This window comes from Acinonyx jubatus, chromosome A3, assembly GCF_027475565.1.
Source record: "Acinonyx jubatus isolate Ajub_Pintada_27869175 chromosome A3, VMU_Ajub_asm_v1.0, whole genome shotgun sequence".
NCBI lineage: Eukaryota > Metazoa > Chordata > Mammalia > Carnivora > Felidae > Acinonyx > Acinonyx jubatus.
This window is the reverse complement of record NC_069388.1, coordinates 38,444,203-38,588,381: the sequence shown is the minus strand read 5'-3', so window position 1 is coordinate 38,588,381 and position 144,179 is coordinate 38,444,203. Positions and strand designations below refer to the sequence as shown.

General features: G+C 37.5%; 3 protein-coding genes across 22 annotated transcripts in view; 2 read left to right on the top strand and 1 right to left on the bottom strand.

The window, feature by feature from the left end:
• Positions 1-26,837, top strand: part of SEL1L2 (SEL1L2 adaptor subunit of ERAD E3 ubiquitin ligase) — a 121,734-nt gene extending 94,897 nt beyond the window's left edge. For 7 of the 10 annotated variants that reach the window (XM_053201340.1, XM_053201341.1, XM_053201339.1 and 4 more), the window contains 10 exons: positions 1,938-2,006; positions 2,909-2,986; positions 7,198-7,260; positions 7,835-7,922; positions 11,875-12,023; positions 13,154-13,319; positions 13,427-13,501; positions 18,169-18,341; positions 26,372-26,500; positions 26,635-26,837. In XM_053201340.1, the coding sequence (XP_053057315.1) occupies positions 1,938-2,006; positions 2,909-2,986; positions 7,198-7,260; positions 7,835-7,922; positions 11,875-12,023; positions 13,154-13,319; positions 13,427-13,501; positions 18,169-18,341; positions 26,372-26,500; positions 26,635-26,757 (1,113 nt within the window). In that variant the 3' untranslated portion in view covers positions 26,758-26,837. Of the gene's footprint in view, positions 1-1,937; positions 2,007-2,908; positions 2,987-7,197; positions 7,261-7,834; positions 7,923-11,874; positions 12,024-13,153; positions 13,320-13,426; positions 13,502-18,168; positions 18,342-20,025; positions 23,407-26,371; positions 26,501-26,634 lie in introns of those variants that run through there. The other 3 variants (XM_027069546.2, XM_027069547.2, XM_053201338.1) reach the window with 3 other exon arrangements.
• Positions 26,838-51,560: 24,723 nt separating this feature from the next.
• On the bottom strand, positions 51,561-113,160 carry NDUFAF5 (NADH:ubiquinone oxidoreductase complex assembly factor 5). 10 transcript variants are annotated; one of them, XM_053200267.1, is made up of 12 exons: positions 112,945-113,159; positions 110,007-110,045; positions 75,535-75,575; positions 73,418-73,481; positions 70,761-70,808; positions 69,340-69,443; positions 67,420-67,459; positions 64,005-64,202; positions 59,106-59,166; positions 52,282-52,365; positions 51,847-51,929; positions 51,561-51,672 (listed from the first exon to the last, which is right to left on the bottom strand). In XM_053200267.1, exons 6-12 carry the CDS (start codon positions 69,426-69,428, stop codon positions 51,580-51,582), a joined length of 648 nt encoding a protein of 215 aa, XP_053056242.1. In that variant the 5' UTR covers positions 69,429-69,443; positions 70,761-70,808; positions 73,418-73,481; positions 75,535-75,575; positions 110,007-110,045; positions 112,945-113,159; the 3' UTR covers positions 51,561-51,579. The 10 variants fall into 10 exon arrangements, 8 of the variants coding, with proteins under 8 accessions (XP_053056242.1, XP_053056244.1, XP_014935122.1 ...); XM_053200269.1 differs by lacking the exon at positions 69,340-69,443 and having other exon boundaries at positions 112,945-113,160; XM_015079636.3 differs by lacking the exons at positions 110,007-110,045; positions 112,945-113,159 and adding an exon at positions 76,562-76,864.
• On the top strand, positions 76,825-142,432 carry ESF1 (ESF1 nucleolar pre-rRNA processing protein homolog). 2 transcript variants are annotated; one of them, XM_015079635.3, is made up of 14 exons: positions 76,825-76,962; positions 78,287-78,963; positions 84,058-84,476; positions 85,290-85,403; positions 88,097-88,197; positions 89,210-89,362; positions 91,509-91,623; positions 93,287-93,434; positions 99,746-99,907; positions 126,237-126,358; positions 130,133-130,220; positions 138,433-138,515; positions 140,716-140,862; positions 141,578-142,432. In XM_015079635.3, the coding sequence occupies exons 2-14, from the start codon at positions 78,330-78,332 to the stop codon at positions 141,869-141,871; spliced, it is 2,580 nt and encodes an 859-aa protein (XP_014935121.2). In that variant the 5' UTR covers positions 76,825-76,962; positions 78,287-78,329; the 3' UTR covers positions 141,872-142,432. The 2 variants fall into 2 exon arrangements, with proteins under 2 accessions (XP_014935121.2, XP_014935120.2); XM_015079634.3 differs by lacking the exon at positions 76,825-76,962 and adding an exon at positions 76,972-77,206.
• The last annotated feature ends 1,747 nt before the right edge of the window (positions 142,433-144,179 follow it).

The following is a 144,179-nucleotide window of genomic DNA, read 5'->3' as shown; positions in this document are numbered from 1 at the left end:
GAGCAAATGTACATATAAAGGAACTACTCACATTTCTTCCTTAAATGTCCTCTCCTCTTTGGGAAGGAGCAGATTCTTGTATGTCAACCTAGTCAAGGTTTGTTTTTTTTGTTTTTGTTTTTGTTTTTGTTTTTTTTTTTAATGTTTATTTTTGAGAGAGACAGAGACAGAGTGTGAGCAGGGGAGGGGCAGAGAGAGAGAGAGAGGGAGACACAGTATCTGAAGTAGGCTCCAGGCTCTGAGCTATCAGCACAGAGCCTGACGCAGGGCTTGAACTCACAAACTGTGAGATCATGACCTGAGCCAAAGTCAGATGCTTAACCAGCTGAGCCATCCAGATGCCCGCCCCTAGGCTTTTTTTTTTAAAGTCTATTTATTTTGCGAAAAAGAGAGAGAAAGAGAGGGAAGCAGAGAGCAAGAGAGAATCCCAAGCAGGCTCCACACTGGCAGCACAGAGCCTGACATGGGATTTGATCTCACAAACTGTGAGATCATGACCTCAGCTGAGATCAAGAGTCAGACGCTTAACCAACGGAGCCACCCAGGCACTCTTAGTTGAGGCTTTTTAAAGACAGAATAGTTACGTCCTAAAAAGACACTTTGGGAAGTGTCTTCATTTCTCATTTGTGGGCCTAATTTCTTTTAATGTTCCATGTGGTTTCTGAGGAGAACTTCTGGGAGGTTAAGATGAAGCCTAAGGAATGGGGCAACAAGGGACAGGTCAGCCCTTAGATGTTCTAGACTGAGCGTTTCAATTAATGTTACAACCTAGAGAGAAGCAGAGGCTAGGCTGGCCTCCTTCATTTTGCTTTAGAAAGAATTAGCCTGAAGTTCACTTCTATAAAAAGACTTGCACTGTTGGTGGGAATGCAAACTGGTGCAGCCACTCTGGAAAACAGTGTGGAGGTTCCTCAAAAAATTAAAAATAGAACTACCCTATGACCCAGCCATAGCACTGCTAGGAATTTACCCAAAGGATACAGTAGTGCTGATGCACAGGGGCACTTGTACCCCAATATTTATAGCAGCACTTTCAACAATAGCTAAATTATGGAAAGAGCCTAAATGTCCATCAACTGACGAATGGATGAAGAAGATGTGGTTTATATATACAATAGAATACTACTTGGCAATGAGAAAGAATGAAATATGGCCATTTGTAGCAACGTGCATAGAACTGGAGAGTATTATGCTAAGTGAAATAAGTCAGGCAGAGAAAGACAGTTACCATGTTTTCACTCATATGTGGATCCTGAGAAACTTAACAGAGACCATGGGGGAAGAGAGGAGGGAAAACGGTTACAAACAGAGAGGGAGGGAGGCAAACCATAAGAGACTCTTAAATACAGAGAACAAACTGAGGGTTAATGGCGGGGGCTGGGGGAGAGGGGAAAATGGGTGATGGGCATGACGAGGGCACTGGTTGGGATGAGCACTGGGTGTTGTATGGAAACCAATTTGACAATAAATTATATATTTAAAAAAAAAGACTTAGTCTCAGCAGGAGCTAGAGGTGTCTTTTACTCACTCGGCCTTATAAACATTAGGAGGCTGCATGTCTAATTCTACCAAATTGTACAAAATGTCTTATAAAATAAGTACATACTGTTAACATTGAAGCATACTTTTTCAAAATAATGAACTATGTAGTTCTATAGGTGGGATTCATCTGTCCTCCACAAAGCCACATGCCCATGATGCCTTTCCACATGCAAGGAACAGTCCTCACATTTTAAAATTATATTTGTGAACTCTATATGGCACCCACTCTTCAGGTTTATGGTTGAAATAACATTTGAAATAGTGCCTTAAACAGTGTGGGCATTTCATAGATATTTTTTGAATGTATGTTAAATGAAATAAAGTTTGGTTTGAAAAACATTTTGTAGGATATGTTTGTGACTGTCAATAATACTGTTTGTTCCTTTTCTCTCCAGAAGGCATTATACTACTTCTTAAAGGCAGCAAAGGCTGGGAGTGCAAATGCCATGGCATTTATAGGAAAGGTACATGCTTCATCTTGATCAGTACTTTTCATTTCTTAAAAACCTAAGAAACTAATGGTACCAGCTAATTGAACCCAGTATAGCATGACAGATGTCTTTCATGGAAGCAGCTGGCCAGGGCATTCCACTACAGACTGAGGATAGTATTCTTGAGGTGACAGTTTGAGAAAAAGCCCCATACAACAGCAGCCTTTGTCTGAGGCACCAAAAACAGCCTTGAAAGTGCACCTGGCTCAGGGTTCCTGGGCAGAGACCCCTACCACCACCATGACCCCCTACTCTGGCATGTAACAAGAGATCTGGGCGAACTGAACATCTAACTGGTATAGCCACCCCCCACCCCTCCCACCCCCCGCCTCCCGTGAGATGCCTCCTTCCTACACCCTGGAAATGAGAACCAGCTCTAAGCCGACCAAAGTCCATCCTGGGGCCAACTATCAAGGGAGGGCCCTCGGCTGCTGAGCAACTTTTGTGGACAGTTCCTCTAAAGAAGAACATTTTTTTCTCTCCTTCAAAGACCATTCATCCCCCCCAAGTGCTGCCCTTGGCTCCCTGCGGCCAATTTGCATTAGTAACCGTGGGGACAAATGCTCCTTTTCCAGAAGTGCTACATACTAATTTAGATGGAAGGAAACAGTGAAAAAGACACAAAATAGGGTCCGTTTCTCTGCCCTTAGGCCAGGTCACTCCAGAATGTGTGTTGTAGGTTGCTTCCTCAGTTTTTTCTTTGATTAAAATTGAGGTGAAATCAACGTAAAATCAACAATTTTGAGCTGTATATTCAGTGGCATTCACTGCATTTCACAATGTTGGCCAACTATCACTTCTATGTAGTTCTAAAACATTTTAATCACCCACAAATTCCTCAGTTTTTTTTTACATCCTCTTGTTTGTTTCTGTAGATGTATTTAGAGGGGAACGCTGCAGCCCCACAAAATAACGCAACTGCCTTCAAATACTTTTCCATGGCAGCCAGTAAGGTATGTACTCAGCCCATTTCTGTAAGCACTTTAAAACACTTGGCTTTTATTACATGCAGACTCATGCAGAAGAGTTGATTTCAAAGCCCCATGCCCAAGTAATGAGCCTGGGAGTTTCATGTCTTGGAGAAGAATATCATTGACAATAAAATGTGGAGTTGGGATAGGGGGAGATGGGAGACACATCTTGTTTTCTCAGTAAACGAAAAATGGCAATGACGTGCTTCTCCAGCATGAGGGCAAACAAAAGCTCAGCTTTCTGTCCCCCAGTAGGTGAGGCCACCTAGCTCAGGAAACAGGAAATAAAAGAGGACAGAGGAAGGGAAAACTGAAACAATATCTTCAGTAAGTTCAGGACAAGGACCAATAAGAAATGCCTAGTTTTTTCCAGTTTAGTCTTACTCAAAGGCCAGAAATCTCCCTGGCCCAGGCAGATCATCAGATAGGTGACCAGGACAAGATGGTTGAGACACAACTCTGGAGGCAGAATCCATGGTTTAAATGCCAGCCCTGCAGCATACTGCCTGTGTGACCATGGGCAAGTTACTTAACTTCTCTGTGCCTCAATTTTCCCAAATGTAAAATGGGAATATAAGAAGATTTGCCTCATATTGTTGTTGCCAGGATCTAATGAGTTTATGTTTATATGCCTTTTATTGCAAAGTACTTAAAGCAGTGCCTGGCTTACAGTAGATGCAGTGGGTCAGCTTATCTTCTGCAGTCTGGGGCCAGTTAGAGTGAACTTCAAAGCATATCCAAAGCAGAATTAATTGGATCTATGAAGGAATATAGAAATGGAATAATATGGCTCCTGCCACTAAAATTTTTGTCTTGATTCCGGGGCTCAGTGACGCTAGCATCTGTCTGATAAAACTTAGTAGACTACTCTGACTTCCTTTAGTGCATTAAGAACATCCTCATTGTAACACCCATGTGCCTAATGCTGGGAAATGGCCTTGATAAACTTTCTAACCCTGCACAGCAGGAAGGATTTCATTGTCTCACAATGCCTTACTGCAACACTGGGAGTAAAGATGTGCTCAAACTGGGGAATACTTTCAACTGTACTCAGTTTTTAAAAGCCCACATGCTACTTTAGGAGCCTATTTATAAGTGACTAGCACCTTGGAGCTGCTGCTATTGTGTTGTAAATTACTGAGAAGGCTGATACTCCTCTCCTCTCCTCTCCCTTGTAATTTATATGAAATTTTTGCTCAGCAAGAAAGTGATCTGGATGGAGTACCATTAGATTAGGATGACAAGGGAAAACTGGCTGAAAAAGAGGTGGGGTTAAGTAACAGAGGAAGATCTCTTGTAATCTGGCAAATAACACTGATTTGTCAGCCCAAAGGAATAACGCCAGGAAGTTGGGTGTGTAAATTAACCCGGCTTCCAAGCTATTCAGGGCAGGAATCTGAGCTACTTGTGTTCTAAGTCTGAGCTGTCTTTCTTTACAGATAAATCTAAAATTATATTTAGGTAATTATTCTGAATGGCATCAGGTGGACATGACCATATATTCCTTTATCATCACCTGGTTGATGGTTTATTAGATTTCTCACTTGGGGTCACTACCAAAGTAAAAGGTTTTCTGTCTTTCTATCTTCCACTTTCTGCATACCCATACTCTTACTATATATAATATTAAGATAAGATATAACATTAAGATTATATATATATATATGTTTTTTAATTTGCTTTTAAGTCATCAGATCAGGATACAAAGCTACAGTCTTTATGACTTCTTTTATCTTATTTTCTCAGAAACATGAGCAGTTATCCTGTTGGGTCCATATTGGACCATATTCTTCTGGTTTTCTCTTTCACAGATCAGGCCCATCCCTATCACTTCTGTCATTCTGACTCCCTCCCTAAAATCCCCCATTTTGAATCCAACCCATTTCCCAGAGGAGAGCTCAATCCTCTCTCCTCTCTCCTTCCACAAAACCACCTCTACCCACCTTGGCTTATATAATTTTTCTCTTTTCTGCACTTGCCCTGCATTCACTCTCTGTACTGCTGGAATTTTACTGCTTCTACCTTATGCCTTCTCTCCTATTATCTGACGGCCATGTCTCCTCAACTAGAGGAGGATAGTGGTCTTAGTATATAGAAGTTCATTACATATTTGACAATAAATGACCATCTGCTTTCTAAGTTCATGTCACTTAACCTAAGCAAGAGCAATGAGCCCTAAAGTGGAAGTTGTTCATGGGGGGATTGCCTACACATATGTTTCATTTGGCCCAAAAAGTGTTTCAAAAATTAGGAAGTTTTACATGGTGACGGTTGGTAACTACACCTGTGAGCACAGCGCAATGTATAAAGTTGTCGAATCACTATCCTGTACACCTGAAACTAATGTAGCATCGTGTGTCAACTATATTGAAGTAAAAAAACAAACCAGGAAATTACATATTCAAATTTGGACATCCAGCTTTTCTTGGAAAATGGGAAGAGCTGACCATATGAGGCTGCCACTCCATGTGACAACAGTTGCCTGGGGCAGTTTCTTGAGTGGTGCTACTGCCTTTAAACAGGGCAGGAACTCTCTGATTTGCCTCAGTCTCTGTCAGTCTATCACCAGATTGATGTACTACTTACATTACCTGAATGGCTCCTGGAGGGATCTAAGTGGGCCACTTCTGACCTGAAAATTATAAACAAGTACTCTGGTCCATAAATAGTTGGTGAGCCAAAGGTTAGAAACCTTACCCTCTTCTCTCCCTTCCTCCTTCTCTATTCTCATTTCCCTTCTCTTCTATTTTTCTCAACACCTGAATGAAGACAGACTCACTTTAGAAGACAGACTCACCAGACTTTACCACATCCATCACACAAGGCCTTACCACCCCCAGACCAGACTTTCCCAAGAGTTCTAGGACAACAAGTAGATACATAGTAAGGGGACAGGCAAGAAGAAGAGAGCAGTTGTATACCACTGGTTTTAAATACAGCTGGACCATCCTTAAGAATTCTTGGAATAGCTGGCCCTTTGATATGCATAGGCTCAAACTTTGGAGTTTCGAAATAATTTTTGAACTATGCCTTCTCTAGTTACGTGCTATTCCTGTAACAGTGAGAGGGACTCTGGCTGCATCCACAATAACTACATTTAGGTGGTAAGAAGAATCTGGAGAGTTTTCTATCAAAACTTGAGTCCTGAGGAAATACTATAAACCTGTAAAACAAACCTATATGTCTACTAAATGACTGTCGAGTGGCCAAATGTGCCTCTTTACTCAGTCACTAGCAGGTGAAATACATGATGGGAGACAAAAAGAAAAGTGGGCTTCCTGGTTGGGGAAGTCACTTTCAAGGTTCACACTTCATCCAGGATTGATATGCAAAGTACTGATGTATTTGAACATGTGCTAAATTCTAAACATGCTAAATAAATACTCCATTCCATAGGCTCTTTAGAATACTAATCAGAAAAAGAAATGGTAGTTAATTTAGCATCAAATGGAAAAGAAAACGCTGATGATGTTATAAGCAATCAGATTTAAATAAAGAAACATATATTAACAACACCTTACCATCCAGAATTGCTAGATCGAAATTCAAAGAATCTCTAAAATGTTACTTGGCCATTTATGTCAACCTCCTTTGACCAAAGCAGGTAACAAGTGTCTGGATAGACTTCTCTCTTCTGGAAAATTCCTACACATCCTTCAAGACCAAACTCAAATGTCAACCACCTCTGACAACTCAATCCCCTCAGTCTCTACCCTCATCTAGGCAGTTGAGTCCCCCTTCTAGGTGTCCACAAGACTCCTGATCTGTTTCTAGTACAGGACTTACCACTTTTGACGTGACTATTTTAAGAGGCGCTACTTAGTGGATCAGAGCCCACTAGCCTGTGAACTCTCTAAGACAGGGATCATTGTTTTGTCACCTCTCAACTTTCACCTCCTATGTCTGTCCAATGCCTATTATGGAGTCACTCACAAAGCTAGCGCTAAATAAATGCTGAATGAAAGAATGGAGAAAAGATTTGGCTTTTTTTTCCCTCTTTTCTCGTCAGAGGGGGTTATGAAGGCATGAAAGGAGAAACTAGAGAGAGACAGAATAATTTACCAACTGTCTCATTAACCTGCCTTGATTAAACCTCTACTGGGTGCATTTTAAATATTTAGAATGATTTTTCCATAATTTACCTTATCATGAATTCTTCTGGGACTTTACTTGGATTTTTAAAACTGTTCCAGGGCAATGCAATTGGTCTTCATGGGCTCGGTCTTCTTTACTTTTATGGGAAAGGAGTTCCTGTGGTAAGTTAAATAATTTCATTATCTTTTCAACATATTTCTAGCAATTTATGGGGTAAAATTCATGATTGTTGATTAATTTAAAAGAATTAGTGTCTAATACCTAGTTTGCCAAACTATCGTATTTGATGATAGAAATAAAATAATCCAGTGGAATATTTGCCAAAGAGACATAGAACAAATTTGTGACAAGAATAATGACCATATTTATATCTTAGAATTATAGATTCTAAGTAACCTTAGAAATTATATAATTCCTGAAGACTTTTTCTGACAGAGAAATTTATCTTTTTTGTTATCCTCTGCACTTTTGGGTGACCTTTCCCCAATATCTAAAAAAAAAAAAAAAAAATACTGTCAGTGTAGGAAAAGACATAATTTACAGTGAAAATGAGATAATTATTTCCTAATAGAGTATAATATAATTATTAAATAAAGTCTATAATGCTTCTGATACTATTTTAATTAGCCTAAATCACATAAGGCACTATCTATACTCTTTAAAAAAAAAGAAGGCAATTGTTACCATGGAGTTATACAATACACCTTTGAGTAATAAAGTGTAATTATCTTGCAGAATTATGCTGAAGCACTTAAATACTTTCAGAAAGCTGCAGAGAAAGGATGGCCCAACGCACAGTTTCAGTTAGGCTTCATGTACTACTGTAAGTGCTACAAATATAGCTACTATGCCAAGACTGACAAGTGCATTATTTTTTTTTAATTTTATTTAAATCCAAGTTAGTTAACATATAGTGTAATAATGGTTTCAGGAGTAGAATTTAGTGATACATCACTTACATATAACACCTGGTGCTCACCACAAGTGCCCTCCTTAATGCCCATCACCCAGTAAGCCCATCCCCCTCCCCACACCTCTCCTCCAGGAAACCCTCAGTTTGTTCTCTGTATTTAAGAGTTTCTTATGGTTTGCCTCTTTCTCTCTTTTTATCTTATTTTTCCTTCCCTTCCCCTCTGTTCATCTATTGTGTTTCTTAAACTCCACATTCGTGAAATCGTATGATATTTATCTTTCTCTAACTGACTTATTTCAGTTAGCATAATACATTCTAGTTCCATCCACGCTGTTACAAATGGCAAGATTTCATTCTTTTCGATTGCTGAGTAATATTCCATTGTGGGTGTGTGTATATACCACATCTTTTTTATACATTCACCAATCAATGGACTTTTGAGCTCTTTCCATAATTTGGCTATTGTTGATAGCACTGCTCTAAACATTGGGGTGCATGTGCCCCTTCGAATCAGCTATTTGTATCCTTTGGATAAATACCTAGTAGTGCGATTGCTAGGTCCTAGGGAAGCTCTATTTTTAATTTTTTGAGGAACGTCCATACTATTTTCCCAGAATAGCTGCACTGTTCACATTCCCACCAGCAGTGCAAAAGTGTTCCCCTTTCTCCACATCCTCGCCAACATCTGTCATTTCCTGAGTTGTTAATTTTAGCCATTCTGATAAGTATGAGGTAGTATCTCATTGTGGTTTTGATTTGTATTTCCCTGATAATAAGCAGTGTTGAACATCTTTTCATGTGTCTGTTAGCCATCTGGATGTCTTCTTTGGAAAAGTGTCTATTCATGTCTTCTGCCCATTTCTTCACTGGATTGTGTTTTGGGTGCTGAGTTTGGTAAGTCCTTTATAGATTTTGGATACTAACCCTTATCCAATATGTCATTGCAAATATTTTCTCCCATTATGTCGGTTGCCTTTTAGTTTTGCTGATTGTTTCCTTCACCGTGCAGAAGGTTTTTATCTTGATGAGGTCCCAATAGTTCATTTTTGCTCTTGTTTCCCTTGCCTCTGGAGATATGTCTAATAAGAAGTTGCTGTAGCCAAGATCAAAGAGGTTGTTTTCTGTTCTCTCCTCTAGGATTTTGGTGGTTTCCTGTCTTCCATTTAGGTCTTTCATCCATTTTTGAGTTTATTTTTGTGTACGGTGTAAGAAAGTGGTCCAGATTCATTCTTCTGCATGTTGCTATCCAGTTTTCCCAACACCATTTGCTGAAGAAACTGTCTTTTTTCCATTGGATATTCTTTCCTGCTTTGTCGAAGATTAGTTGGCCATATATTTGTGGGTCCATTTCTGGGTTCTCTGTTCTGTTCCACTGATCTATGTAATTGTTTTTGTGCCAGTACCATACTATCTTGATGATTATAGCTTGCTAATACAGCTTGAAGTCCAGAATTGTGAGGCCTTTAGCTTTAGTTTTCTTTAGCTTTGGTTTTCTTTTTCAACATTACTTTGGCTCTTCGGGGTATTTCCTGGATCCAGATGACAAATGCATTGTTAAGTCTACTCCTTTTTTAACAAAAATAAAATTGCTGGAGTGATTGATTTAGATAGAATTTGAGGCAGCAATCTGAGGAGGAATTTGAAGACTGAAGGAAAAGATACCAGTTGAGGAAGGAGGCAAAAGGCATAGTCAGAAAGCTCACTTTTGAAAAGGTTGAGTTTGAGGTGCCTTGTGATGTCCAGTGGATACCCCAAAACAGGTATGAAACTCACAAGAAAGGTCAAACTTGAAGAGAAAGATTTGAGAGGCATCAACATATAGGAGTTAATTAAAAGTAGCTGAGACTGCAAAAGGAAACGAAAACATGAAAGGAACAGTGGGCCATGGTCAGAAATCTGGTGGTCCTCACTGTTGTATTGAAAAGATTGGCAAAGAAAGAGTGAAGACTCTGTGGGGACTGTGAAGACACAAAAAGACTGAAAAAGCATGATCAGAGGAATGGGGGGAAAAAGTGATTTTAAGGAAGCCATGGGATAGAACTGTCAAGAAAGAATAAATGAATGAGCCCCTCTGTGAAATGTAATGAGAAACCTGCTTCTTCAAAACAAAACAAAACAAACAAAAAATAAAAAAGGTCTGAGAATCTATGGGCCTTGTCAATATAGAGAATGTTTATGTGGTCATTGGACTGGTTGGTATAGAAACCAGACACAATGTGTTGAGGTATGAATGGAAGGTGAGAAAGTAGATAAGTAAAAATATTCTTGGAAGTTGTGTGCCTTTAAATGGAGGAAGAAGGATGGAATGGTAGCATGAGAGAGACCAAGAACCAAGAGGGAATTCTTTTTAAGATGATGGGAGACCTGGGTATAATTTCTGACAAAAAAAAGAGCCAGCCAATTATTGGAGATAATTAATGTGTCATGGAAGTTATGAGATAATTGATGAAGAGGTTCTGGAAAAAATAGGGTGGCATTAGGATCCGACTGCACCCAGGTAGGTGGAGGCCTCATTAGCCTTAATAAAGAGGAGGAACTTCTCACCCTCAAAGACTGGAGAGATGGAGGAAAGGATATTGCAGATGTAAATCTGGAAGGAAGGAGAGAGAAGCAAGTGAGAAAAGACAATGCAAGAATTTCCTCAATGAGCTAGGAGGTACCAAGTTGTCTTCTGAGAGGGAAGGTAGAGTGATTGGGGTAGGAGGTCTTAGGAAGCCATGAAACTTTGTAATACTCTGTGGGGACTGAGAGAGGGAGTGCCCAAGACAAGTACCATGAGATCTGAACATACCTGAGTATCCCCATAAGTCCTTCCTTTCAGAGGTAGAGCTAGGGTAGCAGCAGACTGCAACATCCGCTGACATTTTCTTTAGTAGCCCAAGGAGATCGCCTGTTTTGTACTTGTCTTGGGTAGTTGCCTAAGATGGCCTTGTTCTTCTGGCTCATTATAAGTTGCAGGCCCAGGATCCATCAGATAACTCAAGCTTCTAAAATAAGAGAAATAGTAATGGCTAATGTTTATTAAGTCTTTATGTGCATTTACTCATTTAGTCCTATCAGCACATCTAGGGGGTATCCTACAGTTTATAGATGAGCAAACTGAGCCATATTAAGGTCCAAGAGCTTGCCCAAGATCACGCAGTTAGTGGAACTGGTAATTCAAGCCCAAGTGATCTGCCTCCAGAGCCTTTGCTCTTAGTGGCACCGCTTCTAAAGGTTATGAAATGTTAATAGCTGGAAGACAATTTAGGGACCATCTAGCGAAAGCCTCTCCTTTTGAAAATAAAGGGCCTAGAAGTACCCAACTCACAAAGGAATAATGAAAGAGCCAGGATATGAATCCCAGCTGCTGAGAGTATGCTGATTTTTCTATCCTAGTCCCAAATGCCTCTCCTTGCTCCAAGCATGAGTTGAATCTGAGTTGAGCCTCCTGGAGCTGGGATTTGCCTGCTCCAAAATCCATAGTTATGACAGGGAGGCACTACACTGGTCTTCTGGTGTGGAAGGACAAGGATGGTGAGCCACATCCTGGTTGTTGTCCCTGGTACTCAGAGACCACACTTAGTTTACTTTTATTAATCTTAGGTATGTTGTATTGAAGAGATATCTTCATGAGACTAAAGAGTCCTTCTTCAGATTTCTGAATGGGTCAAGAACATAAATTTCCTTATTCTTACTTATAATCAAACTCAGCTTTTCCCCCCTACAAATAGTGGATCTGTAACAGCTTGACTTTTGGTTGGCTATGGATTGGTTGGTTCTTATTTAAAACAGAAGGCATCACTATGACCATTATATTCATAGATTATAATATAAAAAATAACACAAATGAGGGGTGGCTCAAAATAATTTTAATTTTCAGCTGGCTCTGGAGTATGGAAGGATTATAAACTTGCCTTCAAATATTTTTACTTGGCATCTCAGAGTGGGCAGCCCCTCGCCATTTATTATCTGGCCGAGATGTACGCAACAGGAACAGGAGTGTTAAGATCGTGCAGAACTGCTGTGGAGGTAAATAATGGGATGTTTTTAAAGTATTTTTCATTTATCACACAGAGGAGGTGAAACTGTCCTTAAGTTGTTGGTGTCTATGATTTTATAGATATTACCTCTCCCAGTTGACAGCGTGAACACTGACTTTTGCCAGGGAGGAAAAGCAGTGATGAAACTCAGGCTGGGAAAGGGAAGAAGAGAAATGATCCCTCCTCTCTTGCATTTGGCTTTTCATCAGGTTCAGAGCTCACCTCAGAATTCAGTTAAGGAGCTCTGTCTCAGCCTTCACTCAAATGGCCGGGGCAACTGGACACTTCAGTGGGATTGAGAGTTGTGGGTAATGAAAGTCTTGATTTAGCCCAGAAAATGCAGCCCACTGCTTCCCGGAAAGCAGGGCCCTTAGGTTTTTGAGGATTTGGATGACAGCTGAGAAGGTGAATTCTTTCAGCCTGAGCCAGTGATGTACTTTTCAAAAGAAAGCTTTTAGGACTTTAATGTCCTTCATTGATTTATTAAACACTTCCACTGCACCAATATAAATACCTCCATGTTGCAATCTGGCCCCTCTGAAACTCATTTCAAAAGCTGCCAGCTAATAATCTATCTTTAGATTTGCTCCTTTGCCAACGTCCTAATGAATTATGTATGGCTAGCCTCTTTTGGTTACATAAGGGCTATTCAGCTAAGTTGACGTTTGTCCCCACAGAGCTCTGCACACCTCCCTCGTGGTTATGTCACCTACACCCTCAGGCACTGTCTTCCCTTCATTCTCTCCTTTCCACATCAGCTGTGGCCTTATCACTCACCCTTGCAGTGTAGCAGTGCCCAGAAAAGTCCTTTTTTTAAAAAAAGAAGTCGATGTATTCTTGTCCTGCCAAATAGCCTCTAAGTCAGGAAAGTTTATTACGCAAATTTAAAATAAGCCTCCGGAAGTTTCAGCTCAAGACCAAAAAATACACACTTGTAATCTCTGTGCCTATGAAAGGTATTATGTCTTCACCCTAAATAATTTTCAAAAAAGCCATGCTTTAAACCAGAAATCCTTGCCTGACCAGCCAGCAGGAGCTGAAGATTGACTTCATTCATCATTTACCTGGGATGAAGTATATTGGCTAACTAGTCTGCTTGATTTCTTTTTCCATATACAGCTTTATAAAGGTGTCTGTGAACTAGGCCACTGGGCTGAGAAATTCCTGACAGCATACTTTGCCTATAAGGATGGTGATATAGATTCTTCTCTTGTTCAGTATGCACTGCTTGCAGAAATGGGGTATGAAGTAGCTCAAAGCAATTCAGCATTCATTTTGGAATCTAGTAAGATAAGTTAAAATTCTCTGCAATTCCCCAATCATACATATGCATAAATGACTTTACTACACGGGTATTTTAAGCCTTCCTAATGAAATTTCTCCTTTTTTTAGAAAAGGTTAAAATTCTTGAAAAAGAGAAGATGTATCCAATGGCACTTCTCCTATGGAATCGAGCTGCCATTCAAGGTATAGAACCTAGATAAAAATAAGCACGTACCTGGTCTCTGTCCACTATTAGTCATCGATTCGCTTCAGCCGAGTTCTCGGGTGTATAAGCAAGATATCAAGAAGGTGGTATTTCAAACTGTACCAATGTTAGGGTCAGTCTTTAGTTGACAGGTCATTTCCAGGAATTTCTTTGTTATTCTCAAGGTCCCTGGTTTAGTAAACCAATGTTAGGGTCAGTCTTTGGTTGACAGGTCATTTCCAGGAATTTCTTTGTTATTCTCAAGGTCCTGGTTTAGTAAACAATAGAAATTTTTCTATGGCTCTGTCTCCATGGCACCAGAACAATTGTTTGAAATATGACAATTTTACTCAGGAAACCAGTTTTGTTGTTCTGGCTTCAGTCACACATTTGCTGAGTTTTTTTCTGAGTAGTGACCTATGTCTCAATGAATTTATAGGTAAAATTACTTATGGATTTAAGACTCATTTGATGTCTCTTTTGAAGTGCCACATTGATGATTACTACCAACTTCACACCTTTATTATAACTATTAACATGTTAGCATCAGAAAACAAAACAGAACAAAACCCAGAGTCAAATATCATGATCCTCTCCCTATTCCCGGGGTTCCCATGCTCCGCTTACAGGATTCACATGTGATAAGGAAAGTGTAATAGCACTGGTGGGAAAGCATTGGCAGGTGGCATTATTAAAAGCAAACAGATGCTGCAAAGCTCTATCTGCATTTGGATATGTGAGGAAGTCTCATGCAATAAAAGAGCAATTTTACTTCGAATTAAGTTGCTTAAAATCGTCTCATGCTGAGGTCAAATCACCTCTTTTCTATAAGAAGTGAATGGTATGAAAACATTCTCAACTGATATTAATATGAGGCAGAGGGGAAAAGTTATGGGGGGTGCCTTCTCAGATCTAGCTGAGCAGGTGACCCAGCAGCAAGCCATCCATGCAACTTTAGTGAGAAATTCCCTAAAGAAGAAAAGTGTATGTTTTCTAAAATGCAATAAAGACCTTGTTTGGTGTAGGGAAACAACACCAGCAATCTCTCAGCTGTGGCAAATCAGCTCAATTGCAACAAATACAGGCCTGTTCCAAGCCAGGAAATGTGTGGAAATTGCACCAAGGAAAAGAGACGTTGAAAATGAGGGGACATTAATATTAAACAGAATTCTCCAATATAAAAAAAAAGTCAGGCTGCTAAAATTAACTATGTGTCACAAGAGAGGTCAGGCATGAGTGTCTCTGGAGATGAGGCTGCTGTACCTCACTTGAGGTTAGGAAATCTAATAATGAACATTTCTGATCAGCACTGGTGGTGCAGTGTGTGCAGAGAACGCTGAACCATCAGGACCCAGTCACCACGCTGTGACTGTGAAATTCAAGGAGGAATCCTCCCTACTGTCAAGTGACCCCCTGAGAGCCTGTCAGGGTCACTATATTCCCCCAGTCAGCCCCCCAATTAGGGTGGAGCTGAATCCTCTGGAGAACCTGCCTGTTCACTGCCTTCCTTCTCAGAGATTTTAGAGGTCCTGCCTACCCCTTCTAAAGCTTGAAAACACATAGAAGTCCTGTCCGTTTGTGGTTATAGCCCAGAAAGAGTCTCAGGGTCAAAGGAGGGCAGCTTTGGGCAAAATTAGAAATGAAGTGGGTTTCTCATTAGGGCTTCAGGGGACTTTTGCCTCTCTGGGTCCCTCCAATCCCTTCTCTTGGGTAGCATTTCTATAAGGACTTGCCCCCAGATACCTGTACATTTTTTAAAGTTTATTTATTTATTTTGAAGGGGGCGTGGACAGAGGGTGGGGGAGAGAATCCAAAGCAGGCTCCGCACTGACAGTGGAGCTTAAACTCATGAGATCATGACCTGAGCCTCTTGAAATCAAGAGTCAGATGCTTAACCAACTGAGCCACCAAGGCACCCCTCATCTACCTGTATATTTTGAAGCACCTGGGAAGCAAAGCCTATTAACTAATGTCTTCGGCAGCTTAAGAATTTTATAATGATACCTCTACTCAGAGCTAAAGATGGGTCATGGTATTACATTAGAATCCAATAGAGGATTCTAGAAGATTAAGAGAACTTCAGTATCCAAAGGAATCAATTGCAAAGGATTTTAGGCATTGCAGTAGGCCAAATATGGAGAAAATTTGGGATGGAGGAGTCCTATAGCCCTTAAGTATACACCTGAGAACATACTACACAGGGTGCTTTCTCCTTTTCCATGAAAGTCTAGACTGTGCTAGAGGGGTTAGCCACACCTGAGATGGATGTCCTAGTTAGCATTCCCTCATCTTTTCAATCAACATTTTCCTAGTGAATGGAAACATGGATCCCCAAAGGTCATCACTAAGTTGTCTTCAAAGATTGAAGTCTCATATCTTAAAAGTCACGTGAATTTTTTTCTACTCCTGATTATATCCAAATTTGTTGCAAAGTAAGATTCTAAATTATATAACATTTGGAGAAAGCATTTTCTAAAAAGTTTCCTACCATGTTTGTCCATTCATTCCATAAATATTTGTCAAGTATCATTCTTGGTCTGGGACTATAATCAGTGATCAAGACCTTCAAAGTTCTTGTCCTCATAAGAGAGAGAGAGAAAATAAATTCATGAAGGAGAGAGAGACTAAACAAATAAAATAACAGTGATATATGCTGTGAAGAAAATAAACCATGGAGGTGAGATAGATAACTCCCAGAGTGGGGGGCTGAGTCAATGCTTTAGACACAGTAGTCAGAGAAGGCCTCTAGGAGGGAAATGACATTTGCAGTGAGGTCTGAATAATGAGAAACCAGACACATGAAGAGTCAGAGTTAGTCCAAACATGCCAGGCAGACAGGCATGAAGAATCTTAATGCGGAGGTCCTGAAGCAAGAATGAGCTTGATGTTTTGAAGGAGTATTAGGAAAATTAAGAAAGCTAGAGCATGTTGAGAAAGTAACATGAGGCTAGTCAGGGAGGCAGAAAAGGCAGATGAAGCACAACTTGTAGGTCAGCTAGGAAGTCTGGATATTATTCCAAGTGCAAAGTGAAGCACTTTGGGGGTTAACACAAGGGAATAATATGATTTGACTTTATATTAAAAAAAATCATCCTGGGTGTTGTATGGAGAATATATTGGAAAGTGGAAATAAAAGAACAGTTTGGAAGATATTGTAGTACTCCAGGCTTCAACTAGGTGGTGGAGGAGACAGCAAGAAACAGGTGTGTTTGAGAGTAGAACCAACAGGACCTGCTAATGGATTCTATAATGGAAGGGAGGGGAAAACAATTAGGAATAACTAATTTAAATTTGTGCCTGAACAGTGATGCTAGCACTGTGGTTGGGCAGAAACTGATTATTTGGGTTGGTTTGGTTTGGTTTGAGGGAGGGAGGTAGCAGCGTGTTAGGAATCTCCACTGAATATTTTGGGATCCCAGCAGAGAAGTCAAAGAGGTGATTAGAAGAGTCGGGCGCTTGGGGGAAAGACAGGACTGTAGATAAAATTCAGGAAGAGTAAACATCAAGATAGGCATGGCACTAATTGAGATCACCCAGAAAAAGAGTTGAGATAGAGGAGGGTGGGAGAGAAAGAAGAGAAAAGAAGGAAGAGAAGAAAGGAGAAGAGGATTTAACTAATAAATCCTTGATATTCCAACATTTAGAAGCTGGGTGGAGGAGGAGTCAGGCAAGTGTGTAAAGAGGAGAGGCTGGGGGCGCCTGGATGGCTCAGTCGGTTGAGCACCTGACTTCGGCTCAGGTCATGATCTCACAGTTCGTGAGTTCGAGCCTCGCATCGGGCTCTGTGCTGACAGCTCGGAGCCTGGAGCCTGCTTCGGATTCTGTGTCTCCGTCTCTCTCTGCCCCTCCCCAGCTTGTGCTCTGTCTGTCTCTCAAAAATGAATAAATGTTAAAAAAAATTTTTTTTTTTTTTAAAAAGAGGAGAGGCTGATGAGGCAGGAGAGAAACCCAAAGAATGAGATGTCACTGGTGTCAAGAGAGGAAAGTTCTTGGGCAGATAGGTCCAATGAGATGAGGACAGGGAAGTGGCCAATGGGTTTGGCTGCATGGAGGTTACCAACCACTTTAAAAGTGGCAGTTCCATGGAGAGGGGCAGAAGCCAGATTGGAGTGGGTTAAGAGTATGTGGGAGGTGCAGCTTTGGAGACATTGAGTATAGAACACACTTTGGAAAGGCTGAGTGTGAAGGGAACAGAGAAATGGGGAGTAGTTAAAAGGACACACCATGGGATAAAGAATGGATTTGTTTTCATTCATAGAAGATACCAAAGTGTGTTTAAATGACTGACAGGACTAATCTAGGAAAGAGGGAGACATGGGTGATGCAAGAGAACACAGCTTCAGGGGTGAAGTTTGAGAACTGGAGGGGTGGGATCTAGTTTTTCAAGAGTTGACCTACCTTCACAAAATGAACTTAAAAGGTAAAATTCATAATTTTTATTCTTTAGGAATGAACATTTGTACTATACCATGGGAGTTATCCTGCAAGGAAGACGGCTAACAATGAGCATTATAATTTATATCCATAAGTTATATCTAATCTTGATTCTAGGATATTGAGTCTTTTGTTTTTCTTTTTCTATGTATATTATCATCAAGTTGAGTTACTAGGAACTGTATGTGAATCATTGGAGTTCTTTTTCTTCTCTTTCTAATATTTCTATCAGGCAATGCATTCGCTAGAGTAAAAATTGGAGATTACCATTACTATGGCTACGGGACTAAGAAGGACTATCAAACAGCAGCCACACATTACAGCATTGCAGCCGACAAATACCACAGCGCTCAAGCCATGTTTAATCTGGCCTATATGTATGAACATGGCTTAGGTATCGCAAAGGTAATTGTGTTGGTAATAATCCAAACCTAGTAATGGCAGCTGAATGGGAAGGGAACATTTGTAAATGTTTTTAAATTCATTGATGTCATCAGTGTAGAGGAAGCAAGGAAAAGACAACATTTGCTGAGTCCCTCCCCCCATACCAACACATAGTACTTACTTACCCTAATGTGAACTCTATGAGGAGGAAATTATGTTCTCCATTTATGCCCAAAGACATAACCAGCAAGTTGAAATAAATCTAGTCTCGGATAATTAGATTCATAACTTCACACTTTTCTCAGCTATACTAGTGGGTCCTGCCTCCACTCCCTTACACCCCAGGCCTTTTTCCATTAAAATTTCCATTGACTCTCAAGCTTTCAGTAAACAAGGAAAGAGTGGGACTGAGGTCAGAGCTGGATACCAAGGTGACATTAATCCAGAAATGTCTTATAAATCACCCACTATGTACATGACACAGTGCTGAGCACTCTGGAGAATCCTAAAAAAATGGATCTCCATCCTTCAAAGGCTATACTTAACTTGAGGATATAAGGCATATTTATTAAGAAAGAGAACTAACACTACAAGGAGATATTGGGTAAATCCCTTGGTAAGTGTAATTAAAGAAGATGGCATTGGGTTCTGACTCAGTGAGGAAGGTGTATTAAATATCAATAATGAAAGTAATAGCCAGGCATTGGTGTGGTATATATACTATGCCATTTAAATCACACAACCACTCAATAAATGAGAGAAGTCCTATCAGTGTCATCATTGTATGCATCAGGAAACCAAAGTGCAGAGAGGCTAAGTCACCGACCAAATTTGCAGAATTTGGGGGAGTCAGAATTTGAACCCAGGCCTGTCTGACCCTATGTTTTTGAAAGAGTGGGCCCTGCACTGAGTCATTCTTACTATTCGAGTATATATTTTGTATCAGTATCTATACTTCTGGCTGCATTTTGAGAGCCAAATAATGAAGGGGTTATCTGCTTTTCTATGCTTTCTTCTTTCTTCCAATTGTGCTAGTAGTTGAGAATTATTGGTGGGGAATTTCCTATCTGACTGCTACTTGTGCACTGTGCAACAACCAACAGCTTCATATTCAAGCACCAACAATCCAGATCCCTGCCTTCCTGAGCTCTCCCTGTGACCTGCTTTTTGACTGATCACTTTCCATCAGCCCCAGAACCCTAAGCAGTAGAAAGACTGTCAAATCCAAATCCAGTCTGTTTTCCCCATCCTTAGCAGGTACAGGCTTCCTGTGTTTATAAAATGAGATCAAATAGCTAAATCAGAAGATTCTTCGGATGTCATTTAGCCACACCCCACTCCCTTTTAACCATCATCCACATCTGTAAAACAGAACAATGATACCTCCCCTCCCCAGGCTTTGAAATAAAAAATAAGCCTTTGTGAAGGGGCTTTGTAGTCAGCATATGGAATAACTGTTAGTTAGATCAGAAGAGAATTTGCGTGACTGCTAAGTAAAGTTTCAGTAAGATTAAAGCTTTTATTCATCATTCCTCATGCAAAATGTAACAGTAAAGGTGAAAGGAGCACTGTGTGTATCACGGATAAAAATGACCCCACTCTATGGGTTAAATTCAAATTAGCTCACCTGTCCTGTGTGATTTAAGGACTTGGTCCCCATGACAGCCTTATCCTCACCACAACGAGACCATTTTGCCTTAACAAGCCTGGGGGCAAGGATGACACAGGGTCAACTGTGCACCAGAGAGGACACTGCCTACCAGAGCCCAGATGGCCCACTGTATCAGAAGGTCTGGTTTTCTTCCTTGGAGTCACCGCTAGCCTCTCTCCCAGTCACTTTCTTCACTATGTCAAGCAGCAGCTGTCAAGACATACATTTCACACATTTAGAAGAAACTTTGTAATTTGTCTCTGGACACATTTCTGTTCCTTCCTATCCAGGTCCTGTTAAATCACAGGTAGTTAGTTCATTTTGATCCTTTCTCACAGTCACAGGTGTATTTTTTCCTACAGAAAGTCTCTACACATAAAAAATTGTAAACAAAAAATAAGAAACAGAGCTGAACTTAGATCCGGACAGAGGAATTTTAGGTTTAGTTGGTGAGGAGCCATTTCTCTTTTGTCTTTATTAATTTCTTCTGTTTTGCAATTTGAAAAATAATAACCAAGTACCCAGGGGCAAACTTTATTAATCTTGCCATCTCATAGTCAAATTAACAAGGAGATACCTTTTCTAATCCTTAAAATGAATATTCTGATAATTAAAAAGCTGAAGCTTGTTCGAGCGATGGTTAATGAAAGCAAAGCAATTAGAACAGACTTTCACAGCATTTAAGTCATCAAGTAATTAAGCATTTCTTCAGCAGGGCACTTCACAATCCTCTTTATTAGTTAGTCCTCATGCAAACCAGCAGCAAAGATAAGTATAATATCATTACCAGGATTTCTCTGAGAACCGAAAAAGGGTTTGTAAACCAAAACTCTCTGGGAGAAGGAAGTGAGGTATAAATCAACCTGTGGTAAATCAGTATAAAAATATGGGTCATTGTTGTCCTCATCTGTCTTTAGGAAAGGGCATCAGGACTGGGTGATGTAGGTGACTTAATTCTAATAGCTTCACTGAGAAGCATCTCATTACCCAATTTATGACTTCGAATTAAGCTCAGTGAGCTCCTTGACTTAAACTGTGGGCCAAGACTGGCTGCACCATTGTTGTGGGAATATAAAATAATGCCTGAGGAAGAACTGGGAGAGGACCTGAACTAATTCAGAAATACAAGCACTCAGCTCACAAGTTGTTATGCAACTATGTCTCAATTTATGCTTGATTCAGAAGTATTTCAGAAATTTAACCATGAACAAAATGATTTGCCCATCCCCTCCTGCCCATTCCTTCTGTCTGTATCCTGGTTCAGGCCAGTACTTCTGTTCATTCAGGCTTGTTGTAAAGGCTTCTCAGTCGTCTTCCATTCTACCGTTCTTCCTTTAAATCTGCTCAGAGAAAGCTGTGTCTGCCAAAGATATATAATCTCCAATTCACGGGGAGGACTTGTTGCTGACATGTGTCTTCTAGTCAGAGACTACATTTCCCAGCTCCCTTTCATCCTTGTGACTAGTTCTTACCAATGGGACAGAAATAAAAATGAAGGGTGTCATTTCTGGGCTAAGGCGGCTAAGAAGTAGATGGAGCTTCTCCTTAGTCTCTTTCCCCTTCCATTTGTTAAATGCAGAACTTATAGAGGCTCTAAGGGATGGCAGAATCACATAGTAGAAGGAGGGTGGGTCTCTCAGTTACCAACCAGGAATACCCCTGTTGAAATTTGGGGGTTGGGTGATGGGCATTGGGGAGGGCACCTATTGGAATGAGCACTGGGTGTTGTATGGAAAGCAATTTGACAATAAATTTCATATTTAAATAAAAGAAATTTGGGGGTTTATTTGTTACAGGTGTTAGCATTACCTTAGTTAACACATAATCCATCTAACAGAGCAGTACCATGTTATTTTTTATAAAATACAACTCTGATACTGTTTCTCCTCCACCTCACTCCTCCAAAAACCATGCACACACAGAGAAAAAAAATACAAGCAAACAAACAAAAATAAAATGATCTTATTGACTTTGTATTGCTTAATGAAGTCCAGACTTCTTAGTCTGGCATTCAAACCTACCTTGACATAACCTACCTACTCCCCTATGTATGTTCTAGGGTACTTTTCCTTCCCTCCCAACTAGAGACCTTGAACTTAACCCTCCTGACTTTCGATCATGTCACCCCATTTGGTAGAATGATCTTCTCCCACAGTTTTGACCATTAAAGACCCCTGAGTTTTTCAAAGAATAGTTCCATTATCATCTCCTCCATGAACCCTTCAATGAGCCCCCAGATTTGAAAGATATCTGCATCTGCTTCTAAACTACCATGGCACTGTGACTTGTTTTTCTTCACTTATTTATTCGCTCAAATATTTTCATGTGCTTATTTTGTGTCGGGAAGCAATGTGCTTCATCCTAGGGATATAAGAACAAGACAACCTTCAAAGAGCTCATAGCCTACTATAGAAGAGATATGTCCATAGCTATAGTGAAAGCCTAAAAAGGCACTAGTGGATGCTCACACAAATAAAGTAGTGTGAAAATGTTAAAGAGGGAACAGTGAATTCAGGTGGAAGGATCAGTACTGCCAGGTCTTGTTCTAAAATGATTTTATAACATGGACTATAAGAAACACATGACAAATTTCTTTAATGGAAGAAAGCAGGTATGTTTTAAGATAAGGACTAAGAAATCTATCCTAAATTAAGACAAAAGGAGGGGAGGAAGTAGCCTTTGCAGATGAGTTTCCAGTATATATAGTTAGACCTACCAGATAACACATTTTTGGGATCCTACAAAGAAAACAAAACCACATCTACTGAATAAATTATACATAAACCTATCAAAAATAAGAGTAATTATGACACGAGGTATTTTCACTTCTCATTTGTCTGGTCTGACCACTTATAGAGTGTTAGAGCTGAAGCTTTAAACACCAGAATAGAATTATTTTCTGGAAAGGACAAGTTCAAGTTAGATATTTAAAATGGCCTTCTCAGAAATATGACAGGACAAAACACACATCTCTTTAAAATGGCCATAACTCCTCTTGGAATAAATGGCTTATTACCTAATAAAATAATCAGAAATGTGCAAAATAGTTATGTGTGGATAACTTTATTTATTACAGGAAAAAAATCCTACAAGCAAACAAACAAACTGCTTCAAAATAGAAGACATGCTCTATAAACTATCACATGGTAGTACACCACTGTAGTATGTATTTTATGGCCCAGTGACTAGGTGAGCAGGCTAGAAGTAGACCATCTGGATGTGAATGTCAGTTCTGCCACTTATAAGTGACATGAATTTAGGTAACTGACTTAAACTCTCTGTGCCTCAGTTTCTTCATCTTTATAGTAGAGTTAATATCATCTGCCCTATGTAATTGTCATGAGGTTAAAATAAATGATGGTGGTAACTGGCACACAATATGAGTATTTAATAAGCATTAGCCATTATTATGAAATACTATGCAACTATTAAAAATAAAAATATTATAGACTAAAGCAATATCTTAGGACATAGTATGTTGTTTGAAATATATTGTTAGATTAAGAAAGCAGAAGACAAAATATTGTGCAAGTTGAAAAATTCCTAAAAGTATGTATATTTGAATATATATATGTGTGTGTGTGTGTATATATATATATATATATATATATATATATATATATGAATGCTGGAAGGATGTGTATAAAATATTACCAGTACTTATCTATGTACAGTGAAACTGTAGGTGGGTTTTTAATACTTTTTTCAGCTCTATGTTTTCAAAGTTTTCTCCCATTAGTATATGGTATATTTATAGTTAGAAAACAAGAATAAACTATTCAAAAAATCTACCTCTGTCCTGGTTTAAGAAGTTTTTGATATCACCCAAAGATTCAGGGCTAGCAAACTCCTGCATTGTGTATATGAACAATTTTTATAAACCAGATACTTTATTCCTGGAGAATTCTGTATTTTTGAATTATAAGAAGCTATTTTGAACATATGAACATTGGGCAATATTTTGGCAAACCTGATATTTTACTTGGAAACACATTATTTAACAAGAGACTGCAGATCGGTTTACATAATCTCCTCAATCATTGAATTTAAAGCAAAATAAGCTCAAATGTATCACAGGAAAGTTAAATGTAAGTGGATTGGGTGTGCAATGGACTTATTTAATGAACGCTGGCCATCATCAAAACACTTTTGAAAGGGAATTTTTTGTATGAATGACTTGGATTTCTTCCTAATAAGGATCAAAGAACAAGGAGCCTTTTCTAGAATCAGCTAATAAAATCTCTTTTATATGGGTTGCCCTAATTAACCAGTGGGTTCAGGAATTTCTTTCTCTGGGAATTTTTAAGAAAGACTTTCATGTCCCACCCCACCCCCACTGAGAATTGTGAGGCCCCTGGGTAAGAAGGGCGCTTATCCCACCTTAATGGTACTTCTTGCTATTTTTTATTTCAAACTAAGCAACTGAATTGTGATGTTTGTGCCTGAAGAAATAAATTAATAACTATTGCCTGCTTCAAATAAGAATGAATGCTTGAGATATTGACAAATGCTTTTGTTCCCTGAATGCCCTATTAAAGTCAATATGCCTTTCATGTGTGGGGGTGACACAGCCTTTATAATCTGCAGGGTGCTTTCAAAAGAACACCCACTGAATTTGTTGGAATTAGAGACACAAATTAGAGTTTTTACAACATCCATTTGCTCTGTCGCCAGGAAGATTTGTTCAGAAGAGTGAGTCTCTTGCATTTTAAGTTTTTAGCAAGAACATTCCTCTTTCTCCAACCAATCAATTTACAAGACCACAAAGCTTTGGGAAACATTTAAGAAATAACAAGCAGAACACAGCTGAGAGAATACCACCCAAAACATGGGTTTAGCAGGGGCCGCAGGGATTCACAACTACCGCGCTCTGTGTAATGGAGGTTTGGAAGACAGGGAGGACAAAGAGATGCAAGATAAACACAGTTTGTGAAAATCTCTCTTCTTATCCTTTTGAAACGAATCCAGAGGCACCCAGTAAAGTACAATAATGGGACTGGCCCAAGGCACTTCAACCTTTAGAACAACACTACTTAGCTTTTTCAGTACTCTGTTTGGGAAATCAAGCAAAAGTAAAGCAAACAAATAAAAACAAGCCACAAGTAGGTGAAAATTAAAGAAAAGAAATTTACCTGCCATGGCATAATTTAATGGCGGGGAAAGATCCCTAAAAATATAGTATGTAATTTGAGGAATCAAAATTCCAGCCTGAGAAGTAAAAAGTTCATTCAGAGCTATGTACTTGGCATTCCATTAGGCACTGGCAATTGAGGGGTAATCCAGGTCCTTGAGGACAAGGACAGATGACCAAGCAAATTCTGTAACTTCAGGTATGAAAAGTACTATAAAGAAAACTAGGAATTTTAAATGCTTGTTAGTATCTGTATTGTTATTTGTTTGGGGGAGCTGGACTGTTGGCATCTCGTGTTCTACTTCTTTAACTGGAATCGTATCTAAGGTCTGGCCCTGCAGTATCCAAGAAAGCTTTTTGTGTTATGTTTCACATAGCCATAATAAACTACCACAAATTTAGAGGCTTAAAACAACTCACATTAATTAATTATTTAATTTAACTTTTATTTATGAGAGAGAGAGAGTGCACAAGTAGGGGAGAGGGGCAGGAAGAGAGAGAGAATCTTAAGCAGGCTCCACGCTGAGCACAGAGCCCAATGCAGGGCTTCATCTCACGAACCATGAGATCATGACCTGAGCCGAAAGCAAGTCGGTCACTTAACCGACTGAGCCACACAGGCACCCCACAACCACATTTATTATCTCATGATTTCTGGTTCAAAAGTCTGGGTGAGCTTGACCCATCCTGTGTAGTTTCACAGGCTAAAGTCAGTCTGTGTTCCTTACTGGGAGCTTTGGGGAAGAATCACTTCCAGGCTCACTCAGGTTGTTGGGCATATTCAGTTTCTTGTGCTGTAGGACTGAGGGTCCCATTTCCTCGCTGACTGCCCACATTCCTTCTCATTCTTTCCACGTGGCCCTCCAGCAAGTAAGTTGAGCCCTTCCCAAGTCTAGAAGCTACAACTTGTACTTCTGCCATATCTGACTTTCTCTCCTGACCTCAGCCCTGAGAAAACTGTGTTTATGTGATAATATGTAGTACACCCAGATGTGATAATATGTAGTATGTGATAGTATGTAGTACACCCAGATAATCTAGGATAATCTATTTTAAGATCTCTAGGTTTAATGACATTTTCAAAGTCCCCTTTGCCATGTAACATAACATATTCATAGGTTCCAAGGATTAGGACATGACTGCCTTGCCAGGGATGGGGGAGGTGGTGGGATACCAAAGATAAATAACAATATTTCAAGTGATGGCTTCCATTTAATTACCCCTAAGGAATCTGGACTTAATGAGTCAGGGCTATTCTTCTATTTCTAGGACATTCACTTGGCCAGGAGATTGTATGATATGGCTGCTCAAACAAGTCCAGATGCTCACATACCTGTTTTCTTTGCCCTCATGAAACTGGAAACTGTGCATTTGCTCCAAGATATCCTGTTTTTTAAAGTAAGTTTGTTTCAGATAGGCCCCAAATCTCTGAAAACTCCAATGAGCAGTTTTTGAATGGTGGGATGGAAGGAGATGATGGTTGTGTATGGAGGGGGAGGCTTGGATTGGTTTTGACAGAATGTCTCTTCCAGCAGTTTACGATGTGTTGGAAATGGATGAAATTGGACAACACCCTTGGACCATACTGGGATTTATTTGTGATTGGCCTAATTGTTGCTGTGCTGATCTTCTTGCTTAGAAATCGCTATGGGTAGAATCTGGACCAAGCAAAACCTGCTCATGGGAACAGTTCACTTCAAACTATCCTTGCTAAATAAAGAATTTCCTCATGAAACTCAAGAGTCTGCTGCAGATTTCTCACACAGGCCTGTGGTGGAAAATGGACAAAGCTTGAGACCTGTCTTCAGAAACCATTTCAGACTTCCTTAGTGTGGGTGACCACTTGTGGGGGAGTGAGCTGCTGAAGACTGGTCACCTGAGGTTTCCTTGCAAACTTGTTGTTTTGGCAATCTAGTCCCTAGTTAGGGATAATGGCCGCCCATTTTCACATTGTTATAACAGCCTCTTCCCTCTCAAGAGGACAAATGTGTTTCTTGGCTCCTACAGACATACAGAGATACAGAGGAGGAGGAGTTTGGGGAGGGCAGGAACACAGATCCCTCAGAAAATGAGAAAGATATAAATTTACAAATAGACCCTTCATCTCGGGGGAATGATCCCGTGAACCACATCATGAGCATGTGGCATGCCATGTAGGGGGACTGGATCACACTTCTCCCCAAGGGGCCTTCTATCCAAGCTCCCTTAGCAGCTTGCAGTGAACAATGCCACCTGGGTCTGTCCAGTGTTGTACCCCTCTCTGCCATCCCTCACTAGAACCCTGCTCTCCCTTGGTCCCTGAAGACACCAGCCTCTGAGGACAGAACTAAAAAGTCCAGTTCCCTGTTTCCCATGGCAGGAAGAGCAGGGACCTGGGGCTGGGAGCAGCATGGGCAAGAAGGGAGCAGGAGGCCCAGGACTTATGTCAAGGGCCAGGCTTGAATCTCAGCTCCACAACTCGTTAGCCTCTCTGAGCCTCAGTCCTCTGATCTGCAAAATGGGACGATCTTAGCTGGTATGAAGATTAAAGGGATAACCTGTGTAAAGGGCCTGGTGTTCTAGAATGAACTCCACAAATGGTAACTTCTAATACTCTGTAAAACCTCATGGAAAATTGGTTGGAAGATGGGGACAGTGGAGTTGATAATAATCTGTGTGGGCTCAGTGCCCTGCAGTTAGTTCTTCAGCCAAAATCCTGGGTGTTTTGGTGGGAAAAGATCATGCTTGCCTACTTGGAAATCCACCCCCAGGACAGGAAAAGAGTTAGTTAATAATGTCAATCATAATCAGAAAGAAGAATGAAAAGGTGAGAGAACACTGAATGTGGGACCAAACAACATGGATTTAAGATCCAGCTCTGTCCCTTGGTAGCTCTATGTATGACTCTGGGCATAATTTCTCCAAATCTCAGTTTTTCCTCCATTAAATGGGATTACGTCCTGCCTCACTGGAGAATTGTGAGGTTTACATAAGCCTGACTTCAAAAATGCTTTATAAACACTACACATACAAATACTAGCTACATCAGTTATTTGGCCATGAACTAATCCTGGCCTGAGATCCAAGTGTTTAGAATTTCCTGGACAGAATCCCTGACTAACTAGAGAGTTCAACTTCTGAAGGAACTTTTGTTTACAAACACGCAAAGAAGGAGCAGGCATCTAAACCTCCAGTTAGAGCCTAATGGACAAGACAGCAGTGAATTATATCCCACAGGTGTCTGCAATGCAAAGATGTCAGAGATGGGTATAAGGGCAAAGAGGGGAGTGTGGAAAACAAAATAGGGAAGTCCTGGCTCAAAGTCTAGAAATGAGTTTCTTAAAGGAAACGCTTATGAAAATAACTGCAGGCAGGGAAGAAAGGGAGATTCTTTGTGGCTTGCTGTGTACAGTATTACACTGTTAGAATTATAGAAGCAAGGACGGTATGAGCTCATAAATTTCCCATTTCAGCTAACCGTTCCAACTAAATGTGACAAAGGCTTTGAAAGTATGAGCAGCTTAGGGTGTTTGAATCATTCAAGTTCCATTTCTAAGCCTCCTCTCTGGAGCCTCTGCAGAGGCGCCCAGGTGCACGGATGGGCACCTGCTGTACCTGCTGTACTTGGGTGAGGACTGGCCAAGGGAGAAAGAGCCCCCGGGCTGTCAGCCACTTCTACTTCCTGGTTACAACAATCCCACCCCCACCACGGGCATACAGAGCCCCTATTCCTTCTGCTTCTGACAGCTTTAGACAAAAACTGATGATAGACTACAAGGAAACTTTTTTTTAAACTCAGTTTTCTTTGTAACTCCCTTTTCCCTCTACATTTCCTTCCCTGATTCTTTATTAAAGCAGAGTAAGTATTCAAGTCAGCAACTTTTTGTAGAGAGAGTAAGGGGCAGGAGAGAGACAGAGAGAGAGAGAGAGAGAGAGAGAGAGAGAGCGAACGAGTGGGAGAGGGGCAGAGAGAGGTAGGGACAAGGGATCTGAAGCAAGTAGGCTCCTTGCTGACAGGAGAGCCCCATGTGGGGCTGGAACGCATGAACCGTGAGATCATGACCTGAGCCAAAATCAGATGCTTAACCAACTGAGTCACCCAGGTGCCCCAAGCCAATAAATTTTTTAAAGGTCAAGTAAATAATACATATATATATGTAAAATATATATATGTAATACATATATATATATGTATTTATACATATATATATATATATGTATATATAGAGAGAGCAAGGGTCCACAGTCATTTTATGAGGAGTATGCTTTTAGAATTCTACACTTTTCCCCACATCCTAAGTGGTGGGTTTTATCAACTGTGGCCATGAGTGGCTGGGAAAAAGAAGAGAAGAAAGTCCTGAGGGAAGCAGAGGCAGGTGGTACTGGCTTGCCACATTCCCTTCTCTGGGCATCCCAGGAAGCACAGAGAACAGGCTGTGGTGAGGCTGAAAAGAGGAAAAAGGAACTCTTACGGAACACCCGCATGTGCCACACTCTTGTGTTTTTCTCTTTCCTTTCCACTTTTCCTTTCTCTTTCTCTTTCCTTCATGATGAGGCTGGAGGTAGATTTAAGTAACTCTGTCTTGCACAGGAGGAAAACGAGGCTAGGAGAAGCTACGTAACTTGTTAAGATCATGTTACAACGTGGTCACATAATAATAAATAATGAAGCTAGAATTTGAGTCCAGATCTGACTCCAAAATACATTATTTCCCCTGTATTACTGTTGCAGTTATTTCTTGCTGCTTAACAAACTACTCAAAGCTTAGTGACTTTGTGACTTATCTCAGGCATTTAAGCAGGGCATGGCTGTGTGATTGTTCTGTTCCACATGGCCTTGACGGAGCCACTTGTCAGTGTTCAGTCAAAGAACAGGCTGTTCTAGAGAGTCCGAGACAGTTTCACACACCGGGCACCTTGGTAAGGTGGCTGGAAGACCAGCCTTAACTATGAGGAGTGATCACAGTGCCTATATGTCATGATCTCTTCAACATGATGGACAGAGTCATGGGACTTTTTACATAGCAGCTCAGGACTCCCAGAAAGTATTCTCAGAGTCCCAGGCAGAAGCTGCAGGTTTCAACCCTCAGAAAGTCCTAGGATATCACTTCTGCCACATTCTATCGGTCAAACATTAGACTTCATCTCTCATTGGGAGCAGCAACAAAGAATTTGTAGCCATATTTAACCTACTACAAATATACTGTTGAAAAACTACCAATGGGGACAAAAACCTATCAAGGATTATATAAATTCACTGAGACACTGAGCTACTTATCTTGGAGGATAGGATTGTTGGTGAAGTGGAATTCTTCTTCCATTTTGTAGATATCCCTGTGTCTGATTACTGCTTCAGAACGATGTATCAACCATTAGCAGAAAATGTTTAAAGGCAAAACCTTATATTTTAATACTAGGTGATGAATAATTTCTGTCTCAAAAAAGAAATGCAGGTGTAACCGAAGTGAATGGATTGGCAAATGCCAGGAGTATGTTGAAAACAATGAATGCAGTAGGTACACTGTGGCTTGCCTGCTTCATTCAGCCTGGACTCCCTTGGTGAGGAGGGAATGTGGGAAATGGTCAGTTTCTGCTGGGCCCTCCCTTATGCCCAGTCTACCTGCTTCTGGCTCCTCCATGGTAAAGGGAGCACAGGTGGCAAGATGTGTGGCTTAAGGACTAGGAAAAATTATACTAAACCTGCCCAGAAGCCATCCTGCAAAGGCGCCTGCTGAGCATAGCAGTTCACCATGTCAGCTCCCATAGAGCACTTTTGTGGTTTTCTTGGGGACTCCCCTGCTGGGAATTTTCTTTGTTTGGGGTCACCTGAAAGCAAAACCTGAGACAAGGATTGGCGTCTAGATAGTTCATTTGGATGGTGATCCCAGGACTCAGAGTGAGGGAGTGAAAAGGATGAAAAGCCATAAAAAAGTGAATTATTGAAGTCACCGCTGTGGGAAGTAGGGATTCTGTCCTACCAAGATCTGAAAAGTGTACAAAATACCTCCTGGAACTGTCTGTCTAAAGGACAAGAGGCTGGGCACTTGCTCACCAGCACCTCCTCTATCATTTGAGGGTTGCTCCAGAGGCTGAAATAACTACCCCTCACCCCTTCAGCTATTTCTCAGAGGCTTTGGGGAAATCTCTGAGATAGAACAAACACCTGTGCCTTCCCTTAGTGCTGGACACAAGTTATCAGGAGTCTGAGGTTGCAGAGAAAGGCCCTCCATAGCTGCAGTTGAAATCAGAGCTGAGCAGTAAAAGCCTCACAAGTGGGGCCTCCTGAACCCCAGACCTCTGCTCATCCATCAGCCCATCCAAAAGACTCTCTGGTGGGACTCTCTACCTGTGGTAGGCTGAATAATGGTCCCCCAATGTTACCCACGTCCTAATCTCTGGAACCTGTAAACATTACCTTCTATGTCAAAAACAGCACAAAACTTCGCAGAAGTGGTCACATTATAGATTGTTGAGATGGGGGAGACTATCTTTGATTATCCAGGTGGACCTCAAAATGCAATCACAAGTATCCTTATAAGAGAGAGGCAGAGGGAGATTTGACACAGAAGAGGAGGAGGCAATGTGACCACAGAGGCAGATATTGGAGTTATATGGCCACAAGCCAAGAAATGCAACAGCCACCAGAAGCTGGAAGAGGCAAGGCATGGATTCTCCCCTAGAGCATATGGAGAGATGTGATCTGGCCAACACCCTACTCTAACTTCAGACTTCAGACCTCCAGAACTGTGAGGGAATAAATACCTGTCATTTTAAGCCACCAATCTTGTGGTGATTTTTAAAAAAAATACTTTTTAACATTTATTTATTTTTGAGAGAGCACAGGAGGGAGAGGAGGGGAAGAGAGAGAGACAGTGACAGGCTCCAGGATCCAGGAAGCAGGATCCAGGCTCCAAGCTGTCAGCACAGGGCCCGACGCAGGGCTTGAACTCACAAACCATGAGATCATGACCTGAGCGGAAGTCAGATGCTTAACCGACTGAGCCACCCAGGTGCCCCTCTTGCGGTGATTTTTTTTTTTTTTTTTTTTTTTTTTTTACAGTGGTCCTAGGAGATGAATGCAGTACCCTCTCTCCAGGTGGCTCTAAGCTGGCTCCTTTCCTTGTGTGCTTCATTTGGTCCCTGAGGAGTACACATTCTTGCTCCTGCTCGCAGTGGAAATGCAGACAGCTCTGAGGACAGCCCATTATCAGAGGATACTTAAAAGCAGTCTCATGGTATTTCATACTAGCTTATGAATAGTTTCTGTCTCAAAAAGAAATGCAGGTGCCAGCGAAGTAAATAGATTGACCAATGTAAGGAGTATGTTGAAAGAACTGAATGCACTAAGTAGGCTGTGACCTACTTAGCAAGTAAGGAGTAAGGAGGAAAGGAATTCTCCTCTTGCTCTGTTGGTCTCATTCTCTCTCTCCCCTCAGACAGGTAGCCATGGCCTCTCCTCAGTAGGCATGTGTTACCCTTCAATCCACCATATCCCCTACACTCCAGGGGCCACAGATCAAGTTCTCCAAGTAGCTTCCCTAGAGCCCCTCTCTTTTTGTTAAAGAGGAGATTGGGAAATACAACAGCAATCATAAAACTCCTTGCAAGAAAAACTCCTTGCCTCCACTGTCCTCCTTCAGGCCTCAAATACCCCAGCCCTCACTCTCCACCACAGTGCAAATCCATCTAGGACAGGCAGCCCCTCGGTTTAGAAAATTAACTCCTTTCAACAACTCTCAGCCTGTGGGCCTCAGCACAAATACAGGCACCTATCTTATCACCTAGAAATCCCTATGTGACAATTTCATTACTGGGAAGTATGCTCAGAGCTGGGACAAGTGAACAGCTTGCTCCAGCCAGGAACTAATGCCATGACCCCCATTAAGTCATGTCTAACTGTGCCAGGAACTAATGCTGTGACTGCCATCAAGTCACATCCCCACTCAGGCTTTGCTAGTTTCTTTCTCAGGAAATTAAAAGGTTAGAGGAGTCTACAATTCCAAAGCCACAGCACTGTCAGTGATGTGCACATGTGCAACTTCAGAGCTAAGATGGACCCCCTACCTATGACAGATTAGACAGAAAAGACTCCTTCAGTTTGTAATAGGTTCATAAAAATAGTCTTTGCCAACTCTATACCTCAGCCAGAAAAAAACAAAAACAAAAAACCTGAGGCATCAGAAAGGAATTTAACTTTTTAAAATAAAAGTTATCATTACAAAAGAAAGAAAGAAAGGAAGGAAGGAAGGAAGGAAGGAAGGAAGGAAGGAAGGAAGGAAGGAAGGAAAAGAAGGAAGGAAGGAAGGAAGGAAGGAAGGAAGGAAGGAAGGAAGGAAGGAAAGAAAGAAAGAAAGAAAGAAAGAAAGAAAGAAAGAAAGAAAGAAAGAAAGAAAGAAAGAGAGAAAGAAAGAAAAGAAGGGAAAAGAAAGTGTAGGATGAGTGGAGACATCAATCTTGGATTTCACATGAAATTTTGCTCCATATGGGGCTATAGGTTTTCCCACCATTTCTGTCTTCCCTTCATTCCTTACTCTGCCAGAATGAATTCTTTCCCCATGGAGTATTTTGCCTGAATATGATTAATATTAAAAAAAACTATTCACCTCATGAAAAACTGTATCCTTTTCATAAGAAAAGGTACCAACCCATAGCAACAATAAATGTGTCATAATAACAATAGCTTGTTATTAACAAGAAAAAAGTAAAAACTAGAAATAGTGATTCCACTAGAACTAACTTGAGGAAAAATCCATGTGCTAAATACGCCATTTCCAGAAGCACAATATACCTGAAGTGTTTATAGTTCCCCAAATTCCTGTGCTCCAAAAGCATCTCTTCAGGGCCTTCTTCAGGGAAAACCCAAACTAAATAATCTGTTGAAGAAGGAATTGTCACATCTTCCAGATAAGAATATTCTGGCTCGGAGAACAGATCAGCAGCTTGCCCAGGGTCACACTGCTGGTTAGGGGTAAACTCACAGCCAACCCCAAAGCCAGTGTTCTTTCTTCCATTTTATTCCTCCCATCATCCTACTTTATTATCTTATTGTCAAATATAGCTTTTAATATGACATCTATTATTTTTCACTTTTCCTATTAAAAATATTAAAGTAGACTTAAGTTAAAATTTGCATAAGCTTCTTTTAAAAAATCCTTTAATCATGTTTTAAAAGCATCACAGTGCAAACCTTGCCAACATACACAAATCCAAAAGGCTAATCTTGCCATGTGACTCATGGACAACTCAAAATGGAATGTGAAATACTGATTGTTATCAATCAATTCTATTGACCAATACTATTGATTATTCTCTGAACTACACTGACTTTCCACACTATCTGATTTTCTCTCCCATTCCCACCCCCCCCCCCCCACTATGTAAGGTTTCTCCCTTTTCCAGATGGACAGTATCTGTCGCAGATACCATCAGTGCCCCATCCGGGTCCCCTCAGCCCAGTTCTGAGATCACCCACATCTTTCATGTACAGTCCCTGCCATCTATGGTTTCCTATCTCCAGCACCTGCATTCCTCTGTCTGAGTAGGCTCCCTGACTGCAGGAGGATTCTTGACCACACACAAGACAGGCCAGAAGTGCCAGGGAGCTATACCTCCCAGGAGCATCCCTCAACCGAAGAACAGGAATCCCCCAGTTTCTTTGCCCCTAGTAAGCTGATTTAGAGTCTCTCACAAGGTGTCCAGCAGGCTTGAACCCCAGCTGTCCACTGTAGTAACCTACTCATTTTTTATTGGCTTTCTCCCTTCCATTTTTCTACTCCCTCACCTTCCCACTCCCTTTCCAAATAAACTACTTGCCCTCAAATATTTGTCTCTGAGTGTGTTTTTTTGGGGAACTTAAACAAAGAAAGAATCTAAGGAAAGATCATGTTAAAAATACCAGAAGACAGAAATAATAACCAAGTTGGGAATAAAATCAGCATCTATTTATATACCCACTAGATTATACACTCTGTGGGAGCAGGGACTGTTTATGATTTGTTCACCATTGTATCTTCAGCACCTAGCACCAGACCTGTACATAATTGGTCTCAAATACTTTTTAAATGAGTGAACGAATGAATTCATTAATGAACAAATGGGTGAGAATTCTTAGCTCTCTCCTAAGGTTCTTCAGACTTTAAGATAAGTTATCTAATTAGTGCCAAAGAAAGGACTGAGATTATAAAAGAGGAATCTAAACTAATGTAATAATTGAACAATCATTTGTAAGATTTTAACGAATGGAAACATACATCTTGCACTTCAATAAGATGTCAAAATATAGAGAGGTTAATTTTCCCTAAATAATCCTTAAATTATATAAATACTATCAGAATGCTTTTAACCTATATAAGTTACTTCTAAAGTTTATAAGGAAAAATAAACATAGATGCATAGTAAGGACAGTTACAGAAAAGGGGAGAGAATGAGGGAGAAATAGCTACATTAGCCAATAAAATATAAAGGTATGACAATTAAGCCATTTGAATAAGATAGAACAGAATAGAGCATCCACAAATGACTCAAATACATAAAGTGACAATTCAAATCAGTGAAATCAATTCAAATGATAGGTTATTAAGAATTGCATGCAATGTAAAGTAGCCTGTAGAGTGCGAGGGACTCAAATCCCTACCTCACAATTTACATGAAAATGAATTCTAAACATGCAGCTGTTTAAATGTAATAAATGTGCAAAAGTATTAGAAGAAAACATGTGTGTTTGCTTGCTGTCACCATCTAGGATGCAAAGCTATTTTTTGACATGGTTGGATAAGTACTCACAGACAGCTCCTCTATGCTATGCTGAGACTCTTGATTTTGGCTCAGGTCATGATCTCACGGTTCGTGGGATTGAGCTCCTCGTCAGGCTCTGCACTGACAGTGTGTAACCTGCTTGGGATTTTCTCTCTCTCTCTTTTTCTCTCTCCCCTTCTGCCCCTCCTCCACTCACTCACTGTCTTTCTCTCTCTCTCAAAATAAAATGTTTTAAAAAATGTGGTATATCCATACAATGGAATATTATGCAATAATAAAAGAAATGAAGTACAGATACTTACAACAACATGGATGGATGAACATTAAAAGCTGTATGGTGAGTGAAAGAAGCCAGTCACAAATGGTCACATGTTGTGTGATTCCATTTACATGAAATATCCAGAACAGGCAAATACACAGAGACAGAAAGTAGATTAGTTATTACAGGGCCTGGGGGAAGATTAGAGAGTGACTAGTAATGGGTGCAGTGCTTCTTTTGGAGGTGACAAAAATGTTCTAACATTAGATACTGATAATGGTTGCACAAGTCTGTGAAAATACTAAAAACCATTGAATCATTCACTTTAAAAGTTTGTGGCAAATAAAGCTGTTATAAAAAAGTAAATAAAGGGACACAGATATAATAAAATCTTTTTTTAATATATCTTTTTTTAAGTTTATTTATTTTGAAAGAGAGAGAGCACAAGAGGGGCAGACAGAGGGGGAGAGAGAATTCCAAGCAAGCTCCACTCTGTCAGTGTAGAGCCTGATGAGGGGCTTAAACTCATGCACCGTGAGATCATGACCTGAGCCGAGGTCAAGAGTTGGACACTCAACTGACTGAGCCACTCAGGCATATGATGAAATATTAACAGTTATTAAGGTGGGATTTGGAGAATATAAATGTTATTTTATTCTTCAAATTTTAACTTATAAATATTTCTAAGTTAAAAGAAATTGGGACAATTGTCTGGGACAATTGACTGTTTAGGGAAAAAATCAGGTTATTCCCTCCCTCCCTCCAGCATAGACAGTTGGTGCTCATCAATAAATGTTCCACATGCTCTCCTCCTACATTTCCCAGCTGTCATTGTGGCTATGCTGGGCCCATGTGACTAGTTCTAGCCAATGAATTGTGAGTGGATGTAATATTTGTCACTTCTAGGCTGAGGCAATCAAAAGTGAGTGTGCTTCTTCCATCCCTCCTTTCCCTGCCAAGAATACCTTAGAAACCACCGGATAAGAACGTCATAGCACAAGATGGAGGGAACACGAATCTGAGTCACCAGATAGAAACCCTCTCTCCCCATCCTATAGACTTCTCCTGTAGGAGAAATTAATTTTTGTTGTGGAAGCTACTGGTACTTCAGAGTTTATCTGTAACTGCTTCCTAGTCTAGACTAAGTCTAACTAAAATAAATAACAGATAGATTAAACCAGTTTGTACAGAACCATTAAGAAATAGCCAAGAAAAAATAAAAACAAACTCAAAAAAATGTTTAACATCCCAGCATGAAGAAATACTTTTTTTTTTTTATGAAGAACTAATTTTTAAGCACCAAAGCAATGAAAGTTATCACAAAGGAAAATTTGTAAAGATAGAAATAAAACAAAATTTGGGCACATTAAGAAAGCCACCACATACAAAATGACAGAAGTGTGGGAAAATGTCTGGGATAAATGTGCCAGAGAGTTAAGGTCCTTAATATTTAAAATAAACTATGAAATAGAAGAAGAAAAGGACATGAAAATACAAATAATTTAAAACATAATCAACACTGACATGTGCTATATTTGCAGGCAGCACTATGCATTATATTATTCTTCCTCACAGTAATTCTATAAAGGGGGTATTCATATCATTTCCATTTTAAAAAGACATAACAGGTTTGGTGAAACATTTTGCAAGACTCAAAACTCACATAGCTAGTAGGTGTATCTGAACTTGAATCTTAATGAATGCCAGAACTAGCCGCTACCCTTTCACAGGAAAACACATGTACTCATACTTAATAATCAAATTAACATCATGGAAAACAATGATATATTATGATGCAATTATCAAATTGGCAAAGATCTATTAAGTAATTATAACTGAAATAGTGAGCGTGTGGTAAGACATTCATTCACTCACTCCTCATTCATCTACAATTTTTAAACATTCGATAATTGTTGAACATCCACTAGGAGCCAGGTACTTTCTAGGTGCTTAGAATATAATGAGGAGCAAAGTGGACCAAAATCTTTGCCTTGCTGGAGCTGCCCTCTATTCAGCTAAAAGAAGATATATATTCGTACAACTTTTCTAGGGTACAGCTTAACAGTAATTATCAAGAACTCTTGGGGCCCCTGCGTGCCTCAGTCGGTTAAGTGGCTGACTTCGACTCAGGTCATGATCTCGCAGTTCGTGAGTTCGAGCCCCACGTCGGGCTCTGTGCCAACAGCTCAGAGCCTGGAGCCTGCTTCGGAATCTGTGTCTCCCTCTTTCTCTGTACCACCCCCCCACTCTCAAAAATAAATAAACACTTAACAAAATTTAAAAAGGGGCACCTGGGTGGCTCAGTCAGTTAAGCGTCCGACTTTGGCTCAGGTCATGATCTCACGGTTCATGGGTTCGAGCCCCGAGTCGGGCTCTGTGCTGGCAGCTAACAGCCTGGAGCCTGCTTCGGATTCTGTGTCTCCCTCTCTCTCTTTCCCTCCCCTGCTCATGTTCTGTCTCTCTCTCTCAAAAATAAATAAACATTAAGAAAAGAAAAAGAACTCTAAATATGTTCATGCATGTTAATCTAGTAATTCCACTTAGTAATTTGTGCTATTCATCATGTATATATAGTTCTCTATAATAGAAAAAAGGTTGGAAAAGATATAATACTACAAATCAGAAATCTTTTACTAATGTGTGATACACTCACATGATTAAATGTTACATTGTCTTTAAAAAGGTTTTTTTAAAGTGTATTTATTTCGAGAGAGACAGAGACAAAGCGTAAGTGTGCCTACGGGGGAGGGGGGCAGAGAGAGAGGGAAAGAGACAATCTCAAGCAGGTGCCACGCTAAACACGAAGCCCAATATGAGGCTCATTCTCACGACTGTGAGATCATGACCAGATTACAACCTAAGCCGATATCAAGAGTTAGATGCTCAACCAACTGAGCCACCCAGGTGTCCCCCCAAATTATGATTTTTAAAGAAAAACAGGAAAATGCCCATTATATGTGAAAAGGGCAGAATGGCAAATGATATACTATATGATTTGATTTTTATTATCTAGGTAGCTAGCAGTTAGTAAAATACTGGACAGATATGAACTAAAATTTTAATGGTGATTAATAGGATTTCAAAGAATTATCATTTCCCCAAATTTCCACAATAAACATGTATAACATTTATAATGATGGTATGGGGTAATTAGGAAAAATGTTTTCTAAAAAGTCTTGGTCATCTTTGAAGGGCCAGGTCAAATGGGAAGGAAGAACCCTGCCAGTGCAGTATTTATTTCTTACTGGGTACATTCTTCCTGGACAATTGCATCCAGCATTCTCCATCCTCTCTGCAGCCTCCAAGCCAATCAGTCAGTCATGGATTCCTATTGACTACCACCTCTTAGATTTCTCATCCTTCTATTTCAGTCTATACTCATCCTCATCACTGTCCATCAATCTGTCCGGGATGCCTCCCACATCTCATCTGGACTCTCAGATCTCAGGATCTAAATATTCTATCTCCCCTATGGCATTCCTCACACTGTATCCAGAGTGATCTTTAACAAAAAGAAATTATGTATCACTCCCTCAATTAAAACTCTTCAATGACTCTACATTGCCTTCAGGATGAAGGTCAAACTCCCTATTATTAGTTTGGGTTCCCCTCAAGCAAACCTGGAGACAAGAACTTGGTATGTATAATCACTTTGTCTGGGCCATAGAAAGCATTCTGAGTTATTTATTACTACCTCATTAATTCTAAAATCATATTTTTCCAAAATTTAACACCTCCAAAACTAGGATACAACTCACAATGAACAGTATTTAGAATTGAAAAAAAAAAAAAAAAACCCCTCCTGTATTGTTTTTGTTCTGCTCTACTTGACTGAGGCCCCTAAATAACCGCGGCCCTTTCATTACACCCCAGTACCTGGCATAATGTCTGGGACCTAGAAGTCACAAATGAATTGGTGGAATAAATAAGATAACAAAGTCTTCCCTGGTACCATTCCTACTGCCCACCCCATAAGACTGCACATCATCTCTCTCCTCTGAATTCCCAAGGCACCTTGGTCGGACCTCTTTTCTGAGTCTATCTCAAACTATAGTGGAGTGTCTGTGTTACCCTATACCACCAAAATGAAGGCAAGGCCCCCGTCTTACTTATCTGGGAATCGCTACACACTGTTATGTACAGTGCTTTCACATAAGCGTCTCAATCAAAGTACTTTTGTTTGGAAAAAAAAAAAAGTACAATATCAGCTTCACTGTGGTCTCCAGTCAGCCCAGCTGGTGAACTCGGTGAGGGCAGAGATTAGGTTTCTTCTCATCTCAATAAGCACTAAATGATGAACTTGTCCACACCAACCTTTCTTCCTCTCCAACCCAGTCTGACACACCCTCCCTCTCCAACACAAGTTCATCACGAAGCACACACACTCATATGTTTTTATAACCAATATAGCAGCAGAAGCCCTTCAAGTTTCCCAGCTATAACAGAAGGGAGGTTAAAATAGGGTCTGTGATTCACATAGGAGTTTTCTCTCTGCAGGAAAGCTGTTGCTCTAGAGCAGGTTATAAAGGTTTAAAACACACACACCACCACCACCACCACCACCAAATTAAACCAGAATCTTGGGGAGAGGGAGCCAGGCACCAGTACTTTTCAATTCTTAATGTGCACTCCCCTGTAATCTGCAACACAGAATCCTGCTTTATACAAATTCAGCGTAAGGGGTGACTCCCAAGTTTTGCAAAGAACTCAATAATGGAAAACCCTGAAATGGAGCACTGTGTGAGACCTTGAGAATGTTCATTTGCCATACTTCACAACTCTACCTCTAGCACAGGGGAGGTGTGGCAGCTGGGCCTCAGTGCTGCTGGGGTTGCATGAATGACATCAAGCCTGCCACAGGTCCGTAGACAAGACTCTGGGACACCTACCTTCTAGACCAGACTCTCCAGGACCAGCTAGTGACCTCAGGCAAATCTGTCCCTCTGTGGAAGTCAGTTTCCTCAACTGCAAAACAAGACTTCTCTGATGTTTTATAGCTCAAAAATTCTATAATTCTAATCTAGCCTCTCAGACAAGAAAAGTCTATAATAGAAAAATGTTTAAAAATCCTTTCATGTGTGGCAAGAATAGAATTATTTCTTAGACTGTGAGGTTTAATTTAATTCTTAGTTTTTGGTTTAAATTTTTTGACACCCAGTTAACTTCATCCAGCATTGGTGCCTGTTTTGATAAACATTTTTTTTTTTTTTGTATTGTGTGCTTGTGTGTGTGAAATGAGTTATCCTAACTTGTATTTCATTAATCAGAAAATAATGTCTAGGTAAAGTGCCTCTAAAAAAGAAACATTCAATCTTCATCTAGTAGGGCATTAGAACAAATCTCATTTAACTCAGATCTATTTGAATTTTGCCACAGAGGCTAAACAGCTATCTGAGGTTCTGCAATTTATTCTTTTTTAAAAAGGGATAGTGACTTTAAGCAGTATCTGTTTATTAATCAATCTTCTTGTGTGAGCAAGAGGGAATTTTATGTAGGATAAATGGTAAGCTAGCATCACTAAAGAAGTCAATAATTTATTCTTGAAAGCATCTCTAAAACTCATTCTGCCTAGAATAATAATAGCTAACATATGCTTATTATGGGCCAAGCACTGTTCTAACTGAATATATTATTAACTCATTTGATATTCAGAGCTATCTTCCCGGGAGGATAGTGTATCATCTTCCTTCTTTTACAGAAGAGGAAACTGGGTCAGGTAACTTGTCCAAGGCCACACATTCCGGACAACCAGGTCAGAGTCCATGCTCTTAACCAATGCACTGGACTGCCTTGATTAAGTTCATAAACAATTTTTCAGGTGAGTAGAATCTGACAATTGTATGTAGGCTTTACCACAACTATTCAATTTAAGAAGCCTATACAATGCCTAGCATTATCTAGCCTAATGTTCCCTCAAACAGGTTCAAGTTTTTGTAAGGTATTCCTTGATAAAAAGGGTTATTGGGTTATTAAGTCTGGAACTGACATCACTTCATTAGGTCATGCTGGTATCTAATGACAGCTGGACATCTTGCCTGGACTTGAGACCTCCCATTCCAGTGTGATGCCCAGTCAGCACTGCTGCAGGCCCTGCTTTTACCTCCCAACATGGTTCTAGTCTTATTCTCTAGGATCAAGCCCTTCTGTTTACCAGTCCCAGCAATTGTGTCCCTGTCCTGTTATCCATATCTAAGTGCTTTGTCTGATACCCAAATTCCATCAGAATAAGAATCTATCCTTGAAGTTCAATCAAGTGGCTGATGCTTGGGATTTGCTGCTGAATGGGCCCAATGCAACTGCTCATCTTTCCAGTCTCCTACTGTTTGCTGTGCTCACAGAATCCACACCCCCTCCCCCATTATTTGCCTGGTGGTGACTCCATCTGGGAGTTCCCTGAGATTGATGAAACCCTGGTTACAGCAGTGCCAGTGCTTCAAAGAGCTGAATATTTAGCTGAAGAGGCAGAACTCATGGACAGGAAATAACATACAAAGTGCTAAAGGAGAGAGAACAAACAAAAGTTCAAGATAATCTGGGATAAGGAGGCAAGGTGAACTTGAGCTGGATTTAAAGGATGGCTGAGCTTAGAGCAGAAGGGGCCCAGAAGAGGTTGGAAGCAGGCAGCTGTGCAGGGACAGATTCAAGCACAGGGCTAGGATGTGTTGAAGACAGTGACAGAATTGCCTGCCTGGTTCTACACTAGTTGGGGTGGGAGAGGAGACATGGAGAGAAAGAGTGGTAGTTCTTGCAAGGCTTTGACGCCCCCAGAGAAGGCAGAATAACACTGTTAATTGCACTAGGTTTGCCACATACAAGACTAAAGTCACATATTGGCTCTGCCACTTATGTGACCTTGAAGAAGTCACAACCTCCCTAAGACTGTTTCCTCATCTGAAAAATAGGGACAATAGTACTAGTATCTACCTCATAAGGAGCTGAGTATGAAATAATTGAGAATGCACATCAAAGCCTTAGCACACTGCCTGGTAAGAATGCAATACAACTGAACTTTTTAAAAAAGGGCTTTATCAACCTATGACACTGTGGTACAGGTTAAACAAAGTTGCCTGTGTTGAGAAGTTTGGCTGGCTTCTCAAGAAATGATGCAGACATTCTGACTTAGGGATTGCAAAGTACTTTCCTATCTATTTCTTCACTTGGTCCTCCAGAGTGCTGCCACTTGAAGCCTGAGCTTTTTTTTTTTTCTTTTTTTCTAATTTATTTATTTATTTTTATTTTAGAGAGAGTGAGTGTGCACAAGCAGGGAAGAGGGGTAAAAAGGAGAGAGGGAATCTCAAGCAGACTCCATGGCTCAGCACGGAGCCCAACGCAGGGCTCAATCCCACAACCCTGGGATCCTGACCTGAGCTGAAATCAAGAGTGGGACGTCCAACTGACTGAGCCACTCAGGCGGTCCCTGGGCATTTCCTCTTCTTCTTTTTTTTTTTTTTTTTTTTTTAAATGTTTATTTACTGTTGAGAGACAGAGACAGAGACAGGGAGTGAGTGGGGGAGACACAGAATCCGAATCAGGGTTCAGGCTCCGAGCTGTCAGCATAGAGCCTGACATGGGGCTCCAACTCACAAACCGCAAAATCAGGACCTGAGTCGAAGTAAGACACTTAGCTGACTGAGCCACCAAAGCACCCAGGGCATTTCCTCTTCTAATGCAACTTGTCACCAGGATAAGTAACTAGGAACTTTCTACAAGATTCAGGAACACTTCCTAAATGGTAAATGGTTGGTGACTGTAAAAAAAATGGCATGTTCCATGGAAAATATAGAGGACAGTCCATGCTAAATACATAAGAGTCTGGAGCCCTCCTTTTTGGCCCAGAGAGTTACAGCAATGATGCATTCTGGACCACTTGTAAGACTAGGAGCCCCAAGGCAAATCACACTATGCCCACCTTCCCAAACCTCACTCTCAAATGAAATCCAAGATAACTTTGAAGGGAAAAGAGGCCCCCAAACATCAACATGGTGTCTAACAAATAGCAAAAGGAAAAAAAGAAAGAGGCAAACCAAGAAACAGACTCTGAACTATAGAGAACAAACTGATGGTTACCAGAAGGGAGATGGGTGGGGGATGGAGGAAATAGGTGATGGGGATTAGGAAGTGCACTTGTGATGAGCACTGGGTGTTGTGTGGAATTGTTGAATCACTGTACTGTACACCTGAAACAAATACTTCACTGTATGTTAACTAACTAGAATAAAAACTTTAAAAAACAGATAAATCAATATTATAAAGGATTAAAGACAAGAAACTGTGAAGATGAGAGGGCAATCCTGTCCACTTATCTTGGGACACAGCTCTTACACTGGGCTGAATGCTCCTGAGATCATCTGCCCAATGGCTTACTGCCATCTTCCCACCATGACATGAAGGGGTGTCCCTTGGTCCCCTTGGTGACAGAAGCTGCCTATGGCCATTGTTTCCAACAACGGGAAGAAGAGGGAAATGTTTTGTTTGAAAAAGCCCTGCAGGAACTTGGAAGGCAGGTCTGTGGCCTCCTTTGGGACTCACTCAGTACCAAACCTGTAATTTCACAGATGAAAATCCCAAGGTCAGAGAGACAGAGTTTGCCCAAGTATTAGGAACCAGCTGGGCCAGGACTAGACCCAGACCACTGGACTCTCAGTCCCTGCCCTTCCCATCTTTTTTGGCAAGGGCTGGCGAGTCCTCCTTTGGAGTTCTCCTCCCCGTCTCCCATTCCCAATGGAAGCATGGACTCCTAACATGCAGAGACGTGGAGCTGCCGCCAGTTGTTCTGGCAGCAGGGCTGCCTCTGACGGAGCTAGCAATGGCATGCTGAGCACATGCAGGAGATTCTTCTACAAGGAGTCTGGACAGTGTCTGGACTGCACGTGCCACTTTGAAAGTGCAATTTACCTTCGCCTGGTTTTAGCAATGGCTAGCAAGACAAGTTCAATTCTGGCTTTAAAAAGGGCTTTTTTAACTACTTCCACAGCATTGTGATCATCTGACAGCCTGGTAATGAGTGTACAATGTTAACACTCCACGCTGGTAACAAGTTGTCAGCAACTCAACAGTTAAGGCAGAACGGAAGGCAGTGAGGAAGCCACATGGACTTGGTTAGCTCACTGAATCCTCAAGGTCAAAATCTCAAATTCTCTGGTTTCATTTTGGATTAGCCCCAGTTGGGCTTCTAGAAAATTGATCCTAGTATTCCTAGGAAATGAAATTTGAGGCCTGCTAAATGTACCCTAGTTCTATTTCGAGATACCATGGGCTCAAACCTCATGGTAAAAATATCCCAGATCCAGGTTTCCCTGAGAATGAAGGTAATATTGGTAGCTTATGCTGACTTTACATAATGTGAAATAAGCAGGCTTTGTTCTATACTTAAAGTAACACCTTGGCATACCCTGGGCACCCAACTTTTCTCAGACAGTATTATTAGTTATCTATTGCTGTATTAAAAACTTACTCCAGGAGTGCCTGGGTGGCTCAGTCAGTTAAGTGTCTGACTCTTGATATCGGCTCAGGTCATGATCTCACAGTTTCGTGGGTTCAAGCCCCAGGTCAGGCTCTGTGCACTAACCTTGAAGAGACTGCTTGGGATTCTGTCTCCCTCTCTTTCTGCCCCTCTCCTGCTCACGCTTTCTCTCTCTCAAAATTAATAAAAACATTTTTTTGGGAAAAAAATTACTCCAAAGACACTAGCTTAAACAACAAACATTTATTATCTCAGTTTCTGTGAGTTGGGAATTTGGGAGTGACTTAGCTGGGTGGTTCTGGCTCTCTCCTGAGGCTACATCAAGGGGTCAGTCAGAACTACGGGCATCTGAGTTAGATGGGTTGGGGGATCTGCTTCCAATATGGCTCCTTCACAGGGCTGCTGGCAGTTTCTCATCTCTATGTCCCCTCTACAGTGCTGCCTGAATGCCCTCACACTATGGCAGCTGGCTTTCCAAGAGTGGGTGATCCCAGAAAGAGTAAGGTGGAAGCAATGCTTTTCATTACCTTCTATTAGAAGTGACACACCATCTCTTCCATATTCCACTGGAAGGGAAGCACTAAATTCAGCCCATGCTCAAAGGAAGGGGAATGACGCTCCTCCACGTAGATAGGAACATGTCACAGAGTTTGTGGATAGATTTTAAAACCACCACAAGTACCAAAGAATTATTAACCTGTTAACAACTTACCAGTGCCCACGGTACTTTCCATTATTTGCAAGTTAATATTTTTAAAACCAGCAAGATAAGTTATCTGTCAAGTATTCAGGCAGAGAATTAAAGTATACGAATTTCTGGAATGGCAGGTCCACTTATGGGAAGTTTCCCAAAGATAAACTTCACATTATTAATGACAATAATAGTAAGAAAACACCACCCCAACCCCACCACTACAAAAAGCTCAAAACATTTCTTCTTAGGCAACAGAGGCTAAAATAATAACTTAACAAAGGACTAAAATAATAATCACTATGCCAAATATCCTTCTTTTTCCCAAATATCTATTCATATTAATTTCTTTCCTATGCAGAATCCAGCCCACGGTAAAACACTTTTATCCCGTCCTTACTTAAGGGGTATATACGGAGTATAAAAATTGTACATGTCTTCAGCATAGGCCATAGCATCATTGTTTCCACCTAGTAAATAAAATGGTACTGAAAGGGTTTGAAAGACAAAACTTGCTTCATAGATACTTCATGAGTTGCACAACATGTGTAACTTTTTACGGTCATATCACATACTTGATGTCCAGGAGTAGCTTCCATCTCAATAAATCCTGCAGAAGTTTTCTATAAAGCAACAATCTTTATTCTTAAAATATAAATATTCATATATATTGCCACTTCTGGAATTCCTCATTCCAACAATGTGGAATACTGCTAAGAACCAGGAATAATCCAAAAAGTCTCCTGACAGCCAACAGATGTCCCAGTGCCCATACATGGAAGTCCTGTTAGGCCGCCAACTAAAAGCGGAGCATTGGAAGCCTAGCACAAGAACCTCAGTGAAGATGTGTTAATGGAACCAATAAAGCTCATGCGTTTGACTGCAAGGAAAGGCCTTCTCCCAGAACCTTGCTCCTCTTTCCTACCTTACACACTAGTCTTAGAAACCTTCTAATCTGAATTCTAATCTTACAGATCAGAAAGTAGACTGACTGAAGAAAGTTCACTTTTGGTGACCTAATGAAATTCACAAGTGGCAGTAAATAAAAAAAGTATTGGATAAGAGACAAACCATATCATTCTTGGGGCCAGTGTAGGAGCAAGTGATGCAGTACAACTTGAGTTTATGATAATGACTGTGGAGTTATAAAGAAATGGTTATGTTCTACAGATATTTTTCCAAAGAAGACATACAGATGGCAAACAGATACATAACAAAATGCTCAATGTATCTCATCACCAAGGAAATGCAAATCAAAAGCAAAATGAAATATCACCTGCACCAGTCAGAATGGCTAATATCAAAAAGGTAAGAAATAACAATTGTTGGCAAGGATATGAAGAAAAGGGGACCCTCATACACTGTGGGTAGGGATGCAAACTGGTGCAGCCACTGTGGAAAACAGTATGGAGTCTCCTCAGAAAAATTAAAATTAAAAATACCATATGATCCAGTAATTCCACTACTGGGCATTTACCCAAAGAAAACAAAAACACTAATTCAAAAAAATATATGCACCCCTGTTTATTTCAGTGTTATTTATAGTAGCCAAGATACATAAGCAACCCAAGTGTCCACCAATAGATGAATGGATACAGATGTGGTGTATATATACATAGATATAATGGAATATTACTCAGTCATAAAAAAAGAATGAGTTCTTGCCATTTGCAACAACATGGATGGACCTAGAGGGTATTATGCTAAGTGAAATAAACCAGGTAAAGACAAATAATCTTATGATTTCGCGTAAGTGGAATCTAAAAAAACAAAGGAACAAACAAACAAAAGCAGAAACTGACCCATAAAAAAGAGAACTAATGGTTGCCAGAGGAGGGGCGGGGGTAGATAAAATGGGGGTAGGTAAAAAGGGAATAGGAGATACAGGCTTCCTGTTATGGATGAATAAGTCATGGGGATGAAAGGTACAGCATAAGGAATATAATCAATGGTGTTGTGATAGCCTTGTATGGTGGCAGATGGCTGCTGCACTTGTGGTGAGCACAGCATAACTTGTTGAATCACTATGCTATACACCTGAAACTAATGTAACATTGTGTCAGCCACACAATTTTAAAAAGTTGTTTTTAAAAAAATAAATTAAAATAAAGTTTAAATTAAAAAAATAATAAAGTATCGTTGCTTAAAAGGATGAGTTCTTAATTTGGAAAACACAGCTATTCAGAAAAATGACTTGCCTGAGGGTTTCAAACAATTAAAGTTTGACAGATACTTCAAGCAGATATTATTTTTTTCAATATATGAAATTTATTGTCAAATTGGTTTCCATACAACACCCAGTGCTCATCCCAAAAGGTGCCCTCCGCAATACCCATCACCCACCCTCCCCTCCCTCCCACCCCCATCAACCCTCAGTTTGTTCTCAGTTTTTAAGAGTCTCTTATGCTTTGGCTCTCTTCCACTCTAACCTCTTTTTATTTTTTTTCCTTCCCCTCCCCCATGGGTTTCTGTTAAGTTTATCAGGATCCACATAAGAGTGAAAACATAGGGTATCTGTCTTTCTCTGTATGGCTTATTTCACTTAGCACAACACTCTCCAGTTCCATCCACGTTGCTACAAAGGGCCATATTTCATTCTTTCTCATTGCCACGTAGTACTCCATCGTGTATATAAACCACAATTTCTTTATCCATTCATCGGTTGATGGACATTTAGGCTCTTTCCATAATTCGGCTATTGTTGAGAGTGCTGCTATAAACATTGGGGTACAAGTGCCCCTATGCATCAGTACTCCTGTATCCCTTGGGTAAATTCCTAGCAGTACTATTGCTGGGTCATAAGGTAGGTCTATTTTTAATTTTTTGAGGAACCTCCACTCAAGCAGATACTAAAATTAACTTTACTCCTGTCACTCATGCTAAACAGTAAGTGTCCTCAATTAGATGTTAATTTTTCTTTTATTTTTTTAAAAAGCAGTCTCATCTTTGAGATAGCCCAGCATAGACTCCTCCCCAGCCCCACCTCACAATCCATGTATCTGCAATTGGCATGAAAGAAACAGGTAATGTGCTTGGTAAGAAACTTCAAATTTTACAGAAAAATTAAAAAATGCAAAGTACAAGTCTCCTTCCTAACTTCTGCTCACTTCCTGCACCCGACAGACATCCAAACATGACAGATACAGACACACCTAGTTTCTCAGCAATAACCACAATTTTGTATGCATTCTTCAAAAACAAATATTAAGGCATATAAACACATGTTCTTTAGGAAACACAGTCACCACAATCACCATGGAATTTATCTGTTTCGGTCATCAGTCTGTACTTTTAACACATAGGGGTTTTTATTTTTGTTCTTTTCTCCCTTCAAATTCTGAAAATTAAGCTTAAAAAAACTTCCCCCAATTCTACTTCCCACATATTCTTTTCCTTTGTGTTAAAAATAAAACAGAAAGCTGAAAAGAGTATCCCAATTTCTAATATTGATAGATTTCCTACCTGAAGGTAGCAAGAATAGGAATTTCTTTTTCTCTTACAAAACTTCGGTTTGTAACTGTAACTTAAGTTTTTCAAAGGATACATTTTCCATATAATTCAATTCAAAATGTAACTGAATATGTACGTGCAAAGTACCAAGCTGTGGACAAGGCAGACACAGCCCATACCCAGAAGAGCTTGGTGCCAGTGTGGGAGAGGGAGAGAAGACCCAGGAGGCAAACACCGTAATAACTTACCTAACGCTGAAGAGGAGGCGGCTGGGGTGGTGCCTGGTTAAACAAAAAGGACAACAAATGGCTCTCAATTGATGGTGATGCAGACTCAGCACTTTTTTCTCTTTCTTTCTTTTTTTTAGTATGGTGAGTTTTGTGCCTCATTCATGTGAACTGACACAGACCTGTTTCTGCTGGGTTTATTTCAACATAAATGATAAATAAACAACCAAGTGCCACCACCTGGCATTTCACAGTGAGGATGAAGTTTTAACACACCTGCTCAGCTGTTCCACAGCACTATATCCTATCTCAAGTTGGAGGAATGGAAGTCGGTACTATTTTATTTTTATTATTTTGTTTTTATTTTATTTATTTTATATTATTTATTCTTATTTTATTTTTAAAAAATTTATTGGAAGTAGGCTCCATGCCCAGCAGACACTTAACTGACTCAGCTATCCAGGCGCCCCGGCACACTCTTGTTTGCTTCCCAGCCTCCTCCCTGATTCCTCATCACCACCTTCTTCACCCTATTTTAAGCCATCTGACCTTGACTGCTTCCAAATGATTTTGATCACTTCTAGATGACAATGGGACAGTGGACCTGGATTAGAATAATAGTGCCAAAGGCCTTAAATGACAAAGGAAAGGCAAACAACAAACAGCACTTTTCATCACTGTGCAGCTCCTTTCACGTGGGATCTTACCTCTGTAATTGTTTAAAACATTCTCTTCCTACCTAAGGTAGGATGGGGGTGTAAAACCCTGGGGCTCCTACCAAGACCATAAAGGTGAAAAAGAAATGATTAAAATTCAGATGCTAAAAAAAAAAAAAAAAAAAAATGAGGAAAGATTCAATAAAGAGCCACACTTTTCTTAAGTACAATACTACATAATAGCTCTGGAGAGAGATATAATTCCATGCTGTCTGCACAACAAAGATGACAGCGTGACAAATAATTTTGGCTTAAGTCTCTTAGAACAGTCATTTATAAGAACTGTTTTCATTCCAAATAAGCCAGGACTCTAGCAAATCTACCAACCTGTCCTTCCTCTCATCTCCATGGCTATGGCCCTCTCATGGAAAAAAACAAAAGGTCAGAAGGAGAAAAAGGTACAAAATGTCAGCATGAGCAATATTTTTCCATCAAGTCAGGCATTTCTATATGTGAACAGATTTGTGGACTTTTCAGAGAAATACCTTCTTGCTTTTGGGCTGAATCTGCAAATAAGGCACTCAAATCACTAGGTAACAGTATCCGTATGAAAACAGAAACCACGTAAAACTGAAATGGTTACTACATGTACATGTAGCATGAGGTTATTCTAATTACTAGAAGTCTGACAGTACATCACTTATAGATTGCTTTCCCCCCAACCCCCCAGAGAGAGCATGAGCGGGGAGAGGGGCAGAGGGAAAGAGAAACAGAATCTTAAGTAGGCTCCAACACCCAGTGTGGAACCTACGTGGGGCTCAATGTCATGCCTGTGAGATCATGACCTGAGCCAAAATCAAGAGGCAGACAATTCACTGACTGAGCCACCCAGGCACCCCACTTATAGACTTCCTGCTGCAAAACGTAGTAATTTTAGACGTGAAAATTATCCATCTCTGATGAAAATTCTGGACTACATTAACACTGGATAAAATATTTATTGTGATTTTTTCTCCTGTGACATAAGATTATTTATTTTTCCCAGCTCTCCAAATGACACAGTTGCTGAACCTCTTTCAGCTGGTTGGGCCTGAAAATAATGAAAGATTAAAGACATTAGAAATAGATAATTACAGAGCTCTAAATTAAATCCCTTACTGCCATCATGTATTTTTTTAAATCCCCCACCCTCTGTAAATAAAAAATTGAAACTAAATAGAAACATGAACCCGCTAAGAAAAGTGATTTATCTTAATAACATTACCTGTGAATCATGGTATTTCCATCCTATCATGTAATAGATTTGATACGTGGCAGGTACTGAACCATCCTCATTTCCGTACATTTCTATAAAGACAAATAATATTAAAATCTGAAAAAATGGAAGTAGGAAAAGAAAATCTGCTCAATGAAAGGTCGTGTCCTTCAAAGAGAAATGGATACTGGGATACTGGGAAGATGCTGAAAATGCTTCATGTGAAAAATCCTCAACACTGAGAAGCTGACAGTTATGAACACAGTAAGGACTGTTTGGAAAAAGGATATGGAAATACAGGATCTGTGTTCTGAAAGGAAGGACGAGAAATCTGACGAGGACTTTACAGGAAAGGAAAAAGCCCTGGCAACTCGAAGGGGCAAACGTGGCATGGCATGGGTTCCCCAGTGAGGCACGGGGGGAAAGGACGCTCAACTCCCTTACCTCCATACACCGCTGCAGCCGCCAGCATCGTGTCTCGGTGCAGCAGGGCTTTTCTATTCCAAGCACAGTTACTCTCACCCATACCTAAAAATACACTACAGACAGTTTTAGATAATACCGCCGAAAGCATGAGCCACTCACAACACACATTTAACCTCTTCTCACCCAACACCATACCCATCCCCATTCTCTAAAACAGACTATAGCTAGGCTTCTTAGTGACTCTAAGGCCAAAGAAAGTACTTGAAGCTTATGGATAGTAAAACCAGTGAAGAAGTCAACTCTCAGGAGGAAGGCCCCATAAGCATGCTTTACTTGCCAGCAGTGGTCTAAAAGCGGGCCAGCTGGGCAAGAGTAAGGCAACTGGCCCTCTAGGTGAGTCACCAGGAATTGGCAAGTACGTATTCAAAGATGCCACATTTTATGCCCCTTTTAGCTGCTCTTCAGAGGAGGACAGGGCACTGACTGCTACAGTGGCTCACTCCTTCTAAGCCACAGATGTCTGCCTGACCATGAAACTTGGGAGAGGGCTTTGAGACTCATTAGATAGTACTAGAACTACGAGGTGTAGGAAAAACTTATGTGCATTCTTTTCAGGGTCACTTTTCTTAATGTTTCAAAATTTAGATTTCTTTCCTTCAAGTTGATAGCTAAAAGCTAGGATTAATACTCTTGCACTGTTCATTAACAATTAATGCTGTATATTTGATTTTTTTATGCACGTATTTAAACAAAATTAATTTGAAAGGCCACATTTTAAACTAGTCCACAAAATCAACACAAATTTCAAAAGTAAAAATCCTTCATGTTTATTTTCTATATACTATGCAATCACAAATCAGTTCTTACTTTTGTTTTTCTACTTTCACAAAAATAAAACAATAAAATTCCCAATATCAGTTATTTTTAAAGGTTAAAAATAATAATAATCTTCCAAGTTTTCAATGGCCTTATTAAAAACAATCAACATATCAGCCGTAATAAATGAACCTTTTTCTTCTCTCCAATCCCAAAAGGTTCCTACTATTTCTTAAAGTAATGAATCTCTGATACTAAAAGCAATGTCCAGTGTCCTGTCAGTACAACAGCCCCAATTCATGAAGAAGAACATACAAACTAACAGATTAATCATCACGAAGCAAAAAGTGGATGTTACTCCCTCACAAAGCAGCTAGAAGATCTTAGACCAATTGCTTGGGTCTTCAAGGTGGCCATAGTAGATGATCTCTAAAGGCTTCTAGGGCTAACATCATAGACCCATTACATAATCTAATTTAAAAACATTCTCACATTGTATCAGCCAGCTCAAGTGACCAGAGGTAAACTGTGAGATGGACTGGGAGGGTCTATTGCTGCTGATGGCTGTGCTGCTTTCACTTCTGTTCACCTTCCCAGTGCTGTGACTTACACATTATATGTAGGCAATGCCAGTGGAAATCAGGTTTATTTAATGCAAATACTTAATATACTACAATGGAGGGGCCAAGGAAGGAGAAAAATACTTAATATGCTAGAAATCCTAAAATGCCTTCTAAATAATTGGTATTACAGACACTAACATTATTATGCACAATGTTTTGATATGGAAATTCAAGAGTACTACTGCATAACATAGCAACTCTGCTTCCAGGGCAGCGCCCCCTGCCTCACGAGACAAGTAAACCACCATACCCACCTTCCTTTCTCCTAGAGGAAGCAGTTCAGTGATGCGGGCAGAAAGTCTAGACTGTAAGATCATCATCCCAGTTCTGAGCCTTAAGGGATCTCAGGCAAAGTTACTTAACTCTAATTAAACTCAGTTTTATCATCTTCAAAATGGAATGCTAGCACTTCAATGTGTCATGGTAGACCACCTGGGAAACACCTTTAGGGACTTCTGACCAGCTCTGTGCTTTGGGACAACAGAAAATCCAGGAAGCAGGTGTTTAAGACTCTCACAGTGTTTTTAAGGTTAAGTTCAACTGCTTGCATAAAAATCGAATTTTTTATGCTTTAGGAGTATTGTCTTAAAAAACACAACAACAAAAACTGAACTTACCTTAAAACTACTGTGAAAGCCTCCAAAACTTTTCATGCATTCATCAGCTGATACACAACTTGTTTTGTAAAATTGGGTCAACATTCTGGACTTTTTTCTGTGAATTAATAACAGCAGCTTAAATGAGAAATACTACAACCATCAAAAAAATGCAACAATATAAAATACTGAAAACGAATTTGAAGGTAACACCATCTTCCAGTAGGCAAAGCGGCACACCTAGAAGTAGTCACCCAAGCTCCCCACCTCCTCCCTTCATTCCTGGACCACTCTCCTTCCCATCTCAGCTGCCTCTGACCTTTTAAAGGCAGAGTGGTTGAGATTTTGGGATCTGAGGCTGCTACACTGGACTTAAACCCTGGCTCTAGCATTTACAATGTATCACCTGGGGCAAGTTATTTAATTTCTCATGTGTAACAAGAGAGATGAACCATGCTAGCTCTAGTCTTACCTTCCTCATAGAGTATGCCTTATACACAAGGCTGGAGGGTGAGCTTTTTAAATTTTTTAATGTTTATTTATTTTTGAGAGAGAGAAAGAGAAAAAGAGAGAGAGAGAGAGAGAGAGAGAGAGTGAGTGGGCGAGGGGCAGAGGGAGACAGAGAATCCGAAGCAGTCCCCAGGCGCTGAGCTGTCAGCACAGAGCCCGACATGGGGCTCGAAATCGTGAACTGTGAGATCACAACCTGAGCCGAAGTTGGACGTTTAACCGACTGAGCCACCCAGGCGTCCCTGGAAGATGAGCTTTTTAACACACTGATCTGATGGTCTCTCCTCTGCATCAAATTCTCCCCACACACTACCAGGCTCACCTGATAAAATCTAGAAGCCTCTGGTGGACTATTCTTCATCATTTCCCATCATCTCTCCATTCTACATATTCAAGCAAAACAGAATTACTGTGGAGTTTCTTAATTAGGAAAGTGAAAGAAGTGTGTTTTCCTCTTGCATCTCCATTTTACACAGACCATTTCCGTGGCCTGGAAGGCAATGCCCCAAATGCCCAAACCTGCACCCACCCATCCATTCTCCTGGCAAACTCATTTTAGCTTAGTTCCTGTCTCTTCTACAAAAGTACCCCTGACTCCCTAAGCAGATTTAGGGATTCCATTTTTCCATACTTTAAAACACAATGATCTCATTTTATAGTTAAATGCCTAGGTCTGTCTCTCTATCTGTGTGTCTACCAGAGCACAGGCTCCCCGAGATAAGGAACTATGTATTTTCATCACTGACTCAATAGCTGGCACATGGTAGATGTTCAGTAAATGGTAAGTGAATGAATATAATATCAACCAGCTAACGTTCATATCTACTTTGTTAAATATCACTTTTACAAGTTATCTTTGGATAATACTTCTTAATCCTCCTAAGGATAAGAGACTCAAAGATTAAAATATACGATTTATGTACAAGACTGTACAGCAAAAATTAAAGCAGCACTGGCAAAAGCCTCTTAAGGTAAATATTAGGCAAGAGGTCCTCAAAATATATGACCTATTTAAAACTCTGGGGGGAAGCAGTGACTATCAACTGGGTAGCAGCATCGGGCAACCTTCTGAGAGGGCTGGAAATGTTCTAGTCCTTGTCTGGATAGTGAATAAAAATATGAGTAACTATACAGTTGAGATGAGAGCATTTTACTATGCTAGATTTAATGGAAAAAAAATGCACGCAGATCAAGTAGGCAGTATTGGACTTTGGATTCCAGATCCCGTGTGACCACAGACAAGATACTTAACTTCATAATGTCTCCATTTGCCAATCTGTAAAATTAGGATATCAGAAAACCTCACAGAACCGCACCCAGCACAGAGTAACTTCTGTATTTTTAAATCAGTGGGCAGTAACCTTTTCCAACTGATACATCTAATTTCTAGTCTCTCTTGCTTCTCTCTTAAAATGAATCGTGAGCACAGTATTTATTATATAGCAGAATAAAAGTAAATGCTGCATTTGAGAAATATTTTTATCATTAGAGTCTGAATGATACATCATCAGCCCACCACCAACACTCAAGCCTTTGAGATGAAGGAGCCCCATGATTACATCATGGGGAGCCAAGTGCTTGCGGCAGTGCTTGGGAGGGGATGTGTGATTTATACTGGTCCCCTGTCATCTTAGGCATGCATGCTATAGGCTACCAATCCCTGTATTAAATTATAATGAATGAAGAGTGACTCTAATAGTAAGTTTTCGGCTACCATGTAAAGCCATCAGAAGTCCCATTCCCAGAGGAGGCTGAATGATGGGTAAAATGAACTGTGTTACAAATGGGTAGACAAAAGCAGTAGTAGAGTCAGGTAAGAGAGTGCCAGAGCAAGAGTCTGGCATCTAATTCTGCCACTAACAGACACGTGTCCCCTTGGGACTAATATTCCTCACTTATAATCTAGGGATACACTAGTTAGCAGAGCACTACTGAGAGAACTGCAACAACATGTCAGAACAACTATAAATCTGTAAACAATTGCAAGCTACTCATCCTTACAATTCTCTTGCTTAAATCATCTTCTCATTTTTCAGGATCGGATTAAAGTGCCCGTAGGTAAGCAGAGTTCTGGTTTCAAAGATTAAAAGTTTTTAATTGCTTCAGCTTCTCTCATTCATCAAAACTGCCTATGCCAATTGTGTAATAAAAAGCCAAAGCTCACAATTTCTTAGGCAAGTTGAAGCTTTCCTTGGAGAAAAGCAGTTTTCCAGAAGCACCCTCAGTGGCAGATATGTATGTCTACCTACCTTATCTATTTCGGGATGCAGAGATAGGGTTTGTATCCTTGTTGCTCCTCAAAGCCTCCTCCAGGCCATTACCCCTCTAACTTGTTAAAAACCGTTGCCCTGCTGAGACCCGCACTATTTAGCCATCCCTCTTTCCCACTTTTGCTTGCTGTCAGACGTCAGACTCCCAGTCCTTCTCCTCAATAATATGAGGGTTTGGCACCTGGTTCAGCTCCTGTCTGTACCCCAAATCCTGCCATGACCCTGGGTGACTTCATTGCTAATAATCAGTACCATGGTCTTTAAGGTATTTTAGTCCACTCCCCCACTAATGGTTCTCCATTACTCTGCTTCTGCCATCACATCTGTAACATGTCCAGACATGTCCCTTTTCTGTAGTCACTGCACATTAGGTTCCTGAGGGATCAGCATCTGGCTGTGTTCTCTTCTCACTTCATGGCCTCATCCCAGGCAAGTGCTTCAAATACCACCAATTCACAAATGACTCATATTTTAACCAGGCAATTGCCTCCTCTAAACCACATATCCACACACCAACCACCTACTTGACATCTCCTCTTAGATATTTCACAAGCACTTCAAACCCAAAATAGTCACGTGTGAACTTAAGAGGTGTCCCTGCCCATACTTGGTCTTCTACTGTTTCCTCTATCAAGGAAGGGGCACCATCTCTCTGGTTATGTGAGCCAGAAACTCAGCAGTTGTGTTTGAAATAGCTCTCTCCACTCACCCACATGTAATCCATCAGCAAGGACTGTCAAATTTACCTCCTAATTATCTCTAGAATCCATTTACTTCTCTCAATCTCCACTGCTACCACCTTAGTCCAAATCACCATCATTTCTATTTTTTTTAATATTTATTTTGAGGGGGGGAGAGAGAGAGAGAGCACATGTGAGCAGGGGGAGGGGCAGAGAGGAGAGAGACAATCCCAAGCAGACTCCATGCTGTCATCTCACAAACTGTGAGATCATAAACTGAGCCAAAATCAAGAGTCAGACGCATAACTCACTGGGCCACCCAGGCACGTCCACCATCATTTCTTAATAATCTTTATAGCAATGAGTCTCTCTCAACCAGTTTATCTGCCAGTCCATTTTCTTTCAAAATGCAAATCTGGTATCATGACTTCCCTTTACCTCCCTTCCATTAAAATGCCTCAAGGGGTGCCTGGGTGGCTTAGTCGGTTAAGCATCCGACTCTTGATCTCGGCTCAGGTCATGATCTCAGGGTTCGTGAGTTCAAGCCCCACGTCAGATTCTGTGCTGACAGCACAGAGTCTGCTTGGGATTCCGTCTCTCCTTGTCTCTGCCCCTCCCCTGCTGTGCTGTCTCTCTCAAAATAAACAAAAAAAAATTTTTTTTAAATGCCTCAAGGGGCATTTTAAGATAAAGACAAATCATCTCAACAGGGACTGTAAGGCCCCCATTTACTCACCAATTTCATTATTTAATTCTCTTTTCATTCCCTGCACTCTAGCCAAATACCCTTTCAGTACTTGCCATGCTCTTTCTTGCCCCAGAGTCTTTGCACATGCTGTTCTCCCAGCCTGTGACCCACTGCCGTGCCCCTCTCCACCTAGTTAACTCATCTTCATTTTCTAGAGCACAATCACCACTTCCTCAGACAAGACTTCATTGACTCTCTCAGACAAGGACTTACCCTTTTGACAAATCCCACTCGTACACTAACCCAACTACCCGCTTTCTTGTGCCTGGATCCAGGCTGCCAACTGTTGCTGGAGAAAATCACCGATATGCTCTACCAGCCTCAGGTGTATGCTTCAAGAAAGTCCCACCATCATTTTATAGGCAGTCATAGCACTCTGCACCCCAATTTGTGACTCTTACCAGGATTCTAATTTAACATTTATCTTCATGGCAGTTGTGTGATGTCTGCCTCACCCATTTTATTTTATAAGCTCCATGAAGATAGTCTCCTTTCTCCTCACCAATCTATCCCTAGTGGTTAGCCCCTGTGCCCGTCAAGAGTTTCTTCTCAAAATATGACTCTCAAATGGAATCTAAACATTCTTTAAAGTGCCTTACCTTGTAAATCTTCCATCAATTCAAACATCCCAGGATAGTTAACTTGAATTTCATCAGTATCCTATTTAAAAAGAAAAAGGAATATTCATTTGACATATATCACTAAACCCAGATTTAAAAACAGGTCATAGAAATTACCCAGAACAATGTTTCATGGTAAACAGAAACTTTTTTTTACAATATTCTTCACAGATGTCATCTGGTTTATGCTTGTTTTATCAAAAGGTCAAATTACAGAATAATCCGTCACTATTCTAAGAGAAATTTTCCTAACACTCCATCAACTGGTTCCAGGTCTCTCCCTGGGAACAACACAAAAAAAGTCTGTTTTGTATCTGCAAACCATCGCCTTCTTCAAGTTTCTGAAAACTCTTCCACGACATTGTAATTTTTTAGGGGGAGGGGTTAGTCCTCTGGACAAAATTTATAGATTTATAGATCTTTACACATCCTTACTGCATTGCTCTATACGTAGTCAATATCAATCTCCTAAAATGTGGCACCAGAATCAAGCCAAATAGGGTCATCTCTCAAGATGTCTTCAATCTACCTCTAGCAATGCAGTCATACTGCAATGGCTCACTTGAATGTCAGGCACACCACTGACACCAAGTTTATTTCTCAAATGGACTTCTGGGACATTACGTCCCATTCTTTCTGAAGCTTGATACACAAGTTTACTACTGACTGGTACAGTGGCAGAGAGTACTGATGTTCCCCAAATGTCCAGTGCTCCTTGATACTTCCCAGACCCTGAAAGACATTTTTTTCTGGTCAAAGAAGAGAGCAAGGTAGTAGAGAACTAATGATCCTTTTCCAAGCCATCCCTTTTGCTGTGGTAACCTCAGAAGATGCAAGAGCCAGATGGCACAACCATGGGATAGAGATGGGCTGCCCAATCAGCACAGGGCTGTAATGTGATAAAAATCTGTGTAAGCATGAAGGTATAGGAGCTTGTCTATATTGGGAATTAGCCCCCAAATACAGGACTCATACTTTTTTTTTTTTCCCAAGTTTAGTATCATAACGCAGCATATATCTCAAACTTCAACTTATTTGCACTAATCACTTTGGAGTGTCATTTTTTGTGTTTTGTCATTCTATTTAATGTGTTAATTATTCCTGCCAATTTTGGACTTTAACATTACACAGAATTAAGTACACAGCCCAAAAGAACACTTATCAAAAACATCCACTCTAATTCCTAGAGAAATGCAAAACAAAAGAACATTTTTTTTAACCTCAGAAATAGAAAACAAAGTACAAGCAAGGGTTCACATATACTGTTGATGGGGCATATAAATTGATGTTACTTTTAGAGAATCATTTGACCCTATCTGTCAAAATTTCAATGTACAGATCTCTGACCCAGCAATTCCATTGCCAGAAATTAACCTGGAGATATGCCAAGATTATGTGAAAGGATATTCACTGCAGCATTGTTTGAAATAGCAACAAAACAAAAAACTAACTGGAAACAATCTAAATGTCTATTAATAGAGAACTGGCTATATAAATTGTATCTATTTAATGAAATACTATACAGCTGGTAAAAAAAAAGCGGTAGATATGGTGGATACGTGTAGGGGGAGATCTCGTAAGATACACTATTGACTAAAAAACCTCAAAGAGTGCTTATACGAAAAAAAGCAACAGAGTGTACATTTTATTTTTTTTAATGTTTATTTATTTTTGAGAAAGAAAGGGCGAGTAGGGGAGAGGCAGAGAGAGAGAGGGAGACACAGAATCTGAAATACACTCCAGGCTCTGAGCTGTTAGCACAGAGCCTGACGCAGGGCTTGAACTCAAAAACCTGTGAGATCATGACCTGAGCTAAAGCCGGACACTTAACCAAATGAGCCACCCAGGTGCCCCAACAGAGTGTACATATGGTTGTATATGTAGGTTTAAATGACATAATTGTATTGTGGCCTATGATGAAAAATTGTTCTGAAAGTGTATACAAGACAACAAAGATCATCTTTGGGGTGAGGGACCAAGTATCTGAAGTCAGGAAAAGGAGACTTCTTTCCACTTTAGACCTGCTGTGTTTATCTCATTCTCTTTATCTATACATTTTTTTACTTCCTTTTTCTTGCTAACATATGCATGATCATGTTGTATGTGCACTTTTTAATAACACCATCTCTGGGTAGTCAATTTCTTCTCTATCTTTTTCTACATTTAGAAACTAGTTTATGAGATCATAAGATTAAAAAAAAAATTCCTTCCAGCCTGATACCTAGCCATTAAGCAATATCCTTTGAAAACAATCTTTCAATGAAACTAATAGCATTATCTCCATCTCCATCAAAAGAATACAATAGCTTTGTCAAAGTCCTTATTCAAATTAAGATGGACCATGTCTGTAGTTTTCTCCTAATATATTATTATAATAAACTGGCAACTCTAAAAGGAAATGAGCCTCATTCAGAATGTCAACTGACTCTGAAAATAATTCACTAAGAAAGTCATATAAAGGTAAACAGGCAATACTGATTTAACTTGAAAATAAAAATCCATCACAGTGTAAAAATAATATGCCTAATGTTGTATGCAATATAAAACTGTGTAGCTGATTATATATAAAAGCTTTGGGGGATGGGATTTTTAGAAAATGAATTATGATATGTTAATACAGCACATTAGAGACGGTGTATGTTTCTCAAGGAACAAATTTGGATAGATTTATTATTAAATCAGCAACTCTCTTAATTTTATAAACCATAAAGAAGATTCCACACCAGTATTTTTGTATTATCTTAGTGTTTGAGTTATTCAGCTCATTTTTCAGAGAAGAATATAGAGGGTATTTCCGTAATAGATTTCCCAATTAACAGAAGTGTAGGATTTTAAATGCTTTAATGTTAGGTTAAACATTTCTGGTAGAAATCTTTCTAAAATACACAATCCACTTTACAACCATACAAAACCACAAGGCAGCACACTTTTGGGGGCCCACAAAGTCAGAATTACTCTTAAAATAATACTAAGATGCTATTTGGCTTTTTCATCTCTCAGCCTCTCACGAATACAACAGATTCTTCGTAAGTTACATGATATGTGATATTCTAATAGTCTCATGACTGCAGAAGCAGACATGAGAATCTAGTGCTCTTTCATCATGCCATACGTTAAAGAAATTTGTAAAAATGAAAAGCAATGATATTCTTCTAATTTATTTTCTGTGGGAAAATAGTTTCTTTCTCCCCCAACAAAACACAAGTTGTTTATGATAACATATAATAGGCAGACTATTGTTAGTTTTAAACATATTATTAAATACCAAAATTCAGTTTCCATTTCTAATATGGTTAATATTGATAGATATAACCCACATAACAAAAACTCTCTAAGGTCCTCAATAATTTTAAGTGTGTAGCGAGGTCCTAGGACCAAAATTTTGAAAACTGTTACTCTCAGGAGAGAGTTAAGATTTGGGAGATTAAGGGCAAATGACAGACTATCACTTTATCTGTACAGTTTAATGTTTAAAATGTATGTATTACTACTTATATAATTAAAAACTATACAGTGATCCCTCTATGTACAATTGCCAGTGTTTGCTTTAATTACAAAGCAGAACCTTCACATGAGGCAGAGCTATCCCATTTCCAGCTGCCAACATCTCAGAATGCAGTATCTTCTGACTCAGGCCATTAACAGTTTACGTAAGACACAGCTGTACAGCTGTGAAATCCTGAAAGTTGCTGTCATTTCCTAATGTACTGTCTCTTCCCTTCCCTTGAAGCGCCTTTCCAACTTCAGAGACCCTACTGGTCTAATGCCCCATGCTTTCTACCAAAACAAGGAAGGACAGGGCAATCTATTTTTCGTTGGTTGATTTTATGAAAAATATTCACATTAAATCTCCTTAAACAGTTATTTCAATCTTAAATCTATCATCAATGAGAAATCTTTGTCAAGAAATTCCTATTTCCTCCAGGAAAGAGATGTGTCTAGACCTGAGCAGTTAGGAAAATCATAACAAGTCTACTCAACCGATATCTGGAGGCAGCAATGACATCCTTTAGAATGCTAATGAAAGGAGCTGGAAGGGGGCAACCACTGTCTTTCCACATGACTCCTAGTTGGAAGCCTAGGATGGCAAAGTGCAAGGAGTATGGGTGGGGAGACAGGAAGGCAGGAGCAAATATTTACTTAGCATCTACTATGGTCAAGGCACTTCACACCCTTTATCTTAATACTAACATCCAACCTCAGGTGAGAAACATTTGAATTTTTAAAAAAATAATGAATGTTCAGAGACGTGAAGTAACCCCCCACCGCCTGATTCCCCTACCTAGTAACGGGGCAAAGTAAGGAACCAAATTATAACTATCAGACACCAATGCCCTGTAGCATCACTGTACTGTGCTGACTCCATATTTCTTCTAACAGCCTACAGGTCCTCTTTCCAGATCTCTCCAGCCCTAATGGAGTGCAGCCCCCTTTCCTACATTCTCTACCCTGGATCATGAATAAAGATACCTTCATTTCTGCCTTGTGTGGCACTATTTCAGTTGAGGGCTAGTGGGAGATGCAACACTGTAAGTGCTCCAATCACCTAAAATGTTCCCTCATATTACACGTTACTCTAGATCTGAAGATTCTAATGCACTGGAATAACAGGTCTTAGAAAATAACCTCCTTGTTAACTGAGGTTCGGGTTTTTTTGAGCTATTTTATTTATTTAGGTAACAAGACTAAAAATTTTATGTTTGTACCTGTGTCAGTCAAGATATGTTTATATAAACTAAATTTAAAAAGAGAAAAAATGCCAAAACCTTTCCATAATACCATCAATACCTATAATTTTCTATCTTTAAGATGAGAAGTTCTTTCTGAACTGTGTGATTAATGGGTTAATGAGAATTAATCAACTCTCTTGATAGTTACCACAGTCAGTGTATTAAAGCCAGCTCTCCCAAGCAGATGTCCTAGGTCATTGACAGCAGTGAAAGGAGAAACATGTGGAGAAAATCCTCCTTCCCTTTCTGTTTCTGCTAACTGTAACGAACACCGAAGTTCATAGAGTGTGTCGCCTCCAAACATTGCACCAATAAACACTCCATCTGGTTTTAAAACATAATGAATCTGTAATAAACACAAGACAACAAAACTACTCAAAATTTTATACAAAAAATTATTAAAAGGATAAAAATACGTAAAAAGAATAAATACGTGGTGTCTGAATCAATATTTTTACGATTACCATTCTTATTTTGTCAAATAATCAGAAAAGTTAATAAATAATATCTAAGGCATCCAGGTCAGAGAAGCACTGTAGTATAATATTACTGTAAAGATAGACAATAATTTATTGGTAGTATTAATACCTATTGCTATTAATAATTAGTTGATAGCATTAATACCTACAAAATATGTTCTGTGTTTTCAACTTTTCTAATAGACATATATTACTTTTGTAACTATTTTAAATTTATTTACTTATTTTCAGAGAGAGAGCACGTGAGTGAGCACACATGTGGGAGAGGAACAGAAAGAGAAGGGGAGAATCCTAAGCAGGCTCAGTGCTGTCAGTACAGAGCCTGACTCAGGGTCGGTTCCACAAACTGTGAGATCATGACCTGAGACGAAATCAAGAGTTGGATACTTAACCGACTGAACCACTCAGGCACCCCACAGTTACTTTTATAATCAGAAAAATACTGAAAGAAAAAAAGTTTAAAGTGCAATAGATTGCAAAAATCACAAACCTCTATCTGTGCCCTTTAAATGTCACTTTGTAACAACTCCCATCAAAAGACAAAGTCTATTTCCCCTCTCCCTGAATCTGGGACAGCCTCATGACTTGCTGTGGCCAAAAGAATGCAGTGCAACTGACAGTGTGCCAGTGTCACACCAAGGTCTGAGATGGCCTTACAGGATTCCCTGTGCTGCCACCATGTCATAAACAAGCCTGAATGAGCTAGCCTGGTAAGGGATAAGAGACAGGAGGAACAGATCTCAGTCAGGCATTCCAGCTATGGCCATTCTTGACCAGCCAGCTTTAGGACAATCTAGCAGCTGATCACAGACACATGCGTAAGCCTGGCCAGACCCAGAAGTATTTCCTAACTAAGGCCAATCCAAATTCCCAGCCCACCAGATCATGAACTAAGTAAACTGTTGTTTTAAACCACTAAGTTGGAAGAGCCTATTATGCAAAAAAGCTAATTTAAACAGAAAGTTTTATGATTCACAACATTAACCTAGTCAAATATTAGTTTCCTGTAATGAGAAGTAACTAACTCATTTTCCAGCTTTGAAACAAAAACAACTTTTAATTCATAACTTAAGCAAAACAGTGGTTGGAATGGATTCCAGAACCACAAATGTTTACTCACTGACTCTTAGAATTACCATCCATAAATAGATTTGACTCTGTTCTCAACAATGAGGAACATTACAGGAAAGGGTTGATTCTGAAGTAAACCCAAAAATCACAGTAGGCTCTGCTAATCAAAGTACCCATCTTAAATTTATATTTAATATATCATGAAACAATTACAAAACAGTATACAAGTAAACCAACTGTAAAATCTTTGCTTTCTTACCCTCTGCCCCTTTGGTGTTGCTTCCTTCTCTTGTCGCCTAGCAAGTATCAAAGATGCCCTCCTCAGCTCCCTGCAGCTTCTCTCTACTTCAGAGGGCTTATCAATTCCCGTGGATTTCACAAGGATGACTTCCCAATCACTATCTTTAGACTGGACATCTTCCCAGAAATGTGCTAAACTCATTTTCATCTGCCTGTGCCATGGACATGTGTCTCTTGGCACTCACCCTCCCAACACAACCAACAAATACATAACACTTATTCTCAAACCCACTCCCCTCTCCAACTGCCTATTTCTGTCAATTACTATTTTCCATTCTCTTTATCTGATCATTACCAATACTTCCCCTACTTTTACTAATCATTTTCCCAGGCATCCAGATTCAAAACTTTAAGGTTGTATCTTCAGATACAACCAGCCAAATAGTTGACTCCTCCTTTACAGGAGTCCCAAATAGTCTCTATTCCTGTTAATTCCTGCTACTGCCACCTAGCTTTAGTTTCTCTCATGCCTGGATGACAGAAGAAGGCTCTTTAATTGAACCAACTTCTGGCATCAGTTTTCCAACTAGCAAAATGAAAACATCTTACAGAGTTACTTATTTAACACATATAAAACACGGCACAGTGATTGGCAAACAGTATGTGCTTACGATATGGAAGTTATCCTGCCCATCAGCCTTTTAATTATGTTACTTTCCTCTTCAAAATTCTCCAGTGGCTCTGAACTGCATAAGGAATGAACTCTAAATTCCTTAATCTGTTACCCAAGTCTTCCTAAATTTGGTCCCAACATACCTCATTTCCCAGTACTAAACTAATCTCCAAAAAGGCTCCCTCTCTGTCCTTTCATCCTCGTGAGGCTGTTCTACCTCCCCCCATCCTGTGATTCTGCCTTCCCACCCCAAATCTGACCTATGCTCCAAGGCCCTGCTCAAGTAATTCCCTCTTCCTGAAACTTTCCTCGGCTACTCCATGGCCCAGTGATTTCCCTCCTCTGAACACAATGCTCTTTACTCAGCAGTTCACTGATAAATGCCAAGCAACAAATGTACCTCACACTCTCTAAGTGTAAGGTGTAGGGAAGATATAAATAAAAACAAATAGGTTCCTACCCACAGAAAAAACTTACAATTAAGAAAAGGAACCCACACAGAAAATGTCTTATATCAATGTGATGTCAATACTATTCAAAGTTATTTTGGACAATATATAAGCTTTTGTAAATATTTAAAACATTTCATAATTAGATTCATTGAATTCCTAGGCAGGGGGGAGTCACCCAATTTACTTCTTCATTTCATCTCATCTCATCTCATCTCATCTCATCTCATCTCATCTCATCTCATTCTATTCTGAGAGACAGCATGAGCAGGGGAGAGGGGAGAGAGAGAGAGAGACAGAGAGACAGAGAGAGAGAGACAGAGAGAATCCCAAGCAGGCTCTGTGCTGTCAGCCCAGAGCCCGACATGGGGCTTGACTTCACGAATGGCAAGATCACAACCTAAGCAGAAATCAAAAGTCAGATGCTGAACCGACTGAGACACCCAGGTGCTGACGCAATGTACTTCTCAATATGCCAAAGGGCATCAGGTGTATTTGGCCCATAGAAGATAATAAATACTTGATTTACTTTCATTTCCAATCATCAGAAGTATAAAATGGAAAACATCTGGAAGTTTCTAGTAAAAACAGAAATATTTAGAAGTTTCTAATAATAACACAGCCTATTGGAGTCAACATTAAGTTTCTTACCTGTTCAAGTGCTCTAGGAAGGTCATTCACCCAGTGTAAACTAGAATATGAAAACATATTTGCTTTAGCTTAATCCATATAATTAGTGTAATTATCACTCATATAAAGAAAAGCAACAAAAGGTGTTAATTTTGAAGTCTGAAACTGCATATCAAAATTCACTGATTATTTTCATATAAGTTTTAAAGCAAAGAATATTCCCAGGGGAAAACCTTCCTTCTGTCACACTAGAAAATGTGACAGTACTATAATACTATAAAGTATTTAAAACTTAATTTAGGAAATCTCTTCCATTTTCTTTTGCCTCTATTCACCATCTCCCAGTGTGTGGTGATATGTGGCGGCAACAATCAGTCTCTGTAGAGTATGGTCACACTGTCTTGACTAAGGTGGTATCCTCTTATGCTGACTTCCAGGATAGCACTGAATGCCCATTTCAAACCATACTGTGTTAAGCTCACATTTATCTTTCATAATGTTGTCTAACAATTATTAGATACTTTAAAAATTAAGAAGGTCATACCATATCATAAGGTCTATCATACTTATGGGGAAACTGAAAGCAATGGAATTAGGCACTTGCAAACAGCAAGCAGAGGAGCTAAAACTCACATTCAGACTCCCTGCCCAGGGCTGTTTTCCTTAGACCAACATTCTCTGTAATATTTTTCATTTCATGATAGAATGCAAATACTTTTCTAAATTTGTTTAGCATATCTTAAGAAGCAGGGAAGAGATTATAAACTCACTGAAGAAAACAGCAAGAGTGCATGCAACTCTCCCAATTTGTTTCGGGCTGAGAGATTCCTGGGACATAAGCCTTTCCAGTGTTAACACTGGCAAAGTCTAGGGTGACTGGTCACCCTAAAATCAGCTATTAAAAGGGCTGTGCTGACATGAAGAGCATGTTGAATCTTTGAAAGAAAATATGACTATAAAACAAGACAGGGGAAGTAAGAATATTTTATTTTGGGGGCACCCGGCTGGCTCAGTTGGTGGAGCATCTGTGAGTTCAAGCCCCCCAGTAGGTACAGAGATTACTGAAAAAAAAAAAAAAAGTCTTAAATAAAAGGAATATTTAATTTCTCTATTAGGCTCTGAGTTCTTTGAGGGCAGGATCTCTGTCTGGGTTCATTTTTGTATTCCCCAAAAGAATCTAGCCAGAGCCTAGTATATTATAATCTATTCAATAAGTATTTATATATTTATGTAATAAATGTGGAGGGCCACAGTAGGAAGCACAAATGGAAAAAAAAAACCTTCGGGACTATATTTCTGTGTGGAAGAAAAACTGATGTTGAAGGAAATACTAGCTTTTCCCTATTTGCCAGAATGAGTTTGTAAGGGCTCTAACGTTTGAATATTGGAGCCAGTATATTCTTTACAACTCCTGCCTCCATTAATATTGATACTAAGTAACGTGTATTAGGAAGGAAAATCCTTCTATCATAGATTAGCTTTAGCAAGCTGAAAAAAGTTGGGGAGAAAAAAGTTAAGATACTGTATCATATTATCTCCACTAGGGAGTATATAATTTATAATTCTTTACCAAAGAAATCTTATTTTTTATAAACCAAGAAAACTGGTTTGTGACTTTAAAAAAGGTTATTAAGAATTTACTCCGGGGTGCCTGGATGGCTCAGTAGGTTGGGCAGCCAACTTTTGATTTCCACTCAGGTCACGACCTCACTGTGGGATTGAACCCTGTGTTGGCTTCACGCTAACAGCACAGAGCCCACTTGGGATTCTCTCTCCCTCTCTCTCCGTCTCTTCCCCACCTCAAAATAAATAAACATTACAAAAAAAAAGAAAAAACTTGCTCTATTAGCTATTTTATTTATCTCATAACAATTAAAATTTTATAGCACAAATTACCTATTTAAAACATACATTTTGAAGAAGTACAAACAGATTACCAACCTTAAGCTGCTAACTACCAGGTCAAATGTATTTTCTCTGAAGGGAAGGAACTCTTCATCAGCTAAAACACTGACAGTAGGGATTTCCATTTCTAAGGTATTTTTCTAGTGATTAAAAAATAAACACATTCATATAGAATGTCAATTACTAATACAATCATTATTTAAGTCAACGTTAAATTTATTTGGCAGTTTCTATCCCTTTTAAAACCAGAGTCACAGAGAAGCTCAAGAAGTGTTTCTTAAATGACACAAACTGGCTAGTTGGAAAAACATAAAGAGGATCCTCTCTCACACCAAAACAAATCTCAGAAGGCTGAAAGTTTCAGTGGCATAACTTAAGCCATAAAAGTAATAGACAAAAATAGGGGTGAACATTTTCATACTCTTAGGTGGAAACATTTTAAGCAAGCATAACTCAAAAGCCAGAAACTATAAAGGAAAAGACTAATCTACATGATGATAAACCAATCAAAAACTTCTAAAAACCCATAAACAATGTAAACAACACACTTTGGGAAATATTTACAACACAGATGATGAAATTAATATCCCCCCAAAACAAACTCTTACAAACTCCCCACAATAAGAACATGCTAAGGCAACAATGCAGGTACAGGCACATCACAAAATTACTTACAAATTCACAAATTAAGAAATACCAATAGCCAAAAGACATCAACAGCCGGTTGGCTGCATTCATAATCAAAGTGCAAATAAAAATATCAGTAAGATTCTACTTTCTGCCTATTAAACTGACAAAGACAGAATCCATTGGCTCAGTGCTGCCAAACAGGAGAAAAAAGTGCTTTCATACAATATTATATCTTTCTAACGGCAGTCTGGAGATGTATATAAAAAATTTAAAGATGAACATCGATGAGTTCATAAATTCCACTACTAGGAATTTATTCCCAGAGAGAAAAATAAATCAAATGTACAAAGTTTCTTTGTATAAGGATGTTCTTCCCAGTGTTGGTTATTAAAAAACTAGAAATATAACTGTCCTTCAATAGAAATTTAGCCAAATAAACCATGGAATATTCTTATATTAGAATACTATCTAGTCATTTTAAAAGGTGGAATTTGTATGTATGTATATCATTCGTTGATATAAAAGAATGATATCCTGTGAAAAGCACGGCATGTTATCATTATATCATTTGTATAAAATTGTAGAGAGAGCTATACATCTGCAAAGGTGGAGACCCAAATGTCAACAGTGGTTGTCCCTGAATGGTGGGGACCAGGGGTGATATTTTCTTCTCCTTTCTATTTCCTCCATTGTCTAATTTTTTTATGTGTTATATTTATAATCAGAGAAAAAACAATAAAGCTATTTTCATTTTGAAGGAAATAAAAATAAAGAACTAAAAATAAAACCAAGAGATCAGAAATCAATAGTGTTAAAAAGCTACCTACCAACGCATTTTCTGCAATGTCTACTTGGAAGAACTTTCCAACAGTTTCCTGCAATGGAATAAAATTAATTAGATAATACAAAACAAAAGCCTACTAACAAAACAAAATAACTACTGAAATTGCTCAAGGACAAAGTGATAATTTGTAGGTAAATTTTTAGCTTTGTAAGGGTATTTTCCTGCAGTAAAACCAGTATAGTACACAACTAGCTTTAATAACAAATAGTAAGTTACACAGATTTAAATTTAAACAACCATGCCTATATTTAATACATTTAACTATACTTAATAAAATACACAATCCAGGTGTGAATAATCAACATCCTGAGTTTACTCCAGAGGATTAAGACTTATGTGTGCTGAGAACTGGTCCCCGCTCCTGGGCCACAGAAGTCCTGGATAGTTTTCCTCCCTCTTTTAGCTGTTCATTCAAAGAGTTTACACAGAGTAAAGAAAAGACTTAATAAACACAGATACTTGGGAGCAGGGCGGGGGGGGGGGGGGAAGTATAGGGGTTCGCTGGTTTCATTTTCCCTGTTTCATGTCTCCCCTCTTGTTTCCAAAAGGAAAAAGCACTGCACCACTTCTTTCCTAAGACTAACACTTTCCACTATGCTCTTTTCTACAGGATCCTGCTCCCTCCATCACCATTTCTATCAAATCTTTCATCTATCTCTTCTGTGTCTCTTTCCCTCACCTCGAAACAGTCATGAGCCTCCCAATCTGGAAAGATCTCCTCACCTCTAACTACCTTCTGGTTGTTCTGTCTGCAATCTGCAACTCTAATTCTCACCAATGTCTTTCTCCTTAATTCTTGATATCTATTCCTACTCTCCCTGCTCATGCTATTTATAAAGATTACTAACAACCTAATCAACTACAACAGTGTGTCTCCTCTCAAGTCCTATTTCACTTGACCTGTCTGAAGTCCAGCTCTGTTGTAGTCCCCCCCCCCTCTGTTAAAGAAGCCAATCCTTTCCACTTCATGCACACCCCCTTCTTAAAGAACCTCCTGGCCACAACTTGAAAGGATACCCTATCATTACCTGGCCACTGCTGACTACCCAAGTGCAACTGCCAAGTGGCAGAGCTAAATTTGAAATCCCTATCTGCCCAAGTTCAAGGCAATGCTCTTAACCTCAACACCCCAATTCCAAGTACACATTTCCAACTACCTGTCAGACATTAACACTAATATAGTCCACTGTTACCTCAAACTCAGCAAATCTAAAACAGGAATAGCCTGTGCTCCTTGCCCCACCACATCCCCTGACTTTTTCCAGTCAGTGAGGGAATAACTTCAAAGTTACTTTGCATTTATTCATGTAATGTTCATTTAATAAATCTTCATTGTGTATTCTAGGTACTGGGAATTTAGCAGTGACCAAAAACGAGCAAGTGTATGGAGTTTACATTCCCTAAGAGAAGACAGACACCAAATAAACAAACACATCAGGTGCTAAAAAGTGCTGTGGAAACAAATAAGGCAAATACCCAGCGGAGAATGGGGACCTTATTTTATAGAATGGTCGGGGAAGGAATTTTTGATGAGGGGTCATTTAAGCAAAGACCTGAAAGAGGCGAGGAAGTAAGCCGCACAGATATCTTAGGGAAGAACGCAAGAACAACTATAATGCAAAGCCCTGGCCAGTTTGAGAGTCACTGAGAAGGTCAGGATTGCTGAAAAGTAAGGAATGAGGAGAAGGAAATGAGGTCAGGGACATGTTAGGGAGCCAGATCACTGAGGGCCTTATGGATTAAGACTGGCTTATTACTGAGTTAGATAAGAAGCCAAAAGTTCTGAGCAGAGGACTGGCAATGAACTGACCTGTGCTTTAAAAGGATTACTTTGCTGTGAGAATGGACTACTGGGGGCAAAGGTAGAAGCAGGGAGGTCATTAAGGGGCTACTGCAGTGTAGACCAATATGATAATAGTGAAAGTGGTAAGAAGTAGTAGTTAGGGATATATTTTGAAATCCAAATAAAATTTGCTGATGGATTCAATGTGGGAGGGGAGGACACAAGAAGAATCAATGAATAAGTTTTCTGGCCTGAGCATTGTTTGTGTTTGTGGAGCCTCTCACAACCCCCTCCCACCACCCCGGCCCAAGTGTATGCTTTTTCAAAGTAGATTTTACACAGAAAGCCCACTTTAATTGGTGTCCAACACAGTATCATATATACAGGGGTTAAAACAATAAATGTCTTTATGTTCTGAATTAGAAAATGCAAAATAAAATGGTATAAGCCTTAACAATGGCTACTTATAAATACACAAAGATTTCTAATCAAATGATAAAATATTTTTCCCAGCTAAAAAATTAGTTCAATCACATTTTCCAAATGAATGTCGATCTGATTTTAATTTGAAGTATCAAAAACATCTGCACAGAATGGGAATGAAGAGCAACATATCTTACATAGACTTAAACTATAGGTAGGAATCATTATATAAAATGGATTGAAAAAAAAAAAGAAAAGCCACTTTAAGAAAAAAATACTTAAGAGGAGACACAAAACAACTATTGGTTTGCCATTAAAAAAAAAACTTGGCAATTTTGATATAATCAAAATCTAAATATGATACAAGCTGAATTAAGGAAGACTTTAAGATTAGCCAATTTTATTTCTTAAATTAAGTCATTGAATAGATATACCTTATTCAAATGCTGTGCTATGTAACCTCTTCCACAACCAACATCCAAAGCAAGGGAAAATTTTCTAAAAAGTAGACACACAAGTTATGATTCGTCTGTAATAACAGTCCACAAAACAGTTATTAAGAAGTAATTTTTCTTAAATAAAAACATATTAATGAATACAACTTTCAAAAAGTTATATTATCTACCTTTTCTGCCTCACCTCACAAGCTATTTCTACCAGAGAACATATTGAAAGAGCAAGTCTGTCTGGTACAGACATTCACAGGACCCCACAGTTAACCAGCTTTCCATGAGGCTGCTCCAAGATATGAATTCAAAGAACAAATTTGGTAGGAGTATTTCAATTTGATAATATATCCAAATAAAGAATGAAGAGAAGCTAATGTAAATTAAATGAAAATATCTGCATACTTATTTAGAACTTACTAATTATCTTTTTCTCAAATTTGTTGAGGCAACAGGTGACTTAAAATCATCATGTAAAATATCATGAACTATTAATATGTTAAGCTAAACACAAAATAAAACACCAACTAAATAGTAGCTAACTTTTACTGAAATCTTACCAGATTCAAAGCAATGTGCTATGTGCTCAAAGCAACTCAACCCAAGGTCACTCAACTAATAAGCAGCAGTCAGAACTTGAATTCAGTTAGTTTGAATCCTGGAACCAAAACTACTACCCCTATGCTATGTCGTCTTCTCTAAATAAATGTCATACTAAACCACACCAGTTAACACATCTAAGTGTAGGCCATCCACAGGTTTAAGAAAAATTTGTGACAGGAAAACTTAAAATTGCATCCATTAATAACATATTTTCTATTGGAACCAAAAGAGTCCTTTTCCAATTTCTGTCAAAAACCTATGTCAAAAGTATAGAACACCAGGACACAATTGGAGAACTGGTGTGAGAAAGAACTGTTTATTTACAAAATGCTCACTATCTTGACTGTGAACACAGGCAGTGTGACATGTTGAAGTGCACAGCTTTGGGATGAGAAAGATGTGACTTAGAATTCTGGGTCAGCAATGTACTGGTTCTGTGACCATAGACAAGTGACTTAATCTTACTGAATCTGTTTCCCCATCCATAAAATGGAAAAGTTACTACCTCACTCGAGAGAATTTTATGAAATGGTGCATGGAAAGTATCTAGCACAGTACAAATGCTCAACAAATGTTGGTTATGAGTTGCTATTATTATCCTAAGTTGTAACAGTATTAAGTGGACCTCAGATACCACAAATAAGACATTTAATAATCTGCCGGGCTAGTTTTTAAAAATCAACAAAAGATCAGGGTGGACAATACAAACTATACTTTGTAACAATAGAACATTACTTCAAGGACATTTACTCTGGTACTTTTTTTTAGACTGGTATTTTTAATGATTTAATTCTAAAGAGTTAATGTTAGTTTAAGACATGCCATAATCACAAGTCTCTCTGTAAACAATGTTTTGCTCAGTACTAAGGCATACTAAGACATACAAAGACTGTACAATCCATACTGACTTAGAAAATTCAATGTTTCATTTTTAATAAATGGCCTAAAATCCAAGCAAATGTAGAGAACTATTTGTTTCATTTCCTAATAAAACAGATGAAATGGGGGTAACTATTTGTAACAATGAAGCATTTTTTCTTACCTTATGAAGTTAATTCATACCAAGATTCTAAGTAGCAAGAATATCTCTAAAAAATTACTGTTTTTGATTTTATAAAATTCCTTTTATAGACAAATGTAATAAGTTCATCCCATGTTGGTGTAATTTAACCAACAATTTAACCGCAATGTTTTCATTAGTGGCTTTTGGCCAGATGAAATTGGATCAGTCATTCAGGCTCAGAGAGAAGCTAGGAGTTGTGCTTTTTTTTTTTTTTTCCAAGAATGAAATAAAAAGAACACTTGTTCTCCTATATAATATACATATATACATATATATATATATATATGTACATATATAAAGGAGAGACTTAGAGTGTGATTAACATTGAGAATCCTGGTAATAAATTCCTCTAGATTCTGCCATACATTAAGCTCTCAGCATTCAATCTCTTGAATTTCCAGTCAAAAAATTGTATTTTATTATGATAATCATCACTTACCTAGCTATGTCATATACGCGGTCTGCAATCCGGCTTCCAACCTGAAGGATTACAAGCGGCTATGATGTATATAAATCGAGTACGCATAACAGAGAAGCGACACTCTTTTTCCAGCATTCAACAATCCATAGGTTACTTATGTTTCAACATGCTGATAAGTACTTCTCCCTATCCCATTTTCAATCTGACCACAAATTATAAATAGGAACATAATTATTAAATTACCCTAGGAAACAGATTGAGGCAAATTACTTCAGAATATCAAAACTATAATTTCAACACGTAATCAAGATAAAAAAAATTAATGAAATATTTTGCATCCTTTTTTCAGTTACTGAAATCCAGTGTATTTTACACTTAACAGCACATCTCAGTTGGACTAGCCACATTTCAAGTGCTCAATAGCCACATGGGGCCAGAGATCACCATACTGAATGGGCAGCTCAGTTAGACAAGTAAATCCGAAGTCCTCATCTCTTACCGCCCTAATAACCCGAGTCCTCTCGGCCTGACCTCCTCTTCCACTCTCCTCTTCACGGAAGCTTCACTGGAGGCCTCAACAAGGTCCTCAACAAGGTCCTTCCCGCCTCACGATCACTTGTCCTTCTCTATGATTACAAGGCTACTCTCTCCAGATCTCAGCTTGCCTCATCATGTCCTCTGCCTGAGCGGCCTTCTCTGACCATCGGAGTCCTCACCCCACTTCACTTTAGTACCTCACCTTACTTTGGCCGAAATTACATTTCTTGTTCATCTACTCCCATAAGAATGAAACCTCCTGAGGGTAGCGGTCTTACTCTGCCCATAATATACATGTACACAATTCAAGCGATATTTGCTGAGTGAGTGAGTGAATGAACAGCTTACAAATATCCCGGTCCACCCCTTCAGGGATTACAGTAGAGGCTCAGGCAGAACGGCTGCTCAAGGTCACACGTGATGTGGGGTCTGCTGGGGCCTGGCCGGAGCCCCTGGACTCGGAGCCAGAGCTCGGCGTCGCCCTTCCCCTGCTGCCGCGCGGACTCACCTCCTCCTTCAGATAGTCAAACTTCATGGGTTCGGGCTGCCGGGCCGCCCAGTTCTTCTGTTTTCTCTTCAAATCCCGGTCGAAGATATTTAGGGCTCTGGGCGAGGTGCTGCCCGGGGGAGAGACGCCGGAAGCAACCTTTCTAAGGCCGAGGTTCTTTGCTGGGACCCCAAACACCAGAGGTCTCCGCCGCCACAGACAGAGGACGCCTAACCGCAACATCTCCCCCCGGTAAAGCAGGCGCATTTACGTTGCGCCTGCGCCACCGCGGCTCCGGCGCCTACGCTACGGGTCGCCGCAGAGGTGAAGCGAACGTAGTTTGGACCAGTTCTCTTGCCGTCCCGGAGGAGCGTCCCGCGGAGGACTCTGGGTCTGCGTCGCATGTGAGACGCGACGAGGAGGTGAGTAGGGTTGGATTTCTGAAAGGGTTGCAGGGGATCCCGAACTAATCTCTGACAGGGTCTCCTTCGGATTCACGGGGGGGTTACCCCCTTTTCCCTTGCCATTCCGGTCTCGTTTTTCAGACTTCCTTGATCCTCCCCAGGGTCCTTTTGAGGGACCTCAGTCCTTAGCTGTGCCCTGAGGTTTAAGGTTGGGTAGGAGATCGTCGTTCTGGGACCACCCTGGTGTTCTCCGCGTTAGAGGGTGGGTACAGGGGAGAGTGCGCTAAGGAAATGAAGGTGGGGGTCAGAAGGTGACGTCAGGTCGCCCTTCTCTGCCTGAATATCTGACGTTTATCGAATGCTTTCAGCGTAAACATTAATACACCTAATAACTAGATGAAACAGCTATTCCGTTCCCACCTGTTCAGAGGGTTAAATGATTAAGTGTGTAAATGCATCATTGAAACCTGTGATTTTTTTTCTTTTTGGTTATAAAAAGTTGTTTTCAAATTTAAGGAAAAAAATAAGCCTTTCAAAACAAAGCACTACCCTGTTTGATTAGTTCTTTTTTGTTCTTAATAATCAATGACTCTTAGCTCTGCAAAAGCAAATTGAGATGTTAAACCATTAGGAACTATTTTCAAGGGAACAATACTAATCTCTCCCACACCTACAGAGTCTAATATGTTTCAAGAAGAATCAGCCTGTTTGGGCCGTAGTTCTTATAAAATAAGAAAAAATAGAAAGAAGTGAAATTTATTAACTACGATGAAACTTTACCTGATTTTTGAAGGATGCTTGGATTTATAGAGGGAACTTTGTGAGCTAAACCTAATTGATTTGGGTCTGTTAGGACACTAGTCATGTAGAATTAAGGGCTGTCCAGAGTAGCATGAGGTGAAGACTAACAGAGAATGGGACCAGAATGTGAAGAAACAAATGAGACCAACTGAGGCTTGGGAAACTTGATTACATTAGCTTTTAACTTGTAACAAGTACAGGTATATAAAAAGAAATGTACAAACTCTGAGTAGTTGGCTAGTAAGCATTGGCTTGCTTACTAAGCCAATTGGCTAGTAAGCATTTTGCCTCCCTCTGTAAAGCCCTGGAGTTCTGTTTGCTTTTGCCTTAAATTTGTTTCTCCAAATGCTCTGTAATCAAAAGAGGATGTTCTGATTGTTTTTGCTTTTCTGCATGTGACTAAGAATAAGTTTGGGAAATGAAATTGGATGTGTTAACTTTGTGTACGTTTAACTTAGAATATATTGTGAATTAGTATTTTTTCCCAAAGCATCTTGTATTACTAATCCTTCATTATTATAACATTTGTTTTGCTTTTTAGTGTTTGATTTCTTCAAAGCATTTGTCCAGTCAGACATTTAAAAATGGCATCCAAAGAAGAAATAATGAGTGACCAGCGGTTTAGGAGGGTTACAAAGGACCCAAGATTTTGGGAAATGCCAGAAAAGGATCGAAAAGTCAAAATTGACAAGAGATTTCGAGCAATGTTTCATGACAAAAGGTTCAAGTTGAATTATGCTGTGGATAAAAGAGGACGCCCCATCAACCACAGCACTACAGAGGACTTGAAGCGTTTTTATGACCTTTCAGATTCTGATTCAGATCTATCTTATGAAGATGATAAAGCATTGAACCAAAAGAAAAGGAAGAAGAAAAAACCCGAGACTAACAACAAAATAGAATCAAAAAATCTAGTTGAAGAGAAAAAGAGAGAAAGTAAAAAAATTAATCAAAAGGATTCTGGAGATAAAAATGATTTGGATAACTCTGACAGAATTCAGAAAATGGAAGAGTCATGCAAATCTAAGAAGGTAGATTCAAAAATAAGTTCTAAGAAAAACAGAGAAGAATTTACACAGAAAAGTACAACAGGGAAAAAAAACATTGTTCAACATAATACAGAGTCATGTCCCAAAGGAAAAGTAGACTTGGGCGTCTCTGAAATTGTGAAATCTCCCAAGCTCAAGTACTCTAAGACAAGAAGAGAAATGCTATCAGGTTTGTTGGAAAGAATTACAGATACTTTGATATTACATTACTAATTTTTATACTGATTTTTTTAAAAAGGAGACATGTAGTAAGAATTTCTATAGTATAATGAGAATGATCAAATGCTTATTTGGGAGATAAAGCTATGAAAGAAAGAATACCATGTAATGATTATTAATTTTTTATTTTGTGTTATTAATTGCTAGGAGAGAAAAACTTGAGGCTACACAATGATTGTGATTTGTGGTGGGGACTAGTGAGAGCTATGTTCTGTAACCAAGTAAAACGTTATATGTTGTCATCACACAGTAAGAAGAGGTGTCTGAAGAGGGTTAGTAGAGTTGGGTACTCATTCATCCTTCATTCAGCTACTTGTAGTAACTTGTAATGTGGCAGATAAACATGAGTAAGATATGGGCCCCCATCTTAGGCCTACTACTAGCTTATATGATGTCTGTGCACATTAGAAAAAGTTACGCCCTTTTAGACATGCAGAGCTCCCAGAGCTCACAGTTTGGTAAGGGCCAGCAGCTTTGAGTGAAGCAGTTAGGTTTATTTCCCCTGAGCAGACACAACACGCCTGCAGAGCGTGTTAGTGGAGTTTGGCCTTGATTTCAGCCCTTCCTGGCCCTTTGCAGATCCTCTTTTGTAAATAACGTCCTGCTAAACTCTGCAGTGCCATCAGCTAAAGCGGCACTGTCTAATAAAAAATGTATAATTTTGAATTTTCTAGTTGACACATTAAGAAGTAAAAAAAACAGGTGAAATTCATTTTTAATAACAATATTTAACCTAATACATCAAAAAGTTCATTCAAGATGTAATCAACTTAAAAAAAGTTGAATGATATAGTTTACATTCTATTTTCATACTAATCTCAAGTTTAAAATTTGAATGAGCCACATTACAAGTACTCAATTGCTACATGTGGCTGCTTGTACATACTGGACACCACAGATCTAAAGTAGAAGAAATTAGGTCCATAATATATGATAGAATAATGGTAAGTGGTATAAAAGATATTTAGCAGAGGGCTATGAGAATTCAGAGGAAGACGTCGCTCAAGATACGGCAACCAGAGAAAAATTGATAGGAGAAGTACGATCAGATTTGGAAAAAGTAAATTGAGGGACCAGAGCATTCTATATAGAAAGGACTTTTTGAGCAAAGATATGGTTGGATATGTTCAGAAGAGATAAGTATTCCCATTTGATTAGATAATAAGGTCTCTAAAGGGGTGAGTGGATAACACAGCTAAAAGTGGTTGTTTGGAACTAAGAAATGTCTGATTCTAGTTCATGCCTACTTGTTTACTTATTAAAATTTTGTGTCCCATCCAGCAGCAAGGAATTTTGAGTGTTGGTGTTGCCAGTTGTTGATGTTGTTAATTGAAAATTGGTATTCAGATGAGCCCAAAGCTGGCTGTGATTACGAGACCCAAGGAGGATAGGCATCCAGGAAGAGCCTGAGAGGTCTTGACAGGCTGAGATTATACTGGAAAGGTAGGAGGTATCAGGCAGTAGATAGAATTCTAGATAGGGAGTAGGAGGTCAGGATGGGGTGTCATTTCGTTTGTAGTGGAACCAGGCAGCAAACTGAGGTGTAAGGAGAAGGGATAGGAGTTTGGTTATTGAAATTGGAGAATAAGATCAGAATAGGAACAGCAGCAAGATTTGTTTGATGCTGAGTTTGTGAGATAAGTTAGTCTAACCTCTTTTAAATTTCACTTGATTTGGGGCATTGGATTAATAAAACATACCCATATAATCCTTTGGATTGATTTTATAGAATCTTTTTATATATCTCCATTAAATTTTCTCAGTAAGCTTGAGAAATTAGGATAGATTAATTGGGAAACAAGACTAAAGTGATTTATGTTAGGATACACAGAGCTGGGCCTGCGACTCAAGTCTTTGAATCTTTCTTTCTACCCCATCATGTTTCTTCCAGTAATTTACATCAGTTCTATAGTCTAGAAAGGCATTAGGTGTAAGTAAGGAATAGTGACTTTGTATATAACCATCTTTTGTTCATTATTCATTTGTCAGTTATCATTCCAGCAACTACTATGTGCAGGGGTCTTTTTAAGTGCTGCAAGGTACAGGTGATGTGAGGAGGTATGGTTTGGTATTATGTGTCATTATGATATGTTGATGCCCAGCACTTGTACTCCTAAGAACTTATTTTAATTGGGCATAAGTGCAAATAATATGCATTATAGCATTGTTTTTAAAATGTAAAATTAGCATAAATCAGGGGATTGATTAAATAAATTGTGATATATCCAAATGTTTATGATATATGAAGCTTTAAAAATAAGTTGCAAAATAGTAATAATGGTGTGACAAGCTACTTAAAAAAATTAATGGATACATCATAGAAAACAGATTTAGGGAATTATGTACCAAAATAGCCATCCAGGTATCTCTGCATGAAAAATTACTAGTCTTTTTATTTTATTTATTAACCTGTATTATCTTAATATTTTTCCAATGAGCATTCATTACTTTTATAATGGGGGGGGGTAACAAAGCATTTTTTTAAGTAGCAAGGTAAGTACTGTTTACAGTTACTGTAGAGCAGTACCATCCAAGAATAGAGAGATAATCCTACATTATCTAGTATTGTATACATGGTGGGCTCTGAGCAAATATTTACTGAATAAATCAGTACTCTGAATGTACTCGATATCAAAAGTATTAAAATACTAGATCTTTTTTAAGTCTTTTGTGTATTGATTTATTATATAACCCAAATCACACACAAAGTGTGATGTATGTACCATTGTCATACGGGAAAACATGGCATATGTAACAAGATACTCAAAGTTTTTTATGTTAATAGATATGTATTTAGGAATAAGTATTTATTTAAGAAAAAGTAGAGTCACTACATCACATCTGTGACATCAGAGATACTTAGAACAAAGCTAATTTTTTTAATTAAAAAAGATTTCAATTTAGTGAAAAACAGTGATATGCAAAAATCATGAAAATGGCATAATAATGACTGATGCTTGAGAAATAATTGCAGTATTAGATAAAGGTAGATCTCTGAGGTGTTATTTCTGAGCACGTTGCTTAAAAGTGAATTCTGGTGCTTGCCTCATAGTAACTCTCCTTCACTGTTGTGGTGTTTTTTGATCTCATATGCAGAACTTATGATAATTCCTTTTTTTTGGCTTTTTCACATCTCCTGGCTAGTTATTTTTTATGGTCCCCCACTCTCTTGTGGTACTAAAACAGAAGCCCATTTCTTTTCCTCCTAGCAGAACTCTTTCATTTAGTCTCAGATCAAATGGCATCTTTGTGAAGCCTGTCTTAAATACCTCTCTGCAGGCAAATTTAGATGTCTCTTCTGTGTTACCTTAGAATAAAGCTTCATTATTCAATAAAAAATTTCTTTTGGCTTATGAACAATCAGGAGCATAGGATCATGTTACAAGCCATCTCCCTTTTTCTTTTCCTGAGTTCAATGCCTTTTATTTACATAGTAAAGTAAGTAGTAAATAGTAGGTCAATGAATAACTATTATAAGATTATAGGACCAAGGGAAAAACTAACTTTGAATTTCATTCTAAGCATTAAGCTTTTAATATTTTTTTCATTTCTGCAAATAGAGCTTTAAGCAGAAACATAAGCTCCAACTTAAAGATGAATAAAATGTGTGAGATACTGTATATCAACATACACATACCCATAGTAGAAAGAATCATATAAATTGCTTTAGAACTAGAAAATGAGGTTTTTCAGTTATGAGGGTTAAAAAAAAATCCAATATAAGTAAAAACAATCTTTCACTCTTCATGGTATTGCTATTAGTTACAAAGTTCAAGATTTAGCAGAAAACCTGTGTTTTGCCCTGCATAGGTGATCTTATCCACATCTCAAGCTTCTGTTATCACTACACATGAGTGAGTGAAAAGTTTTATCTCCAGCACGCAACTTTTCTGAGTTGTAAACTCATACAGCCAGCAGCCTTCTTGATTTCTCCTCGTGTATGATTCCAAGGCACTTCAGATTCAACATAGTGAAAACTGAACTCATGATCTACCTCTACCAAGCAAGCAAACTGTTTCTTTTCCAATATTGCATGTTTATCTATGTATCTACGTATCTATGTATCTATGTATCTATCTATCTATCTATCTATCTATCTATCCATCCATCCATCCATCCATCCTCAAGCCAAGAAGCTGGGACTCATCTTTGACAATTCTAAAACTTCTGTGCCTCATACCAAGCCCCTGTCACTAATTACTGTTGATTTTAACTCCTGACTCTGAAACTCTGAAGTGAATCCATTAACCTCTTTGTATCTGTTTCTAATAATTTAGTGCTATCTTCATCTCTTGGTAGGAGTATTGTACTACACTTCTAATTTTCTAATCATATCCTCTTGACTCCATCTGGTCAAGTTTCTACAGCATAGTCAAGGTGATCTATCTCACTGTGCAAATCTGATGATGTCCCTCTTTCTGAAAGCATAGCAGTAGCTTATCACTGCTTTTATGACAAAATCCAAACCTTCTACATGGTTTTTGGAAAGCGTGGCCTGTACCTCGCTATTCAGTTTAATTTCTTACTTGACTCTTGGCCACCTGCAGTCCATATATTCTTGCCAGCTTTTTCCTATTCTTGGATCTTTGCATTTATTTTTCTTGGTGTTTGGAGCATTTCCCTCATTAATCTTGAATACTTCCTCTTTATCCTTCAAGTAGCAACTCAGTTGCACTTATATAGAGACTCCTATTGTAGCTCTTTATGTGTATGGATGTGATTGATTTTATTTGATCCAGACCCTTCCATCTATTCGCTTAACTAATAACTTCTCTTACCAATGATTTTATATTGAGCACCTAGCACACAGCAGGCACTGCATAATTCTGAACAAATATGTGAATCTACTTGTATGATCTGGGTACATATCAAAATTTCTATCAAGTACTTTAGGCATGAACTTTTATTGAATTTAGGGTTTGTTTGTTTTTTAAGTCTCTTTCATAGAAATTACTTTTACTGGATTTGAGGTCAGAATAATGTGATTTGAATTTAATTGTGTTTACATTTTCTTAATTTCTCCCTCCTTTAATGTTTTTTGCAGTGGTTTCACTAATGGCAAGAGACAGTGATGGTTTTGAAAACTTGACAGGTGGTAAGAGGTTTGACAAAGATGCTCTGGAGGAAGATTCAGAAAGTGCTAGTGAAATAGGTGATGAAGAATCTGAAGATGAAATTACAGGCATTGGTAGAAGTTCAACTGATGATGATGATGATGATGATGATGATGATGATGATGATGATGTTGTTGTTGATGGAAATGAGAATGATGAGGAGGAGGATGAAGATGAGGAGAGTGAGAATGATGATGAAAGTGACAGTGGTCCTGATCTTGCAAGGGGTAAAGGAAATATAGAAACTAGTTCTGAAGATGAAGAAGATATGGCAGATTTACTGCCAGAGGACTCTGGTTTTGAGCATGCTTGGAGAGAATTAGATAAAGATGCTCCTCGGGCTGATGAGGTGAGCTTTTGAATAAATAAGATTATATGTGATGAGCACAGTACAAGTAGCTTTTATGAATGGTAGAATTGATGTCATTAAATTGGGAAAAGATTTATTGGTAAATACTCTTAATGATGATTCTCATTAAAACTTCTTGATATGGAATTGATTGTTTTAGCTGGTAGTTTTTATTTCAGTTCCTACTGCACCTATTAGAAATGATATAGGGTAATCTACTTAACCTCCATGCTCATTCATGGGAAGCAAAATAGCTTAACAAACTTAGTTATTAAAAAATCAGCTGATTATCGTATTCTGATTCAAGAACTAAAAACCATATAAGAGAAAGTGTTTATCTGTTGACAGTTTTATCATGTGTGACTCAACCAAAGTTTTCTTTTTCTTTTTTAAATATCATCTTTATTTTTATTTATTTTTTTATATTAAATATAATTTATTGTCAAATTGGTTTCCATGCAACACCCAGTGCTCATCCCAACAGGTGCCCTTCTCGATGCCCATCACCCACTTTACCCTCTCCCTCCCCCCGTCCCATCAACCCTCAGTTTGTTCTCAGTATTTAAGAGTCTCTTATGGTTTGCCTTCCTCCCTCTCTGTAACTTTTTTTTCCCCACTTCCTCTCCCCCATGGTCTTCTGTTAAGTTTCTCAGGACCAAAGTTTTCTCTTATACATATTGAAACTATTTAGATAAATACTTATATTGATGATGTAAGAATTTTGGGGGAAAGAAAGCATTACGTTTTTTGTATATTTTATAAGTGTTGGGAATGATAGAGGTTATGTAATATTTAATTTTTCTCATTTCTTAGATTACACGTCGATTAGCTGTTTGCAACATGGACTGGGACAGATTAAAGGCAAAAGATTTGCTGGCTTTGTTTAATTCATTTAAACCTAAAGGAGGTGTTATATTTTCTGTAAAGGTGAGAATTGATTTCATTTTGAAGTAAATTTCTAAACATTTTGAATCTGATCTTTTTTTTTTTTTAAGTCATACTTTTCCTTTTAAAGAAAATAATCTGGCAGTTGTCCACTGTAGTTAGGCATGAAACCAGTATAACAAACGTAAAAGGAAGGAGTAAAATTATTGCTATTGATGGGTTAGCTGATTGTACGTAATTTAAAAACCCAAAGAGATCAATTGGAAAGCTATTACAATATATAAAGCTCAATAAAGGGACAGAGTATAAAATAAATATTTTTTAATTGCATTCTTCAATTCTTAACCAATTAAGGAAAAAAAATCTATTTTTACTAGCAACAGAAACACAAAATCCTTAAGAATTCCCTTAAACATGTGACATTTGTGAAATGGTAACACTGGTAAATTTGAAAAACTTAAATTTTGAGATACCATATTTCTGGAAAGCAAGCATAATGGTTAAGAATCCAGGCTTTGTTGTATGACAGACTGCAGGCAGATCTTGATTCTGGGGGCACCTAGGTGGCTCAATCAGTTAAGTATCTAACTCCTGATTTCAGCTCAGGTCATAATCTCATAGTTTGTGGGAACCAGCCCTGCCTCAGGCTTGAACCTGCTTGGGACTCCCTCTCTCCTTCTCTTTCTGCCCCTCCCCTGCTCATGCTGTCTCTCTCAAAATAAATAAATAAACATTAAAAAAAAAAATACAAATCTTGATTCTGATATATGGCATGTGATTTTGGGCATTTTATTAATCTCTCAGATGTGTTCTCTCATCTGGCAGTGGATGCAAAAATAGCATTTCCTAGGGTAGTTGTAAGGATGAAATGAAAAGAAACTCACACTTAGTATTTAGTGTAGTGCCTGAAACAGCTCTAAATTATAATTCTGTTTAAATATTTAAAGATGTCAGTTCTATAGGTTTAGTGTAGTTTCAGCCATAATCTCAGTTCAAATGAAAGTAAAGAAAAAGGATACCAGTAATCATCTAAAAGAATAAACAGTGAGAATGACTAATACATTTTTGGGAAAATACACCAGTATAAAAGGATTCTGTCAGGTACAACATCTAAATCTTTTATATTGCTATGTGAGTTAAGAAGTTTGGGTAAAAATAGAGGGACAAATAGATGGAATGGAATAGATAAATAGAAGAGTTTATATTATAATTTAGACCAAAATAAGTTTGAATACCTGATATTGGAACAAATGGATGAGTCTTTATATGAAGAGCTTATTTCAGATCTTTACCTTATAATAGCCCAAAATAAACTCTAGATAAAGTATGGGAAAAAATTAAAAAATCAAACCCCAGAAACAGAATAAAATGGAATTGTGTTTTTATTAAATCTGTGTTTCAGGAAATAGGTATTAGGAATTTCTAGACTTTGAAAAGGGAAAAGGAATCAACAGATGTGACTACATATATATTTCAAACTTCTACGTGAAAACCTATCATTGCCACTCACACTAATAGGAAAAACTCAAATCCCCTATTTGATAAATTGCATATTGCACAGAATTGAAAAAAAATAGTTTAACATATATATTAAGCCCAGTAGTATCCAAACAAGACAGATTAATACAGTTATATTTCTTGACTCTCAAAAGTAGCCAATATACAAAAATACCAAATCCTGGGTTGCCTGGGTAGCTCAGTAGGTTAAATGTCCAACTCTTGGTTTCAGCTCAGGTCATGATCTATGGTTCTTGAGTTTGAGCCCCACCTTGGGCTCTGCCCTGACAGCATGGAGCCTGCTTGGGATTTTCTCTCTCTCTCTCTCTCTCTCTCTCTCTCTCTCTCTCTCTCTCTCTCTCTCGCCCTCTTCCTCTCCCTCTCCCTCTCTCTCCCTTTTCCTCCCCCATTCATGCTCACACACACACTCCCTCTCTCAAAATAAATAAATAAACTTAAAAAAAAAAATAGTACCAAATCCCAATGAGGGTGAATCCTTTTTTTATACCAAGATTGTATCTAAACTATGTGATAATTTTCAGTTATATTTAAAGGATTTCTTAATTTTTTTTAAGTTTATTTATTTTGGGGCAGGGGGAGAGTAGGGGCAGAGAGAGAAGGAAACACAGAATCTGAAGCAGACTCCAGGCTCCCCAAGTTGTCAGCATAGCCCAACATTGGACCCAAACCCACGAACTGTGAGATCATGACCTGAACAAAAGTCAGACTGAGCCACCCAGGAGCCCCTCTATTTAAAGGATTTCTTAAAGCATTGGATAATGGATATTGGATAAATGATATGACTTAAAAGATAAATTGAGTATTACAAAATTATTTTTTATTACGTATGTTTTATGTCCTTCAGTAATCATTTTTGTGTATTTTGCGTCAACAGTCATTTCTCGTGTGTGTTTACATTGAGTTCCTGGAGTGCCTAGACTCTTGTTTTGCTTTTATTTTTCCCTTGGATTCCAGAACCATCTTGTCCTAGTTGATGTATGCAGGAGACACTCTGTTTTTGTTCTCAAGTTCCACATCTGTTTCATTCCAACCAAAACAACTATTTTTAAGGAGATTCCTCAGAATGTTTTAGCTTTCCGTAGTAGGTTTGGAAGTGAGTCATTCTTGCTGTTTTCATTGAGTTCAGTTGTAATTCTTGGAGTTCCGGATATTGTAAGAAAAGTAAAGAATATATTGATCTTATCTTATTTTTTTTGTGTGTGTGTGTATGTTTTTAGATATATCCTTCAGAATTTGGAAAGGAGAGGATGAAGGAAGAGCAAGTTCAAGGACCAGTAGAGTTATTAAGTATACCTGAAGATGCCCCTGAAAAGGACTGGTATTAAGCCATTATAGAAAATAAAATTAAATCTCATAAGTTCATGTCACTAACTCAGAATTGTGGTCACTGTAATGGAACTAAAGTTTATGCTCTGCCTGCCATTCATCGTTAAAACAGGTTGCAAAAGCAAATTAAAGTCTGTCAGAAGTGGCACGCTATTCCAACAACATTTTGTGTGTATATTTACATTTCAGTATTCACAAATTACTGCAGTTTTGAAAAACATTTCTCAGCCTCATTGCTCTGAATAAGTTTTGTTTTTTTCCTGAGATGTTGCTTTCCATAATAGTGGCATTGAAACCCTATTTGCCTTCAAAATATACAGTTTTTGTAAATTTGAGGATTAAATAAAAAAATAGTGATAACATTGTTTTATCATCATAATGTAGTATTGAAAAAAAATTTAAGGTAATTTTTAAACCACTAGGTGGAGCTATGTGCACGTAATAAAAATGGTAATTGACAAGATTGGTGGCAGAAGAGAGCCAATGAAGAGTTTCAATATGTTAAATGAAATTAAACTTACAACCATTTAGACTTGACAAGACATAAATCTGAAATAAACATTTTACCAGATCAGGAATTTCTTTGTACTTAGAACTAATGCTTTCCTAGCATAGTTTGTAATATGTTTAATTATTAATATCATTAATTGTATTAATGTTAATATATTATATTAATATAATACATTTAACATTATAAACTTGTTCAGCAGTTTTACTTGAGCGGTTATATGTGGTAGCAAAATAAAAAAAATGACTATTCAAGAGTTAAACTCTAGGTTACCATATGTAATTCTTACACTCTTCTAGACACTAAATTTCAATCAAAATACCTAGTCTGTGCCTTGTCAAAATAATAAAATGAGCTTAAGTATTAATGCCCATAAAGGCAGAGTCATGAAAGAAAGATAGATTGGGATGAAACAATTTTTTGAAACAATTACATTCATTTTTTAAAGGAAGATCGGTCTTTGTGTTCTAAGCTTAATGAGTTTTCTACCTTTTAGGACTTCTAGAGAAAAACTGAGAGATTATCAATTCAAACGACTCAAGTACTATTATGCAGTAGTAGACTGTGATTCCCCTGAAACAGCTGGCAAAATTTATGAGGATTGTGACGGCCTGGAATTTGAAAGTAGTTGTTCATTCATAGATCTAAGGTAATCCAGTATGTCTTACCGATTTTATCTTGTAGCACAATATGATTATAAGAAGTAAAATATTAGACTCCTAGTATTTTATGTTGTTTCATGTTGTGAAAGAGGATTTTTTGCTTTGGGATTTTTTGCTCCTGTGGAGCATCACTCTTAAAGAAAACTATAACAAGGAAATGCTAAACTATTATGTATGAGTCACCCCGCATTTATATCCTGAATTTCAAACATACTGGCTATGTTTTTAGTTCTATGTAGTGATATTTTCTTTGCAACTCTCTTTTAGAACTAGGAACCAGGTGAATTAACTTAAAAAAAAAGCATTGAGGTAGGGGCAGAGGAATTTGCTAATAAACTGGTACCTCTACATCTGTGCTGCCTAATACAGTAGCCACTAGTCACATCTGACTATTTAAAATTTTTAAAAATTTTAAAATCATTCATTTGCTTAGTCATTAGACATATGTAAAGTACTTAATGCAGAGCAGATATAGGGCAGACCATATGTTGGATAGAGCAGATTGCCGTCATCACAGAAAGTTTCATTGGACAATGCCGCCATAAATGCTGTTCAATGAATGAATGGTGTTGCCGGCATTGTCTTTGGACTTCGGCGTTATTTTCACCACGTGCACAGGCTTCACTGACCCAGAGCTGAAAACCCTTAGGTGGTTGTAAATGTCAGTTCTGAGGAAACAGGAAACTAAACTACTGTACCATTTTATCATTAGCCTAGTCCTTTTGAACCCAATACACCATTTTACTATGACACTTTGAATAAAAATCAGTTCTCTGCATCCAGGTTTGTGAGAGGCTTTGTTCTCAAAATGAAATATTTCCAAAAAAAAATGCATCATTCATAGTCAGTGGCTTTCATACTTTGAAAGCATTCCGACTGGTAGAAAAACAAATAAAAATTTTTGAATTGATAATTTGGAATAAAATTTTAGTATGCTTGCATATTTAACACAAAGGGCTTATCTCATCAGACAAGTGTTTCCTTCTCTTTTATGTTAAGAGTTTCAGTTGGAGGTACTTGTTCTGAATGTTTAAATAGTAGTTACCAAACATTTGTTAGAATATCAAACTCTTTGGATGTTACGAATTCATGTTAACATGTTGTTTTCGGGATCATTTTGTTCTTTCTAGTTCTGTTTGGGGACATTTCCATACTATGTTAGAATAAGGTCTGGCAGGCCTAGAAAATAAGATCAGTGACCATGGAAAAAATTTACATTCCCTGTTTGATTTTGTTAAGCATGCATCAGAAAAGAAAATTGAGTTTTCTGCTACTGTCCAATTATCTAGAGAAACTTTATTTCACCTGCCCGAAAATATAAATGCATGCACATTAATAACACTTAAAAATATTGGTTTCAGATACCTATTTCTCTTCTACTAAATCTGTGCAGAAGTGTAGCTGGAGGAGGATACTGTGTAGACCTAGTGAACCTTAATTATTTGTTTCTCTACCAACAAATAATTTTTAGTGGATTATAGAGCATATGCTTTTTTTGTGTATGGAACAAAATCTATATAAATTACAAAACCTAAATATATTAACCATGGGTTATTTAACTATGCTTTTCCCCCCTATTCTTTAGCCTGATGCCTAAGCGTTGTCAGACAATTACACTTACACTTAGTAGCTAATTATTTATGAAAAAATATTGTAAGATAATATTGTGAAGATTTTTTAGTCTTAATTTTAAGCTTATTCCTTATTTTCACTGACACCTTCTGTGTTTGATACTTTATATTTAGAACACTTATCCATTACTAGTTCTATTTGATCTTCAAAATACCATATACAAGCCAAGACTGTGCCATCAGGAGTCTAGGTCGTTTTGAAACATGGGGGGTGGGGGGGCATGTGTGTTTGCACCTGATTCATATTAACTGATTCCTAATGCAGGGTTTCTACCTACAGAGTTCATTCAAATTTAGTGGAATTACAGATTTATGGTTTATGAATTTCAGAAATTTTGCGCCAAGGTTATTTCTAACATTGTTTGCCTCATCTACGTGTGTGTTTTATAGAAACTTTTATATGGTATGTATGTACAAACTAGAACTAATTAGGGGAGAATCTAAACTCTGGTTGTTTATCACTACAGCATATGTTTAAATAACTTTATTTTTTGTTTCTTAGGTTTATACCAGATGATATTACCTTTGATGATGAGCCCAAGGACATAGCCTCAGAAGTGGATTTAACAGCATATAAACCAAAATATTTCACATCTGCTGCGATGGGAACCTCAACGGTATTTCTTAACTGTTAAAAGTGTATAGCTGGATTCTTGCTTTAAGAAAAGATTTGGTGTATTATTTACTTATAACATCTTTGAAAATGGAAAGTATTCAAAATTTTAATGCACAAATACAAGTAGAAGAGAAACACAAGTATATTTGCATTTTTATTTGTTTGAACCTATTTTCAAATTTTTGTTATGTCTTTAAGCTTGAGTCATTTACCCGCAAATGTTTTTCTCCTCTGTCTTTCCCGTACATTCTTATTCAACTAGATTCTTTAATAAGTTATATGTCAGTTATTAATACCCTACAGAGTAAGGAGAAGGAGGTAACAGATTATTTCAAATCACAGTTAAAACCAGTAGAAATTTTAAATAGAAACACATTTTTTCTGTGGATATGATCCAAAATTATAAAAACAATTTAAGTAAAGTAATTCAGGACTACTAGATGTCACAGTAATGCTTAATTATGAACGGCCAGAAGATTTTTATTGAATTAGTTTGGTACTTAGCTGCCTACCTTCTCTCTTCTTTCCCCCCCATAAACCTTCTACCCACAGATAGACTCTGCAGCAACTACCCAGTCTTCCCATTGCCTTTTCTGTGACAGACCACTGTGCTCTTCTGAGGACAGGCTGATGGTAGAGAGACCTATTGTATATGTCTTCCGCATGCTATGGTGGGCACTATGTGACCTTGATGAGTTACTGAGTATGGTAAAACCCCACCATTATGCGATAAGTGTAGTTTAAAAGATTCAGTAACGTAAAATGTAGGGTTGGTTTCTTTTCAAGACTGAAATATGACCAAGGCAAGACTGTCCAGACAGCTTTTCTGGAATTCCTAGTGTACCATCCACATCTGTACCAGTTCCAGTAGCAGTTTTATGGTTATCATCTCAGGGAAGTTTTCTGAATAGGGGTAATTCTGAATCCTGTGACTAGTTAGAGCTTCTAAGGTAGTGACAGTTATCTTAGGGATCCTTTGGTTAACTGGTGCCCATTTTGTTGCCCTGATCTGGGGAGATTAGCCTGAGGAGAAAACAAAACAAAACAAAACAAAACAAAACAAAACAAAACAAAACATAGGGGACCCACCCTTATAATTCATTAACTTATAATGAAGTTAAAACATCTGACAAGACCCCATCTGAGAATAGGGGCTGCATAGAGGGCAGGAGTCAATCAACACTAATCATGTTATAGATGAATTTCTGTATCGTGGGGGTTTACTGTACTTCCAACCAGTAGATACATTTCTTATCAATGGCTCTTAATCTTTTTTTGGAAAAAGGACCCTATTGAAATTGTGTTGAAAGCTTTAATAGATTTCACATAGTTTGTAGACCTCCTGAAATACTTAGAACTCCAGGTGAAAAACATGTTTTCTTGGTTCATAATAATGTAATGTTTTCACTAATGTGTTTTATTTCTTTCCCTACAATTAATTAACACACTGATGAATTTCTACTCCCAATAATAGAGTACCTTGCATATAGCAGAGAGATAGAAGAACATAGATTGATGAAAATGGTTCCTCTTTCATAAATAAAATACTTTTTATTAAGCATGTTATTTATGATTTGCTTTAACATGTCTTAACCTTTTAAATATTGTTAAACATCCACATTAATGACAAATATTCTGATACTTTTTTATTCTTATTGGTGAAGGTGGAAATTACTTGGGATGAGACTGATCATGAAAGAATTACAACACTCAACAGGAAGTTTAAAAAGGAAGAGCTTTTGGACATGGATTTTCAAGCTTACTTAGCTTCCTCTAGTGAAGATGAAGAGGAGATAGAAGAGGAGCTACAAGGTACTTGTTAAGTCTTTTGGTGTTCTATGTTCACAAGCATTTAGATCCCTAATCTAGGCTTATTAGTGAAAATACGTCTTTGGCAGTAGTTTAAAGGGAGTGCCAAGCTAATTCTTAGGCTGCCTGCAAAGCATACTCAAGTGTACAGTATTATATACACCTATGGATAATATTTGAAACTTTTTAGAAGTATTTTTTTGGCCTGAATTTCTTTAACCACAAACATTTTGTTTAAAACTTTTACCAAACAGGGTCGCTTGGGTGGCTCAGTCGGTTGAGTGTCCAACTTCAGCTCAGGTCATGATCTCACTGTTTGTAGGTTCGAGCCCTGCATCAGGCTCTCTCGGCTGTCAGCATGGAGCCTGCTTTGGATCCTCTGTTCCCCCCACTTTTTCTGCTCCTCCCGCACAGCTTATACCAAACAAAAAAAGCCTGACCTTTTAATTCTTTTAATTTTAATTTTTTTTTTTTTTAAAGAGAGCATACGTGAGCCGAGGAGAGGGGCAGAAGGGGTGAGAGAGAATCCCAAGCAGGTTCCACACTCAATGTGGAGCTCAATGGGTGGCTCAACCCCATGACCCTGGAATCATGACCTGAGCCCAAAATCAAGATTTGGATGCTCAAGTGACTGAGCCACCCAGGTGCCTAAAGCCTGGCCTTTTAGACTTGTCCTAATTCACATAGTTTTGTAGTCTCTTAACAAACTAGTCAAATGCTCTGTAATGCCCCCTTTTTTAATATTAAGAGTTACTTTTGGATTGATTATTTTTTGTATTCCATTTTCTCCTCAACTAGTTTGGAAAGTAGACTGTTTCAGTTCGTTTAGTGATTGTTTAGAAATTGTGACTTGCATTCTTAATTTATTAAGGTCTAATGGTAATTAATATTTTTACCCTCTTAGATAATACAGAGAAATCTTAAAACGACTTTCATGTTATCTTCTGTTTTGTAATCGTCTTTTTTTATAAGTTCCACGGGATATTGATATTTAAACTGCCCTATTTCATTTTACCCACATTTTCTTCACTTTTTTTTGCTCTTTATTCTTTTCTAAATGTCATACTTCTAAGGACCATTTTCCTTCTGTCTTAAATATATCCCTGATAAGTTCTGGTAGTGTTTGCTGGTGTCAAACTCTCTTGAGTTTTAGTAAAAAAATATCCTTGTTTGGCTTTCATTTGAGAAAGATACTTTCACTAGTTAAAAAAAAAAAAAAAAAAAATTCTAGGAAGTCCTCTCCATCCCCACACTAATGATAATGATAATATCCTACTGACTTGTAGTTTCCTCATTTTTGAGAAATCACCTGTCTGACATTTTCAGTGTTTTGAAGATTGTCTAGAATTTTTTTCGTGACTACTTTTTTCAGTCTTTTGAAGGTAATCTAGATTCCTGGATTTCTTTTTTCTTTGACTACTTTTCAAGTTTTTTTGTCCTTTTTTCTTTTTTTTTTTTTTTTGTCTTCAGTTTTACTGTGAACTAACAGATTTATTTGTGTGCTTCGGGTTTATTGGATTTCTTGCATTTGTGCCATGGTATCTTTGATCCCTTTTGGAAATTTCTCAACCATTGTCTAGTCACACATTTCTTCTTCCCTCTCTTTCTGGAACTCTAATTATGTGTGTGTGGACACACACACACACGTATATACATGTATGTATATAAGATATTTTCACTGTAACTTCCATGTTGCTACTCTTGTATATTTCTTGATCTATCATCTCTCTGTGCTGCATTCTGCTGTTTTCTTCTGACCTATCTTCCAGTTCCTAATTTGCTTTTCAGTGGTGTTGAATCTGTTGATAGACTTCCAAAAGTCCTGTTTGGCCATTTTTCAAAACAGCAATACCACTTTATATAATTTTCTATTCATTGCAGATATTTTCAACACTTCCATAAACAGAGTTAAGTATCTTCTTAAAGTCTGTATCTGATGATTTCAGTATTTTAAGTCTTTTTGGGTTCATTTCTATTATTTTTGTTTCCTTGTATATGTAGTTAACCTTGTGTGCTAATTTGATAGTTGAGATGAGAGTATCTAATCAGAGAGAACTTTCATTTACTCTGGTCATTCTGGGACTACATTACTCCAGTTTTGTTTTGTTTTTTTCTTGAGCCTTTCTTTTCTTCTGTTTTAATAGACTATATTTTTTACAACAGTTTTGAGTTCACAGCAGAAATGAGCTGAAAATACATTGTTCCCACATCCCTCTGCCCACCCTCCTAACACATGCATACACACAGCCTGCCTCATTATCAACATCCCTAACCGAGGTGGCATATTTGTTACAAATGAGGAACCTACACTGACATATCAGTATCACCGAAAAGTCCATTGTTTACATTATGGTTCACACTTTTTTTTTCCTTTTTTTTTCTTTTTTCTTTTCCGTTTTTTTTTTTTTTATCTAATTTATTTTTTATTTAAATCCAAGTTAATTTAGTTAAATCCAAGTTAGTAATAATGATTTCAGGAATAGAATTTAGTGATTCATCACTTACATATAACACCCAGTGCTCATCCCAACAAGTGCCTTCCTTAATGCTCATCACCCATTCCCAACACCCCACCAGCAACCCTCAATTTGTGCTCTGTATTTAAGGGTCTCTTATGGTTTGTCTCCCCCACTCTGCTTTTATCTTATCTGTTTTTGCTCCCCTTCCCCTATATTCATCTGTTTCATTTCTTAAATTCCACATATGAGTGAAATCATTATGATATTTGTCTTTCTCTGACTTATTTCACTTAGCATAATACATTCTAGTTCCATCGCATTGTTTCAAATGGCAAGATTTCATTGTTTCTCATCACCGAGTAGAATTCCATTGTATATATATATATACCATATCTTTATTCATCCATCAGTCGATGGATATTTGGGCTCTTTCCATACTTGGGCTATTGTCGATAGTGCTGCTATAAACATTGGGGTGCATGTGTCTCTTCGAAACAGCATACCTGTATTCCTTGGATAAATACCTAGTAGTACAATTGCTAGGTCCTAGGGAAGCTCTATTTTTAATTTTTTGAGGAACCTCTATATTGTTTTGCAGAGTGGCTGCATCAGTTTTCATGCAGAATTGCGTCCTCGCTAACATCTGTTGTTGCCTGAGTTGTTAATGTTAGCCTTTCTGACAGGAGTGAGGTGGTATCTCATTGTGGTTTTGATTTGTATTTCCTTGATGATGAGTGACATTGAGCATTTTTTTCATGTGTCAGTTGGCCATCTGGATGTCTTCTTTAGAGAAGTGTCTGTTCATGTCTTTTTCCCATTTCTTCACTGGATTATTTGTTTTTTGGGTGTTGAGTTTGCTAAGTTCTTTATAGATTTTGGATACTAACCCTTTATCTGGTACGTCATTTGCAAATATCTTCTCCCATTCTGTCAGTTGCCTTTTAGTTTTGCTGATTGTTTCCTTTGCTGTGCAGAAGCTTTTTATTTTGATGAGGTCCCAGTAGTTCATTTTTGCTTTTGTTTCCCTTACCTCCGGAGACATGTTGAGTAAGAAGTTGCTGCGGCCAAGATCAAAGAGGTTTTTGCCTGCTTTCTTCTCAAGGATTTTGATGGCTTCCTGTCTTACCTTTAGGTCTTTCATCCATTTTGGGTTTATTTTTGTGTATGGTGTAAGAAAGTGATCCAGGTACATTGTTCTGTATGTCTCTGTCCAGTTTTCCCAGCACCACTTGCTGAAGAAACTGTCTTTATTCCATTGGATATTCTTTCCTGCTTTGTCAAAGATTAGTTGGCCATACGTTTATGGGTCCATTTCTGGGTTCTTTGTTCTGTTGTGTCTGTTTTTGTGCCATAAAATTCTTTTTAGTATTATCATAGGACCATTAAACTAACTTTCTGAGATCCTATGATTGGCCTATCATTTTTTAGACTACTGAAGATACTGCATTATTTTTCTAAGTTTTTCATAACGTGAATTGTACTCCACACATGAAATGGAAAAGTCATCCTAGTTTCTTTGTTCAGACATCTCATATTAATAAAACCACATAATTTCTTAGGTATTTAATAGTCTCTGAAAAAGTATGATTTGCAAGGGTAGTTATGTTGGGCATAAAAGCCTTCTCATTTTATTCAGGCTTCAGTGACTGTTGCTTATTAATTTTTGGCATTTCAAACTCAACTCCAGATTGAGTGACCATTTTATTTCTAGTATGATCAGAACAACCAAGTCCTTTTTCAAATAGCCTGTCTTTCTCTCATATACATACTGATTTGTCTATAGATTCTTTTTATTCACATGCCTGTATGGTCATTTATCACTTTCTGATAATTCTGGAATAGTTTTTCTTCACTAAAACTTAGCTGCTCTAAGTTAAAGGAAAGAAGAGAACATGTATATTTGTGAAGAATGTTAATAGGTTTCTTTGATTGGTTTGAGAGAACTGACCTAGACTTGAAATGATACTGACATTTGGACAAAAATGTGATGTGTAGTATATTTTTAAGATCTTGTGCTCCACTGGTTTCAAATCCTGAGTTTACCACATAGTAAAGTTACATAGGTTAACTTTCCTAAGCCCTTGTGCTTTTCTTTCCACAGCTATGAAATGAGGATAATAATAGTACCTGGCTCATGTTTGGAAAGATTGAGATAATGGTCACAAAGTGCTTACCATACTACCATGTATCATATATTTTTACTTCTAAAACTTTAAGAATTAATGGCTTTTTGTTTTAAATATACTACTCATTAAGTTTTAAAAGCATGCATTTTTCTTCATTATTTTAATTGATTGCCAGCTTACTTTAATCTGCAGTGTAGTGCCTCTGATAGATACATTAGTATTTTTGAATGCTTTAGAGTTACTAGATGTTCCTGGTGTTGTTTATAAAAGATCATCACAGGGCTTCTTACTGTTGGACTACTTTTTTCATTCCTTATATAGTATTAAGGCTCTCACAAAGTATTGTCCTTGAATTGGGAAAAAACAGATTTACATGAATTATCCCACATTTTAGAGCTTTGGAAAGTAAAATTTTAGTACTGGAAAAAATCAATTTAAAGTAGGCCATCAGAGACTTACCACTAAAATTTCAACCTGGAAGGAGCTTGCTTCTAATTATGTTTTCAGAAGTAAGCTTTTAATAGAAAGAAATACATTGCCATTTTGTTAATGTGTTCCTCATGTTTTATCCATTGAGTTATGGGATACATGACAGAATTCTATCCAACATTATTTTTGTGGCACAAAGCACAAACAGGAAAAAGATGAATTTCAGCTGTTTGAGTGAAAATATAAAAGTGTGATAGGATGGAAAGAATGTCCTGGACTATTTTTTTATTCATTTAGAGAAAAAAACTATGAAAACATTTACTTAACCAATGTTTTTTCCATGTCACCTTTTTTAAGATGTGAGGGCAATCTGTTAACATTGATGTTTGACAGCTAAATGTTTGATGATATTAGACATTTTTAGTGACCGGCTAGCCATAGCTTATAGAAGAGAGGGTCTTCATTATGCTGCTTCTAAATTTTCCTTTACCAGGGACATTTAGTCAATTCAATAAGTCTGTATGTTTTGCATTAAAACCTAGGTCCTTAATTTATGTTTTTGACTTGGAAAATTACAGTGGAAATATAGACCGAACAAACTTTTCACGTATTAGTTTTCTTTGGTATTTGTTGCCCTGAATTTTGTATTGTTCCTTTGTATTCTAATTATTATTTTTATAAATTAAGACATGGAAATGTGGATATTTTTCCACAAAGGGATATTAATTGAATTAACTTCTAATTTATTCGCTTTTATTCTCAGTGTATTAATGAGATCCTGAGAGTAAGCATATCAAATGGAAAAGACTCTTTATTGTTCATTTTGGACTACAAGCAGCTTCCTTTATCTGTCTCTTCAGTATAACAGTTGTATCCATGTACCACATGCATCCCAACAACATTCACCCTTGTATTGACCATAACATTTTAAAGCCACTATGCCAGATGGTGGAAGACGTAAAGAGGGATAAAAAGCTATCTCTGCTGTCTTATTTATAGGGAAGAGAAATCCAAGGATGTTACATGTCTATAAAATTATTTTGAAATATGAATTTTAATAAAAGAGAGATTTCCAAGTACACTACTTAGAACTTATATTGCAAATGATTTTTATTATAAACAAGACCTAATTCTTTCAATGAATTCATTTAATATTAAGAAATTTGTCGATTTTGGTATTCTGTTTTTGCATTGTATCTAATAACATCTTTTAGAAGGTGCTATAGTGACTGAGATTTAAATACTAGATTTAAATGTCAATTATTTCTGTATGTTAGATGAAATTGATTTTTTTTATTAGGTGATGATAAAGTCAATATGGAAGAAGATGGGAAAACAAAGAAAAGTCAGAAGGATGATGAAGAACAAATTGCTAAATACAAACAGCTCTTGCAAGTTATTCAAGAAAAAGAAAAGAAAGGCAAAGAAAATGATATGGAAATGGAAATTAAGTGGGTTCCAGGTAAGAATTATATACTTACTATGTTCATTTATTTTTCTTCATTTCAGGATATTGAGGGTATTTTAGATATGAAAGAAAAGAAGAATAACTCTTAGAAACAAAAACAAATCTTATTTTCCAGGAATATTTTGGTGAGGAAGTTAACATGGTATTTGCATACATCATTTAATTTTTTTTAGGGAGTAGTGTTATAGACTCTTGCCACTTTATTCTTGATTGGTTTCTTTGATTTACTAACTGTAAAGTATTTCTGTCCATTTATGAAGATAGACCTTTCCTAGGTTTGATTCCAGTATTCTCAAGATGTACAAACTTGAATACAGGCACCATGTGTTCTAAGGTCATTAAACTTCTTTTTAAAATATGTAATTCGTAAATGAGCTTTTCTCCCATAACCCCTGTTAGACCTTAATTAGTGAGGTTTCACTAGCACAAAATACATTAATACATAGTTTTCCATCTCAGTTTTGCTGTGAAGAGTCAAAGAAATATAGTAAGTGATTTTTATAACTGCCTTGAAGGGCTCAACAGTTTTTTTAGAGTAGTACAATACTAATTAAAACCATGTCAAAGCTAAACAAAGATAAAAGCTATTATAAATGAGGATTGTTTTCTAGCATACTCATTTTTTCAGCAACCTGAGCAAAGCAACATGTACCCTTGGAACCAATATTGTTTTTGCAGATTACTGCTGTTTACATACATGTATATCTTTTTTTTTTTTTTTTAAATCCCAGTATAGTTAATATACAGTGTTGTTAGTTTCAGGTGTACAACATACACATATGTCTTTTAAAGTTAGGTATAATTTTTGACCAGGATTCAGTTCTTTTCCCACAATTCATCTCTAGATCAAAGAGTATTAACAACTTATAGGAATATCAGGTGTTCTTGGGGTGCCTGGGTGGCTCAGTCGGTTAAGTTTAACTCTTGATTTGGGCTCAGGTCATGATTTCATGGTTCAAGCCTCACCTTCAGGCTCTGCCCTGACAGTGTGGAGCCTGCTTGGGATTCTCTCTCTCTGCCTCTCTCTTGCTCACACACACATGCATGCACATTTGTTCTCTCTCTTAAAAAATTATAAAACTTAAAAAAAATTAAGTGTTCTATATTCAATTGTATCTATTTCATACAGTTAGTATGTTTTTTCACTGGTAATGTTTGCATAGATTTTTATTAGGGGGGGAAACTAGCATAGTTTGATAGTTGGTAGTTTGACTAGTGTAATAAAATTCCTAGGGTGGACACATCTCCTGCATATTCCTGTAGGAATGTGGTGCTTCGTTGTAGCCCATTTATTTTAAATGTTTGTCTTTTGCAGGAAATGGTGGTAAGAAAAATGAAATTTAGTAGTGTTATTGAAACAGTTGTTGGGAGAACTCAAGTTTAGCCTGGAGAGGAAAAGTCTACAAAGTGACTTACTGGTTATTTTCAAGTATTTGCAGGATGACTGTATTAATGAAGACTTAATTGCTCTTATTATCTCAGAAGTCAGTACTTCTGCTAGTAAATAAAAACTGAAGGAAGGTAGAGTTTAATTTAATATAAAGAGTAATTCTCTTAATCATTAGAATTATCCACCAAAAAAATCAAAGAGGCTGCTTTAAGGGGTTAGATGCTCTTTTCAGTAAGTCTCACAATAAGGTGATCTAACCATTCCACTTGAGAATGTTTGTGAAGAACATCTTTCACTTTATGATTAAGGTTCTTTATAATTCCATGGAATGTTGAATTCTGTCTTTTAAGTAAAATACATTGTAATTACAGTTTAATCTTAGAATGAGCTCATTGAATGAAGATATTTTAAATGAACATTTTTTTTAATGTTTTTATCATTTTATTTTGAGAGAGTATGCATGCACATGATCAGGTGGGGGGCAGAGAGGGGAAGAGAGAATACCAAGCAAGATCTGCACTGTCAGTGCAGTCTGACGTGGGGCTCAATCCCATGAACCATGGCATCATGACCTGAGCCAAAATCACAGGTTGGACGCTTAAATGACTGAGCCACCTAAGCACCCCTAAAATGAACATTTTGAATTGGAGTGTTGAATTGACTGAGAAAGCAGATTTATAATAAACTTGATTGAGAAGTTTTATAGCAAATACTTCAGCTTTGTCAAGTGGACCAGATCAAACCTTTGTCTACATTAATATATAGGGAAATTACAAAAAAGTGATATTTATACTTGTTTATACCTGGAAGATATAAGTAATACAGTTTTCCTGGGGCTAAACCTCACTTGGTCATGGTGTATTATCCTTTTTACATATTCCTGAATTCAATTTAGTAATGTTTTGTTAGATTTTTTACACCTATGTTAATCAGGAATATTTGTCTATGGTTTTTGTTTCTTGCAGTGTTTTTGGTATCAGGGTAGTGCAGACCTTATGAAATGAAATGTGAACTCTTCCTTTTTCTGTTTAGCAGTACGTTTTAATCTTGAGTTTAATTTCTAGATGTAATATTAATGTCACAGAAAATATCTTGAAAATGTAAAATGAAAAATTATTGTCTGTTAATTCCAGTATCCTAATTCAGCCACTGAGTGATTAGATGGATTGATTTATCATCTCTCTGTTGTTGAACACTTAATCATATTTCTGATCTTTCACTGTGGTAGACTTAAGGTATTGGAAAGAAATGTGACTGAAGACCATTACTAATTTTAACCTAAAAATATCAGTACTTTCTTAGACTCTTCACATTCATCACCAGCCAAGTAACTGGCTTACTATTTTAGGGCCTTTTATTTTTAATGTTTATTTACTTTTTGAGAAAGAGAGCATGAGCAAGGGAGGGGCAGAGAGAGAAAGAGACAGAATCTGAAGCAGGCTCCAGGCTCTGAGCTGTCAGCATAGAGCCCAACACAGGGCTCAAACTCAAGAGCCATGAGATCATGACCTGAGCCAAAGTTGGAGGCTTAACCGACTGAGCCACCCAGGTGCCCCATAGGGCTTTTTACTTTTAAACAGTTTTTTAATGAACATGTCCATTCCCTCTCTCCCCATTTTAGAAATGTTTCTGAGCATCTAGAGAGCAGTCAGACCACAAAGAAAGCTAAATACTGGCAGTCAAGCTCACTCGGTAGTTCTGTGACTTTCTCATTCACATAGCAACTTGACATATGCTGTGGATCAACCTGTGGTTCTCTCACAAGTTGTTAAAACTACCAGTGTCAAAACCTCAAATGTTAAGTCTCAGATGCCAAGCATCTAGGATGTTATAAATAATCTATAGCTTTTTCCATATTTTGAATTATTTTTATAGGATAACTTCCCAGAAATGGAATTACTAGGAAAAGGCATGAACACTTTTTGTGTCTTGAGATAATTGCCAAATTGTTTTCCAAAAGGGTTGTACCAGCTTATAATGCCTTCAGCAATAAGTAAAAGTGCCAGTTTTGTGGACTTACCATCAAAATTGGGTATATTCTTTTTTTTTTTTTTTTTTAACTTTATTTTTGAGAGAGAGAGCATGAGCAGGGGAGGGAGAGAGAGGGAGACACAGAAACTGAAACAGGCTCCAGGCTCCGAGCTGTCAACACAGAGCCCGATGCAAGGCTCAAACTCACGGACCACACAATCATGACCTGAGCCAAAATCAGACGCTTAACTGACTGAGCCACTCAGGCACCCCAGATATATTCTTTTTTTTACTGCTAATTGAATGGAGGACAGTTGATATTCTAATATATAGTATATATTTTTTAAGTCTTTAGCCATAGTATTTTTGAAAGTCTCAAATAGAGTATTGCTATCTGAATCCTTGGTATATGCATGCACACGAGTATCTGCATAAATGTGCATGTGTGTAAATATAGAGGGTCTTTTATATAATGTATATAGTAAATGACACAAATAAGCTAATCTTCAGGATCTGTTTGTTTGTTTGGAAAGTGGGACTAATAATACCTTTCTTGCTGAAACTGAGATATTTATAAAGGTACCTGATAAGCTACAGTACTATTCATGTCATATGTGAATTTTGGTGGATTTGTGTTCAGCAAAATGTGTGTTCCCAGTAATAGTTACCTGGAACCACAGGGCTTTTATGTTATACTTCAATAAACCACAAAGGGTCAGTATGAGATTATACTATCTCATTTACTAGGTGTTCTTTGGCTTGAATTTCCAAAATATTAAGCTTTTCAGAAAAATAAGTACCGTTAATCACTAACACTTGTTGGAATATGTTTTTTTTTTTTACACTACTTTAAATTTTATTTTTTTTAATTTACATTGAAATTAGCATACAGTGCAACAGTGATTTCAGGAGTAGATTCCTTAATGCCCCTTACCCATTTAGCCCATCCCCCTCCCACAACCCCTCCAGTAACCCTCTGTTTGTTCTCCATATTTAAGAGTCTCTTATGTTTTGTCCCCCTCCCTGTTTTTATATTATTTTTACTTCCCTTCCCTTGTGTTCATCTGTGTTCCCGTGTGTCTTAAAGTCATCATATGAGTGAAGTCATGTGATATTTGTCTTTCTCTGACTAATTTTGCTTAGCATCATTTGGTTTTTAAAAGGAATTTTATTTAGAGTATTTAAACTTCTAATCTTTTTACATTGGGTTATATACTATAGTAACAGCATGAGTTTAATTTCTTAAAGGTATAGTATTAAAGGAGGCAGATAACAGGTACATTGGTGTAACAACTAGAATAAACTAGACTTTCTGTTGATACTTTAGTTCCTTATGCAAATGTAGTAATACGATCACATTAGTTAGTATTATGAGTAAGTAAAGATGTTGAATGATAAAATTTTTAAATAAAGTTGTAGTTCATTATTTTGATGTTTGTGGAGTAATTTTTCCCATCTCAGTGTGTTGCTAAAAATGTATCCCGGCTGACTCATTTTGATAAATACATAAGGTGATGTATGTTGGGTCTTCACCAGTGAATGTGCCTCATTAGGGAATTTGTAATGTACATATAAATGAAGGATAGTCAGTTTTAGCTCACATGTTAAATAACCTCTCTTACATTATGGTTCAAATAATTGATGTGACAATTTTTTGGTTGTAGATGATACAGGGTATATGTAAATAATATTTTTGAAATTCCATCCAGAATATGAACAAATAATGACGTTTCTTTATAATCTTAAAACATTTGATATGATAAAAGTCCTCTTTTCCTTAGTTATCTTTGGTTTAATAGATGCTAGTGAAAAGGATATCTGTTTCTTTTTTTCTCAATATCCTTCAGCACTCCAACTTTCCTTCAAATACTTATTGAGCACCTGCTAATGCCAGGAACTTTTCTAGACACAGCATGAGCAAAACATACAAATCCTTGACCTCATAAATCTTATGTTCAGATGAATCTAATAAAAAAAGTATTTGAGCAGAAACTAGTAGAAGTCAGATGGTGAGACATGCAGAGAAGAGTATGAGAGCAGAGTAATAGCAAATACATGGCCCCGAAGCTATAGTTTATCTGTTGTGTTTAAGGAATAGCAAAGAGAGCAGTGTGACTAGAGTGAGTAAGTGGGAAAAAGAATAATAGATGAGGTCAGACGGGTAACGTGGAGCCAGAAGGACCTGAACTTCTTCTCTGATTGAGATGATAAACTGTTGGAGTTTTGAGCTGAGGGGTGATAAGATCTGAATTATTTTTTTAACAGGATCATCCTGGGTGCTGTCTTGAGGGTAGATTAAGGTAGGAGGCAAGGACAAAATGGAGAAAATCAGTCAAGAGGCTACTGTACTACTTCTGATTGTGGATGGAATAGGTTTGCAAAGGAACCTCAAAAATTCTCTTTTGGTCACATGTTAATTTTAAGATGCCTATTACATCTCAAAATAGGCATGTCAAGGAGACATTTGAATATACAAGTTAGAGTTCAGGAAAGAGGTCATAGCTGGAGATCTGAATTTGGATATCTTCCTTGTCCACGCCTCTGAAAGTGAAGAACACCAAAAGAGTGAGTATAGGTAGAAAGGAAGAAAAGAGGTTCAAAAACTGATCCCTGGAGTACTGCAGCATTTAGAAGGTGAGGAAAACGTACGTAGATTTATCCAAAGACAACTGGGAAGAAACCACCAAAAACCACAGGAGGAAATTCAGGATTGTAGGGTATCCAGACAGCCAAGTGAAGAAAGCATTTCAGTGAAAAGATGGGTCAATAAAATATAGACTAAAAATGATCAGTGTGGAGATCATCAAATATCCAGTAATTTTTAACTGTTTTGGTGGAATGAAAGGGATAAGATTAATGTGGGTTCAAGAGAGAATGAGGGGTGGAATTGGAGACAGCATGTACAGACAATTCCTTTTTCTAAAGTATTTAACTGTTCAAGACTTACAGGCATCGTGACACTTCATCCCTAAAAAGTACTTCAACATGTAACTTCCAAAAACAGAGTCTTCTACATCAGCACAGTGTCACACTAAAGGAATTTAATATTGGTAAATAGTCAGATTTCTCATTCATTCCAATAATACTCTTTATAGTTCTTTTGTGATCGTGTCAGTTAGTTTTAAAGTGTACAGTAGTGAGTTATAGAATACCCACAATCTGGATTTGTCTGATTGTTTTCTCACAGTTAATTCAGAGAGAAAGGTTTTGGCAAGAATTCTCCATAAATGGTGTTGTATACTACCCATTGCTTCGTATCATGAAGTTCCTGATGTCAGTTTGCCCCATTATTTGTGCTGTTAACTTTGCTCACTCAGTTAAGGTGGCATCTGACTGGTTTTTCCAATGTAAAGGCACTTTTTTTTTTTTTTTTTTTGGTAACTGGTAAGTAATTTGTGGGATGTATAAAATTACCCTATTCCCAAAATCCTATCTGATGGCATTGCATTCTTTGATGATCCTTGCTTGAATCAAGTTATTATACTATTCATTGAAAACTGCTGATTTTCTGTCATTCCTTCTACGTTTATTAGTTAGCATCTACCCCCTTTCTTAATTTATTATGGACCAATGGATTGACAGATCTGGAGGAGTTTTTCTATATTGGGTCACAGAGGAATGGGAAAGAAACGGGAGGAGGAAGTAAGATCAAGAGAGCATTTTTCTTTCATATGGGGAAAATAACATGCTTCTAGAAATGATCCACCAGAGAGAGGAAAAAATGATGATGCACAGAGAACTGTGTTCTAAAGTAGGCAAAAAGAGTTGGAATATTTTTACACAAGTGGAAGAATTGGCTTTTGATCTATGTGCCTGGGCATTTCATCCATTGTACAAGGCAAGGAGTATGATCACAGGGTAATGGGTAGAAATGGTAGTGACAGCTTGTAGTGCTCTTCTATTTGCTTGTATTTTCTTAAGTGAAATAGGAAGAAGGTCATCAGCTGAGAGTAGGGATAAGAGAGGAGACAGAGATTTGGACAAAAAGAAGATATGAAATAGTTGTCTAAGAGAGTGGTAAAGAGGGAAATTTAATAGTACTGCTGAACACCAATAAGGGTGCACTTGCAGTTCATGTTCACGTAAAGTTAGATGAGTCAACATAATTATATTTTTCTTTAGCCACATTTAATGATGTGGTGCAATCATGGAGTAAGGGGAGAGTTGGACTAAACCAGTCTAGTAGATTTGTCAACCAACTATGACCAAGCAGGAGAGGGGTAAGGGGATTGAAAGTTATATGCAAGGCAGTGATTGTCATGATGGACCAAGGGATCTATATTGGGTTAGGAGGAAAATGAGGGTATGTTGAGCATGAGGGATGGGGAAGAGGTGAGAAGATTAATGGATTGTAGGTCCCTATGAGACAGAAGGTTAGATACTAGAGAGAATATAATGGAAAGATTAGAGCTAGTGTTTGAAGAGTAGAATACTTGAAATTAAGATTATGCTGAGATTGCAATTTAGAATTATGACATGGTCTAGTTATGGTCCTGGGAGTAAGTTTTTAAGATGGAGTATAGAGTAATAGGAAAAGAGGAGGTCAGTGAACTATAAGGCCCAAGATCATCTGTGTAGATATTGCAATCACCAATATGACAGCGCTTATATTGGAGAGTGGCAGTGAGCCAAGGGCTTAGCTTTTCAAGATATAAGGGGAGAGACTAGTTATTAAGTATCTACAATAAGAAGAGCTTGTAAGGGTGCCTGGGTGGCACCCAGTTGGGCATCTGACTCTTAACCTCCGCTCAAGTCTTGGTCTTCAGGGTTGTGAGTGCAAGCCCCTCACTGGGCTCCGGCACTAGGTGTGAAGCCCACTTAGAAATAAAAAAAAAAAATTAAAAAGGGCTTGTGGGTAATATAGTCTAATAACATGCCATTCAGAGTTGGGGACTTTAGGGAGAAGGGCCAGCCAGTGGACTGGAGGTGGCAATTAGTAGTAAGGACAAACTATGGGAAAGAAAAATTCACCACCTAAAAAGGATATTTGGGATATAGGCCCCAGAGGAGAACAGGTTTCAGTGAGACTCAGATTAGCAGGTAAATGAAGAAAATTCTGTTAATGACTACTAATGAACGATTGTAACTGACTAACTTGTAGAAGGCCTTCATTGTTGAGGAAGAGTGAGAAAGGTCATGTTCTCAATCTTTATTAGATGAGTCGGAAGTTGTAGACTTCTTGTGGTGACAGTTTAAAATAGGGATAAAGGGCATAATGAGATTAGTACTGGTGGTACTAAAGCTTTAATGTGGTGAGACTGAATTTCTTGAGGGAGCTCTTGTCTGGAACCTAGAGCTATAAGATTCTTTTTTAAAGGAGACATGGAAGCCAGAGGAAAAGCAGCAAGGACTCCTCTTACTGTCTCAGTCAGTTCACTCAGCCAGACGGTATGGGTACAGCTCTTCCTTAACTTACTCTTTCTTCTACCCTCTGCAGTTGTAATTCTGTTTTTATTCTGGTGTCCACTTTGTCCTTTGTCCTTCCTTTTTTCCCCTTTATTCCACCCTCATGGTTCTGTTTAGTGTCCCAGTGGGAAGCTTAAACACAGAGACACATTAATGACACATACCTATGTTCCTTGCGTTATTTATTCTCTATTCAAAACTAAAATGTTTTTGAATCAGTTGGGTATTTTTTGCTAGGCAGCCCAGTTTCAAACATTTTAATTTTCATACATCTCAAAACCTGTTCACTATTTACTTTTGGCTATATCAGTATATCCAATTATTGTCAATGCATTCATTATTTGAAATGTATTCACAAAAATGTTTTTTGGTTGGAACTTTTAAAATAACCAGATGTGTAAAGTTTTGAGTTGAGTGGAGAGGAAAGCATTAAATGGGAAACCTGAACTTTAGGCTAAAGAATTTGCAGTATGCTTTGTGCTTTGATGATGAGATGGAAATGAGTTTGCAGCACATTATTCTGTCTTGTACACAGCTAGTAAGTGGCTAGAATTGTAGGGTGTGTGCTCCTTCCATGAATCATCCAGTTAACACGTTGACTGTAAGGATTTTGTGAAGTTATAAGCTGAAACTTTTTGATGTGAAAAAAAGAATCATTTGTGGAATGTGTAATAAAAATGAAAAGCAGCTAGGGTTATCTAAAAACATTGATTGGTAGCACATTTTCTACATAGAGTTGCCAGTAAATTTCTCTGAATTTCCTGGATTATTTAAAGATTATTTTCTCTCTTAACAATATTAAGACTTAATTTTAAAAAGAGCTTTCCAAAAAGCTTTAAAAAAATATCTGAAGCAAGAATTAAGGATATTTTTATACCAGTCATAGTTTCAGAAAGTGCTAAAATTCCTGTATGTTTTGAAGTTTCAGGTTAATTGGTTTGCTGTCTTGGGATGCTTGCAAACATCTAGGATGACTTTTTTTTTAATCAGTCATTCCTTCTCTGCCCATATATCACTTCAGTTGTACTGTTTGCATCTGTAGCCACTATTTCCAGACAGTAGTACTTTTGCCACAGATTTATAATCTCCCTGAAGTCAGTTCAAGAAGAGCGAGCTTGTTTCATGTATTGTTTTCCCACAGCCCACAGCTATGCTGATTTGTTTGAAGTTGTGAATTCTTTGGTCTTTAAAGCAGAACTTTTGCCTATTCTGTTTGAGGTTGTCCCACATCATCATTCTATATGCTAACTGCCTCGCTAGCCAACCATCATTTTTCTCACACATGTTCCATATGTTATTCTGATAGAATCCACTCAGACTACTTACTTACTTTCAGCAGTTTCATTATTCTTTTTTTTTCTGAAACTGGAAAATCATATAACGTTATGTTTACTAAGCACATTGATTTTTTTCTTGATATTTTTTATTGTTATGAAATACATATAAAATTTACCATCCTAACCATTTTTTAAGTGTACAATCAGTGGTATTAAGTATATTCATGTTGTTGTACAGCCATACCCTCATCCATCTCCAGAACTATTTTTCATTTTGCAAAACTGAATCTGTGTCCATTAAACAGTAACTCTTCATTCTCCCTCTCCCCTGCCCCTGGCAACCACCATTCAGCTTTCTATTTCTATGATTTTGACCACACTAAGTAACTCACAAATGGAATCATACAAGATTTGTCCTTTTGTGATTGGCTTATTTCAGTTAGTGTAACGTCTTCAAAGTTCATCCATGTTGTAACATATGTCAGAATTTCCTTCCTTTTTAAGGCTGAATAATTTTGTTATTACACACACACGTGCATGCATGCCCCACATTTTACTTATCCATCCAAGTGATGGTCACTTGGGTTGCTTCCATATTTTAACTATAACACATTCATTTTCATACATTTTCTATAAGCAGACATAATTGATTATATTAGACCCTCATTTTGAGTTCTCCTTTTTTTGTTTCATTTTTCATACTTATTTTTATTTGTTTCTAAATAATCTTTATAATCATAATGCCTGTACCACATTCCATTGTGTTTCTGATATATAAATGATGAATCACTCCCCTAATGTTGTGTTTTAGGCTCTTTCTAATGTTTTGCTATTGTGGATAACATAATAACCTTATATTGGGTTTTCTTAGGGTAAATTCCTCTTTTTAAAATTAATTAATTTATTGTTGTTAGTGTTTATTTATTTTTGAGAGAGACAGTGCAAGTGGGGGAGGAGCAGGGAGAGAGAGGGAGACACAGAATCTGAAGCAGGCTCCAGGCTTTGAGGTGTCAGCACAGAACCTGATGCAAGGCTCAAACTCAAGAACCATGAGATCATGGCCTGAGCCAAAGTCGGATGCTTAACCAACTGAGCTACCCAGGTACCCCTAGGGTAAATTCCTAATAGTAGAACATCTTCACGTCTCTTATCATATATCTTGAAACAGTTCTATTAATTCATGATGCTAACTGGGAAACATTTTTTCACTTCTGAAGATGCCTCAGAAATGGTAACAACATTTTGCACAGAATCAAAACTAGCTTCTACAGTAGGTTCAGGTTTTGAAGCCACATAAAGGAAAGGACATATGTACTTTCTGCAGATCTTTGGTTTGATACAAAACTTAATCCCACTGTGGGACCATATGCCATATTCTGGTTCTCTGAAACGTTTGCCAGCCTTTCGCAGTGCCCTTTCGGTTAGACTATTGTAGACAGATGTTCACTGACTATATAGTACAATGATAATTTTCAGCTATGAGGTCCAAGATAAAGCCAGTAAAAATGTCTGTGGCTTGAACTGGTGGCTAGGCTAGGCAGGCTGAATCTGCCGATTTTCATGTGGGAAGGGCTCTGTATTATTCATTTCACATTGACACTGTTTGCCTGATGAGACATTGTTTGCCTACTAGAGAAAGAGGTTGCAGACCTTCTTCCCTTAGGATAATCTTCATTAATGATAGCACTCATCAAATGAGCTGTCAAGAGATACATCCTTAACTCAATTTACTCATTCAGTGACATGGAAAACCTGTATCTGTTAAATTATTTGGCATAGCTTGAAAACCTGATCCTCTGTATGCCAAAAGAGGAGTGCCAGTAATTGTGACTTGAGTGAGTTCCCTAAATAATATGCCTTAGTGGTAAGTTGAAGCATGTACTTTGAAGGCATATGCTTCCCTAAGAATTGACTCACATAAAATAGGGAATTCTGGCTGTGAAGGACTTAACCAAGATTTTTCTAAGCATTTCAGCTTTGGTTGTCATAAAATAGATTTCATTTTAGATTCCCGTTAGTCCTTTATGTAGAAGCATGGGGGAGATTTTAAAATATTTGTTAAAGTAATTTGGATGCATAATTTTGATCAAGAAGAATTACATTTTATTTTTTTTAAGTTTATTTATTTTGAGAGAGAGAGAGCACGTGAGCAAACACAGAGAAAGAGCAGAGGGAGAGGGAGAGAGGGAGAATCCCAAGCAAAGCCCAGTGTGGGCCTTGATCCCACAAACCATAAGATCATGACCTGAGCCAAAAACCAAGAGTTGGACATTTAACTGATTGAGCCACCCAGGTACCCCAGAAGAATTACATCTTAAAATGCTCTTTGGGGATGCCTGTGTGGCTCAGTTGGTTGAGCAGCTAACTCCTTATTTCAGCTCAGGTCACCATCCCAGAATTGTTGTGATTGCAGGATCAGTTATGATCTCCAACTGTGCTGAGCATGGAAACTGCTTGGGATTCCCTCTTTCCCTCAGTCCCTCTTTCCTGTGTACACTCGTGCGCTCTGTCCCTCAAATAAAAACTAATAATGAAGTAAAAAATTCAAAAAAAATTAATAAAATAAATAAATACAATGCTCTTAGAGGAGAAATTTGCACTTACTGGATGCCTGTTCTGTATCAGAAACTGTGCTAGGTGCTTTATAAAAAATATGACATTAAATTCTTCCAGCAATTCTTTAGTGATTATTAATGCATCTTACAGAACACTTAACTAGGCACAGACTTACTCAAGATCACAAAGGTGGGAGATAGAAAAACTATATTTCAAACCTTGATGTGTCTAACTTAAGTACCCATTAAAAATTTTAAAGAGTATTTTCCTTGGATTACTAATTAAATCTGGTGCCTACTATCTTCATTTAGTGCTCTTCACAACCTGTATATGTTTACTCTTGTGTACACAAAGATACGTAAAGATGTGTTCAGTGAATTTTATTTGAGAATTTGGAGAAATTTTATTTAAAAAAAACAATAAGCACTTACCTGGGATGACCTAGTGTGTACTTTCATAGACTTCTCAGGCTGTTGGGAACATTTTGGTCTGCAGCCAGGGTCACCTGTGTGATGATGTCAGAGAAGGCTGTCCTCTAACTAATAAGCTGCTTTGGAAGTTAACAAACAGAAAAGGCAAGAGAAATCTTTTGAGTGTTTGTTGTTGAACACTACAAGTTTCTGGGCCTGCATGTTATTAGTTGGTATTCTAAGATTCTATCTTTTGAGGCCTAAAGAATGTTTGGTCTGTCATGGTTTCCTTAGTAGATTATGTCACCAAAGAATCCCTAAGAATAGAAACAGTGCTGACATAAGATAAACTGTGGAAGTATTGAAGTCCTAAGGTTTTGTTGTTGTTTTTTAAAATTTTTTAAAAATTTATTTATTTATTTTGAGAGAGACAGAGACAATGTGAGTCTTTGTGAAGAGGGGGAGAGAGAGAATCTCAAGCAGTCTCCACACTCACAGCACAGAGCCTGATGCGGGGCTCACATGAGATCATGAGCTGAAACTGAGAGTTGGACGCTCAACCAACTGAACCACTCAGGCGCCCCAAAGTTTTTTGGGTTTTTTAAAATGTTTATGTATTTATTGGGGGGAGGGAGGGCATGTGAGCAGGGGAGGGGCAGAGAGCGAGACTCAAGGAGCCTGATACGAGGCTCCGTCTCACAAACTGAGATCATGACCTGAGCCAAAATCAGGAGTTGGACACTTAACCAACTGAGCCTCCAGGCATCCCAAAGTCCTAAGTTTTACTGTTACTTTCATTCTATATCACTCTCATTCTATAATTTTTTAAATGTAATGGAGGACATTGCCAGTGAAATAGACTCTGGGTTAATTCCACATCCTGGAAAAGTTGAAAGAGTAACCTTTAAATGATAGTCTGTGTCAGAGATTCCCAACCAATATACTGCCTGTGGATTACAAATTTGCCAAAGGGTTGATCCCTTTAGACCTTAGGCCAACCAGAGCCCTCAGGTTGGTTTCCTTCTCTGGTTGCCTCCTCCATTTATTCCAGTGTGCTATGTAAACATTTATCATTTATACCGCAATAGGAAAAAGTTTGCCAGGGTACTGCTACCTAGCAGTTATTTGCAAAATCTTTTTAGAAGTAGTCAGAGTGTATAGTTTACTTATATATAAACTCCAGCTAATTGTGGAAGGAAATACTTAGGTTGCAGCAAGAAAAATCTAACTTGAAAAGTTGTTAAATACTGAAATGCTAGGGAGGTTGATGTGTTTTTCATTTCCTTTTACTTTTATAATATAAAGTTTTTTCTTTAATTGACTTAGAAATACAATTTTGGTTGGACCCCAGCCTCAAAATGTCCTTCTATATTAATAGCTTCTGTGGTCAGAAACTCTTCCAGGGAGGAAAATAGTTAGGCTCAGTTTCAAGCCACTAATTTATAGGTAGGTTTTTCAAATACAGCGTCTAGATTGAGACCTGCTTATAGTGAAATTTGTCATAGCATTAATAATTTACTGTGATTATGAAAAGAGCATAGAGGGCTTGGTACCAGAAAATCTGGGTACAAGTACTTATTATTTTGATGGAGAGTAAATGACAAAAGACAAGTGAAAGCCATTTTAATTTTAGCACACAGCTGTCAAAGAGTAAGCACTAACTACTTTTTTTATACTTTACTACCTGTATAAAAAAACAGATTCAAAATGTAAACAGTGTATTCTACAGTTAAAAATAATAATAATAAAATGAACACCTGTGTACCAGCTTAAGAAAAAACATTACATTAATGTTGGTGAGAATGCAGCTGGTGCAGCCACTCTGGAAAACAGTATGACAGTTCCTCAAAAAATTAAAAATAGAACTACCCTACAACCCAGCAATTGCACTACTAGCTAATTTATCCAAAGGATACAAAATGCTGATTCAAAAAGGCACATGAACCCCAATGGTTATAGCAGTGCTGTCAACAATAGCCAAATTCTGGAAAGAGGCCAAATGTTCATTGACTGATGAATGGATAAAGAAGATGTGGTATATACATACATTGGAATTCTCGGTGATGAAAAAGAATGAAATCTTGCCATTTTCAATGTTGGGGATGGAACTAGAATGTACTGTGCTAAACTGAATAGCTCAGAGAAAGACAAATTCCATATGATTTCATTCATGTATGGAATTTAAGAAACACAATAGGTGAATACAGGGAAAGGGAAGGAAAAATAAGAAACAGAGAGGGAGGCAAACCATAAGAGACTCTTAAATACAAAGAAGAAACAGGGTTGCTGGAGGGGAGGTGGGTAGAGGGATGGGCTAAAAGAGTGATGGGCATTAAGGAGGGTATTTGTTGGGATGAGCACTGGGTATTATATGTGAGTGATGAATCACTGGGTTTACCCCTTAAACCAGTACTACACTGTATGTTAACTAACTTGGTTTTAGATAAATAAATTTTAAGAATTAAATTAAAAAATGAAAGAACGTTACCAATATCTGTGGTCCTTTATGAGACTCCTCAGTTACAACCTCTTCCTTCCTCTACCAGAGGACACTATGAAACTACATTTCATGTTAATCATTTTCTTTTTCTGTGTAATCATTTTACCACATATACATATATCCCTAAACAGTTTTGTTAATTTTGACCTTTATAAAAAGTATCTTCTCTGTATCCTTCTATCATTTCCTTTTTTCTATTAACATTCTATTTTTGAGATTATCCATATCAATATATAAAGATATGGTCTATTAATTTTCACTATTACACAGAATTCCATTGTAGGTATGTAACAATGTGGCTGTTCTATTGACAGTTATTATAGTTTATTCCTATCATAAACAATATCTTTGTGAACATTCTTGGACTTCTCACCTAGGAACACACAGAGAGAGAATGCCTTAGGTATATGTAGAATTCCTTGGTTGTGGAGCCTGCTCACAGTTACCTTGACTAGGTCGTGCTGAATTGTTTTCCCAGCTTTTACTCTAACTGGTAGTTTCCGTGAGTTCCCAAAGCTCTTTATCCTCATCTTTAATTGGTATTGTCAGGCTTTTCAGTTTTTGCCAGTTGAATGTATAAGTAATGGTATCTCAGTATGGTTTTAATGTGTGTGTTACTCTCAAATATTTGTTGAGTTCCTGCCATGCGTGCCAGACTCTTCTTTTCACTGGACATGGAACACTGAACAGACTTTTATGGGGTCCTACATTTTAGGTTATGGAGGTTAGGAGAAAGGAGAGAAGGGGAGATAGAAAATGAATAGGTAAAATAATGAAGTGGTGATTAAGGACTATAGAAACAAAAAGATAAAGTCTGGATGGGGAGTAGGAAGTTCAGGGGTGAGAGTAGGTAGTGATTTAAATAGGACAGTCAGGAAAGGCTTCATTGAGAAAGTGGCATTTGCACAAAGACCTAATGGAAAGGACAGTACACACTAGTTGTTATCCTGGGAAAGAGCATTTCAGGCAGAGGAAAGAATAAATGCAAAAGCCTTTAGGGGGAGTATTTCTGATATGCCCAAGAACACTAAAGCAGAAGTGACTGGAGCAGAATGAGCCAGGGAATGGAGAATAGTAGAAAATGAGGGCAGAAAGGTGGCCAAATCACAGAAGCTTTTGAGACCTCTGGATGGACTTTAGCTTTTACTCTAAATGAAATGTGAAATGGAAGTGATATGACCTGACCTAAAGGATTGTTCAGGCATTTGCCTAGTTACTAATGAGGAAAAACATCTCTTAGTGTTTCCTCATGTGAAATGCCTGTTCATGTATTTTGACTTATGTAGTATTTGTGTTCCTGAGTCATAGGAGTTCATATATTCTGTATTGGTCTCTATCAGTCATATATCTTCTACTTTGTGATTTTGTCTTTTATTCTTTATAGTATCTTTTGAAGACCAAAAAAGGTATAGTCAAATTTATTAACCTTGTCTCTTTATTCTTTTATACCTCTGGTTCATATAATTTAATTATAATCCTTGGGTTAGGGCACTCTCATTGGTCCAGCATGGCCCGCCTATCTATCTATCTATCTATCTATTTATTTATTTATTTTTAACAGTAAGTGAATCCACTACAAAAGCTAGGGTCATGTAGTAACTTACATTTATCCTTTTGATCTCCCCTACTTCTCCATGTCTATTATAACCATCATCCACATCTTGGTATTCAATCCTTGGCTTTCCATTGTATACATTTCCATCTCATTCGTAAGTATTCCTAAGAAGTGTGAGTGCATAAAAAGGCATAAGGTACTAATATATGCTACAAACTGAATGAATCTTGAAAATATGCTAAGTAAAAGAAGCCAATCACAAAAGACTACATATTTTATATGCAATATCCAGAATAAGAAACTATAGAGAAAGGAAGTAGATTAGTGGTTGCAGGAGGAGAGGGAGTATTTAAGAGTGTCCTGCTGCGGAGAAATAGAGTGTCTTTTTGAGGGGATGAAAATGTTCTAAAATTGACTAGTGATGGTTGCACATACTTGTGAGTATATTAAAAAACTATTGAATTATATAAATGGGTGAATTATATGGTATATTAAATACTATCTCACTAAAGCTGTTAATGTTAACATTGAGGGGAGGAGTGTGGATTTGTTGTAGATACTTAAAAATCTTTGGGGATTTTTTTTCATTCAACATCACATTCCTAAGATTTATCTCTGTTTTGTGTAGCTGTAGCTCATTTGAGTATATATACCACAGTTTATATATCCATTCTCCTGTTGGATACATATTTGGGATGTTCTTTACTATGGTGAAACATGCTGTTATAAACATTTCTGTGCATCTTCTAGTACATGTTTAAGTTTTTCTGGGTATTTATCAAAGAGTGTAATTGCTGGGTCATAAGGTGTGTGAATGTTCACGGTTATAAGATCAAATACTAAATTCTTTTGTGCTGGTATTAAGTTTATACTCCTACCAGCATGCTTGATTGCACTTCTCTTCTCACAAATGCAATTGAATATCTCTTCATGTATTTTTTGGACATATATGTTTCCTCCTCAGTGAAATACTCATAAATGTCTTTTGGCCATTTTTCTGTTACATTGTTTGTGCTTTTTCTGCTGACTTTTCATTCTTGATTTATTTTTCATAACAGTCCTTTGTCTTTTATAGGATTTTTGATAACAGTCCTTTGTCCCTCTTCAATATGAAACTCTTCCCCAGCCTCAACCCTTTGCCACACACTCTCTTGGAGGTTTATCTAATGAATAAAAGTTCTTGATTTTAATATTGCTAAGTCAGTCATTATAGTTAATGGTTTCTGTGTTTCATCTAAGTAATCCTTTTCTATACAGATGAGACTGATATTCATCTTTATTTTCTACTAAAGGTAGAAAATTTTGATGTGTTTGACATTTAAGTCCTTGATTCATCAGGAATTGATGTTTTATATGATATAAGGTAGACATCCAGTTTCATCTTCTTCTACATGGATTTTTTTAAATGTTTATTTTTGAGAGAGTGTGAGTGGGGGAGGGGCAGTGAGAGAGAGAGAGAGAGAGAGAGAGAGGGGGGACAGAGGATCTGGAGCAGGCTGCACACTGACATCAGTGAGCCAGCTGCAGGGCTCAAACCCACAAACCATGAGATCATGACCTGAGCTGAAGGTGGACGCTCAACCAATTGAAGGTGGGCTCTCAACTAACTGAGCCCCTACATAGAGTTTTTTTTTTATCCTGTTCCATTTATTAGGTAATCTCTCCTTTTCCCCAATAATCTGACCTATCACCTCTGTCATGTATCAGAGTTTCAAAACTGCATGGATCTTGTCTATATTGAATATATTCTGCATAAACAAAACAAACAAAACTGCCTGGATCTATTGCTGGGCTCTCTGTTTTATTAGTTAATCGGTCTATCCCTGGACTAGTACCACACTTCTTAACCTGGATAAAGAGTACAAATGACCCCCATATATACCCTGCCCCCCCTAGAACAATTGGTTGAAGGCTCTTTGAAGAAAGCAAACTCCAACAACAACAACAAACCACTTGCGAGTACTGAAGTTTGCAGTATTTTCAGGGCAGAGCCAAAATTCAGTTAAAGCAAGATGATGAAGAAAATGTTCAGAGATATAATAATTGAGTTTTTACTGTTAATGCACTGTTAATTCCAGAGATTTAGTGGTAGAGAGTGGAGGGAAGAAGAGATAGTAGCAGAAAAGTAGATGTATAGTTAACTTCTGAGATTAAGAACATGGGAGATTAGGGGGGACCTGATGATTAGGGGCTTTTTGGGGTGACCAAAAATAGGGATAAAAAGCACAGAGATTATTCCTGGTGGGTTCAAGGCGGATTTTGGTGGTGAGGCTGTGAGTATTGAAGATTAGGGAAGGAGGGGTATCTACTTCTGTTGCCATGGATGCACCAAGGTAGTCCCCCCACTTAACCCCATTCTGGGGAGAGGCAAATTTACTGTGTATCACAAGACTCCCCCTTGACTCCTGTTGGCAATTACAGGTGAGGAAGCCAGTATAACTAAAGAACACACCATCTTAATTCCATGTCCCAGGGGCCCACTTCTGAACCCTGCTAGGAAAGGGTTGCCTTTCTCCACAGTGCTATCTTTTGTCCCTGGCTTTTAAGATACTTTAGTGTTCTAGGGTTTCATTTTGGTTTATCTAGATCGTATTTTTGCTTGGTAGCTTTAATCTTGTGTAGAGTTAACAGGATACCCACAGTCTTGAAGATTATTATCTTTCATCGGTTCTGAAAACTTCTCAGTCATTTTCTCTTAAAATATTGTGTTTTCCTCATGTTCTCTATTTTTTCCTTACGGAAATCCCATTTGATATGTGTGGTACCTTCTCATTCTATCTCTGATAACTCACATGTTCCATACTTTTGAACCTATGAAGCATGCTGGGTAATTGCTTCAGTTTGTCTTTCAGTTCATTCATTTTGTTTCTTTACCTCTGTATAGGCTGCTGTTTAACTTGGCTGTTGACTTTATTATTTCAGTTATATGTTTCATTTGAGGAAGTTTTGTTTCCAAATCTGTCTCATATTTTTGATAATCTTATCTTTTAATTTTCTCTTTTGTTTTTTTTAATGTGCTGATTTCTTATTCTGTATCTGATAATTCCAAAATCTCTAGCTGTTATAGATCTGGCTTTTGTATTATTTTGTTTCTGCAGACTCTGGCTCATATTGGCTTTTTATTGTGATCTCATTGTTCTGGGATCCATCTTTACCCATGGGAATTCTCAGAGGCCTGGGTCAAAAGTACTTCTTCAGAGAGTGCTTTAGAAAGTATTTGCCAGACGCCTAAGGGCGCTTCCATTCCAAGACCAATTGAAACCAAATTTTTGGTTTGAGGTATTTGGGGCCACACAGATAGTGTGAATTCTAGCCACAAACCCATGGATTTGTAGGCTTGTGGTTATAAATTCTCTGGGGAAAAAAACATGTTTTTACTTCCCTTGTTCTGCTCGAAGCCAAAGCCCAAAAAGGCATGTATTCATTCCCTCTAAATTTTTGGAGGAGGGGCAGCACCCACTGAAGGTACCCTTAAGGATCCTGGCTTCAAGGTAGTGGTCTCTGATAGGAACTTCCACCATAATCAGACACTGAACATTGCCTCTTGCCTCCTTGGCTAACAGCCCATTAAAACCCAAGATCCATGCTAGACCATAACAGATGGATGTATGTCCCCAAGGGAAAGTCCTTGCTTCTGAGCTAGTATAACGTTTCTGTTTGAGCTTTCTTATTGTGACTAGACTCCAAAAAACCCCCTTTGTTTCCTTACATCTTAGCCCTTCTTAAAAGTTATGTATTAACTTTCTACCTTGTCTGTAAACATTACATGTAAAAAATAAGGGTAGAATAAACAGTTGTCATTCCTCTTTGCCATAAATTAAATAGCAAAATGGCTTCATCAGAGTTAGCCAGAATTTTATTCTGTTATTATTAGGACAGCTTGTTATTATATACATTGTGATTACAAACTACTTGAAAGGGGAAAAAAAACCAAAAAATAAAGTACAGACAAATACAGAAAACAATAGCTCCCTAATGAGGCCCAAATGTCTTGTATTTGAAGTCACCTTTTTAAGAACATTCAATTCTAAGAAGCGAGGACAGCTTGGTTCATAATAAATTGAAAATACTTATAAATGGAAGGCATCACTCTTAAGGGAGAGTAAAAGATTCAGAAGAGCTTAGAGTATAAGCTCAAATTCAAGGCAAATGTAAAACAGTTGCTACCCACTGATAGTTTTTAGACATTCAGCAACAACAAAAAAATTAACATGTATTCATTCAGTACATACTTTTTAGGTATTTTCTATGGATACCTCATTGAATGCTTTGGGAGATACAGAATTAAATGTTATGGGAGAAGCCATTTCCAGTCTAAGTAGTTTATCTATACCCTTTTATCCTTATTATCTTTATTATGTTGTTTCCACATAGTAAGTATAACCATATTGTAACAGTATTAAGTGTGTACAAGGAGCATTTGTATCAGTTCTATCTGATTGCTAATTCTTACTGTTTACTATTGTTCCGTGAACTAGTTATTTTACTTTTTAGTTTCACGCATTGTTGCCCTCTATCTATAGGTTGGGAACAAATTTGACTTGTTTATCCTTTCATTTGTACTTTTCTTTTAACAGACATTAGGTGTCTGTTTAGGTCCTCCACTAGCCACCAGGGTACTCTTGCGAGGCCAGGGGGGAAACAAGCTATGGTCTCTATCTTCACGAGGCTTGCAAGCTAGTAAAGGAGGCAGCCATTAATAATAATTTTAAAAATCACACAAGTATGCAGTTGCAACTGTGATAAATGGTATAGAATAAAAGAATATAGTACTGTAAGAATTTAAGAAAGAGGATTTACAGAAGTTAAAAAAAAAATTATGAACCAGATTCTGAACATGTTCTAAACAATTTCTTGTTCTGAACAAGTCTTAAACCAAGTTCAAAACATATCAAGTATTTACCTTTCTTATTTCAAAGGTTGATAGTTTGACTTATCCAGTATGCTTTAAGGATACCTAAGTACATAATGACTTGATTATTGTGGAGAAAAAAATACCACCGAGAAGATCCTCATTACTCACATGGACCAAGTATTCCTGTGACTTCTATTATATAAGTAAATGTGTTCTTCCCTCTGCCTACCCCATTGAGGATAACTGGCCCATTTGAACAGATACCTTTGATTTCAGTGTTCTTCAGGAGATGGCTGGTGGTTTTCCTCTAAAACCCTTATACATAGAATGAATTCCAAGTTGGGAGTTCTCTCTGATGGTGGTGGTGGTGGTAGTTAGTTACATTTTAAAAACTGCTTTTGGAATTACAACCCTGAATAAATATTGAGTCATTAAATGTTCATAAGTATTCTCAATGGATCCTAAGTCCTCACTTAAATAAAAAGTGCCAGTTTCAGCCTATATCAGAAATCTTAAAATATGCATTTTGTTTTTATAAACAAAACCAACTATACTACCTACTTGAGTTAAGTTATTCATGTCCTGCCCCTTGAAGACTTCAAATATTTCAAATGAGTAAGGTCAGGAGAAACATATAGTCTTGTTTTAGTGGATTTTAAAAACATATTTGAAAGTATTTTTGTATATATGCAAACTACCAAAATAATTTTGAATGGATTGTACTTAAATTATTGTCATAATTGAATCATCTGTGGCTGGCTTTGAAAGAGTTTTTTACCCCTTATTTGTAGGATTATTGAGTTATTTTTAACTAATTCAGCAGTCCTTGGCTATACACTTAAACTTTTTAAAAACAAATTTGTGCAAAACTAAAAACAGTTATAATGAAGTTGTTTTTTAGTCACATAGTGGCTTCTCTCAAATGAGGCTAAAACTGTCTGAAGAATGTTCTTGTGCATATGCCAAGAGGCTTCTGGGATGGACATATTTTTAAGAACCAGAGCATAAACAACTGTGATCTGTGGCAAGAGATATAAATGACCTCATGATGACAATGAGAACAAAGCATTTTTAAGTTATCATGGTGTTGTGTTCATTCACTGCAATGTGTTTGTCATTCTACTTAATACACATTTGGTGTATTAAGTGAGAGCCAGGCAAAAAAATTACAGACTGTATTGAACTGAAGATAACTATTTCTTTGTTGTTATAAACCAACTAAATACCAGAAAAAAGTTTAAAATATTTTCTGAGAATAATATTTCATGAATTTTCTACAACTATAAGTCCTTAAACACACATACCCAGACCACTTTGGGATAAAGGCCATTTATTTATATCCTAAAGTTTTGATTCATTTTCTGTTGGAGAGAATATGTTCCAAACTTACAAGATCAAACAGTTGGCTTGAAATAAGAATTCCTTCTTCAAGACAGATCAATTAAGTGTTTATTAAGTACTTACTATGTGTCTGGCACTATGTTAAATATTATGGAATACAAAAGAAGGTGACTTTAGCTGCCTTTGGTTTAGTTGGAAGAAAACTCTAAAGTAAAATGTTATATAATCAAGTACCAAATAAAATAATATATAACTTCTCTGATACAAGTAATGAAATAGCCCTTCTTTTCAGAAATGACTTCTAATCATTGTTTAGAACAGTGGTTCTCAACTAGAGGTAATTTTGCTCCCAAGAAGACATTTGGCAATATCTGGAGACATTTTTATTTTCATGACTGAGGCTATTGGCATCTACTGGATAATGCAGAGATATTGATAAACATCCTTACAACTACAGGATAGTTCCTCACAACAAAGAATTATCTGGTCCAACATGACAGTAGTGCTGAAGTGAGGAATCCTGCTATAGAACCTACAAATGTCACAGTGCTAATAAGTTTTGAAGTTATGGGAGCTGGCCTCCTGTTTTCCCGTAGACCTCTACTGCACCTGTAAATGTTCTTTGCCTGAGACCCTTAGATCCTTATATAGAAATGACCTTTGAGTATCCATAAGCCCCTGAATGCTGTATGCAAGTGTTTCCAGTACAGTGTTTCAGAGAGAGATTCTATATCTTATCAAATTCTCAAGGTACCCATGTTCCAAAGAATGTTAAGACCCTACATGTATAGTAGAAGTTCATAGTGATTAAGACACATCAAAACAATGTCCTAGTTACTTAAAAGAGACAATGGTACGGAACTTTCCTCAGCATCATTCTAAGCATCACGTTAAGCTTCAGGGATCAAAATTAAACAATACTTTTTGGTGAAAAAAAAGTCTCTAAATATATCAATTTAATATTTTGGAATAATAAAATCTTTCTTAGTGTTTGAAGAAATTATACTATAATACCTTAAGATTATTTAAACATCTTATTTAATAATACAATACTGTGCATGTAGAATTAGACTGGACTGATTGCATGCTAACCCACAGGCATAATATATAAACCTACTATTTTATTATTTGAAATCAACGTCTTTTGTCAGGATTTGTTGCTTTCTCCCAAATGAGGGTCCCAATTTACATTTCCTTAGTGCTGTGTATCTGTTGATTCAGAGATCTGGGCATCATTTTATACAGTTCACATTTCTCTTACAAATGGTTAAGTAAAGTGAATTGTATTTTTCTCATAAGAAACATCTTTGAATTGAGAGTTGTGGTTCTGATTTGGCATGCAATAAATCAGAGATCTTACCAACAGTATCTCATAAAAACAAATCTACATAACCTTGAGTATGCATATAATTTAATACTTTTCTAAGTCATAGAAATTTGGAGATTAAGTCTTGGCTTAAAAGCCAAGGAAGGGACCTTAGAGATCATCTATTCCAGCTGTTTCAGGCTGTTCTTTGAGGCACAAGACCCAGAACACTACTTTTAGTTGTTATGTATTTGGACTTCTACCAGATATTTTCTTTGAGGGGGAAAAAAAAGGTGTATGTGGGTGGGAGGGTTGCATGCTTCTGATCTAGACCAACCGCTCTTTGCAGATAAAGAAACTGAGACCCAAAGCTTTTGATTTTATTCATCCACTATATACATTTCTTTTCTCTGGGTCAGACCAGCATTTTATATGTATCTGGCCATGGTATAGAGGATAGCCAGGCAGTTACAGTCATGTAGCTTCCTAGCTGTACGTTCTTAGGCAAGTTGCTGAATGTTCTTAGTCTCAGTATACTTACCAGGAAAAAAAAAAAAAAGAATTGTTATATCCTTAGGATTGTTTTCACCTTAGAATTTAGAAAATATCTGGGAAGATGATCTGGATTGACCGTGACTCTCTTAAAAAGCATTTTGAATCATTCTGCTAATATTTTTCTGAAATGAATATTGTGTCATCTAAATATTGAAGCTGCCTCCTCCCCAAATTGAACCATGATGTCCAGAAAATACTGTGAAGTAAAACAAACATCTTTATTATCAAAGGTGACAGCACCAATAATCACATTTCCTTTACTTTGGCAGTAGTGAGGGTCTTCATGGATGGTAGGTCAGCCTCAGCGCTTTTTCTTCCCCACTTTCACTCCTGTCCAGATATTACATAAGCCTTGTAGAAACACAAGTTAGGTACTGCAGAATATAAGAAATAGAGATGAAGTATTTAGAGATGAAGTACAAGAGCAAATGACAACATTGAAAGAGGTAAACCATACAAAGTGGAATCAGAACTTGGTGGTCCTTTTGATCTTAAGGATGTATTTCACAGAGTAGTTGAGAGATTATGAGAACTCTTTCCTCCTGGCCTATTTCAACAAGGATTGCCTTACTAATCAATTTTTGATAGTCACCTATAGTTACCAGAGAATGCAGTCTTTTTATTTGGGCAACAGAGCAATTAGATATAATTATGTTAAAGACCACTTACCATTTGCTATTAAAAGTGAATGATTAGTTGTATCCTGAGAAGATTTTGTTCCAGGATTTTTCTTAGAGTCTCAAAGCAATTTAAGTATAGAGAAATAAAATTTAAACCTAAATAAACGATTTTTCTTTAGTGGTTTGACTGCATATCAACTTGCTGGGTTTGCTTATTTATTTTGGTTTGGTTAAGTTTATTATTGTTTGTTATTAGGAAATAGCATTGATATGATTTGATCCTATATTACTCTGATTTTGGAGTTACATAATTCAGTATTGTATTTTATTTTGTTACTCTGTTAAATATCTGTAAGTGATCTTTTTGGTAAATTATATTTTCAACTGAATGAAGATAATAACATTTTATTTTTTTATTTTATTTTTTTTAAAATATATACTTTTATTTTACCTAAGGACGAGGGAAGCTTCTTTTTGTAGAATATAGAACTATATCCAGCTAATGTATGAAAAGGGACAGCATAGAATTTAAAATAAGATAATAACATTTTAAACTGAACTCTATTTGTGTTTTTTCTTAGGTCTGAAAGAAAGTGCAGAAGAGATGGTGAGAAACAAATTGGAAGGAAAAGATAAACTGACCCCTTGGGAACAATTTTTAGAGAAAAAGAAAGAGAAGAAAAGACTGAAAAAGAAACAAAAGGTATCAATGATAATTTTGGGCAAATATTTATTGAACAACAATCATGTATCAGAAGATAGCAGAAGATATCAGAAGATAGATAGCTAACCACTCACTAGAGTAGGCCATGTTATCACAATTTTAAGAAAGAGGAAAGGGAAAACCCAATAGCTTAAGTGTTTTCTGCAAAGCTACATAATGAGGTACAAATCCTAATAAAAGCCCAGAGCCACTTTAACTACTGTGCTCTAGTATTTTACATTTACATGCTACCTAAATAAACAGCTTAATTGATACCTAGATATAAAACAGTTTGGTTCTGTTTCTATTTTTGAGAAAGAAATATGCATACAGATTCTTCTACTTGAGGATATATACACATAGAAATTTTTAACATGCATGAATTTTTTTCTACATTTGTGTTTCTCAACCTGAATTTTTCATTTTTCAGTATTAATCATATGAATCTTTTAACATCTTGTCATTAAATCCCTTTAATTAAGCCTATTTCCTCTGTGCTAATATGTTGTCTTGAAAAATCTGATTGGACTCCCATTATTTGGGGATAATATCTTTTCCACAGAGTCCTTAGTAACAGCAGAGACCACTTAATGGTTTTTGCTGCTAAAAATGCTCTGTCACTGAAATGTAGCATTCTAGCAGTACAGTTATTGCCTTAAGATAATATCAGTAATCACAGAATTTTGCAACTTTAGTAATCTTAAACGATTAGTTCTAGTCCAATCTTGATGCTTTATAGTTGTTGGAAATTAAGTGATTCATCTCCAGATACACAGCTTATTAATGGCCAAGCTGAGACCAGAATCCAGATCTCTCACTCCAGTGTCCTTTCCACTATACCGTATTCTCTAAATATACTACATAAGCTTGTGCTTTTGATGCAGCTGTGACTTTCAGTGCTTGTGAAGATGGAACGCTGCAAAATTGAATGATGCACTGGAGGGATTTTTAATACTCCTCTATTTAGTCAGTGTTTCTGGAAATAGATAATACAATGAGGATAAAGGGTAAAAGCCCTGTCCCCCCTCTTCCTTAGAACTTCTTTTAAAACTAAGCAGGAAGTAAAATATCTTCTAAATAGAATAATTTCACAAGTTATTAAGCCATCTGTGTACTGTAAAACTTACAACTGGGTCTTTTTGGGTCAATAAAGTAGTCTCTTGTTTCTGAGATCTTTAGTAGCTATTCTCTTTTATTTTCATTTGCTGGGCACTTTGAGCTTATCTTGTGCTTTTACTCTTTCCCTTCATTGGGCTAAGCCTGGACTCATTACTACCACTAGAAATATGTTTGTTGAGCGCCAGTTTGTTCTAGGCTCAGTGCTCTGTACTGGATCACTGCTGGATTCCACAGATCCCTTCCACCCACAGGTTCTCGTATACAGAGGAGTTTCAAGAATTTCCTTCATATTAAAAATATTTTGCCCCTTTTCCTCACTGTGGCTTCCATTTTGACATTGAAAAATTATTACTGAAGAAATGAATACATGTTTATATGCAATAATTGATGCAGCTAAAGTTTAGATCTAAAATCAGTGACGTGAGTAGATACGTAGTTATTCTATAATCTTTGTTAGAAAAATTTATTACTACTGAATCTATTTTAAGAGTTTGGTAAACAAAATTCATAGAAGCTCTTGCTCTTAAAAGGATATTAATATCAAAATGAATACTTTTTAGGGCTTGGTGGGTCTTCTTCAGCATGGAAGATAATATTTAACAGTATGTATTCTGAATATTTTTGTTAAAATGACTCACTTTTTAGATTCTTGGAAATAATCTCAATCTGGTTTTTCCGACCTCAGTTCACATGTCCTATTTATTATATAGGTTTGATTTTTTATTTAAGTATTCTAATTTAGTAGACAGTCTGTTCAAATTTGATTAGGAAAAATATTAACCAACACATTTGCTTAAAAATAGCCAAAGAGTTTTCAAGGGTGGATTATAGATAAAACAAAATAATTGTTAAAATTGGGTGATGAAAACAGGGGCTTCATTAAGCTGTCCTTACTGCTTTTGCATATGTTTTAATTTTCATAATAAAAAAAATCACTTTCTTGGGGCACCTGGGTGGCTCAGTCGGTTGAGCATCCGACTTCGGCTCAGGTCGTGATCTCACAGCTCGTGAGTTTGAGCCCTGCGTCGGGCTCTGTGCCGACAGCTCAGAGCCTGGAGCCTGCTTCGGATTCTGTGTCTGCCTCTCTCTCTGCCCCTAACTCACTCGCATTCTGTCTCTGTCTCTCTCAAAAATAAATAAACATTAAAAAAAAATAAATTTTAAAAAATCACTTTCTTTAACCAGCAAATAAATTGTTATAAATAATTATTTACATGATAATCCACAATGTATAACTTCAAGCTGTTGATAGTCACTGCCATTTCTCAATTTTGTGAGAGATAAGGCCACATCTTTTCACTGATCACCCACATAAAAGTGTTCTTCTCTTTTGAATGTCTGTATCATTTCATTTTTGCTTCTTCTAGCACTTCCTATCTTGAACTGCTATTACTAATATATGTGTCTGTTTACATGTCTAGCTTTTTTTTTATAGATTGTAAAATTTTTATTCATTTTAATTTTTTTAAATGTATTTATTTTTGAGAGTGTGAGTTGGGGAGGGACAGAGAGAGAGAGACAATCCCAAGCAGGCTCTTCACTGTCAGCACAGAGCTGAACACAGGGCTTGAACTCACAAACCATGAGATCATGACCTGAGCCAAAATCAGGAGTTGGACACTTAATCAACTGAGCCACCCAGGCACCAGATTATAATTTTTTTAAAGACAGAAACCATGTATCTGATAACTTTCACTTTTCCCAACAACCCTACATAGCTTTATGCATTTATTAAATATTCCATAAATATTTATTTTTATCCATAAATATTTGTTGAAGAAACAAAAGAATGATCAGATAGGAGTTATTTTACAAATTAATTTTAAAAACTGGTTTCATTCTAGATTGTACTGTTTGATTTAAAAGAAATAAGATGTTGGGGCGCCTGGGTGGCTCAGTCGGTGGGTGTTCAACTTCATTCAGCTCAGGTCATGGTCTTGTAGTTTGTGGGTTCGAGCCCTGTGTTGGGCTCTGTGCTGACAGCTCAGAGCCTGGAACCTGCTTCAGATTCTGTGTCTCCCTCTCTCTCTCCGCTCCTCCCCCACTCACACTCTGTCTCTCTCAAAAATAAATAAACATTAAAAAAATAAAATTTAAAAAAAATAAAAGAAATGAGATGTGATATATATATTTACGGATATATGTATATACACAAAGTGGAATATTAGTGATCAAAAAGAATGAAATCTTGCCATTTGCAACAACATGGATAGAATTAGAGTGTATTGCGCTAAGTGAAATAAGTCAGAAGACAAATATCATATGATTTCACTCATGAGAAATTTAAGAAACACAGCAGATGAACATAGGGGAAGGGAAAGACAAGATAAAAACAGAAAGGGAGGCAAACCATAAAAAACTTAAATACAGAGAACAAACTGAGGGTTGCTGGAGGGGTTGCTGTGGGGGGATAGGCTAACTGGGTTGATGGGCATTAAGGAGGGCACTTTTTTGGATGAACACTGGGTGTTATATGTAAGTGATTAATTACTAAATTTTACTCTTGAAACCAGTACTACACTATAGGTTAACTAACTTGAATTTAAATTAAAAAAAAAAAAATAGGGTACTTACATAAAAAAAGAAAAAGAAATGATAGGATTTTTCTTCATGGTCTTTGTAATAAACTGTATGTATTTTTATATTCACCTTAAGGCTCTTGCTGAAGAGGTCAGTGAAGATGAACTTCCCTCTGATGTTGATCTGAATGACCCATACTTTGCCGAAGAAATTACAAAAATAGGTAAGCCAGCCCATATTTGAGTTTTTAATTGGAATTTAAAGAAAGGTGACATGGGTAGAAGCAGTGTAAACTACTCATTCTCTTAAAATTCCTAGAATTTGTGTACCTCTTTTAGTGGCTTATAAGCAAGGTCTGTCCTTTGGGGTATAAACATCTATCCAGTTACAAAGGGTCAGCATACAAATAATTTCATTATAGGAGGCTTTGGTGATGTGATTTATTTAATGATTTACTAGGGATCCCTTTTTTGGAAATATCCTTGTAGACAGATTGACTATAAAAAGATGAGGGGAAAGGAAGTGATCTTCTTGTGTGCTTACACTGCTTTTCTATGACATATCTCTAGGTCTTTACAAAGACTGAAAAAGTGAAAGTGTGAAATAAATTTGTTTATGTGGATGTGTGTATAAATTTCTTAGAATTTTTACATGGTGTTGTAGCATGAAAGCTTTTCTGCTCAAATATACAAAAACATGTATGTTTCATTTATCCATTTTTACATTTATCCTGCTTCATCATTGTAGATGAAAGCCAGCTTCCTCCCCTTTTACCTTGGATCCCAGAACTATCTGGTATTTGATTTCCTGTATCCAAGGAGCTTTGTTTCCATCATATATGCACTGCTCATTCTTTCCCTAATGCTTTCATTCTTACCTTTTGGTTATGTGTAAATGTGTGTGGTAAGGTTCAGCCCATACATACACAAGTCAGTACAGAGACTACAATAAGCATTTTCCATTTGTTCTCATGCATTTTGCCTTTTTCCTGATCAGAATACCACACACATGAACTCCAAAAGGCTTACTCCTGGAGCAACTCCAAGCTGGCATTGTAAAGAGAAGGATTTTATGAAGTTTCCCTGCTTCTTGTCCCTGGTGACTAGTGGGCCAAAATAGTTCTCAACAGGAAAGTCAAAATTGCTCAAAATTATTTCCTGGTTGTTATAGCCTTTTAGCACTCGCATTTTTTTTTTTTTTTTTTTGATGAAAAAGGAGATCAAGATGAATAAAGTCTATTATAGGATGTCAGATTCTTAAGAATTGGAAAGGGAAATGGAAACTTAGCATATTCTGCTTTTTATCATACCTGAGCGGTCATTTCTAGAAGATGATGGATTTTAGCCTTATCCTCTGCTTTCAGAAAACCAAGTTTATAATGGAGAAATGCAAAGCATTATAGTTTCCTTGTTCTCATTCCAAAGTGCTTCATTTGGCATGTACAGTCTGGTCAGATTGTAGAACTCAGGGCAGGATTCAAAGAGTAAGTTAAATTGTTTGATGGCTTGGGGTGGCTTGTGTCTTGGAATCAGCACATGTAAATTGTGAATAAGCTCTCACTAAATGTAGTAGCAGAAGTTCCAAGGAAAAGTGTAGATAAAATTTGTTTGCTTTCAATATACTTTTGATTTCAGAATAAATCCTAAGAGTAATTATTTGTATCTGGGCTTAAGTTGTTTCTTTAAAGGGAAAAGAAAAACAGAAAGGCTGAGAATTTTTTTTTTTTTACATAAATTTTAGGACAAAAAAAATGTATCTTGCCATGTCTGTTTATTCATACTGTCAATAAATATTGCCTCCTCGGTGCTGGACACTCTGCTAGGCTAGAGATATAACAGTAATAATACAAGCACGGTTATGTTTCTTGAGAAGTCTGTGGTATTAAGGAAGTCATGCTAAACAGGTAAACAGATAAGAATATTGTAAGAATATGATCAGTGTCTTAAAGAGAATAGGGTAAGAGTGCCTGGGTGGCTCCATCGGTTAAGTGTCTGACTCTTGATTTTGTCTCAGGTCATGGTCTCACAGTTGTGGGTTTGAGCCCCACATGGGGCTCTGCACTTACAGCATTGAACCTGCTTGGGATTCTCCCTCTCTCTCTGCCCCTTCCGTGTTTTCTTTCTCTCTCTCTCCTTTTCTCTCTCTCTCTCCCCCCCCCCACCCCAAATAAACAAACTTTAAAGAATATAGCCTAATATAGAGGATAAAACTGGGAGGAAGGAAGAGTAGTTTACTTTAGACACAGAGGGGGGCCAAAAAAAAAAAAAAAAGACTTTTCCAAGGTGGTGACATTTGAATAAGACCTGTAGAATAAGAAGGAGTCAGGCATAAAGAACATTGCAAACAAGGGAAAAGTAGGTATGCAGGCTGTGAGGTGAGAAAGAACTTGTGTTGGAGAAATGGAAAGACCCAATGTGACTGGAAAATGATCAGAGGAGTTTGATAGGAGGCCAGGCTGGGACACAGGATCAACCCTGCGTGGCCTTGTGTCATGGCAACACATTTTGATTTTACTCTCCTAACAGCAGGAAGCCACTGAAAGGTCTTTAAGCAAGAACATGACATGATCTGGTGTATATGTTGGTTCCTGTGAAGAGAACAGATTGAAGAAAAGGCATCAGCGAGAGCTGAGAGACCAGGCTTTTCAAGAGGTGATACTGGTTTAGGTAGCATGCCAGTAATGGAATTGGAAGGAAAAAAGTAAATGGAATTCTAGATATATTTTAGACATACACTTGTGGACTTACGTGAATAAGGAAGAAATTTAGCAGAACTAGATTTTTGTTTTGAGTCTCTAGAAGAATATTCTTCCATTTACTGAGTTAGGAAGGAATGTAAAAACAGGTTTGGGTGGGAAGTAAGGTCAATAGTTCCATTTTGGTTACAATCACTTTGAGATGTATTAGGTTACATTTATAAAGAAGTCTGGGTGATCAGCCGAAAAGTCAGTGCAGGTACAAACTTAGGAATCAATAGCATATAAATAGTATTTCAAACCATAGAACTGGAAGTTAAAAGCATTGGTAAGAGAGGAGGGTGCGTGATTGGGCTCTAGGTTGGGTAAAGCTTACACAAGGCACTATTACTCTGTCATACTGGAGAAGGTACTACTTGGAAGGTAGGGAGAAAGTTGAAGAAACTGAGAAGGAGCAGCTGTGGAATAGGAGGAAAAGCGTTAGTGTTTGGAAGGGTGTATAGTTCAAGCCCCATGGCTGAGCAGGACAGAGACATTTTAAGCCAGATGGACTTGGATACATTTGTAACACCTTTGCCCTTGGCAATCCCATAGAGCTAAACTTACATACTCTTCAAAATATGGAGGAATTGAGTTCATTGATTAATGCCAGACCTGATGTTTGGCTTGGGTTAGGAGCCAGTTGTGAGTACTAGAAATCTTTTCTCACTTTTCCTTCTGTTTTCCCCCTACACTATAAACTTGCTATAATTTTTTTCTAAACTACAAACTTGATATCAAATGAGAGGTTCAAAAATATGTATTTCTAGAATTAGTTAATAGTTAATTTTTTCTCTTAGAAATGAAATACAGTTGACCCTGAACAACATGGATTTGAACTGTGAATCCACTTATACGTGGATTTTTTTTGTAAATGTAGTACAGTACTGTAAATGTATTTTCTCTTATGATTTTCTTAATAACATTTTTTCTTTCCTCTAACTTTATCATAAAAATATAAATGTAGTAGGTACAAATATGCAAAATATGTGTTAATCGACTGTTTATGTTATTGGTAGGGTCTCTGGTTGACAGTAAACTATTAGTAGTTAAGTTTTGTAGAAGTCAAAAGGCACATATGGATTTTCAACCATGTGGGGGGTCAGTGCCCCAAACTTCTGTGTTGTTCAAGTGTCAGCTGTATTGGAAAAATTTGTTTATTGCTGTCTAATTGCATAAACTCTTTAATAAGATTTTGTTTTTGAAGAAGTAGGAGAGAAATAAAATACATCACATGTAAATATACCCTATTAAAATGTATCCTTTGTCTTGACAACCTAGATATTTGATAAATAATAAGCCATCCTGAAAATCTAATAATATGGTATACATACTTGATTCATTCAAACAGTATGATGAGTGCTTATATCCTACTGCTTGCATATGTTGGCTTGCAGTTTTAAAATGCTTTTATATGTACTCTGTCTTCTAATCCAAACTTCAGCCCACTTTATAGATGAGTAAATTGAAATTCAAAAAACATAGTTGAATTGCCCAAGGGCCAGTGGTAAATGGTAGAACTTGAGTTTAAATGGGCTCCCATTTTGTAACCCTACGAGTATGTTGTGAAGACCAAAGCCAGAGCCAAGGACCCATGTGTATAAGAAGTGGATATAGGGAACTGCTGGATTTCCCAGAAAAGCCAGAATGCCCAGGTCCAAAGGATGATTAACAATCTGTATCTGTTAATCTTGGAACTTGCTATAAAAACAGTGAATTGCAAGGGGCTTTATCACTCCCTTCTGGTCAGTACTGAGACCGCATTTGCCCTCCAGTGAATTCTTTTAACTGTTTTCCTAAGAAGTACTCAGCTAAACCCTCTGGAGGAAGTTTTTTATGAGAACGCTTCTCAGACATTACAAGTAATAGAATATGAAGTTTCCTTTACAGATATTCCTTGTACAGGTCAACTTTTTTTTACAACAAATCTTTTTCCATAGATGTATTCTGTTACATTTGTTGCTTAAAGAGATGGTAAGGATAGTAAGCCCCAGTAAGGATTGTTTAGATTTATTTTTTTAAGCCATTAACATCTGATTTTGAATCTCTGTCAATGTATTAGAATCATCCATATGTACTTTTTGCAGCAGTCCCAGGACATGTGGTTTTTTACTTGCCAGAAGATTTACTAAAAAATAAATACAACATTTCAGAACAGGGACTTTCATTTCCCTAGTACTCTTATCTAACTTAGGTCTGAAAACTTTCCAAGGAGAAAAAAAAATGTTTAAAAAAAATAAATAAGATATGCTCTCTTAATATGATCTTGTTAACAGTGCAGAAAGGATTTCTACACATTATTTATCTTCTGACTAAACAGTTCAGGCCGGCAGAGTAAATTCTTTGTGAGCAAAAAAATTTTTATCATGCTAAAATTGGATATCATTTTTAACCCTTACCATTTTGGAGATTCTTTTTCCTCCTTTGCTACAATCTTTCTTTCAAGTTTATTTTTATTACTTTTCACCAGGTTGTTATAAAATGTGGAACAGTTAGTTGTGGGTTCTTTGAAATCATTTCCCACAGTTGTATATGAAGATCTTTATCTCCTTTATGTATTAATCATATACAGCCTGTTTTTTTCCTGCCACGGGATGATCTTCTGCGTACGTCACTTGTCCATTCACTTCAGAAGGAACTCTTGCCTTGAGAACATAGGAGCAGAAGTAAACTTAGGGTGTGGAAGTCAGACCCTAAGAAACTAGAACCCTGATGATATATATATAGATATAGATACACATTCTTTAAAATAGAGAAAACGTTATAATCTGAAAATAGATACCTCCATTTCCTGGAGAATCTTTGAGATAGGAGCAATAAAGATTTTCACTTTAGGAAGAAGGGCTGTCTACAAATATTTCTTCCTGGAAGTGTAGACAAATGCCTTGGTAGCACTGAGGGGTGAACCTAAACACTTTATGCTGGCATTTTCTCTCAGCTGGGTATGGCTGCCGAAGTACAACAGGGACTTAATACACACGGAGCAGTTTCTAAAGCCTCTCTCCACTTTAGGCTTTGCTTTTCTTATTATCCCTCATTAGCTGCAGTTATTCAACCATGTTATATTCTGTGAATTTTACTTTTTCACAACAAAATGCATTTTTTTTAATGTTAATTCATTTTTTGAGAGAGAGACAGAGACAGAGTGAGAGTGGAGAAGGGGCAGAGAGAGAAGGAGACACAGAGTCCAAAGCAGGCTCTAAGCTGTCAGCACCGAGGCCAATGCAGCAACGTGCAGCTCAGACCCACGAACCATGAGGTCATGACCTGAGCCAAAGTTGGACCCCTAAACAACAGAGCCACCCAGGCACCCCACAAAATGCATTTTTTTAATTTTATTTTTTATTTTTTAAAATTTACATCCAAATTAGCATATAGTGCAACAGTGATTTCAGGAGTAGATTCCTTAGTGCCCCTTACCCATTTAGCCCATGTCCCCTCCCACAAGCCCTCCAGCAACCCTCAGTTTGTTCTCCATATTTATGAGTCTCTTCTGTTTGGTCCCTCTCCCTGTTTTTATATTACTTTTGTTTCCCTTCCCTTATGTTCATCTGTTTTGTCTCTTAAAGTCCTCATATGAGTAAAGTCATATGATTTTTGTCTTTCTCTGACTAAGTTCACTTAGCATAATACCCTCCAGTTCCATCCACGTAGTTGCAAATGGCAAGATTTCATTCTTTCTGATTGCCGAGTAATACTCCATTGTATATGCATATACCACATCTTCTTTATCCATTCATCCATCGATGGCCATTTGGGCTCTTTCCATACTTTGGCTATTGTTGATAGTGCTGCTATAAACATGGGCGTGCATGTGTCCCTTCAAAACAGCACACCTGTATCCCTTGGATAAATGCCTAGTAGTGCAATTGCTGGGTCATAGGGTAGTTGTATTTTTAGTTTTTTGAGGAACCTCCATACTGTTTTCCAGAGTGGCTGCACCAGCTTGCATTCCCACAAAATGCATTTTAAATGGAAAGAGTTGTTAGAAGGAGAATGACATTTGATAGTGAAGGAATATAGTTTAGTGATTAACATTAGAGAGCCTGAGCTGGACTGCTCAGGTTTAAATCATGGTTCCTTCACTTACTAAACTTGAGAGAATTACTTAAGCTCTCTGTGCTTTGGTTTCCTCATCCACAGAATGAAGATTATAACAAATAATAGAATCTACCTCAGCATTGTTGTGAGGATTAAATTAGTTAATATATATAAAGTGAAGAGAACAGTGCTGCTGCCTATCACAATAGTAAGTACTATGTAAGCTTAGAGACCATTGGTTTCTCTGCATTGGAAGTGCAGAACACAGCTTAGCCAAAGAAGACGGTGTTCAGTAGTTCAGAGAAGATTGGCATCGTGTAATAACATTCTAGAGTAATAGAACATGTCTTTGTAGATTCTGAACCGTCTTATTCATTACACTAGTGTTTCATACTTTTGCACCCTGACACCTGTTCCCTTTGTATCCCTCCTACTCCAAAGACCCAAAAAAGGAAGAAAAAAATCAGGCATCAGCATGATCACCAAGGAGCCCAGGACATCTTATGTATGTGTAGTCAGACTATCATAACAGTAACAACAAGCACTTTATAGCACTGTGTGTTAGGTATTAACTGACTTCTTCATGTTTACTAATTTATTTAGTCCTCACAGTAACCCTATGAAGTAGGTGCTATTATTATAATAGCCATTTTACAGATAAGGACACAGACCCACACTGTCTTAACCGAACTGTGGTACAGCTGGAATTTAAACCCAGGTCAACTACTCCAGACTCAAGTGCCTTTAATTGCTGTTCATGACTACCTGTCACTCAGGACAAGAACATCTCATCTAACATCTTGTCTCCAGAAGTCCCTGAGTCCCTAGGAATATAAGCAGGGTACCAATAAGGAGCCATTATTACCATAAGTAGTTTTGCCCAAAAATAGCACTAGAAAGTTAACCGAAGATCAAATTTGTTTTCAGAGAATGAGAGTTTTGTTAAACTTTTACTGTGAAATTCTTAATGCAAAGATGAATTTTTCATTTTCCAGATGAGTTTTTTATATACAGTTTTAAGAGTTTATATACTAAAGTAACTTTTGTGTGTGTGTGATTTCTTCTGTTGTTCTTACACTAAAAATGTAAGCTCTATTTAAGCTCAGATAACTATTCTCCTGGATATCTCTTAGGTGTTGTTTTTTCCCCCTTAATGTTAGACTCTTTAATCTAGCTGCATTGTTTTCCTGTACATTGTAAGATGATGCTGCAACTCAATTTTTTTCCTCCAGAATAAAGCAAGTTGCCCAGCACCAGTTATTCAATAATCACTTCTTTTTCCAGTGATGTATGGTGCTGCATTTTATTATATACTAAGCCATAACTGTTCTATTTCATGAATGGATGTTGAATTTTATCAAATGCATATTCTATACCTATTAAAATGATCTTATGGTTTTTCTTTTTTAGTTAATGATGTAATCATACATTACTTTCAGAAGAAATTCCTTCTTTATAATATTCAGTCACCCCATCCAGATGTATTATTTCATTCACACCCATAGCCATCACTTAGTAATATTTTTTTACTTTCTTCAGTTTCTATATGTTTATTGATAAGATTATTCCTAGATATCTTGCATTTTTGTTCCTAGCATAGTCAGAATGTTATGAATAGTCTTACAGTTTTCCCCCCTTCTGTGTTGGTTTGTTGCGCCAGGTATAAAAGAAAAGAAAAAATCAGTGAAATCTACAAAAGATGGCATATCTCCAGTGGAAGAAGCTGAAATAGAAAGACAAAAGGTAAAACATGATCATTGTTACATGACTAGTGGATAATTGATATGTACAATTTAAATGAAGTTAGTTGTCTGCATAAGTTTCTACTGTCCCTAAAAAAAAAATAACTTATAAAATAAAATATAAAAAATAAAAATATAATATAAAAGATAAAACTTATATACTACTGGTATTTATAATTAAGTTATAAAACACATAATTAAGTATTTTAGCAGTGCAGTTTTTAAGTTTTACCAAACATTTTTCCAACTAGTACAAAGTTGAAATTTATCTCAAACCCAAAGCATGTCCTTTTTGATTAAAAGGAAAATAACTCATTGTTAAAAATTCTTACTGTGGGGCACCTGGGTGGCTCAGTCGGTTAAGCATCCGACTTTGGCTTATGTCATGATCTCGTGGTTCACGGGTTTGAACCCCACATCAGGCTCTGTGCTGACAGCTCAGAGCCTGGAGCCTGCTTTGGATTCTGTGTCTCTGTCTCTCTGCCCTTCTCCCACTCACTCTCTGGCTCTCTCCCTCTCTCTCTCTCAAAAATAAATAAACATTAAAAAAATTTTGGGGGGGCTCCTGGGTGGCTTGGTCAGTTACGTGACCGACTTCGGCTCAGGTCATGATCTCATGGTTCGTGGGTTCAAGCCCTGCGTTGGGCTCTATGCTGAACGCTTGCTTGGAGCCTGGAGCCTGCTTCAGATTCTGTGTCTCCTTCCCTTTCTGTCCCTCCCCCGCTTGTGCTCTGTCTCACTGTCTCTCAAAAATAAATAAATGTAAAAAAAAATTTTTTTTTAATAAAAAAAATTTTAAATTCTTACTGTAAGACCAAAAATACTACTATTAAAACCTTGAAATAATATTGCCATAAGTTTTAATTCAATCCAGATCTGTCCTATAATTCAGACTGCTTTTATGTTGTCAAGTGCTAAATTTCTTTCTTATTATGTAAACAACATAAATTTAATGTATAAAATTAAAGTTTTTCTTGAAAATGCAGTGACCCTTATGCTTCAGTGACTCCAAAGATCCATGGCACAGATTAGTATGTATTTTTGTTGAGGTAGGAATTGGAGTCAACAGTGTCCCTATGACTGATGTTCATGTCACTCCCTGGGAGTCAGCCTGACTGGTCACCTAAACTCTGCACCATAATGCATATTTTCTAACCTCCATTTATTGCACGTAACAGTAATGCTCATAGAGTAAAGGAACACAAAGAAAATCTTTTGTGGAAAATGGCTTTAAAAAAGAAAGCCAACTAAAGGTGCCAGTGATGAAAGTGAAAGGAAATTAAAGCCATTTAAGTGTTAGTATAGGAAAATTCACCAAAGCCTGACAGCATACTCTGTATTTTCTCTAGTACACATTTTCTCTAGTATTTACTCAGTTCCTCAGAGTTCATGTTTAATCCCATGGTTGGTAGAAAATGCCACTCTTTAGTGGAAACAGACATATTAGATTTCAGAAGCAAATATTAAAATCCTGCCTTTATAGAAATGTATCAATATTGAAAAGTTAAAGGTAAAAAAGCAAAAGAAAGAAGAAATACCTTGCTGTTAAAGCACATGTTTGGAAAGAGTAGTTTGTGTCACAAAATACTACACATTTGTTAGATTGAGTGTCATTACTTAAAAAGACCAAAGTGATGGGGCGCCTCGGTGGCTCAGCTGGTTAAGTGTCCAACTTCAGCTGAGGTCATGATCTCACAGTTAGTGAGTTTGAGCCCCGCATCAGGCTCTGTGCTGACAGCTCAGAGCCTGGAGCCTGCTTCAGATTCTGTGTCTCCCTCTCTCTCTGCCCCTCCCCTGCTCATACTCTGTCTCTCTATCTCTCTCAAAAATAAATAAACGTTAAGAAAAATATATTTTTTTTAAAGACCAAAGTGAAAATGAGAAATTTTTATTTGAGAGATTTAGGGAATCTTTTCTATAGCCTATTAACCAGTTATAATAAGTGAAATGTCTGGTTTTTAAATACAAACTTTCATTCCTCTTGGTGATGCTTCTAAAACTTTTACCTTATTGCTCTACCAAGATCTTTGGGTTTCTTTATGAGTTTTGGTAATCTACAATCAGTTTATAGATGATAAATGATGTCCCAGAGCATTAGCGACCAGGTTCTCTTCCTAGAGGGGATATCTGTGCCCCATACTTCTGCTTGGGGGAAAAAAAAAGCACTGTTGTGTATTTGATCTTTATTTTTCTCTCAACAGGCTGAAATGGCTCTGCTCATGATGGACGAGGAGGAAGAGAGCAAGAAACACTTCAATTATAATAAGATTGTAGAGCACCAGAATCTAAGCAAAAAGAAGAAAAAACTGCTGATGAAAAAGAAGGAATTATTAGAGGATGACTTTGAGGTAACCAGGGACAAAAGTCATTAGCCTCTTAAAGGTGGTATTGAATTTAAAGTCAACTCTGGAGATGATCACTGAGCACAACCAAAGTTAGCTTGAAATGTCTTAAGAAAGGCCCGTAGTAGAGCCAGAGCTACCATCTTTTAGTCCAAAACAGCCAGTTCATCCCAGGGTGGATCAAATCACTGTTTAGTTGGGTACCAGGTGAAGTATTGGCTTGTCTTTTGGTAGCCCTATTGCACCAAAAATACATACCTTTTAATGTTAGAATCGCATGCAGTGTGATGCTCACAGTGGGAAAGATATGCATACTCAAGCTTGACTGAAAAATAACAGGTTCATGTCACATCATATCACTGTGTACAATAGCCACTGCAATAGGCTATACTTTTTTCATTGCTATATCTCTTGTTTCTGTCACTCCCTCTTTTCCCTTTTTTTGCTAATAAGTACATATTCCTAATAGTCATACAGGCCTTATGTGTGGGTTTGATTGAGCCTGTACAAAAAATCTATAAACAGCAGTCAGCAACTACTTAATGACTTCCAAGAGTAGGCCTTAAAACTCCATTGACTGTCTGTGGGATACAGTTTTCTAATGAATCAATACAAAATGCTCACATTTGTATTTTATATAATCAACAACTCACTTCAAAATTTGGCCCCATTTTGGGCCTTCTGATTTATTAATTTATTTGTTTTTCTTTTGTATTTGCAGGTAAATGTTAAGGATGCACGGTTTCAGGCAATGTATACTTCCCACTTGTTCAATTTGGATCCTTCAGATCCTAATTTCAAGAAAACAAAAGCTATGGAAAAAATCCTTGAGGAGAAAGCCCGGCAGAGAGAACAGAAAGAACAAGAACTTACTCAGGCAATAAAGAAAAAAGAGAGTGAAATTCAAAAGGAATCACAAAAGAGGTCCATTGATCCTGCCTTGTCAATGTTGATTAAATCTGTAAAAAACAAAACAGAGCAGTTTCAAGCAAGAAAAAAACAAAAAGTCAAATAGCTGTTTGTTGTTTCTTTTTGGATTGAGAATGTGTTCTCCTAAAGTGTACTGAAGTGATAGAGGGAATATTTATTGGGAACAAAGCTTTCTTTCAAGAATATGAATAAAATCTTGTTCTGACAGTTATAAAATTTCTTCCCCTATACAACAGTTTGACTTAATTGTGGATGATTGACAGATTTGTTCTGTATGTTTCCACAGATTAATAATTAATTTAATTAAACTGAAATACAAGATTTATAAAATTTTTGTATTTTATGAAATTGAGTCATACTAGTAGAAAATTACTCTTGTCCTAATTTTTTAAAAGATTATTTACAATTCTATATAAAAATAGAGCAGTGCCCAGTTGTTAAGTCTGAATAAGAGTTAGGAACAATTTGAAAATATGTAGATGCAATATATTAATTTCTCTGGAAAAGGAGGCAGATTTAGGTATCTATGTAAATTTATTTTTCTGGCCATAATGGATAGAAGCCAATAACTTCATTGTTTGTTCATGTTTATTATAGTTTGTTTATGAAATTAATTTGTAAATAAAAGTATAAAATATTTTTATTATTTTGTGTAGCACTGACTACTTTTATATTTATATATAGCACCTTAAATAAACTCTCTGAAAAAATACCTGAAAAATTGACTAAGAGGACAACTCTACGAAGAGGCAGTTCCAGGTTTGCATTGCTCATAATTGTATTTGAAATGTTCGTGAGCTCTGCAATGATTTTTCTATTTGTAGTAACAGAAAATTCTGTCTGCCCTTCAGATTTTTGGAATGCTTAGAAGGGTAGATATGTTGCTATAGAGTTTAAGGATTCTTAATTCCTTTTAAAATTAAGTTAAAACACACCTGTAGGGCCTTAATACTCCTGGATCTCCTTTGTCCTAGGTTTTATAAACTATTAACCATTTAGAGAGGAGAATTAAATGTGCTATATAAATAAGATAAAAAACAAAATGGTCACTTAGAACAAATGATAAATACGGTAGCTCCTGAAAGTCAGTAGGAGTTTAGCCAGGATTGTGGTAAATAGTAAGCTTAACATTTTTCATATAAAAATTCAAGCCTGCTAATGTAGTATGTGTTTTTAAGAATAAAAGGATGGAAAACTCAGAGGGATATCAAGATGACAAGGGCATATAAACAGACTCTGAAAGGAGAAAGAAAAAAAGAGGACATTGCTCATTATAATAGAGAAAAAGGCAGAGTAATGTGTGTGTATGTTTTCATAAAGCACTGGCATTGTTAGGTAATTCAGCCAAATAAAGCAGTGTTCCTATTGATGCTTCTGTGAACTTCCCAGTATTTCACTCACTGAAAGACCATGAATCTTAATATGTTTATGAATATAGTCTATAAACAGTTTTATAATTATTCGTTTCCTAACTTTAAACTATTTAATCATAATGTAGGAATTACTCAGGGTTTGATTTTAAGATTCCTGTGAAACTTAGCCCTTTGGTGTTTGATTGGTTTGGTTTGGTTTGTTTTTTTGTTTTTGTTTTTGAGTTCTATGTTTTTAAGTCACTGTTTTTAATTGTAAATCTCATATTTCTAATCAGGCACATAATTGCTTACAACAAATAAGTTGAGCTTCTAAGTTATGCATAGCTCTGACTCCTTTTCTCAAAGAATTGATACTTTTTAGGTAGAAGAAAAAATGAAAATAGTATTATCAGGTACATTAAATAAACATTCCACACCAAGAATGTGAGGATATCAATAAGTAATTGCTAGTAGTAAAACTCGGGGGAAAAGTGGACACTGTCAAAATTCCAACAATGTGAGAATAGTTCGGGTGACCTTTAAGGTCACATTTATTTTATTTGTTTATTGTTGGTATCCTTGATACCAAAACCAGACAAAGACAGTACAAAAATACTGACTGACATGGTTAATTTCAGGTACACAGAGCTGGCTGATTCAAATTCTATCAACATAATCTATATTCACAGACTAAAGAAAATAAAATGATCATATCAATTGATGAGATAAAGTATCTGATAAAATCTAACACCCATTCATGATCAATAATAGGTTTGGAATAGAGAGAAACTACCGAACTTGATAAAGAGTATCTTTATGAAAAAACTAAAATTAACATACTGACTAGTGAAAGACTGCATGCTTTCCTAAGATTGAGAAGGAAGCAAGGCTGTTTTAACCCTGTCTCTGGAAGTTTTCTGTATTATGATGGCTTTGACCGCTGAAGCCTCACTGACCCTAGAGAAACTGCCCCACCCCATGCTAGCCAATTCCTGGAGATAGTAAATAACTTGCAAGCAAGCACGCTGTTCAAATGCAAAC

Excerpts from the sequence above, each read along its gene's own strand:
- ESF1 (XM_015079635.3), top strand. The coding sequence starts at position 78,330 with ATGGCATCCAAAGAAGAAATAATGAGTGACCAGCGGTTTAGGAGGGTT. Across the intron at positions 84,477-85,289 it reads ATGCTCCTCGGGCTGATGAG|ATTACACGTCGATTAGCTGT; the intron begins GTGAGCTTTTGA and ends CTCATTTCTTAG. Across the intron at positions 85,404-88,096 it reads GTGTTATATTTTCTGTAAAG|ATATATCCTTCAGAATTTGG; the intron begins GTGAGAATTGAT and ends GTATGTTTTTAG.
- NDUFAF5 (XM_015079636.3), bottom strand. The coding sequence starts at position 76,807 with ATGCGCCTGCTTTACCGGGGGGAGATGTTGCGGTTAGGCGTCCTCTGT. Across the intron at positions 75,576-76,561 it reads TTGACTATCTGAAGGAGGAG|GTTGGAAGCCGGATTGCAGA; the intron begins GTGAGTCCGCGC and ends GTAATCCTTCAG. Across the intron at positions 51,673-51,846 it reads GGAAATACCATGATTCACAG|GCCCAACCAGCTGAAAGAGG; the intron begins GTAATGTTATTA and ends CATTATTTTCAG.